Here is a 144,179-nt window from a genome sequence, read left to right on the forward strand (position 1 = left end):
TAGGTCTTGTGTCCATTTGAAGTTTTATTTTGATACATAGCAAAACCTATTTTCTGCTGGCTTGCTTTCCAGTTTTCTCAGTTTTTATCAAATAGGGAACTTTATTTCAGTAAAAGTAGTATACACTAAGTATCCTTAGCTAGGTCATTTAGTTTTCTCAAATACTGGATTACTGGAACTTGTTTACCTAATCTGTTCCATTGATCAACTTTTCTAATGTTTAACCAGCACCAAATAGTTTTCAGGCGACTGCTTTATGGCAGTGTTTGAAATCTGGTACTACTAGGCTCCCTTCCTTCCCATATCCCCACCATTATTTCCCTTGAGATTCTGATCCTTTTGTTCAACAGATGAATTTTGTTATTATTTTGTCTCCATCTATAAAGTAGCTCTTTGACAGTTTCAATAGTATGGCAATAAATCTGTAAAGTAATTCAAACAATATTGCTGGGGTTTTGTATTATATTGTCACAGTTCAAGCATGAGCAATTAATGTATCTCCCTTTTTTTTCCTTTTCTTTTTCTTCTTTTATTTCTATTAAGTGTTTTATAATTGTATTGTTATAAGTTCTGAATAAGTCTTTGTAGACAAGGTACTTAAGAGGCAGCTATTTGGTTCAGTGGCTACCTCATGGGTCTTGGAGACAAGAATACATGAATTCAAATCCTGGATTCGGATCCATGTTACCTATATAATCATAGCCAAGTCTCTTAACCTTGGCTTCCTCATCTGTAAAAGGGGGTTAATAGCAACTACCTACCAGTTGTGGCAAGGATCAGATGAGGTAAACTGAGATGCCTCTCATTTTACAAAGCTTAATAAAGTGTTATGTAAATACAAGTTAACTATTTTCTACATTTTAGAGTTACTTTGAATGGGATTTCTTTTTCCCTCTTCTTGATGGCTTGTTAGCAATGCAGAAAAGTTGATGATTTTAATGGATTTATTTTATATTTTGCTACTTCACTGAAGTTATATTTCAATATTAAATTGAATTTCTACGTTTCTTTAGGTGCCATCTGCAAATAGCAATAATTTTGTTTCCTCTTGTTTGTTTCATAAGTCTATGCTTATTCCTTCAAATTGTTTTCTTGCCTTATTGCCATAGTTACCATTCCCAGGATTATACCAAATAACTGTGACTATGAATATCTTCACTTACCCTGATCTTACTGACAAGGCTCACTTCTTTACCATGCTTTCTAGTTTTTGATAAGTGTTATATTTTTGTCAACTTGGTCTACATCTTTTTTCTCCTGAGATGCTCCATTATCTTTAGGCTTTTCTCTTTTTTTCCCACTTACTCTTTCTTTATTTCTTTGTTCCAACAAAATCTTTCCTTTTATTTCATCAGATACTAATGGACCATCTGATCTGTGTCCAGTTACTGTTTTCTTCTCCATCCCCATATGGTTTTTTGCTATTATCTCATTGGTTCCTTAAGTATTCTTTATTAATACTTCACATTAATAAGACTCTTAACTTCTTAAAATCTAGATAACTCAAAATTTGTTCTCCATCACTTCCCAGCCATCTCCACAACCATACTGATTTCACTCAAACCCATCTCCCTGCTCCCATCTGGAACTTTAGATTCTACCCTGAGACGCCAGGCTCTGGTAAGTGAGCTTTTTCCTTCTTTTGGTCGAGATAAAACTCTTAACTCACACCAACCCTTTGAAGCGAACAGTGCAGATATTAACTTTGAAAACAGAACTAAGGGACAGCTAGGTGGCACAGTAGGTAGAACACTAGCCCTTAAGTCAGGAGAGCCTGAGTTCAAATGTGACCTCAGATACTTAACACTTCCTAGTTGTGTGACCCTAGGCAAGTCACTTAATCTCAATTGTCTCAGCAAAAAAATAGAACTAAAGCAAGAGAATTTGTGACTTTTCCCTTTTCACACAGTTGAGCTTGGATTCAAAACTCATTATTTGGAGAGCATTCCAAATCCATGACACCCTGATGCTGCTTAACCAGGCTCTCCAGAAGGGCCACAGAACTCAAATCTTCAGGTGTTCAATAACAGCAGCAATAGACTGGCTATACAAAAGGATAAAAGGTTTCTCCACAGCATTTTGGGAAGTGAGGTGAGAAGATAGAGGTCTGAGTGAGCAAAAAAGGAGAGAAGATTGGGAAGAGTTCTTTTGAGCTCTAGGCTCAGGATAATGCAGAATGGGGGGAAAAATGGAGCCATCAGTAACCTGAATTTTAATTTTTGTCAGTAAAAAATGTCACATTTTTATCGTTACTACAATGTATACGTTTCTTAATGAATACAAGTGTCTATAAAAAGGATGGAGATAAAGACTGTGATTGAAAAGGGACAGATACAAATGTGTTTATAAGTATGTATGTGTTTAGTTCCTAGCCACAGGAAAACAAAATTCAGAACATGCTGAAGCATCAACATTATCTTTTCCCAAGTACAGATTAACTCTTTCAGATTTTTCATTTCCCAATGAGCCTTTCTAGCCTATAAACAAGCAAGCTCAGGTGCTGCTTTCACAGTTCCTGGTAGAGACCCCACAAGATAAAAAACAAGATGTCTTCCCCTTCACCAAAACAGCAGAAATGAAAGTTGCAATAAAAAAGCCAGCCAAGTCTTTAGAGAGCAAACAAAAAAATTTAATCTTTGAACATTACAGAAACAAATAAAGGAAATTACAGAGACCATGTTACATAGACTTGTTTATTTACAATCACATTTAGTGGAATCATGAAGTTATTTGTTTCATTTTTAGAAAAACAGAGAAGCCTTTTTGTTTTCTAAAACCTTAGCTATTACCGGACCTCTAACATCTGCAAAGACAGCACTTTCTGTGTAGGAAAGATCCTAAAAGGTTGAATCGTGCTACTTTCCAACAGATTTGAGGCAGAATTGTTTTTAATTGTTTTAAGGCCATAATGCTGGCTGTAGTCTCATATACCAAGGTTTCTATGGCAACTCAGCACTTGGGCTATTCTGGGCTATACCTATTCAATGGCCCTTCAATCAGCACTATATTGTTCAAAGGCCAAAGTAAGACAGTGGAAAATGCTGAATATTTTTATAAAGCTGTTTAGATTATACTAATTGCCAAAATCAAATAAATTACTGGCTTAGAGAGAAAATCTTCCTAGTACTGGATAATATGGTAGTATCAATTCAGCTCTAATCCAGGATATTCCTTCTGAGGAAATAAAGGAAAATGTTGTTCTCAGGCTCACTTTTCCCAGCATTCCTCACTACCTGGACACTTGCAACTGAGGCAATCAGCTCCATCGGGGCCTGCACGGACCCCTCGAGGACAAGCAGAGTGATGGAGGATCTAACAATGTGGCACAGAATATAAAAGCAGAAAGAGATGTCCACTGCAAAGGCAACTTCCTCAATTACATCCTGTAGCACAATTCAAAATGATCATAAATTCAACCAGAAAATCCTATTTTCAACTGTGTCCTAAATCTTTAGAAGAACTTAGGTAGAAATGTTTGTTCAGAATTGGTATTGGCTGGAGAAGAGAATGACTTTACAATTAAGACCAATACTAGGAATGGGCCCAGTGAACTCTGGCTTGCTGAAGGAGGTTCTGGGGGCTACAGGTCTGTTCCCACCAGAACTCCCAAGGGCTTTCCTTTGAACATTAACTCTGAGCCAAGGAAAACACTGTCAAATCTGCCTTCCTTCCCCTGCTCTACTTCTACTCTAGAGTGGTTTCAAGAGGTCAAAGTGGGCCCTGGCTTCAGAACTACTTCCTTACTTTGCCAGCTGCACAGGCCCACACAGAAACAAAAAAGCTCAGAAAAACCCAGGTGCCAGGACTTCTCCATTTATCCATTAGTAGCATCCATCTCTCAAAGAACAATAAGAGTGGTCTGCACTTTCACACAAATATACTGCTTCGAATTGGAATCATGAATAAACATTTTAACTGACTTAGAAGGAAATAAAATATACAACAGAGCAAGAGACCTGTCTGTAAAAACTACTTTAACACAGGAAATACAGATAGCAGAGCACACATAAACGTAATAACTTAAATATTACCCCCTGCCCCTCCCCCCAAAAAAGGTGTGTCAAATACAGACTTTGGCTTCAATACAATACATGTCTTCTCAGCTCCAAACGGGAGATGTCACATTCTGGCAAACGATAAAAGGCTGAGCCCCCTTTTTTTGCATAGGATTTCACCAATATTAAGTCAATAGAGTAAAACAAGGGGGGAGGTTAGCCCCTCAAATTGCCAGGAACACCTGGACCTTAACTTTTGTGAGAAAAATGACCCGCGATACCCTGAAGGCAATAAGGATGATAACAAGTTAATAACACAGGAAATGCCTCACCAGTCACACAAGTTACATTGCCCACGGGAGCGGTCAGGAATTACTCTTACGTTACACTGGCAACGCCCTCCAGAAATAATCTTCACCCAAACAACTAATCATATTACCTTTCCCAGGCAGCCCCAGAAAGAACGAATCGCCTCATAGGGTGCCCGACTGTCCCTCTGCCCTTCCAACATGGGGTCAGGCCACTGCCTAGGCTCACTCTCTTCTGGGTTAAAAGAATACTAACTTTTTAAAAAGGAAGAGAAAGAGGAGGAGGAAGAAGAAGAGGAAGGAAGAAGAGGAGGGAGTTATCTTCTAATTTAATTAAGTGGCACAATAACTGGGCCCATTTGGATTTGCTGATATCTCGCTAAGGAGGATGATTATTTTGTTCGTTTTCCAATGAGGGAAACGTTAGAAATTAAATATGTAATTTGGTGACTTATGAGAAATTTCCCCCACATAAGAAACAGTCCCTTTCAGATGTTTTATTGTTCCTCATCTCATTCAAACAAAGCTTCTCACTTGTCTTCACTTCTACAGTGACAGTAACAAAATAGAGACCCAGAACCCAGGAACGTGGAAGGTAGGCTGGCACTTAGGCTATCTGCAAATACTGCTCCAACCCTAGGGTAAACTTTTATTTCAAAACAGCAGTTTTTACTAGTTTAAGTAAAACCTTAAACCCAGCTATTTTGGCCCCAAGAGGCAATAGGAAGTAAGTTTCTAAGAAAGATGTATGCTTAGTTAATAATTTATGCAAGTTCAATGCACAGGCCACGACTGCTCTCACACACACGTCCACACGTTTGTGCGCATGTGAGCCTCCCACTGACCACCTACTTCACTCCACTCGTGTCTTTGGCAGCTTCTCTGAAGAACCCTGCGTACTCCCCAATAAGGGCATGAGCATAACAACCGTTCCTTTCAGCACTGGAGATAAGGCACAGGTTTCCCACCATTCTGAGGGAAAGCCCCAACACCCCCCACCTGTTCTTGGGAGCCAGGAGAACTGAGGGGACACAACGGGGAACTTCCACCTCCCCACACAGCTCCCCCAGTTCTCCACACCGGGCAAGCTGGCTCTCTCCCGCCCACAGGGCAGAGCTACCACATACAACCCATTGGCACAAATATTTTAACAGATCTCCTGCGGGCTGTCAGCAACTTTTCTAATCTCATTTCCAGATATTTGTCACAGAAACATAAAAGGGCAAAGGTTCTAAAACGGAAACCGAGATGTGTGTTTAGGCAAAAGACAACTGACTGAAGAGGAGAGAAGCCTAGCAACTACACAACTGTAATGATAAGAAAAAGGAAAAACAAGGGGGAAAGTATTTGACAGTTTAAATGGAAATACACAAAATAACCAAAATATTTATTACATACCAGAGCATTTATGCAGACTGCTGTTGGTTTTTTCATGCTTTAATTCAGATAAACACATTCCAATCTCTGGATCTCAAGAAAATATTCCAAAAAGAGATTCCCAAACAGCCTCAAATGAAATTATAAAGATTGAAACAAGGAAGATGAAAGCAAGAGACTACACAGCTTCCCCAAATCCCAAGAAGATTCTTCCTGAAGACAAAAGTGGAAGGTCAAATGACATTTTTTTAAATGGCTCAAAGCCTCACAGGTTAAGGCTTTTATATTATAAATGAAGGATTTTAAAGAAGAAAATGATGACTTAAAACAAACAACAAAAATGTCAAAAATATCAATACAAAAATAAATTTGCCAATAACCATAGAAAGCTTGAGGCAATATTTAAAAGCTAGATACTGACAGAGGAACATAAATATCAGCTTAAAAAAGAAGTTACTGAGCTGCTACATTGAGTGAGCTCTTGAGCCCACTTTATTCAAAGTATTCATCCTATCATGTAAGTTGTTTGTTAGATAGTGGTTTCCCCATATTTTGAATTAATAAAAAAATGAAAACATACACAAATTCACAATATTCTCTCAAAAGGCACAGTTTCCAAATAATCATCCAGTGAGTAGAATTAGAGGGAACAGTCAAGTCATAGCATTAGTTGGCTCTGAAAATTCAAACTGCTGAAAGTCCATGCTTTTCTGTATATGTTGATTCCCATCTAGCTTGAACTAAATGGAAGACCCTGGTTAGAAAGCCTGAGGATGCTGGTTTCCTTTACAGGATTCCTAGGTTTAAAGAGGAATAACAGAATTAATAAACCTGAACAAGTATACAATATATTTAAACATATGAAATTGTGAAAAACAAAAACATTCAAATGTTAGGAAATTTGCACCTGCAATTCTCCCTCAGAATGACCCTTTCTATAAACTTTTGGATGTTTTTTTTTTTTTTTTTCCCAGTGTCTTCTTTCTCTTCAGCTCACCCTCACCAGCTGCATTTGTTCTGATCTCAGCATGTGAGGTCATGGATGAGGTCCCATTGGAAAGGAGGTATGATGTGGAACACTGATAGAATTAGAGGACTTGCATTCAAATTCTGTCCACCATCTGTATGCTCTTGAGCAAGTCACTTGAACCTTCCTAAAGACATTCACTTATCAATCCTTCAAGGATATAGTTTTCCTAGTGTGCGACCTCCCTCACTTGACTCAGATTAAAACTCATGCTCGATTTTGAGCGTGGCTGTGCCCAAATGTTTACCAATTTGTAACCCACGTGGTGATAAGCCTCTCATAGCTTAACTTAAAACATGTCCCTAGGCCCATATCCAAAGTCTTTTGAACTTGGAAGAACCTGCCAAAATTAAGCTCTAGAGGCAGATTTAGGCACAATTCTTCCTTAGAATTAGAATTATCCAAAAGCACAATGCATTGGTCTATACAACTGCTGCTGATTTGGCACTTTACAAAGGGTTTCACTGCTTTATTTGATCCTCACAACCACCCATGTGGTGCTCTTTAGTTCACTACTAACAATCTCCTCCTTTTACAGACAAAGAAACGGAGACTCCAAGACTCTTAAACAACTTTCACTGTACCGTCCACATGATACTGAGCTTCCCTTTGCTGGGAGTCCTCATGTGGAGGCTGAATGACCATTTGTCAGGAAGATTATATAAAGGTGATTTCTGAGGGAGAAAAGGAGTAAAGATGATCACAAAATGTAAGCTCCATGAGGGAAGGCACTCTCCTTGTCTTGAGATGACTCCTTTTCTTGAGTGTTGAGAGGAACATCTTCACAAGGAGCAAAGTTTGAGCGGGATCCATCCCAAATAGGCAAGGTATCAACAGACAAAAGGGTATCTCATTTGTAGTGATCACCCTTTTTTGTGGGTAACGATGGGATGGAAAAAATTCCAGTTGGGGAAAATAATCAGAGCAAAGGTGAAAAAGCACAAGATGATGAATAGACCAATTTTGGTTAGAGTGAAGGGTTTATGTAAGATTATAGTGAAAGATAAGGCTAGAAATTTAACCTGGGTAGGACTATAGCAGGCTTTGAATGCTAGTTTAAGAGTTTAGACTTTATAAGTAATCAAGTAATATTAAAAGTTTGGGTTTTTATTTTCCCCTTGGGGAAATGCCATAATTAAGGTGAGATTTTTAAGAGATTATTTTGATGGCTATGTATAGAGCAGACTGGAAAAGTAAGCTAAATGCAAGAGTCTGGGCTCTGAATTAGTATGTTGGTAATGAGAACTGAAGGAAAGGAATGCAAGTAGTAAGCCATTACTTTGCTTTTGCTGAAGAGGGAGTTTTCATCTATAATTTCAATACTTTTGAGTCTGAGTGACTTGGAGAAGAGTGGCCCCATTTATAGACAAAGGAAAAAATCACAAAGAGGAAAAGGACATAGCTTTGGGAATGCTGATTTCAAGATAAAAGCTGACCAGGCAAACCAGATGTCCAGCTGGAAGCTGAAAAATATGGCAACAGAACTCACATGAGAAGTTAGGCCTGGAGATCCATCTCATTTACTCACTAAGGATTAAGAAGTCAGTTCTGTAATTTGATATGGTTTAAAAAAAAAAAAAAAAACACTGACTCTGGGGGCTAAGGGCCTGGGTTCAAATCCTCTTGACCCTTCCCTGGGCAAACTGCTTTATCTCTCTTAGGATCCTCCTCTATAAAATGAAGGGTTTTGGGCCCACTGATCTCTAAGGTCTCTTCCAGCTCTAAATCTATGATCCAATGGACTTGCTTATATGGGTTCAGAAAATAATGTAACATTTGTCAAATTCAAGAAATCATTTTGACTTGAGTTGAATGTATACTAGGGATGCAAAAAAATGTTGCAACATTAAGAAAACCATTAAGGACTTGGCTCTTTTATACAATCAGGTGATTCAGGCCAATTCCAATAGACTTGTGATAGGAAAGATTGTGGGGACTGAGTATAGATCGCAACATAGCATTTTCACCTTTTTTGTTGTTTGCTTGTATTTTGTTTTCTTTCTCATTACTTTTCCTTTTTGATCTGATTTTTCTTGTGCAGCATGATAACTGTGGAAATATTATAGAAGAACTGCACATGTTTAATCTATATTGGATTACTTGCTACCTGGGGGAGAAGGGAAGGAGAAAAAGTTTGGAACACAAGGTTTTTCAAGAATGAATGCCGAGGGGCAGCTAGATGGTGCAATGGATAGAGCACCAGCCCTGAAGTCAGGCGGACCTGAGTTAAAATCTGACCTCAGACACTTACCACTTTCTAGCTGTGTGACCCTGGGCAAGTCACTTACCCCCAATTGCCTCAGCAAAAAAAAAAAAAAAAAAAAAAAAAGAATGAATGCCGGGCGAGACTTACATGAACTGATGCTAAGTGAAATGAGCAGAACCAGGAGATCATTATATACCTCAACAACGATACTGTATGAGGATACTGATGGAAGTGGATCTCTTTGATAAAGAGAGCTAATTCAGTTTCAATTGATCAAGGATGGACAGAAGCAGCTACACTCAAAGAAAGAACACTGGGAAATGAATATAAACTGCTTGCATTTTTGTTTTTCTTCTCGGGTTATTTATACCTTCTGAATCCAATTCTCCCTGTGCAACAAGAGAACTGTTCGGTTCTGCACACATATATTGTATCTAGGATATACTGTAACCTATTTAATATATAAAGGACTGCTTGCCATCTGGGGGAGGGGGTAGAGGGAGGGAGGGGAAAAATTGGACAGAAGTGAGTGCAAGGGATAATGCTGTAAAAAATTACCCTGGCATGGGTTCTGTCAATAAAAAGTTTTAAAAAATTAAAAAATTTTTAAAAATTAAAAAAAAAAGAATGAATGCCAGAGACTATCTATGCATGTATTTTGAAAATAAAAAGCTAAAAAAAACTGCCAACATAATCATATTAAAAACAAAAATATCCAAAAACTTGGATATATCTTGGTTATCTCAAGATATAGAAAAAGCCTTTGATAAAGAATAAGATTCATTTTGGCTAAAAAAAAAACAAAAACACTATAAACTAAAGGCATAGAGGATCCTTTTTTTTAATATAAAAAGTATCTATCTAAAGTCAAAATCAAGAATCCCATGTAATAGGAATATACTAGAACCTTTGCTAATAAATATAGGAGTGAAAAAAAGATACTCACTTCTCCCACAATTATTTGATGTAAATTTTAAGACAAGAGAAAGAGATGGATGGTATACAGATACATAAAGAGAAGATAAAACTATCACTATTTTGCTGATAATATGATGGTTTATTTGGAAAATTCTAGGAAATCAGCAACGGTGCTAATTAAAATAATTAGTAGGTTCGGCAAATCACAAGCTACAAAATAAACTCTCAATAACTATAAGAATGGAAAAGATCTATATAAAAAGAGAACAACAGAAAATCCAGGGAAAAACTTTGAAATATGCCCATAATTAAGGCTTGAAAGAAATCATAGTTATCTTTAAAAGGAAATGGAGAATTTTTAGTCACTGTGAACAAAGAACAAGGAAAGTATGGTTAAAAGAAGAGTTTGAAGAAGGAAGTTTTAAGTATTCAAGAAGTCAAGAAGAATGAGGCCTCAGAGAACAACACTAAATCTGAAGATGCAGAAAATACTGGTGACCTTCAAAAAAAGAGTGATGAGGGCAAAAACTATACTGAAATTGAAATTAATTGAGGGTGAGTGGGTAGTGAAGAAATTGAGTCATCCAAAAACTTTGGCAATGAAAAGAAAATATACAGAATTATGACTTGAAATGTTAAGTATTAAATAAAGATTTTTCTATATAAGAAGAATCCTTACATCTTTGAGGGGAGAAGGAAAAAGTCAGGGAAAAAAGAAAGATTGAAGACAATAAAGAGAAAAATATTGAAGGAATACAGAGACAAGAAAGCATGGGGAATCAAAGACTCAGAGGAGCTGCCAGCTTCCTGTTAACAGGATGAAAGGCATGAAGAATGCTGGCAAACAGATCTTATCAATGAATATCTGATTTGATTTTTAAAGAATAATGGTAAAATGACAAGGCAACTTAGGTGAGAGATATGACGTATAAATTCATTCTGAGGACCTGGAGATTCCTTTCTTCAATGCCTGTATTCCTCTGGCCACCCCAGCGCCAGCTGGGTGAAGATGGAATATGCTCAGTTGCAGGGGATCTATTTTAAAATAATGAAATGGCAAACTGAACTGAATTTCAGTTTTCTAAAAAGATGGAAAGTTTTACCTAGAAAAACATTGATTTTGCTCACCTTCTCTAGAGCATCAAAAACAACTGTCCTCAAATTTCAGCAAAATTAAGCCTTCAAATTAATTCACTTTGTTAATTCACAGACAAGACTACATTATAATTACATAATGACCAAGTTCCATGCAATCTTCCTTTCTACCAAGTATGGTAACCACCATCTATCACAAAGTTGCACAGCCTATTACTTCTTTGTGTCAAAAACAATTTGAATGAGGACTTGCATTATGACAATTCAAATGTCCCTCAGTAGGAAGAGGAAGTTAGCTGTTACTTAATTAGTAAGCCACAATGACTACTGTTATAACAGTTGTAACAACTCTCAAAATAGAATTCACTGCCTGTTCACAAAAACCTGTTAAATGTTTGATATTTTATTCATCCCAGATGACTGTAATCACTCCTCTTACTGTGCATTCCCTTCAGCACTTATCTACCTAGTTTGCATTATAACAATTTACACCCGCATTCTCTTTGAAAAGAATTACTCTGTAGGTAGTAAGTCTTTTCAAATAAGTCAAATCTCCCCAACTAGATTGCAAATTCTAACAGCTTAAATTATCTTTCAAAATAACTTCTACATAACACATTTAAAGTTTGCAAAGTACTAGAACACATTATCTCATGTAAGCTTTACAACAATCTTTATAGGCCATGTGCAGTTATCATTATCTTCATTTTATAGATCAGCAAACAGAGGATTGAGAGGTTGCCTAATTGCCCATGGTCCCACAGCAAGTAAATACCAGTGATAAGACTAGTCCTGATTCCAAGCCCAAGATTCTGCCCACTATGCCATGCTTATCTCTCTTATGCTCCTAAAATACCTTCTATAGTATTCTCTGCATATTCTCTTTTTTAAAAAATATTATTAAAGGAGTGGATGTCAACTTCTAACTGCAAAAGTATTTCTCTATCAGGAATAATAGAGACTAAAAAATAAACCAGTTGGTGATACCTTTTCTCCCTTCTTTCTTTCCTTCAGATAATTTTAATCTTGCTGGTGCCATCTTCAGTGCTGGAGATCCAGAACAAACCTGGAACAAAACACAGTTTTTATAATGGCTTGGGTGTTCTAGTGTCACTCCTGTAGACAGATTTTGCTATCAAAGTAAATGTTTTATTTATTTATATAGATCAAATGGGAAGGTGTTTAAGTATTAATATATTTAGTTGAAATCCTATAATAAACTTTTAACATATTCAGTTGCTGATCTGCCCAAATCCAAGTTAAGTACGTTCCATGATTAGTGACATAAGCCAAACAAGAGAGTCCCACAAAGAGAAGAGAATCAGCAAAAGGAAAGGTCAGAAAGAGGAAGACTAAGCTAAGGGCTGCAGGAGCTATCGACCGAATGGATAAGCACAAGACAGACCTGAAGGCTTGCTTGCTATTACTTTGATGCTTTCTCCCATAAAAGACAAGAACAGGCTCTTACTAAGTTCACATTTTCTTTGCTGGATCTGTTCAAGTCACCAACGTCCACAGATTCTGGAGTACAACACCTATTTTTCTTTTCCATTATTATCTGATTCCCCAGGACTTTCCGCTAATTTAAGAAGAAAAAAATATTGTTAGAAGAGAAAAAAAAAGCATCATAGCCATAACATTAAGATACATTCCTCAGCTGCAATAATTAATTCCACATGAAGCCTGGCATAAAACCCTGCATACCAGGGAGGAATTATTTCTAAATGACCACTTAGTCTGCATAACTTAAAAATGGAAAGCTCTAAAGGGCAGAGGGATGAGACAGAAACAACCTGAAGATCAATTTAAAATAGTTTAAGTCAATTCCAAAATGCTTCTGGAAACCCTAGTGGGGAAGTAGGCACTAGACTATTCTTTTTTAAAAAATCCTAACTTGTCACAACTATCACACAAGTGTATTTGTTACAATGAGGACTCCATCATTAGGACTCACAGGAAAAAACTGTCTTAACTATAGGTAGCACATGATGACTATTCTTTGAAAAGATAATTTTAAAAATCTTGTGCTCTTATCAAGAGCAAGTCTGCTCCCAAGACAGTCTGTAGAAGCTGCAGGCCGCTGCACTGTGAAGGAGAGTTCTTCTGTAGTCACACTACCACAGCCACCAAAATACAAGTGTCACACACACAGACACACACCCACCCACCCAAGAAGCAGGTTTTCTCAACATGACAGAAAACTCTCCTGACTGGTTTTCACCTCTCACCTGCAAACAGTGACATGACTTCTAATGAAACACGGACAGAGAGAGACAAGAGTAATTTTTCTGGCTAGTAAAGCCTCGCCAGGACGGAGCCACGAAGGCTGCAGGCCTAGGGCCTTCCTGCAACAACCGTTCAGCCATCGCGGGCCCAGTGGGAGACACTGACCGTCAGTGACCGCCAGAGCCACCTGCCAGAAGGCAGCTTCAGGGTGATTCAGACTAGCTTACTGATTACGACTGGGCTAGGACCAGGAAAGGCTGCAACCTAGGGAGAAAGTTACTAGTTTGTGCAAAGGAACCTCTCTCTTCGTCATACTGCATTTTAAATGAAGGAGGAGGGTTGCCCTACAGATCTATTGTAATAGGTTCTCTCTTCCCCCCTTACAACAGTGAGAGAAGAACATGTGCCTCTCTCTCCCCGTCACTCATGTCTCTCTGGGGCCCGGTAATTCCCATTCTGTCACCAATGCATCTACTACCACCTGGTGGTAGCACATCTTAAAGATTCAGCTCTTTGAGTAGAAAAAGAGATGGCTGGGGACAAGTAAGGAGTGGCCCTGCCACAAGGCAAGGACAAACGTCGGCATTCCCGGGTTCCGAGCCAGGAACGCAGACTCTCCTCTGAAGAGACTGAGCAATATCTCGTGAGGGACAGAGTGGAGGAATGCCAGGAGCCTAGGACCAGGAAGGTCCCAGTTCGAGTCCCGCTTCTGACACCGCTGCCCCCGTGACTGGGCGGCCGCAGCCCCTCCCAGCTTTGGGCGACTCTCAGGCTATTTCGGAGGTACCGGCCTGTTTGAGAGGGAGCAGCAACCTGTGCCAGTGAAATAACAGGCCTAAATCCCAATCTCTCCTGATCCTTATTTTTATTACTCCCCCATCCTAAAATTTCCAACGGGGATTTGACACGAAACAGGTCTTGATCAGAATTCCTCCCAGATTAAATCTTAACAGACTTTAACTCTGTAAAAACATAAGCAAATTAGAGAAAAAGGGAAATGCTTCCCATTATTGAACAAAAGTCATTTCCCAGACACAAAGGAAGCTGATAGAAAACTAACACTGAGGCTGAGAACTGGTTTGTAGCTACGTCAGCCCTCGCTGCTCTAATGATTACACCAAAGTACTAACAAGGATATTCCCCTTTGTTCATTTACACTTATTACACATCAAAATGCCTATCATAAGTTTCCCCAAACTCCATCCCAGCCTCTCCAGAACACCAAAAGAGTAGAAAATTATTTCACAGATAGGGAAAAGATCAACGCAAAGTTCATATCTATCAAAAATTCCTGGGATAATGCTGACAACTCTATGGCTGAACTTACCTACCTTAATAAGTCCACTGAAGGAGCGTGAACGGGTCCGTTTCTGAAACTGGGGGGTAAATCCATCTGCTCCTGGAGTTTGAGCAAGTGGCTGCTTATTAAACTTGAAGAAAATAAAGAGGATATCTCATTATTATTTTCTCAGCAACAAATACTTCTCCAAGTATCCAAAAAGAAAGGCCCAAAAGATTTCCAAATTTCAAATCTACTGTCCAAGAATATGTGCATAAAAGCAAAGATGTGTGCCAAAAAATGCTCTTGCAATATCCAACGTTCATTTATACTATATGCCTCATTTTCATATAAATTATTAAAAAGAATAAAGAGGACTTCTGAAGCTCAGAAAGGCCTTAGGACTAAAATGTTACCCTAATTTATTATTTATTTTTAGCATTCTTTGCTTTTTAAATTTTGAATTCCAGATCCTCTCCCTCCCTCTCACCTCTTCTCTACCCACTGAGAGGCAAAAAAATATCAATTATATGTGAAATTATGCAAAATATATTTCCTTATTAGCCACATTTTTTAAAAGCAAAAAAAATGAGAAAATTATACTTTAATTTGCACTCGATTTATCAATTCTCTCTCTGCATATTGATAGCATGAATATCCTCTCAATTTCCAATTCTATACCATCACAAAAAAGAGCTACTGTAAATATTTTTGTACACATAGGTTCTTTTCCCTTTCCTCCAATCTCTTAGGATTTCAGACCTAGTATTGCTGGGTCAAAGGGTAAACAACACTGTTTTATAGCCCTTTGGGCTTAATTCCAAATTGTCTTGGTCTTCCCTGCCACTGGAGTAGCTTTTTTGGGTCAAGTTCATTTTTGTAGTTTGCTCATTTTTCCAGCCTGTTTCTTGACTTTGAACTTTACATCTAAGTTGCTCCTCTGAAGAGTCTAGCCAGATTGCTATCTCTGATTCACCATCTTGGCTCCAAAAGAGCTGCAGTTCACAAATACAAACTCCTCTGAGTTATTTCAACTCTGTAAATCATTCCCTATTGGGAGAAACATATGGAATCCTAACCAAAGTATTCACCTTTTTCTCTTCTAAAATATTTTTTTTCTTTTAAATTTAACTCATAAATGTTTCAATACATAAATCCCTAGTATACTTCTAATTAATTTTCCTAATGTACAGCAAGTCAAATAAGATATCAAGGTGTATGATTCTGATAGAAAATATAGCTACCCTTATTACTTACTTTTCTGTTTATTAAAACAAAAATAAATACTTTATAAGTAAGCATCAACATTCTCCAATGTTTATCATCTGAATGTTTTGCCATTTAAATTTATTGTCATTTACATAACTGTAATCATTGTGCATCTTTTTGGTTCTGCTTTGTCTACTCTTTATCACTCTGTACAAATCTTCCATTATTTCTTTGAATTCCTTATATTCACAGCTCCTTGTAATGTAGTATTGCTATGAATATAGTGTACTGGTACAATAATGAGATTAATGGATCAAAGGGTATGAAAAATTTTCCAACTTCTTTGCATAATTCCAAATTGTTTTTCAAAATGATGCATCCCTTTCACAGTTTTACCAAAGGCTGTTTTCTTACATCCCTATCAGTAATGAATTTTTCCATCTTTGTGTATTTGATGAATGTAAAGTAATATAAAAGTTATTTTAAATTTAAATTTGGGTTTCTGTACTAGCTATTCTAAATTCTTTTTAGATAGCTGTTAATAAATTTGTGGTTTTTTTGAGATTTTTCCATATCCTCTGACCACTTATCTTTTGGGAAATGGCTCAATCTTAAAAACTCTGCAATGATTCCTTATGGATTCTAAATGTTAGATTTTTAACAAAAATATTTTATGACAAGATTTTTCTTTTCTGATGCACAGCTCTGTATATAGTTTAATTTCTAACTACATTTATTTTATTTGTGCCAAAAGCTTATATCTATACAAAATAGTTTATTTTGCCTTTTATAATATTCACTCTTTAACAATTACAAATATATCCTCTTTCCATAATTGTAAGAACTATTATAAAGCCTCCATGCAATCTACTATATATAAAAATTGATCGTATGCTAAGGCACAAAACTAAAAAATAGAGAAAAGCAGAAGTTTTAAACATTTCTCTAATATTAGATAAATATTTTAATTATTAAATTATAAAATTATAAATAAATGCAGATATTAAAGTGCTAAAAATGACCTCATAAATAATGAGGGCAAAAAACAAATAATATAAACAATAAAAATTTTACTAAAGAGAATAAATATAATGAGAAAACATACTAATACTCTTAGGATGCAAATTACATTTGGATCTGAAGGAAGAAAGTAAGTCACAATTGATAATCTCTTGGCCTTCATCTCCTATAAAATAAAGGAGTCAGCCTAATTGGCTTTTAAGGCCTCATCCAACCCTGAAGTTCTATTAGTCACAATGCCCACATAGCAAAGAGTGCTAGCTAATTCAAGAAGCCAATTTTTCTCCTTGTCATCTTTAATGATTGGTGCAGACCTCAGTGGAATCCTAAATTAAACTACTTTGCTGAGGATTAAAATCAGCATTCTCTTTGAATATGCAAAATGGAACATACTGCTGCTTTGGCATAATCTGTCACATATCAAATCAATTTTAGGAACAAGGGCAGGAGAATTCTTCTTAAACAGGAATGTTTTCTTACCAGCTACTGAGATAACAAAAATCATGAGCCTGTATTCTCTGCCTCACCCCCTTTCATTCAGCCCAAACTATTTTCTTTGTCACAAAAGGGATTCAATCCCTGCTAGTAATGATGGGGAAGATTGTCTAGAAAAGACTGTAATGTGGAAATAAAAAATCTATTAGGTAAATAATTGAGGAATCCCTAACCCTGACTACTGTTTCTCTCTTATACAGTCTAAGACAGCATTGGCTTGTTGGGATGCCATGTTGCAATCCTAATTCCTAAGGAAGCTGTAAGCCACCAGTACCACAAAAGGTCTTTAATTTTGATAAACTACTATCTAAACCTCTATCTGGTAGTGATGAAACTGACATTGTTAACCCCAATATAAGAGTTTACATTTACTCCTATCAAATTTTATTTCATGAGCTCCGAAAGCTTTACATCAAATACACTGACAGCATTCCCCTCATGTACCACTCTGGAGACCTATGAAAAAAGGAAAATGAGGCAATTTGCATGTGAACCATGCTTTCGCTTTCTGTGATCGCTGCTCCCTTTTCCAGAGGTCTCTTTAATAGGCATTCTAGAATTCTGCCAAAAATTGAAGTCAGGGTCACTAATCCATATTTAATAGACTACTTCCATTCTTATCTTTGGAAAAGAAAATATTGCCTTCCTCCAGTCTTGTAACACCTCTTCCATTTTCCCTCAAGTTTTCAAAGATCACTAATAGTGTTTCAGTCATCAGAGGTGCTAGCTCTTTCAATATCCGCCCCTCTGGGTCTGGGTGACTAGAATCCATTAACAACTAAGTGATTTTTCTCAATAACTTTACTAACCTTGGGTAGCAACTCTTTAAATTTTGTTTTGGCCTTCCAGACCAAAAGTCAATCTTCTAGCCAGAAAAAAAGAAGCAAAATAAGGGATTCATGCTAACTTCTTTCCTTTTATAGGAAAATTTTCTGTGTTCTACTTCTTATCCTTTGCTCAATATAGCTTAATTATATCATTGTTGTTTTTTGTTTTGTTTGTCTCGACTGAGTTTCCCTCTCTCACTCCAGCTGAAAGCAGATACAACTACCACTGACAGGCCCACTTCCAATAAAGACTGGTACAAAAGCCTGGACCTGCTCCCTCTTTCTGACCTGGACTGGCTCACCCCTCTCCTGGAGGCTTCACTCCACCTTGACTGTACTTACTGGTGACACTGATAGCTTTGGCCTGAGTGCAGCAGCAGGGACCAGGGGCTGGCACTACCAGGCCTGCCTCAATGTGACTTCAAACGAACAAAGAAAACAAACTACTCTTTGTGGTCCTTGGTGTTCCTCAACAGCCTCAGCTCATCCTCAGGTTTGGTACACCTGGCACTTGCCACAGAGGACCATCCTCCTGTTTCAGGTCTCGACAGACTCTCCTTTATACTTGCTGAGCAAAAAGTGGGAGATAATTAGATTCTCAACTAGTACACTCTTGAAAACCAAGAATCAATTCCGATTCTACCATTCTTAAAAATATTCTGTCATTTGCATAACTGTTTCCCTAAATCAGGGTTACTGTTTCTCTGCTTCAGAATAGATACCTGTCGAATGAGCTTCTTCTTCTTTGCTGAGTCAGGCATGTTATGAACATGCTGAAATAACTCTCTGAGAGCCTCCTCGGTACGTTGTTGCGTCTCTTCCTGTTGGAAGCAAGTGTTCATCTGGGTCCTTTTATAGGATTTTGAAAGTGGAAAGTCCTTATTAGTGCATGAGGTTGGCAGATCCAGGTCATCCTGGAGAAAATTTAAAGGAAGAAAAAGAGATTAAAGTATCCTACAGGCTCCTATTTTCAGGCTAAATCAAAAAGGGAAAGAAAAAAATAAGCATATTACAGTGTCCATTTACACTTAGAAACACAGCTATCCTTGCCCCTATTTTATTCAGGTGAATATGATTTAGATCCCACAAGTTGCACTAAAGATATCACTAAACAATCACAACTTCCTCTGGCACAGGCTCAGACAATACAGGAATATAGAAGACAGAGACTCTGGATAAAACAGACTTTAATTTTAACTATTTTAGGAGGTAATGCTAAATGTTTGCCTGGTTGTTTTTAACATTTGTTGAATTTGATGGAGAAGCAGCCCCAAAAGTAGAAAAATTAGCAAAAACCAGGAGAAAACAGTGACAGCATCAATGAAGATACTTCACGTTGTCCTGCTTAAAGTCTTCAGCAACTTAAAACACTAAAGTTTAATCACTTGAGTTCTGAGCACATACAAAATATCAGTATGATATGGTGGATTTTCTTCTTAGTCACTTAGGGCTTCCATCCCAGATCTACAGGCCATACTTTACCTCATTCAGAGTGGCTCTTCCTTTGTCAATGAATTAAAAATAAGAATACAACATGTATAGTTGTATAACTTAACAGAAATACTTAGAACAATCTAATTTCTAAATGGCATTTCTAGGCTGGATCTGCTGTGCTCACAATTCTAAATGTTCAAATTAATCAAGATGTGTAATAAACACATTCTGAGGCCTTGTGGATTATGGATCTTTTCAATCTTTCTGATACTGTATCAGCAAAAATTTTTGGTACAAAGGAAGACAGTCCCCATCCTTTCCATACCACCCATCATCATCTTCTCCCACTCTTTCACTAATCTCAAAGTAATTGGTTATCTTTGAGCTGTGACACTAAACAAGTATCCAAAAAAAGCAGTCTGAAGTTTTACATTCTTCTGCCTCACCTCTGCTTGAGTCATACTCGCTTTCACTTTTGCTCACCTTCTTTTGTACAATATTTATTATTATTAAGGCTTAGCATTAATGCAGTTTCCTGGTTTGATCCTTATATCCTGTGTTTCAGCAAAGCAATTCCCTATGCTTACCTTTGATGCATGAGTTCTAGAGCCCAGGTAATGCAGCCTGGCACATTCCCGAACATAAGCCGGAGCCTGAATAAGACATAAAAAGAAACCAGTACCTAATGGGGAATGAAGCACTTAAGCATAGTAGGAACTAAAACAAGATCTATAGAAAAGGTCCTAGTCTGGCTGCTATCACTGGGACTTTGCTTTTTCTTCTATAAAAAGAAGAAGTTGGACTAGCAATGGTATCAAACTCAAAGAGAAAAAGATACCTGCAAGTTCTATACTGACTCAAAAAACCACAAATTTACATTATCTACATGGCACTGTATTTTATTTATTTTGTTAAATATGACCCATTAACATTTTATTCCAGTTCAGGCTGCACTCACTGGTTTTGTTTGATATCTCTAAATCAATTGAGATCTAAAGTGCCTTTTCTAACTCTAAAAATTACACTGTTCTGAAACAGAAGAAAAGAACACCAAAAAAGCCTCAAGAACAATGACAGGAGAGGGGACAAAGGACAGAGCTGGAAGCAATAAAATCCACAGTTTCTCAAGGCAGCTTAGGAAAATGACTAAGAACTTAGGGACCAAGGCCAGGAGAGAACCCAAGGGAACACCAATTGGCCAACAAGCATTTATGGGGACACAAAACCGAGAGTAATTCTCGCCCCTTCCCTCAGGGAACTTCCTCTCCACCTCCATGCCAACCCCAACCTAGAAACCCTAAAAGTAGAGTCAATAGTGATCTTCCAGATCAAATGTAGGCTCCCTAAGGGCCTCAATTCACAGAGCAGCCACTTACTGAGTGCTTGTTAATGGAGGGGAATGAAAGGAAACGACTCCACTGTCTCAGTCTGGATCACTTGGACCCCAAGAGGCCTCAATGGCAGGTGAGTGCAACTTGTGTGCTGACTCCACCCCCCCCACCCCCACCCCAGGAGTTAATTGGCTGAGCTCTGAAGCTAACTGCATTTGGCTACAGTCAGAAGCAGAGAAAGTTCTGTTGGCAAGAGGAGCGACAGCAAGGGGAACCAGCGGGAGACGGGCCTGTTAGGTGTTAGCAGCCCCTTTCTCCTCCACCCTGGTCGCTGTTCCTGCGGCCTCGGACTGCAGACTCAGGCCCGTGGTCACAGCAGATGAGGAAGCCCCTGGCAGGGCAAGCACCAGGCCTCTGCTGGCGCCCTGTGTCCGCCAGCCTTGCCAAGGGCCAGACCTTGTGTCATCAGACATGACCAGACTTTTGACAGGACTCCTCGCTCTTTGCTTCCAAGTCTTTGATCCATCTGACTAATCTCAATGGACTCTTTTACTGCTGCCTGTATGGCCAAATGGCACCTCCATTTTATTCCCAACTGGGTTGATGCTTATGGATATAAACTATAGCCCACCAAACTTATGCTAAGTTTCAGCTCCACTCCCATCTAGCTAAATCCCTCCCTACTGGCACTAATGTTACAGCTGCCTCCATGATGGTATAACACCTACCTTAAAAAGTTTCTGAGAGTGTTTAATCATAAAAGTCATCCCATTATTCAGCTTTGTGATATTCTCCTGAAGGTCATTTGCAGTGACCTGTTCAAAGAAGAAAATAAATGCAAAGTAATAAGCCACTTGATAAAAGAGAGAGAAAAGCCTCATTTATTTACAAATTAACTTTTTTCTCCAAAATCATGGTATTCGCCATAACTATTAAGACATATCTAGCATGTTGAAAGAGTCCTTCCTTCCAGAAAATAAAATGCTTGTTTAGAAGTTTTCATAGGAGATGAAGTATCCAGAAGGAATCAAGTGCCCTTGACCTCTAGAATTACTAAGAATCCACATGAAATTAATTCTTCAGTTTTTCATTCTGTTCAAGGAGCAAGAAAGGAAACAAAACTGCCAGAAAGGAAGTAAGTTAAGACTTAGGTAAGAAGGAGGCAATCTCTACCAGTTTAGCACAGTGCACACAGCAGAGTCTGAGTTCAAATTCAGCTTACTAGTTGTACAAGTCTAGCAAGTCAGTTAATCTCTGTTTGTGTCAGTTTCCTCACCTGTAAAGGGAGGAAATAATAATAATAATACCTCCAAGGGTTGTTGTGAGAATCAAACAAGATAATGAAATGCTTTAGCACAGTTTCTGGCACACAGTAAGTACTATAGAAATGCTAGATATTATTACCTTCAGAAACTGAGATTCCTCTAAAGATAGAAAGACACTAAGATATTTTTACCTAGGGGCAAAATAACATTTTTAGTTTCCTACAAATACAACAACTCATCTTTGCCCTTTTTCTTTTCTGTCCAAGATCACAGAACTCAGCTTCCTCTGCTGGCCCTTTCCTTTTAACAAGGTTCTAACCTCTTGTTGGCCACGATCCATCTATTCTTTCCTTTTCACAGTCTTGGGGAAGTGCCTCCAAAAATCTTTGAGTAGGGCACAATTGGAGACCACATGATATATCTCCTCTTCCTCAACATACCTGTCTCTTACCTCCCAAACACCATATATACTTCATTATGTTACACAAAATATTATACATCAACCACCTGAAATTTTTTTACTCTCTAATAATCTGAGAAATATAAATGAAGAGTTCTGAAGTACAACTTGTGATAAAGTTAAAAAACATAAAATTCAATGTTAGTAGGAACTGTGAAGAAACAAATCATTACACTGCCAGCAGAGGCGTGAAATAATGCAATTTTTTTTGGAAAAAGTATGACAGTGAATAATAAAAGCTATGAAATTGTTCACACCCCTTGACTTAATGATTCCTGCAACTAGGACATCATAATGGTCTTACTGAAATAGGAAAAAAATAATTCTCTGTATAAAATTACTCAGAGAAGCTTTTTTTTATAGCAAAAATATAGAAACAATCCAAATGTGCAATGATTGAGGGGTGTAAACAAACTAATATAAATGGAATACAATATTATTACACCTTAAGAAATAACAAACATGAATACAAAAAAGGGAAGAAATACAAGACCCAGAATGGTGCAGAATGAAGAAAACAGAAGCACATTATTTACAATAACTAAGTAGATGATGATGATAACAAGGATGTAACAGAGATAATAACAAAACCCAGGGCAAAAATACAGAGAAAAAAAAAATCAGAAAGAGAAGAACCAAAAAGGCATATATCTACTATTACTTTGTTCTAGCTGATTTTTTTAAAATAATTTTATCAATGATTTTAAATTGATTGTTTTATGTATAATTTTTACTTCATTTACTTATCAGGATGTTTTGTTGATGGTTAAATTTGAAATAAAAAATTAAAAACAAAAAAAAATTAATAAAAAAATGAAGTTTGTTGTTCAGTTGTTTTCAATCATGTTCTACTCTTTGTGATCCCATTTGGAGTTTACTTGATAAAGATACTGGAGTATCTTTTTCTTCGCCAGCTCATTTTACAGATGAGGAAACTCAGGCAAAGTGTTTAAATGACTTATCCAGGATGTCGCATAGCCATTACATGTCTGAGGCCAAATTTGAACTGAGGAAAATGAGTCTTCCTGACTGCAGGCCCTGGGCTATGTGCACTACAACACCCCCTAGCTGCATCACCTCTCCCCCAAAAATGGGGACATAAAATCTAATGCAAATGAAATAACAAATGAGATACTATTTCAGAAACCTGAATCTGACTGTGCAAACACTGTTTTTTCCCTGAGATGCTCAGTTTTTGTAGTTCTTTATCAATTTCCTTAAGCATCTCCCATCAATTTTTAGATGACTCTTCTAGCCAGACAACACAAGAGCTCACATCCCTCTCTCACAGAGCGGGGAATATTTTGGCCAACATTGGTCCCATGGTCCATGACAGAGCCTTGGGCTAAGGGCAGGTCCCTGGAGGTCCAGTGCCCTTTCCATCATCCAGCACTCTTCCAGATGGGTGGATAGAAAACATGGCAGTGTCCCATCCTAGTGGGACGGTGAGACTGTAGCCTTGAAGAGAGGGTAAAAAGTACTGAGATAATGGACTAGTCCAAACTCAAAGAGACCCCCTGCCTGGCCTCACAATGTCAAGGCTTTCTGGACACTTACATTTTTTGGCCACAGGATGTGAGGGGCAAACATCAGGGCAAGGTTGTGGGCAGACATCTTGTTCTTGTCTTGTTTCTTTGCTGTCTGGTACAGGAGGTCAAGCAGCAGCTTTAGCAAATTACGATTGGGCGGTGGGAGAATTAGGAAGAGCAGCTGCAGGGCTTCAATCTGACGTTCTTTATCTGGGATGCTGGTCTTGTTTCCTTTATCATCAAATTGCATGAGATCTTGGAAGCCAAAGAAAAGTAGTTCAGAAAGGAGGGGAAAAAAAAATCAGTCACTCCACAGATCAGATTCACAAGCAAAATTCAAAGTGTGCAGTAAAATACAATAAATAAACAAGGTCACCATTTCATCTTAATCATAAGGCATGAAAAAAACTCATATGTCCCTTTATTGATTTGGGTGTCTACACGTACTTTTAATGTCAAGTTGCTTGTTTCTTGAAAGGGATATGGACATTTTAAGGCAAAGATTCTTATATTTTACAACTCAATATGATTTATTTTCATAAAGTCCTTTTTCTCCTATTACATGGCAATGAAAATAAAAACAAAAGTGCATTTCCATATTATTGTTCTGTAAGAAATGACCAGCAGGATGAATACAGAGAGGACTGGAGAGACTTACATGAACTGATGCTAAGTGAAATGAGCAGAACCAGGAGATCATTATACACTTCGACAACGATATTGTATGAGGACATATTTTGATGGAAGTAGATTTCTTTGACAAAGAGACCTAACTAAGTTTCAATTGATAAATGACGGACATAAGCAGCTACACCCAAAGAAAGAACACTGGGAAACGAATGTGAACTATCTGCATTTTTGTTTTTCTTCCCCGGTTATTTATACCTTCTGAATCCAATTCTCCCTATGCAACAAGAGAACTGTTCGGTTCTGCAAACATATATTGTATCTAGGATATACTGCAACATATCCAACATATAAAGGACTGCTTGCCATCTAGGGGAGGGGTGGAGGGAGGGAGGGGGAAAAAAATCGGAAAAGAAACGAGTGCAAGGAATAATGTTGTCAATATAAAGTAATCATTAAATAAAAAATAAAAATTTTTAAAAAAAAGTGCATTTCCAGATAGCAGAAAAATATCATATTCATCCGTCCCTCTGACCTGACATCACTGTATGAAGTCATGCAGTATGGATTTATTCCCCAGGGCATAAATAAATCCAAAAAAGGGCACCCCCCTCCCAAAAAAAAAAAAAAAAAAAAAAAAAAAAGAGCAGCTCCTATTTTCCTTACACTTTTCTGGCTCTTCACTATCTTCTACTCATTGGTTTCAGATCCAACTTCCCAAGCCAGGAAGGCTGGGTCAGTTCATGTATAAGATATAAAAGAAGGTTAAAAACTGCTGTACTCTTTACTACATATTGAAAATGAAGGCCAACATTGGACCATCCCTTGAATGTGAATGGAAGTGTCTAATGACATTAAGACCAGTGGCAATGTAATATGGTTTAAAATAACGCAAGCTTTAAGAGGACTGACTGAGTTTAAAAGGTGCTTTTTGCATCTCCTTAGTACTTTGACTTACCTGCAATTTTTAGGTGTGCATGGAAATGCCTGTGGGTCAGAAGGGGTTCCGGTAACTCTCCCAGAAACATCTTCAGCAGAGAGGCTACGTCATTGGAGTGAAACTCCCCGGACTCCAAGTCAATGTCAGCACCATTGTTAAGGGCATCCCTTAGAATTTGCTGTCGGACACTGTTTCCTGGAACTCTAAATAAACCTTCTACTCGCAAATCTTCTCAGGATTGAAGAAACCAGTGGAAGAGCAAAAAAGGCCAAAAGAGAAAGAGAGAAAACGAGGATGCTAATATGCACCATTTTCTTAGCTCTTGAGCTTTTCCCTGGCCTTTATGGTGGTAATGATAATAATCATTATCAATAATAACAAAGGAACTTCTATGCATATAATTATTTCCAGCCAGTATCACCTTAAACCCTGGGAGCCTCCTAGACAAGTCCCTGGCTCTCACCAGAGTGGTTCTAGATGGTTTTTAGGCTCTATCATCAGATGAATTTTAAGTGATTCTGGAAAAAGGAAAGCTCTAGTTTAACCTAGGATGAGAAAGAGTTTTCCTCCATCTGAAGAGCCTCAGAATGATCTTACTAATCCATCTAGACAGGACCAACCTGGTTAGAGAGGAGCCCCTTGATAATAACACTTTTAACTAGAGTTTAACAGTGCTTTACATGTTTCCAAAGCTTTTGATCCTTACAGCAACGAGACAGGTTTCCAGAATAGTTGGGAACCAAGCAGGGAAATATTCTTTATTTTTTTTAGAAGTACTAAAAGCACAACATTTTGCTTGCTTTTTAATTTTTTTTAACTTTTAAATTTATTTTAAACTTAAAGTACAAAACAAGAAAAGAAAAAAGTAAACACTGCCACATACACAGCAGAATATAGAAGATTCAATATAAAACAATAAATTTCCATTTCAAGAAAACCTACATAATAAATACTACACATTGGTTTTAAAGCTGCCCAGCTTTTCTTTGTTCTCTACTGTGCGTTTTTTACTTTATTTCCCCTCCATCTCCCTGAATGGGACTGATAGGATGAAGTTTTCTCAGCTTATGAGACTAAGCCTAAGTCACATGATCCCTACCCCCAGAGCAGGAAAATGGGTTTCAGGAAGGCACATGATCCCTATTCCCACTCTAGCACTCTGGGTTGCAGGGAGTCTCTAAAGGTCAGACCCACAGGAAGTGACATTAGTCAAGGATGGTTACGTCCTGTTAGTCTATCCAATGAAAAGGCTCAGGTCTTCTGCTTTTTAAATCTTGGACACGCCAGAAACTGGCCAGGTTCATGAACACATGGTGGGAGCTGGGATGGCTCCCAGGTGTATGTCTGGGCCTCTCCCTGCAGGGACTACTTTTGTTTTCTACCTGTAGATGTTTCTGATTAGTTAATTTGGGAAAGGGGATCTAGCACCCATCCACACGTCCCCATTTCCCACTCCAAAGCAAGCTCCAATTAAGCATGGAAATATATATAAAAACACACACACTAATATACATATGTGTAAGGACATACTTTGCTTATTTCAACTTGTAATGTGTTTCTCCAAAGGTGAAGAGCAACTTTCTTCATAAGTCTTAAGTCTTCCCATGTTTTTCTAAATCAACCAGCTCATCATTTCCTACACAGCAGTATTCCTAACCTATCATATCATTTATGAGAAATTGTCTTATGAAAATTTTTCCCCATTTTCTGCATTCCTTCTACTCTTGGCTACACAAGTTTATACAAGAAAATTTTCATTTAAAATAATAAAAATTACTAATTTTACACTACAATGCTTTCATCTTATAATATAGTTTAAGGTCTGATTCTGCTGAATCTGCTTCTTTTACATATTTTTCTCCTGGTGTCTTTGAAGTTTTGTTCTCCCAAATGAACTTTATTATTATTATTTTTCTAAGTCAGTAAGATAATTTTTAGTAATTTAATTGGAATGGCACCAAATAAATAGGTTAAATTATCATTTTTCAAATAGTGATTTTATCTACTCACAAACAACAGATATTACTTCAATTATTTAAATCTGAGTATTTGTGTAAAAAGTGTTTTATGTTTATGTTCATATAGTTCCCATGCTTGTTTTACGCAGGTGTAATTTATACTGTTTCCAGTAATGTTTAAGTTCTCCTTAAAATGTAGATATGGTATCCATCAACATAAATACACCTCTCACCACTGTATACTATAAACATCAATTGTTATTGACTGACTTTAATATAAATTTGAAAAAAAGTTCTACTCTCCACAAAGACAAATTACCTATGTGATCTACTTTCATCACCGCATGTTAGAAATGAGAAGAGACTGAAGAAGATCATCTGGATTAGTTTGGAGAAAAGGGCTCCAAGGTCAGTGACATCTTCTGTGATCACCTAGCCATTTTCTGCATTCCTTCAGTAATCAGTAATAGAGCTAAAACTGAAATATAGATCTCTCTGATTCTAAAACGGCTTTTTCTGGAATTCTGAGAATCAATTTGACTAATTTCTTTTAAAGGGATTATGTGGGGGAATTAGATCATACAGAATATGCATAAAGTATAATGTTCTATTATATATATATGATTTTTATGATACATCAGAGCCATTTTTTTTTTAGCAAGAATCCTTTTCAAGGTAACAGGAAAATGAAACTTGACATATGATGTAACTTTTTTTCATATACAAAGTTATTAAACATACAAGCACATCACAGAACTTGGAACCCAAATTATGTATGGCACACTTTTTTGCCATGGGGCTAGCTCCACTGTCAGCAAAAAAATTACACATTCTAATAATGAAAAGGACAGCAAAAATGACAATAAACTTACTTTTGTGTAGATATTCAATCAGTTGACAAATTTGAGCAATGCCTTCTTCTGTCAATGGTGATCCAAATACAACTCCTTTTTCTAGAAAACCATAAAGCAAGGCAGTGAACAAGTTTGCATATACAGTATACTATCATCTTATTTAAAGCCTTAGAGCATTCTAAACAAACAGAATAGTTATATATTTTACTGATCTACAAAATCACTTCACAGGGTCAATAAATTAATTTAGAAGCTGACTGAAGGTTAATGCACTGTACTAAATAACACTAAGCAATGCCATAGGTAATATGAAGGAGTTTCTAATTTATTCTCTCTCTCCAGTGTTTAGTATTAGATCACAGGCTGCTTGAGGTAAAAAAATAAATAAAATCTTTCTGTTTAATTCTGTAGAATATCTGGCATTATGTCACATACAGGAAGATACTTCATAAGTAAAACAGAACATCAAGTCAACAGCTCCCAAAGTGTTAAGAACAACTAGTTACCCACATGTGCCAAAATGTTTGTGGCAGCCCTTTTTGTAGTGGCAAGAAACTGTAAATTGAATGGCTGCCCATCAATTGGAGAATGGCTGAATTATGGTATATGAATGTTATGGAATATTATTGTTCTGTAAGGAATGACCAGCAGGACGAGTTCAGAAAGGCCTGGAGAGACTTACATGAAATGATGCTGAGGAAAATGAGCAGAACCAAGAGATCATTACACACTTCAACAACAATACTATATGATGATTAATTCTGATGGACGTGGCCCTCTTCAACAATGAGAGGATCCAAATCAGTTCCAATTGTTCAGTGATGAAGAGAATCAACTACACCCAAAAAGAGAACTATGGGAAATGAGGATGGACCACAACATTGTATTTCCACTCTTTCTGTTATTGTTTACTTGCATTTTTATTTTCTTTTTCAGGTTTTTTTATCTTCTTTCCAGATCCAATTCTTCTTGTGCAGCAAGATAACCATATAAATATGTGTATACATACATACACATATATATGTTGTATTTAACATATACTTTAATATATTTAACATATATTGGTCTACCTGCCATCTGGGAGAGGTGGGGGGGGGAGCGGGGAGGAAGGGAAAAGTTGGAACAGAAGGTTTTACAAGGGTAAATGTTAAAAAAAATTACCCATGCATATGTTTTGTATATAAAAAGCTATTAAAAAAAAAAAGAATGAGTTATTCTTTTGAACTAATTTCATTATATAATGGTTATGATTTTAAAATGTTGATACATTCTCATACAAATGATTGTTTAACAAAAATCAGACATGATCTCATTAATACCTTATCAAAAACAGTAATTCATTTATTCCTTTGAAAGAAATGTTTTGAGTCACAGACTAACAAACAGGTAAGACATTCATGTATTATCGAGCTAGTCAAGTAGTCCAAGGAATGAGAACGTTTGAGTACTACAGCCCTCGAAGAGCAAATTTTCTGTTTTCTTCATTCTATCCATGTCTTCTCAATGTATAGTTTGGTTCCGTTTTTCAAATAAGCAGAATTGGATTTCAGTAGTAATGCAACATAAAGAAGAGGGACCACTTCCTGACTTACTTCCAAAGCCTCATTGACTTAGAGGTGAAAGAGACCTTTGAGGTTCCCTAGTTCAACCCCTCATTTCACAGATGCAGAGACTGAGATTCCAAAAGACAAAGGCATTTTGGGGGAGACATATGGGGATTTCTTTTTTTCCCTCAGCTTAATAGTATTTTACTTTTTCCAATTACATGTAAAGATAGTTTTCAACATTCAATTTTGTAAAATTTTGAGTTCTAATTTTTTTCTCTCTTTCTCCCTTTGCTCCCCTCTCTCCAGGACAACAAGCAATCTATTGTAAGTTCTACATGTCCACCATTTTAAACATGGTTCCATGTTTGTTAGGTTGAATAATCATAACTAGAGAGGAAAACCATGAGAAACCACACACACACGCACATATGCATGCACACACACAGACACATGTATACACACACATGCGTACTCACCCACGTGTATGCACACACTCATGCACATACACAGACACATGTACACACCACACATACATGTACTTACATGCCTCACACACACATGCACACGCATATACACACCCCAATTCCATAAACTCCAATGGTTCCCTCCTAATTCCAGGATCACAAATATCATTTGGTGTGGCTTTTAAAGCCCTTCCTCTCCTTCTTTCTCTCCAACTTTCTAACACCTTACTCCCCCCAAGTACCTGATTTACTATCTCCAGCCCTCCACTTCCCTGGCTTTCCTCAAGTTTCCCTGCAAGCAGCCTTTCCCAGTCCTCTCATCTTCCGAGGCCAGTCCCAATGCCCCTATGCACACATTTGTCAGTAATCTCATGATGTCTTCCCCATCGGACTGTCAGCTTCCTGCAAGCTAGAATGGTCATTTGCTTTTCTTTGTATCCCAACACTCAGAACAGTACCCAGCCTATAACAGGCATTTAATAAATGCTAAGTGACTTTGCACTTTACCATACTTTCAAGACTCTTAGGAAAATTTTTGTTTCAGGTATATTACAAATACTTCAGTTTTATGATTATATTTATAATGTTAAGATGATATTATAATTTTCAGGGGGATTTCAATGGTGTTAGGCACTCCCAGTGTGGCGACTCCTTCTAACTCCAACCAGCCAGAATGGGTCAGAAGACGGATTTGAACTTGGATCTTCTTACTCTTAGATTGGCTCTCACCACTCCCCATTGTGATTTTTATTCTTTAAAGCCTACACAAAATCCCATGAATAGACTCGTACTCCTCACTTGGGATTGCACATCTCCTCAACCTAAAATTAACCAGGGAATCACCAGGGGTGGGGAGGTTCGGGGGAACGCTGCCCGTCCTTCAGAAATCCCTTTCCCACCTTTGCGCTTGAGAGACATGAGCGATCTGAAGAAGCCTGACGCTGTGCCAGCCCCGCTGGGCAACTTCAAGTCCACCTCCCCCATCAGCTGGGCCAATTCAGTGCCCGGCAGGTCAATGAGTCTGGTGATATTGCTGACCACGAGCTCGGTGAAAACATCAGGTTTTTCATGTCGGAGCTTCTCCACGAAGAAGTCGGGGTTAAAGATGATCGGCTGTCCTCGCAGAGAAGCGTCATTGCAGATGACAAAATTACAGATGGCGTCACTGAAAAAAGAAAAGAGCATTTATTTCTGTCACACAGCTAGTTAAGTGTCTGAGGCCTGATTTAAACCCAAACAGTCAACAGAGGCAGCTGAACAGATGCAGGATAGGAAAAAGATTCTCTTTCAGGTGTGTGCTATAATCAATGACTTCTGGAGTCCCTTCCAACTCTGAAATTCCACAATTTTTCTCATTTTCCAAATCAAGCAAATGGCACAGATAGATCCTTTCAGGCTTGTAGGTGCAAGCACAGAAAAAGTACTGAAATTAGCATTAGTTTTCACCAAATTTGTCTATTTTTAAAACCCAAACCTTTTTTTTTTTTTTTTTTTTTTCTTCTGAAGCAATTGGGATTAAGTGACTTGCCCAGGGTCACACAGCTAGGGAGTGTTAAGTGTCTCAGGTCACATTTGAACTCAGCTCCTCCTGACTTCAAGGCTGGTCCTCTATCCACTGCACCACCTCGCTGCCCCCAATTTTTTTTAATACCTTATTCATGGATAGAAGAAGAAGGGAGGGGAAATAAAACAATCTTGCCTATCACTGAGACGGACACTCAGTATAATGAAGTAGAAGAGAAAAGGCAACTCATAAAGCTTGGTTTCAGGAGTATTAATCTCTAGCAGGCCTACGATTCAGGCAGAAGAAACCTAAGTCTGGATAGGACACACCAGCATAGGGAGGCAGCTTCTTGACTGAGGACAATCCCAGAGCAAAGCTAAGATGGCTGACAGGGAAAGATAATGAAGAATGTTGGAGGGGATGTGGGAAAACTGGGACACTGATACATTGTTGGTGGAGTTGTAAAAAGATTCAGCCATTCTGGAGAAAAATATGGAAATGTGCCCAAAGTGCTATCAAACTGTGTATACCCTTTAATCCAGCAGTGTTACTATTGGGCTTATGTCCCAAAGAAATACTAAAGAAGGGAAAGGGACCTGTATGTGCCAAAATGTTTGTGGCAGCCCTGTTTGTAGTGGTCAGAAATTAGAGACTGAGTGGATGCCCATCAATTGGAGAATGGCTGGGTAAATTGTGGTATATGAAGGTTACGGAATATTATTGTTCTGTAAGAAATGACCAGAAGTTTGATTTCAGAGAGGCCTGGAGAGATTTACATGAAATGAGCAGAACCAGGAGATCATTGTACACGGCAACAACAAGACTATACAATGATCAATTCTGATGGACGTGGCTCTCTTCAACAATGAGATGATGCAGGCCAGTTCCAATAAACTTGGGATGAAGAGAGTCATCTACACCCAGAGAGAGAAATAGGGACTGAATGTGAATCCCAACGTAGCATTTTCACTCTTTTTGTTGTTGTTATTTACTTGCATTTTATTTTCTTTCTCATTATTTTTTCCTTTTTGATCTAATAGAGCAAATGATAAAAGAATTACACGTTTAACATATATTGTATTACTTGCTGTCTAGGGGAAGAGGTGGGGAAAAGGGAGGAAGAAAAAATTTAGTACACAAGATTTATCAAGGGTGAATGCCAAAAACTATGCACATGTTTTGAAAATAAAAAGATTAAAAAAAAAAAAAAAGGCAGATAGATAGACAGACAGAGTCCTGCTTTAAGAGGTAGATAGGATATGAGAAATCCTCCTGGTATAGGTTTATCTAACTAAAATGAGCATTTTCTCCAATGTCCCTTCTTAGTTCTTAAGGGGTTAGAAAAATTCCCATGATGGCTCAGGAAATGAATCTTCAGCAAACAATGGAGATAAGTCACATGTAAACTCTGCCAAAACTTCACTGGTCAAGTTGTGTAAGGCACCTCTCAGACTCGCCAGTAGCAATTGTCTATGCCAAAACCTTAGCTGAAAGGAACACTCCTCCAGCTCATCCAGTGAGTAGGCAGGATGGGAATGCTGCCTCATACTCATCTTTAATCATCTCCTTCCCCAGCAGCAGAGCGAGGGCTAGAAAATTCTGCTCTAGGTTAAGTGGGCCATCCACCCACCCACCCGTTTTATATAGTAAAGAGAGGTAAGAATGTTTTTGACGTTTCAAAGTAAAAATTTTATTGTACAAAATATAAAAATTGGTCACACAAAAGCAGGCTGCAAGATGAGCCTGATCTTTGGGCCACAGTTAGCAAACTATGCTGCCTGCCCTAAAGGACTAAAAACTCAGAATTCTGGTTCTGAGAAATTGGGGTAATGGTTGGGGGTGGGGGAGGTTGTCAGGACCTCAAGAAACTCAGTATATCAGTCCAGACTAACTCCAAACGCGCCTCACATTATTCCCTGGCCATCTCCTCATTAGCTGCCTCGCCCCAGTTCAAATACTCTTCCCTCATTAAAAAAAAAATGAACTAAAACATTTGTTACTAAAACAACAGCTTTACAAGGTCTACTGGAATTCGTGGAAGAAACTGAGTTTTAAAATGATTATAGATTAAACAAGACCTCTAAAATGAAAAAAAATGGAAATTAAATATGAACTCTAGAGGAAACCACTAGGGAGAGAATCAACAGTTTGTAGACTACATGTGAAGACTTATCCAAATAATATTTCTCAAAAATTAGGATGTACTAAACAGAAATCAATGGCATCATGAGACACTAAAAAATACTAAAATAAAATGGAAAGACCAAATATTTTTTAGCAATTGAAACAGGAAATAGGGAATGGTAAACTCAGATTCATCAAACTAACTGATAACTAGAGCCAAAAAACTAAAAATTATGAATGAAAATTGCCTAAAATTTTTATAAGCAGAGGACAAAATGAAAATAGAAAGAATCCACTCACTACATCAAATAAATCCCAAAATGAAAACTGCCAGGAAAATTACAGCCAACTCCAGATCTTCCAGATTAAAGAACAATTACTGCAAGCAGACAGAAAGAAAAAGGACCAACTTTCATTTATATCTGCACTATATCCTGAAGCCCATCAATCTCTTCCCAAAGAAAATATGACACTCTTTTTAAAAAGGTAAAGATATTATAGAAAACATTCAGGCATCCAGAAATATTTTTACACACACACAAAATGCTGATTGCTTACTTAATATGGAAATTTTAAATAATTACATTTAACCAAAAACAACTTACAGTTACAGTATATTTTTATTTTAAAAGAAATAGAAAGTGTGCATTTTAAAGAAAATCAGTTTCTTACATGAGTGATGAAAGCTTCTGGCGCGACATTGGTGCAGCAGAGAGCGGGGAGAAGAACTTGCTCCTTGTTTGCAGTGACAAAGAAAGCCTCCTCTCCCTACCCCAGCACAGCCTGCACAAATTCCAAGCATGCTAAAGGACACAAGAGCATATTATAGAACCTGAAAGGCGGCATTTGTTGGGACACTGAGCATTGGTCTGCATCTAGGAACAAAACAGAAATGAAAAGCTGGGCAAATTGACTCCATTTGCCAATGATCCATGTAAATAGAGATTAATGGAAATCATTATCCCTGATAAAAATTTCTCCACATTAAAAACTAGAGCTATCAACAAAATTTCAGAGCTAACTGACAAGTAGCTTAGGCCTAAATCTTAGATCACTAGGTGACTATTGCAATTTAATGGGCATATAACTGAAGTTTAAACACCTGGCATTAAATAGCTAGAGATGATCATGGATCCTCGGAAACTGATGAGAGAGAAGAGGACATGAGCATATTCACAGTGTGGAAGTGGATAAAACTCAGCAAAGAGAAATGAAGAAGCAATCAGACAGATAGGAGGAGGTCCAAGCAAGGGAAGAGTCACAGAAACAGAAAGGCCAAAGTATCCAGGAGGAGACAGGTATCAATAGTATCAAGCGCAGCACGATACTGAGAAAGGACGATGGGATTTTGCATATAAAATCACTGACAACTTCAGGCAGGAGAAAGTTTCCACTATGTCACAAGGAAGAAAGAAAGTGGAAGAGAACAAGGAGGTTAAAAAGGATAAACAACATTTTGTAGAAGTCTGGCTGAGAAAGAGAAAGGAAAAAAAGGGCCCGAGGGAAACAGCATCCTACCTGTGTGACAGCTTCTCACAGTAATCTTTGACAGATCATCATCCTTCTCCCAGGCCTCAGACAAAAGTGTCCACCAAGGCCTCCCCTGGGGCCTTCACTTCCCTCTCTGCCTACTAGCCTAACACCAGTACCTTGTGCACAGAAGGCAATGAATAATTATCTGTTGGTCCAAATTAAAATATAACCATCCTTTTAAAAAAATGTTTCATTCCATTTTTTCTTTTTAGGTCCACATTCTCTCAGTCCCAGTTTCCCCCTCCCATGTAGAGAAAGCAAGGAAAACAAACCTCATTACAAATATGTATAGTCAAACAAAACAAAGCCTCACACGGTCATATCCAAAATCAATATATTTTATACATACACACGATACAGATGGAATTAGGGGGAGGGAGTAGTCCTCAGTCAGTACTCTATAAGTCCATTACTCCCATTATCGAATTCTTTGGAACTGTGGCTGGTTATTGTGCTGAATCAGAACGCCTAAGTGTTCAGAGTTGTTTGTCTTTACAATATTATCATTCTTGATCACTGGGCCAAGAGGTATGTCCAGTTTAACTGCTTTGGGAGCATAGTATCAAATTGCTTTCTAGTGGCTAATGTCCACTCCTTTTTCTTCATTTCTTCATTTCTTTCCCTTCCTTCTATCTTTTGAAATTTTTCCCAATTTTCAGGGAATGAAGTAAACCTCAGGATTGTTTGGATTTTCATTTCTCTTACTATTAGTAATTTGGAGCATTCTTTCATGTAGTTTTTAATAGTTTGTGATTCTTTTAAAAACTATCTTTCAAATTCTTTGACCACTTATCTATTGGAGAATGGTTCTTAGTCAGCTATAGAGAACCTAGATATAAAAATATAATATAATACTTAGCCCTGAGTGGCATATAGTATGTACTTAATGTTTATTGACTGACATCCATATATATAGATATCTGTTCATTGTTTATATATCTTATATACCAAACTCTTATCAAAACATATGATACAAAGATATTTTTCCATGCAACAACTTCCCTTCTTATCTTAGGTATATTAATTTTGTTTGTGTAAAATTTTTTTAGTTTCCTATAATAAAATTTATCTTTTGTCTTTTGTAATTGCCTTTCTCCTTTGTTTAATTAAAGCTATAGCTCTTACCCATAGCTATGAAAAACTTATGAGCTACTTCTCTTCTAAATTTTAACTATCTCTAAAAAAGAAAAAATGCACAAACTCCATATTTAAAACTCCTGATTTCAGCCTAGTTCTTCATTCTATAGGGGAGAATAACAAAGATCACAAAGTTCTATTAAATGTTGTCCAAAATTACAGGTAGTTTATGGCAGAGCTGAGATCAGCCCCAATCATCTTACTCTAAATCCTGGTTCTACCTAACTGTATGACTTTGGGGAAAGTAATTTTACCTTACCTATAATCCTTACCTATAAAATGACAAGGATCAATGGTCATCTCTAAGGCCCCTTCCATTTCTAATAGTCTATAGAGAAGAGGTTCCAGCTAGAGATAATAAGATTTAGGAATTATTCACAGGACAATGTTTGAAGATCTTAGTGGATTAAATATAAAAGGAAAAGAACAGAAGACCAAAGAACTAAGCTTTGGAGAGATATCCATAGTCAGAAGTCAGGAAGAAGAGTCAAAAAGCCAGTAAAGGAAGAAGTCAAAAGAGGCAGGAAAAGGACCTAGATAAAGAGTCATGGAGACCAAAGGAAAGAGTTTAAAGGAGTGTGTGGTCGATGTCAAACTATAACAAGGGTCACATGCTCAACTCAGTGTACTCAAATACTACATAAAAAAGGCAAAGGAAAAATGAGGACTGGGAAATGACTACTGGATTTGAAAATAAAGTGTTTACTTTCCTAAAATTGTTCAGCAAAAACTAGGATACAAAGCAGTCCTCACTCCTAATAGTTTTTATGCTTACCATCCCCTTACCAACTCAGCCCCGGAGCAGGAGCATATGACTTCCTTTGGATGCCAATAAAGAAAGTATTTTATCCTGGGCTATAAGAACCCAAAAAAATCTGAGGTGAGATTTGAGGTCCAGTCCAGGGAAAGAAGTCCCATGACACAGCATAGCCCCCAAACCTCAGAAGACTTTTTTGAATTGAAAAGAAGGATCCCCTATAAATAGTTCCTTAGCATTGAAATTTTTTTCCAAATCACTATTCCCACTGCATAGATAAGACTTTCACACAATTTTGTCAATCAGTCAATCAACAAACATTTATTAAGCGTCAGCTTTTCAAGAAGCATGGTCCTAGGCATTGGAGACAAAGACAAAACACATAAATACAAATATACACCCATATGTATGCTATATAAGATAATGAGGGAAGGGAACTGGGCTGACTAGAAAGGACTTCATGCAGAAGGCACAATTGAAATGAATGCTGAAGGAAATCAGCAATTCCAAAACAGTGAGACAAAGAAGTAGGGCTTTCCAGACAGGGGGAACAACTAATCCCAAAACACTGAGACAGAAGATGAATTACTGTATATGAAAAAAATGAGGAAAAGTACAAAGGTCAGTTAGGCTGAAACAGAGAGGGGAGTAATATATAATACAGCTGAAACTACCTAAAAGAGAAGTTTTTATTTGAGCCTGGAAATAACAGGGGCTGAAGTATATTGCGTAGGAGTTTGACATGGACAGACTAGGCTTTAGTAAAATCACCTTGGCAACCATGAGAAGGATAAAGAGAGGAAAGACTTGAAGAAAGGAGACCAATTAAAGGCTATTACAACAACAGAGGGGGAGGTAATGAAAACCTGGACCAGAGCATTCTAGAACATATATTCCTAAAATCTATACTACCTAGGAAAGGACACTTGAACCAAAAGAGCATCACTTTTCTATTCTTTAAGTGCCTATATGGTAATGCTAACAACTTCTAACTGAATATTGATGTTGCATTGATTCAAGGACCTTAGACAGACCTATACTGAAGCATTTTCCCAACAATCATCACCAAAATGTGCTCAATTTCTCAGGATAATAGTGAAGACACAACCAAAGTAATAGCTGAATGGCCTAAGCTCACAGTGTACTTGACTGATACAGAAAATTTCTAGTTTACCCCACTAATTCTAATATTATTTATCTTTATTGTTTGACAGAGTTTAAATAAAACATCTGCAAGAACAATTAATGACTTATCACCCCATCCTAGAGAAAGAAAGCTTTTCTAAAACATTTTGGAAATAAAACCAAATTTGCTTGCATGTGTCATTACCCTTTGCCAGAATCTAAATCTAAAATTGTTGGCTGGAGTCCACTTACTGTAAGATAAACATCTCCCAGATGCATTCTATAACAAAGAGAGAGCAAAAAATCTTCCCTGAATTCATTATGGCACCCAGTGAAGGTGGCTCCACAGTGGAGGTGAATAAAGAGCAATTGTCAATAGGTTTATATAAATTTTCCTATCTTATCAGAAAGTAAATTTGTTTCCTAGGTATACACAGATGCAGGGACTTTCCGAGTTACAAACAGTAGTTTACCCCAAACCAAACTAATATAAACACCAAAACTCAGACTATTTTATAGCCTCATCAAGTCGTTCTGGGTGCCTTGCCCCACCTGGTGGTCAGGGTGAGAAGCAGGCCAGCCACTCTCAACGTTCCTTTCTCAGGAAGATCATGCCAGGGAACTCTCCACTTTTTCTCATATTTGGAAAGGTCCTAGAGACTATCCAGGATAATCAGCACCTGAAGAGGAATGCTCTCTCTCTCTCATCTGTGGAGAGTTTCTCCTCCCAATCTTAAAAAGCTACGGTGAGAGGAAGCCCACAATCCCCCCCCAGAAAATACAGAACATGTTAAGAAGCCTTCCTCACACCAAACCCAAATCTGTCTAAAGGCAATTGCTATCAGTTGCTCTACTTCTGTTCTCCGGACAGGCAGAATCAGTGCAGTACCGTGCATGAACGCCCTAGCAATACTTAAGAGAACTCAATAAATCAACAATGAATCTGGGAGTCAACACACATCCATGAAAGAAAGCCTGATTCCATTCCCCTGTTCTAGACAGACCACAGCAGAGGCTGACAAGGAAAGACCTTAAGTCAGAACTAGCTGAAGGAACTAAAGGTGTCTGGCCCAGAGACCACAAAATGTAAGGGAAACCACAACACTTCTTTTCAGCAATTGGAAGGTGGCAGCAGGGGACCAAGAAGGCTCCATAGAGGAAGGAAGGGGCACTTCTGCAACCAACCCTCCACCCCCATCTTCCACCACTTCTCTGGATATTCAAGCAATTTTTCTTTAACTCCTTCCTCTAATGGAAAACATTTTAGCAGCTATATAAATTAAATAAACTTTTAAAGCTAAATTGAGAAGATAACCACCATTTATAACATAGCATTTATTGGAAGGATTAATTCAATCTTTTAATCAGTCTAGTGCTGTTTGGTCACTTTTCAGTTGTATACTATCCTGTGTGACCCCTTTTGGGGTTTTCTTGGCAGAGATACTGGAGGGGTTTGCCATTTCCTTCTCCAGCTCATTTTACAGATGAGGAAACTGAGTCAAATGGGCTTCAGTGACTTGTCCAGGGTTACACAGCCAGTCAGTGTCTGAAACCAGATCTCAACTGAGTCTTTCAGACTCTAGGACCAGGGCTAGGGCTCCATCCACTGTGCCCCCAGCTGCCCTTTAATAAATAACCTAGAAGCAAATTTTTGGAACAAAATATGATTGTAAATTATGGATTAAAGAAGGCCTGCTCAAACAGATATAATAGGTACAGAAAGGAGATCAAATGAAGGTGAACCAAAGGAACCAGTATAGATGATAACAGTTACAAAACAGTTTGCAAAACACTTTCCTCAAGACAATCCAGTAAATAGGTAATGCTAGTGTTGTTACCCCCATTTTGTCGCAAAAAAACTAAGGCCAAGAGAAGCTCATATAGCCAGTAAGTACCAGAGACAGAGCTCTAACATATCCCCCTCAATGTTATTACTTGGTATCAAAAAGTACACAAGGCTGAAGAACTAAGTGGGAAATGAAAATAAAAACCAATGCCTCCAAAAACTGTTGGTATCAGTCATGATTTCATCCAAGTATTTAAAAAAAATAAGTGTCAGTATAACCATAACTATCAAAAAAGCAATTACTGGATTTTATCTTCCTAATTATTTCACAAACCAAGCATTATCATGAGGAGATCCCGTAATCCAGGTGGTAGGGGTAAAAACAATGTGCAGTACAGCACTAGACCATGTCACATCATGGAAGACTTTATAACTAGATATCTCCTTAACTCTTTCTTCTCTACTCTATAGAAATACCTTGAAGAAAGTTCAGGACAAATCCATTTCATTGAAAATTATATTCTATTGTAATAATTACAAGAAAGGTTTTAATGTATTATGTTTGCTTATCCTAGTGAAGATCTTAAAACTCTAAAATTCCCATCTTTGATGAAAAATCATCTGTCCTATCCCTCCTGACTTGCAAAGAACTGTTCATTGTGACCTCAAAGAAGCATTTAGAGTTTCAATAATATACCAATAAATGGTGCTGGTGTTTAAAAAAAAAAAATACACAAGTAAAACTTTAGACCCTATCCTCGGTGAGTTTATTCTATTAGAAGGATACAACATGTTCACCGATAAATATCTGCTATAAAAATGGAAATAAAGTGGGTGCCCATCAATCAGGAGATTTCTACACAATTGTGGGATAAACGTGTAACAGATTATTATGTTTTAAAAAATAAAATAAGAAAATATGAGATACAATAAAGACTTGCATGAACTAATTCTGAAGTAAGTGGAACCAGGAGGACAATTTACATAAACAAAATAATGCAAAACAAAATAATTCTGAAAAATTTGGGACCTCTGCTAATTTTAAGGTAATCAATCATAATTTCAGAAAAGTAAGCTTAAAGCATGCTTTCTTGACAAGAAGTGAAGGATTAGAGATTCAGAAAGGCAATTCCATCTTCCATCAAGCCCAGTATGTTGATTTGTTTTCATAAAGGCTTTTGGCTTGTGGGAAAGAAAGAAGAGGAGAGAAGAGGAAAGGAAAGGAAAGAATAAGAGAAAAAAGGAAGGAGAGGCAGAGAGAGAAAGAAAAAAGGAAGGAACAAAAGAAAGAAGGGTGAGAGGAGGGAAGAAAAGAAGAAGGGAGAGAGGGAGGAGGAAAGGGAGGGAAGAAAAAAGAAGGGAGGGACAAAAGGAAGGAGGAAAGAAGGAAAGAAGTGAAGGAGGGTGGGAAAAAAGAAGGAAGTCAAGGAGGGTAGAAAGGAGGGAGGAAGGGAGAGAGGAAGGAAGATCAATGAAACATCTAACTATGCACAAAAGAGAGGTATGGACAAGCTAAGTAATTTGGGTACTGTTAAATTTAATATACACTTTGAAAAGTAAATTCTGTAACAAATTCTGTAACAGTATATTCTTTTCTGTTATTAAATGTTCATATCTGTTGATGTTTAAGTTCATAATAAAAAGGATTTTCAAAATTAAGGCATGCAGAAATATATACAAAATCAATACAATGAAGGAAGGCATACTAACACCTGGAAGAATCAAAAAAAGGTCTCTGGAAGGAAAAGGTGCTACAGCTGAGCCAGGAAGGTAATTAGAGGCCAGGTGAGACAAACATGGACAATGGAGCGTCCTCCCTTCCAAAGAACAACAGGTTTGTCAACCCATTTGGTCTGAGAGCTGAGAAAAGACTGAGACGTGAAGCTACTTTTCATTTCATTCACCATTCGATCCAGTGTTGATACTGTGGTCAGCAATGAAGCAAGAGAAGAGTTCAAAGAAGGCTATATTGGAAGTCACAAGACTTGGGATCCATGGTCCTAGGCTGAGATGATGTTGAGAAGCCCTCAGGCTCAAGAGCCTCTAATTAATTGATCCCCCAAGACTTCTCCAAAGCATTCACCAGAAATCTTCACCTCTTTCATGTTTACCTGCAATCTCAGTAACTCCCAAATCCTGAAACTTGCTGGCTGAATCCATTGCCAATTCCTGCCATTCAACACCAAAGCCTTCAATCTTATCAGTACCTAGCTCATTCTCCACAGTGGTTGTGCCAAATTTTTTCTACAACAAACAAAAATTTGGCCTTTCATGGCTAAATTCCTGGAGAAGGTCACTTCCATCAAGTCCTTACTTCTTTTCCTCTCCTGAAACAGCGAGGCAGCCCAGTGAACAGAGTAGTGGCCCCAGAGTCAGGAAAACCTGAAATCAAATCTAGCCCCAGACTCTTACCAAGAAATCCTGGGGTAGTCACTTGCCTTCTATCTGCCTCAGTTTTCTGTAGTGTTAAATGGGCATAATAATAGCAGCTACCTGCCAAGGTTGTTAGGAGAATCCAATGAGATATTTGTAAAGTGCCTATTCCTCTCGCACCTCATCTCCATATCCAATGATTTGCCAAGTCCTGTCTCTTCTACCTTCATAACATGTTCTCCAACCATGGTGTCACCTTGGGACAATGCCAAGCTCCTGGACCATCACAATGGCCTGCAAATTGGCTCTCTCTCAAGTCTCTCCACCCTCCCCTCAGCTGTTGGATCCATATTCCTAAAGTACAGGGCTGACCATGTCACCTCTCTACTCAATAAACTACAAGGGCTCCTTATTACCTCCAGGATCAAATATACAGTCCTTTGGCTTTTAAGGTTCTTTATACCCTGTCCCCCTCCTAGCTTTTCCGCCTTCTCCATCATGATCCACTATCATCAGCTCACATGAGACACTCCATCTCCCAACTTCCTGAATTTCTTTCTATGCCCGTCTCCCAGGTCTGGAAGCCTCTTGTCCCCTTCATGTCCTGGTTTCCTTCCAGTGACAGCAAAATTTCTACTTTCTACATGAAGCCTTTCCCAGTCCCCCTTAATGTTAGTACCTTCCTTTTAAAATTACCTCTAATTAATTTATCACACACGTAGATACAGGTGAGTCCATAGTTGTGTGACTATATAATTTGAGTCTTTAGTTGTTTGCAAATATATATGTGTGTGTGCATATGTATATGTGCATGTGCACACAAATTGTGCGTGTGTATACATGTGTTGCATAGATGCATGTGTAATGTGTACCTGTGTTTGTTACGTACCTGCATGTGTGTATGTGTGTATGTTGTTTGCATGCATTGTTGTGTTACATTGTATGCATTGTGCTGCATGTGTGTCCTGTGTGCTTGTGCATTGTATGCATGTATTGCATTGTGTGTTCTGTGCTTTGTGTGCCACATACATGTATGCATATTGCATGTTGTATATGCCTGTATATATGTGTTGTACACGTGTATGTGTGCTACACATTGCTGTGTATGTATGGGTGCATGTCTATGCATGTGTGTCTATGGTGTCTATATGCATGCATGTACATGTGTGTATTGTGCGTGTGTGCATCTGTGTGCCCATACATGTGTGCGTATGGATTGTCATGTGTGCATTGTGCACGTTCGCTTTACAATATATGGGTGTGTGCATATGTGTATATCTATATGTGTGCTTGTGTACTGTGTATTACATGTATTGTGTGTGCACGTGTGTATTGTACATGTGTGTGTGTGTCTCTCTCTCTCTCTCACTGTGTATGTGTGCGCACACTTATTTACTGATGTGGCTGGTAATTTGCTGTGACCCTGCTCGGGGTCGTCTTGGCAGAGACGCTGGAGAGGCTGGCCATTTTCTCCTCCAGCTCATCTTATGGATGGGCAAGCAGCCAGAAAGCAGACTGCATCTCCGGTGTCCTGCACATGCCTGGAGCCTAATAAATGCATCTTGGCTCGGCTTGACTTTTACAGCCAAACGGAGAATTTTCTCCAGAGCGGCTTTGGGGACGCTCCAGATGACCGGGTGCAGGGAGCCCCTATGGCCGCCCTGCGGGGTGAGGAGGCAGGACGCTGGCGGCTGAGGGGAGACCTCCAAGGGAGGCGCGACGCGTGCCCGAGGGCGGCGGTCCCCTGGACATTAGGAGGAAGTCAGGGGGAGGGGATGACTTTGGGGGGGACTGAGTCCCGTTATGAACATGAGTGTGAGACGCTTCAGCACAGATATGCACACGGAATCCGATGAAGTCGACAAGGGGGGCAGCGGAGGAGGAAAAGAGGCAAGAGTCCACCCAGGGAGACACGCGCAGCCCCGGAGAGCGAGGAGACGCAGCCCGAGGGGCAGGAGGGGGCTCGACTCAGACGCGTGCGCAGAGGGCAGGGCATGTGCCAGGAGGGCTGAGCGGCGCGGCTCAGAGCCAGCCCCGGGTCACGTGACCCGGCGGCTGCCCACCTACCGCCCGGCGAGCCAGCGTTACCACGGACGCGCCTCCTTCGCTAGTGCCGGCCCGAGGGAAAAAGAAAACCCTCCCGTGGCGCCGGCGACGGGCCCCGGAGCAGCAGCAGAGTCCACCCCAGGACCGGGCACCGAAGGAGCCGCCACCAGAACCTCCACTCACCGTCTCTTCTGTCCCTGATAGTGCACCTGCCCATCGCTGTTCGACTCACTCGCCATCTTTGTAATCATCCTCAGCCTCTCCTCCCGCCTACGGCCCCGCCTTCCCTTCCTCCTTATTGGCTCCTTGTCTCAAGCCTCTTGCAGGCGATTGGCTGAGGGCTAACTGCTCCTGAGCCTCCCTTCCCATTGGTTTATTCAAATAACCAACCGCCGCGCGCTAACTTGGGGTTCGGATCAAAGCTTGCCCCAGCTCTGAACACTTCTGGCTCCCGCCTTGAACTTGAAGCCGGATATGCGCCTGATTGTTGATCATGTTTCCTAAGACGCACCTAATTGTGTCTGGGGGGAGCCCCCGTTCCCTTCATCTCTGTTGTTCCACCTAAATTCTTTGCGAATCCCTTCCCCCTGGTTTTTGCCTTTCAACGCGTGTACATTTAAACACCTACTTAAGTGCACGACTCAGGGGAGTCAAAGAGAAAAACCATGACACATTCCCCCGCCCTCTAGGAGCTTGCAGCAATTAATGAGGGGATTGAGGGAGAGAAAATTATTTTCCAAAGGGCCCTTTTCTGTTGTGTTGAGGGGTTGGTTTGTTTGTTTGTTTGTTTTTAAATCTTTGTATCACTAGCATCTCACAGTGCCTGACACATAGTAGCAACTTGATAAAAGCTTGCTGGATGTACTCGGAAAATATGCAAGAGAAGGAAATAAAGGCAAAGGAAAAATCCAGACAAAATGCTCCCGGAAAATTAAAAACTTTGGTTAAGCACCAACTGTGTGTAGAACACAACTAGACAGAAGTTCTCACAAGGATATATTGCGTTTATATAATGGAATCTACAGTCTAGTGTAGAGATCAAACTTGATCTCAAGCATGACCACTTCCACCCAGGGCCCTTTTTAAAATTAATGAGTCTCATAGTGATTTATACCGAACCCAAAATGACATTCTGGGAATCCATTGCCTTCAGCAAGTCAAGTCAACAAGCACGTATTGAGTACTTACTATGTGCCAAGTGCTTTGTGTAGTGTTGAGAATACAGCGGCGGGGAGGGGGGAAGGGGGTCACCCCCCACCCCCCCAAAAAAAGTGTGGAGTTTATACGGCAAAGTTAAAATACCAACAATCAATCATGTAGAGGTAGGATATAATCAGGATAAACTGGAGATCATTTCAAAGGGAAGAGCTATAGGAAAGTTCTTGCAGAAGGTGAGATTTTATGATCCAACCATTCTGGAGAACAATTTGTAATTGTACCCAAAGTGTTTCATATTTACCATTCCTGGTGTCTATTGTATCTCTTCATTTTGTCTGTAACCTCTCAAATAAACCTACCTTTTTCCAAAGAGAATGGCCATTGTGAATTCTTCATATGACCGAATCCCAATATTTGATATTTCTCCTAAAAAACATCCTAAAATATGACCCTACATCAACTCCATCAACAGTGATCTAAGACAATTTCAATACACTTGGCAAGGAAAAGGCCATCTGCATCCAGGAAGAGAACTATGGAGATTGAAAATGGATGCAAGCATAGTATTTTCATCATTTTTTGTTTGTTTTTTCTTTATCTTGGCTTTTTTCCTTTTGGCTTAATTCTTCTTTCACAACGTGACAAATATAGAAATATGTTTAAAAGGATTGTACATACATAACCTATATCAGATTGCTTGCTGTCTTAAGGAGAGGGGAGGGAAGGGATAGAAGGAGAAAAAATCTGAGATACAAAATCTGCAAAACTGATTTACAAAAATCAGTGTTGAAAACTATTTTTACATTGGAAAAATAAAATTCTATTGAGAAGGGAAAAAAAGATGGGATTTTATCTGAGTTCGGAGAGGGCAAAGGGAGGTCAGGAGATGGAGATAAAGGAGAGAATTCTGATAATACAGGGAGTTGGATGATGGAGTGAAGCTCAATATGACTAGATCTCAGGGTACTTGGAAGGGAGAAAGTTGTAAGAAATTAGAAAGGCAGGAGTGGATAGGTTATAATAAAGGACTTTAAAAGCCAAACAGAGGATTTTATATTTTGATTGAATGGTGGGGTGGAGGGTTGTAACATGGTCAGACCTTCACTTTAGCAAGATCACTTCTACAGCTAAGTGAAAGATGAACAGAGAAGTAGGGAGAGACCAGGCAAAGAAAACAGCCAAATTACTATAGCAATAGTACATATGTGAGGTAATAAGGGCTTCCACCAGGTTGGTGGCAGTGTCAAAGGAAAGAAGGGGGTTTATAGAGAAATATTGCAACAAATAGACTCCAGCTCTCTCCCCTTCCCCACCCATTCATTAAGGAGTTATAACAGGTGAAGGCAGCTTCCTCACCTCAATTAAATGTTTTGAATTTTAAATATGTAAACAAAATAAAATTATATGTTACTCATTTCAAAGCAAGTCTATCTCAAAGCTTTTTGTTGTATTTATGAATAGGACTTCATTTTTAAGTATGACATCCTTTCTGGACATCTCTGGGCAAATGTGTGAATAACAGGGAAACAAATTCTTTCCACCACCCAACTACCTCCTTTTATACCAGTACAAGACAGAGAAAATATCACCCAGCTTAAAGACTGCAGTTGGGTTTAGAGAATGCCATGAAATTTTGGAACAAGAGAAAGAAAGAATAAGGGTTATAAAGTCATAAGAGGAAGGACATAATGGCTCTTATTTTCAGGCAGCAGAGGGGAAGACACAAAATAACTTCAACAGAGGAGTTTAGGGATGAAGTTGCTTTCTTCAGTTAACGAATTGAATTGTTGTTCAGTCATATCCAACTCTTTATCACCCAATGGACCATATTGCCCATAGGGTTTTCTTGGCAAATATTCTTGGCATTTTCTTCTCCAGTGGATTAAAACAAATAGAAGTTAAATTACTTTCTCAAATGCACATAACTAGTGTTTGAGGCTGCATTTGAACTCAAGTTTTCCTGACTCTAAGCCTAGAACTCTCCACAGAGCCACTTAGCTGCCTCTTTAAATTAGTAAAAACCTTTTTTTTTCCTCCTTCCCATCTACCTACTTGGAGAAAAAAGAAAGAAAAATTAATCTGTGCTCCCTTCACTCTTCTCCTAAACCAAAAAGAGTAGATCTTTCTAACTCTGCCTGCTGGAGTGTGCTACGGTTTTCCTAGCTACCTTTTATTCCTCTCTGCGGATCCCCACTTTCTGTAATGTCAGGAATCAGACCCTGCTGACCAGGCATGTTTCCCTATGGGGGCTTTCTTTTCCCAAGCAAAATGATGCAGTATCCTTATTAAATATCCTTTCTAAGACTTAGTGAAGAAAACCTATTTTGATTAATAGCCGATTGATCTAGGAGTGTCTCCTTTTAAAACTGAATTTAAACTAACAGAATACTGGTAGGCCTGAGTCTGGCCTGACTCTTATAGCTTTCATTCTGGTGTGATGAGAAAAAGATTTCCTGGGTGTATTTTGTGAGCTATGTATTCACTATTAATTTTACAACCTTTTCATTTCTCTAAAAGGAAAAAAAAAGGCTTTCTTTTTCTAGAACCATTCATTTCCCCTATGACTAAAAGAGCCTAAATTGCCATATGAAAGTAACCAGAAATGATGAGTCTCACTAAGGGGTTCTTTTAGGTCCTAGGGCTAAACCATTTTCTGATTCCTGACACTGAAGAAGGTAAGGATCAATAGAGGGGAATAATAAAATCGCTAGGAAGGCCTCAGCAGACTCCAGCTGGCAGAGGTAGGAACATCTAATCCTTTCTGGATTAGGAGGGGAATGAGGGGAGCACACATTCCCCTGGGGCCACGCCTCCTCTAAAGTAAAATGGATAGGCTGCACAAGGCTACTCTTTCTCTATTCAAACTTATTTTTCATTAATACTGCTTGCTTAATTAACTGGTTCTTTCATTCTCACTTTAGTTTATCTTATTTCCCTCTCATTCATGGAAAAATAGAAAAGAAGGGGTGAGAAAGGGAGAAATCACATCAGCACATGAAACCACAAGTCTGGGTAAAAATTGTGATGTTCTTAACTTTGGGCACAGAAAAGCTCCCCAGCTCCTTCTGAAATTCAGACTAAGTTCTCCTTCTCCTTCCCAAACTAAATAGATTGAATTAAACTTTTGACCACTTCCTTTAGTCTGCTTTTTTTTAATTTTGTGAGCTTTACTGATGCCTTTCATTTTTTGTACCACATTCATTTCCTGTTAGACCTCTCCCCTGTAGTAATAATAGAAGATAGATCTACTAGCTATGATGACAGGAGAAGAAAATGATAAATGTTGGAGGGGATGTGGGAAAACTGGGACACCAATGCATTGTTGGTGGAGTTGGGAAATAATCCAACCATTCTGGAACACAATTTGGAACTATGCCCAAAGGGCTATAAAAATGTGCATACCCTTTGACTCAGCAGTGCCATTACTGGGTATGTATCCCAAGGAACTCATAAAGGAGGGAAAAGGACCCACATGTGCAAAAATGTTTGCAGCAGCTCTTTTTTGTGATAGCAAAGAATTGGAAAATAAGTAGATGTCCATCAATTGGAGAATGGCTGAACAAGTTGTGGTATATGAAGGTAATGGAATATTATTATTCTATAAAAAAATAATGAACAAGCAGATTTTTAAAAGACCTGGAAAGATTTATATGAATTGATGCTGAGCAAAATAAAAAGAACCAGGAATACAATAACACAATAACAGCAAGATTGTGCAATGATCAACTATGAAAGACTTGGTTCTTTTCAGTGCTTAATAAAATCCCCCCTTTTTTTCCCTTCTCAATAGAATTTTATTTTTCCAATGTAAAGATAGTTTTCAACATTGATTTTTGTAAGATTTTATGTCTCAGTGATCTGAAGCAATCCCAATAGACTTTGGATAAAAAAATGCCATCTGCACCCAGAAAAAGAACTAAAGAGATTGAATGTAAATCAACACATGCTATGTTCATTTCTTTTTTTCAGAAGAATGAAAACTTTGAGGGGAAAGATCATTTCAGCTTAAGATATGCTGAATTACAGATGTCTATGGGACATCCCATTGGAAATATCTAATAGGCAGGAGAGAAGTTAGGGCTGAACAAATAGATATGGACTTCATCTGCACATGATGGTGAGTGAATCCATGGGAGAGATAAGATTGTCAAGTGAAATAATATAGAGAAAGAGAAGAGAGCCTCAGACTAGTGCTTTGGGGAATGCCCACTGTTAGATTTGGCAATGAAGAGATTACTAGTGACTTTGGAGAGAGAAGTTTCATTTTAAAGAGTCAAGAAAAATGAATTAGGGATGGGGAGAGTTGCCAGCAAACAACACTCCAATAATTTAGGGAACCCTTAGCTCTCTAACAAGATTCTATATACATAGTACCCTTGTGGTTTAGTCTCCCCTAAACCATACATTGGGCCTGTTGGAGAGATGATCCTCTTCCCACTGGGCCTATGCTATGGGTAATAGAGAGAGTAAGGTTGCAATTTGTTACACCCTCCATATTGTGTCTTTGAATCTCTTTGCTGCTCCTTTTGTGATAGGACCAGAACTATAATGGGATTCTTTCTCAAACAGACACACTGTTCAGAATTTGATCAAAAGATTAATGTTTGTCAGAGAAATCCTCAAAGCTGGCTGATCCTACCAAGAAATCTGATACTTTTGCCTAGAAGATTAGAATCTAGAATTATGCTGCCTAGGAAATCAAGATTCTCCATCCCCACACAAGATGTTAGGTCCAGAAATACAGAAATAGAATAAACTCTGCTGTTAGACTGTGGTGATCTTCTTCTTTTAAAATAAGTAGAATAGTTCTCTCTGGGGGAGAAGGTAGGTTTCTCAGGGAAGGTTTTTCTTGGAGGCAATCAAAACGTAGCCAGGTGATAAAAGTTCAGATCTTTTATTGTCTCTAATATAGCCCGGTTAGCTTAGAGCCCTCCGAATGTCTCCAAATCCAAAGGTTCTGTCCTTCAGCCTCTGCCTCTGCTTTCTTCAGCCTCCAGTCAGCTCCACTCATCATGTAATTCTGGTGAAATCTCGACTCATAGCTTCTTCCTCTGAAAACTCTTCTTCTGCCACCAGCCAGCCAAGTGGAAAAATATTCTAGTGAATCTCTCTTGCCTCGGAGAGAGGGCTTCTGGCGTAATTCAACTGAAATCTCACCATGAGCCTCTGTCTGTCTCTTTTATACAAGAGAGAGGAATTGTGGGATATGAGAGAGGGGGAGGATTATGGTTTTTCTCCCATAGTGCTCTCTGACCCTAAGAGCTTCAAGGGAGGTGTGAATTCACAAAGTTACAAAGTTTACTTTGTGAAACTCCCATACTTGTGAACTCCAATGAGTAAAGGTGTGAACACAAGCCTTGTATTAATTAGTTCTACTTAGTACCTTGTTTCAGGTTCTGGCCCAAAACATCTTCTGGTAAGATCAGATCAATAATCTATCAACTCTAATGAGTTAGCAGTTTGTAAAGATTCCAACATTAGACCATATAGGCAAACATACATCTGTGAGGCAGCCAGATGATTTGGCAAATAGCTCACTGTACCTAGAGTCAGAAAGGCATGAGTTCAAATTCAGCCTCAGATACTAACTATATTGGGCAAGTCATTTCACCTCTGTAAGCATCAGTTTCCTGAGCTGTAAAACAGAGTTAATAACAGCACCCACCTCTTATGGTTGTGGTGAGGTTAAAGAAATAATATTTGTAAAGTACTTTATAAATTTTAAAACTCTGTTTAAATGCTAGGTATTATTACTGTTGTTGTTGTTGTTATTAATCTGATTCTACCATGGATTTTTACACTCTTTTTTAAAAATTGCTTTTTTTAGTGAATTTGACAAACATGATCATTCCAATCTGCAAAGAACAGGAGAGGCTTTTTCCATTACACTTTGCTTTTTCTATGTATATTAAATTAAATACAAGAGCAACAAAACTGCCATGCTTCTTTGTGTCCCCATCTGAACTTTTCATCAAACTCTTGCTCCTTCACTACTCTGCTGACTGTTGCCATACCTTAAGCTTGAAAAAAGTCTTTTTTTAGTGTCCCCACCCTGTGATATACTCAGGAAACCATATGTGACTAACACACCCATGTTATCTGTGCTTCAGTCACAGCAGTCAATAACCATTCCTGGAGAGGGAAAACTCTCTTCTTCTTGTCACCCCAGAACCCATGTCTGTGCCTTTACATTGGAAGTATCCTCTGAAAAAAAAGAAGAAGAAGAAGGAGGAGGAGGAGGAGGAGGAGGAGGAGGAGGAGGAGGAGGAGGAGGAGGAGGAGGAGGAGGAGAAGAAGGAGAAGGAGAAGGAGAAGGAGAAGAGAAGGAGAAGGAGAGGAGAAGGAGGAGAAGGAGAAGGAGAGGAGAAGGAGAAGGAGAGGAGAAGGAGAAGGAGAAGGAGAAGAAGAAGAAGAAGAAGAAGAAGGAGAAGGAGAAGGAGAAGGAGAAGGAGAAAGGGCTAAAGGGATTTGTCAGGCCAGTGGAAAGGGGGCAGCTTCTCCAAGAAGAATTTGCATTCCCCCAGATCCTAACCAAACAAAATTATTTTGGTGGTAGCCCTATTCCCTGAGACTGATCAGGATCTAGCCCCTTTTCTCTTAGCAAGGTGCCAGTGAGTATGCTCACACTGTTAATGGGAAGATGCCCATCAAATGTCCCAAAGTCTCATTTTCTGTCCCACTCAGCAAACTGATTTGGAAAATTCTCCTGATCACCCTCTTTCCATGTTCAGGAATATATTACATTTTCAGTTTTAGAAATTAAAGGGAAAGGAGAGAAAATCTCACCCCATGCAAGTCACACAGCTTTGTTTCCTTGACCCCAAAGCATGGCATCATGAATGAAAAGGCTTCAATTCAACTCCTGACCTATTGTCTGGAGGTTGTGAGAGTAGTGATATCACCACCTCAACAGTCTAATTTTAGGGAGGCTGCATACCCCCAAGAGCCTTATCTGCTATTTGCTTGAGTTTTTTCTTAAGGTAAAGCAGTCTCATGCCAAAAGTTAGAGTAAGAAAGACCTAAGACCCTACAGCTGACCCTTTTTATCAGTTCTGGGAGAGCATGGCCTCTGATAGATGCCTTTTATGGCATGTCTCCTCCAGCAATTCCACCATCCTGTTTCTGTTTCCCATTGACTCATTTGAAACCTATAAAATGCAAAGGAAGGCAAAGAAACACTAAACAGCATTCACAATTTTAATTTTCCTTATTATAATCATAACTATATAATGTTCTCCTCATTCTATGTACTTCACAGTTCATCCAAGTCTTTCCATAGTTCTTAAAATTCCACTTTGTATGTATTATATTAGTAGCTAGGTGGAACATTGAATAGAGTACCTGACCTGGAGTCAGAATCCAGCCTCAGAGACTTTCTACATTTGGGAACCTACCCAAATCATCTAACTTTGTTTGTCTCAGGCCCCTCATCTGTAAAATGATCTAAAGATCAATCAAAGATTGGCACATGCTGATGCTTTCATGCAATTTATTCAAAAGGGAGTAAAAATTTATAACATAAAAAATAAAATTCTTACAATCTATCTAGAAAAATACTTATTAAATAACAAAAATGGAACCAAACAAAAAATAAAGCAAAATTATTCCAGCACTGAGAATACTAGTCAGAAGGGGGGAAATTCTGTATTTGCAAGTTTCCAAAGATAATCTTGCAGAAATGGATTTGTTCTGAAGTTCAAGGACTTTTTTTAGTAGTTGTGAAAGTACCTGGAAAGAGGCTATCTATATCTCTTAGAAATGGTTTGATATTTGCTTCACATTAAGACTTTAATGTAAGAAAATTATTTTTTTCTGGAACTGGTCAAGCAGTCTTTGACTATTCAGGGAAAATGGTGATTCTTTCTATCACAGCCACTTCCTTCACCCAATTTTTTTTTGTTTTGTTTTTCTCTGTCAATTAATTTCTGAGTGGTCCCATTTTCTACTATGGATGCTACAGTCTCCTCCTCAGATATAGAAGTGGAAATCTCTGGAGAAGCCATTGCCTTCTTCACTGAGCTATGAGAGGATCTGATGTTGATAAAGAGAAAGCTATAACTATTGCCAAAAGTGAAAAAAGAAAGATATGTCCCTTACAGGCAAAGCATTTGGAGAGGGAAGAGGGAAGGCCTTTAGGCCAATTATCTCCAGACTGGGGGCTGTGATTTTCTGGGGGATCTGGGAGAAGAAGGGGAGGCTATGGCCAGAACCCATGGTGTGAGTAATGATCAATCCAAGGATGGGATGATGGGTTGAATCCCATTCTCTCCACAATAGTCAGTTATGGAGCTTGTCTACAAAACAACCAAGGGTACTTTTATCCACCAATACTACCCTGACTCAGTTTTTCCTATTCTGAGCTAAGTAGAGAAAATTCCCTCAGGGTATTTGTATCTTAACTTTATAAGCAAAAATATGCTAATAAAAGTTTGACAACAGATTGGGATGGGGAGGAGGGGAAGCATAAAAATAGCCAGATACAATTTTAAGTTTAATCTAACACAAATATTTTCTCCACCCACTTCTTAAATCTAGACAATCAACAAAACAATAAATGAAACCCTGATTTATAGTATTTGCTGATTTCTGAGGAAATGCCAGTCCTGAAAATTTTACAATCTGCCTTGCCAAACTGGCTTCCCCATACCCCTCCTTAGAGGGAGCAACCACTGGGAAAATCTACAATCCATCTTCTTTCCAGAAAACCTATCCAGTGACACCCCCAGGTCACCATGTGATAGCAACTAGTGAGTAAGAACTTTCCCTCCTTTCTTTTTATTTTGAACAAGAGACTCACAACATGGGAAGGCATAGATGGGATCATATAATCTCATTACATTGCCTTTCTTCCTAACCTCAACTCCACCTGTCTTCCAAATTTTCCTGTTATACTTTAGGGTACCACTATTCTTCTAGTCACCCAGATTCACAACCTTAATTCCATCTTTGTCTCTTCACTCGCATTCAATCCATATATCTGACATGGCTAAATACCCAAGTTGTTAAATTTGTGGGTGCCTCCACATGTCTCACATATATTCCCTTCTTTCCATTCCCCTAACCACTTCTCTAGGCTGAGAGGGACTTAGCCCCTCTTTCCTAGACTATTGAAATAACTTTCTAATTGGTTTCCCTACTTCAAGGCTCTCCCCTTTCCAATCTATTCTCTCCAGAGCTGCTACAGGGATTTTATTAAAGTGCAGGGCTTAGTTACCATGTTACCATTAGTTACTTAGTTACTTAGTTTCCATTACTACCTTGCCCAACAACTTCCAGAGATAATATTCTAAGCTCAAATATCATTTTTATCTCAGTACTTTTAAAGAATATTTAAGTTCATGTACCTTTTAATAATATACATTATTAGTATATCAGTACATTTATGTAACTTATAAATAAGTAAATATACATATACAGGGAGCACAATCAAAACACTTTTTACTAATTGGGTATACAATCACAAAAGTTTAGGAACCATTGCTTTAGGCTAATTTTGTTTTATTTTTTTTGTTTTATTTTTAAAATTCAATTCTATTTTACTTTCAGGTCATTCTTCTCTTCCCACTTCCACCCTCCCCCATTAAGAAAAAAAAATCTATTTCTTGTACAGCAAGAGAATTGTATAAATATGTTTTATACATATTGGATTTGATATATATTTTAACATGTTTAACATATATTGGATTGCTTTCCATCTAGGGGAGGGGCTGGGGGGAAGGAGAAGAAAATGTGAAACACAAGGCTATGCAAGGATCAATGTTGTGAAATTACCAGTCCATATGTTTTGAAAAGAAAAAGCTTTAAAAATTAACAAAAAGAAAAAGAAAAATCTATTACAAACATATAATCAAGCAAACCAAAGACAATCAATCAATAAACAAACATTTAGTATGTAAGTATCTACTATGTGCCAGGCATTGAGAAAGCACTGGAATCGTCATGGACAACATTCAAAAAAATTGACATATCTCAGTTGCTTGAGGCTACTTTTAGAGAGACTTTTCTCCTTCCTCCCCATCTACCAGAACATTTTCTTTTAATGCATTTTAACTCTATCATGGTTTTTTGAAGGAAACATAAAGTTCATTCTTCACATACCTAGTATTTCATGTTCCCTCACAAAAATGTTCTGAGACCGAAAGGATGCTTACTAGCCCCTTTGTCACCTGGCAACAAGAAATAAAGGCACAGTATGCTGCAGTTCATGTAACTAGTAACAACATTATTGCAGTCAACATTGGCTCCTAATCCTTTGGCACTTAAATGAGAACACAAAATACCCAGCAAAAGAGAAGCAACATGGTATGTTGGAAAGAAGCTGGGAGACCGGAGTTCTAGATCTTTTCTGCCACTGGCTCTAGTTTTGGGGCCACGGACAAGCCATTTACCTCTCTGAGTCTCAATTTCCTCATTCTGTAAAATGGAGATAATAACAGTTGCCTTACCTACCTCCCAGGATTGTTGTGAAGATCAAATGAAACATTACTTTGGTGAAGGTATAATAAAAAGTACTCTGTAACCATAAAGTGTTATAAAAATGCAAGCTACTATTATCCTCATTAAAAACAAGTGTTTTAAGATCTTTTTTCCTGCTTCCTCCTCTAGAAGTTGGAATCTGTGTTGTACCTGCTGCTAAGATAGTTGGTGTTTTCCACTAACATCCTTGAATGTAATGGCACAATTAAATGTTCTCAAAAATCTTACTTTGCCCCTCATAGTTGCAGGAATTACTCTGTTTACATAAATTGAAGTCCTTTAATACACTTATCTTAAATCTACTCCATCACTAGGGGGACCTAGTAAACTATTCCTCACCACTGACTCATTACCATCTAATAGTAATCACCTTCCTGGGAGAAAGGAGCCTCTATAACAGTTCTCTTTCATCTATGCCTATGGTGACTTGCCACTGATTCTATCTATGAGTTGATTTGGTAGCTATGGACTTCTTTCCAAGGCAGTTATCTCAACCAACATTTACCTCATTTATCCAGAATTTTTTTCAGGCTCTGTGGAGAATAGTGAGGAGAATACTGGCCTTCAAGTTTAAATCTATTTGGGGAGTTGTTGTTAGCCATTTCAATCATGTCTGACTCTTTACCACCCCATTTAAGATTTTTACTGAGAAGAAAAAGTGGAAAAAGCATTGGATTTGGAGTCAAAGGTTCACATCCCAATTTTGCTTCTTACTCCCTGTATAACCTTAGGCAGGACACTTTGCCTCTGATCCTCAGTTTTCTTTTCTGTATAATAAGGTTGGACTGGGTGATCTCTAAGGTCCTCTTCAGTTCTATAGTCTTTCAGCCCAAGATGAACAAACATGAAATCATTACAATTATAATCACATTTCTACAGAATTATGTGAAACAATTTCCTTACAACAAGCATAACAAGAGGTAGTGTTGGTTTTATTGACCCTATTTCACATATGATGAAACTGAGGCTCAAAGAAGTTAATTAACTTCATAGAATTGGAAAGGAGTTCAGATGCCATCTGGTCAAACCTATCCCTGAATAAGAATCCTTTCTACTATATACATAAGTAGTCATTCAGTTTTTGATTAGGAAGAATAGACTGCCTCTCAAGGCAACCTATTTGAGATTTAGATAACAATTTGTCAATAAGTTTTTCCTGGGCATATACCCCAATCCTAAATTTATTTCTTTGCAACTTCTACCAATTACTCCTTAGTTCTGTATTCTGGGATCAAACAAAATAAGTCAATTGCCATTTCCATGTGATAACCTTTCATATACTTGAAGACAGCTATAAAGAGCTAAATCTTATCTGAGCTAACCATGCCCAGAGCTTTCAATTGATCTTCACATAACATAAACTTGGGGCTTTTCATATCAAGGAAAAGACTATTGGAGTTAAAATAAGGAGATTCTATTTTGGCCAAAACAATCAAGAAAAGAAAGGAAAAAAAAGTAGCCTCAGAATTGACTGCAAAGAGGGTATTTGCCCAACGTCACATTGCTAGTAAATATTGAAATCAAGCTTTGAATTTCAAGTTCAAAAATCATAGAATCACATAATAGATGGAGGGTAACTAATCCAACCTCTGCTTGAACAATATTTCCACAAAATATAGAACAAGCAGTTGGCCATCTAGTTCTGTATTTTAAAAAATTCTAGTAAAGAGATATTCTTGTATTCTGAAGTGGCTCATTCCATTCTGGAATAGTTCTAAGGGTAGAAAGGTTTTCCTTATATTGAGCCAAAAGTGACATTTCATCATTTTCACTCCAATTCTGCCCTTTGGGGATAAACAAAACAGATCTAATCCCTCTTCCATAATGAGAGTTCTTCAAATGTTTGACTTTCTAATTTAAATTAAGAAAACTTTATATTTATATATATTTGATTTCATCTTACTAAATTCAGACTAATGTTCTACATTTTTGAGATTTTTTTTTGAATCCTGATTCCATCATCCAATATATTAGTTATCCTTTCTAGCTTTGGGCTAGCTCCAATTTGTTGTTGTTTGTCCTTTGTTCTCTAAGAGAACCATGACATCAGAGAGGTGAAGTCATGACATGCAAGTGAACTGGATTTAAGTAAGGGAGGGCTGTGCAAGGTCACCTGCCCCACTTTTCCCTCCAGAGCCATCTGGCTCTAATGGCAAGATTCAGATCAAGTATGCTATATATACTCTTATTCAAGTATAACATTTAAACTGCTCGTATAAGATACATAGTCCACATATAATGCCTAGTAGCTAACCATGGATAAATATCTCTGGATCTTGCTTACCCCTCTCCAAGAAAAAGATATAGGAAGGGACCATGAGGTCCCTGTTCTGTTCTCTTATTAAAAGGACTGAGATATTGGTCCCTTCTCAATTCATTGCTGTTCTGAATAAAATAGTATATGGTTAAATGCTTGTCAGAAACTTATTTGTTTCATGAAAGAAAATGAATTTGCTTCTAAAGGAGAAACAGAAATGAGCACAAGCCAAGGCTAATATCAATTATTAAATAATTAAGATTGAAGCTAGGTCAATATCAACATCAGTTCCAGGTTTGGATTATAGGAAACAAATTAAGAGCATGAAATAAAAGTATGAAAACCTTGAGGAAATGTTCTGAAAGCCTTGAGGAAAAAAACATATCCAGCCAAGAAGTAGGAAAAGAAGGCTCTGTAGTGATAGAATATTTGAGTTGGGGCTTTCAATTGATTAGATTTTCTACAGAAAGGGTTTAGGGCACAGCAGGTAGTTCAAAGCATATGGAATCATGTGACCAAAGACAAAGAAGCAGAAACGTATAGAATGTATTTTGAGAATAGTTAGTGCTTACTGTATATTATGAGTGAAGCTGATAAATTCTCACCAGTCCCCAAGTTCCCACACTTGATATATTCAGAATTTATTTTTCTACTAAAGAGATTAAACTTGCTCTAATATCTGTTATTAGTCTAATTAGTTTTTCTTGTTCATCCTTTGTTTTTGAAGAGGACCAATGATATCACAATATTGGGATCAGGAACAGTATATTCAGCTAGGGCCAATCAATCCAATATGAGTATATGTGTTTAAAAGGCTCTATCTCAAGTCAGATACAAGTGATCTGTTACAACAGTTGGGGTAGAGATGTCTCCAGATTTTTGCAGCTCATGTTTCCCCTATGTGATTCTACTTACTCATGAAGTACAAGGCCTTCTTTAATTCAGGCACACCATGATGGGTGGTCATGCTGGTGTCTCTTATGCCTCACAATCACTACTGAAGTTCTTCAGAGAAACTTTAATGGCATCTTTGCACTTCTTCTTCTGGCCATCATGTGAGTGCTTATTTTGTAAGAGTCCTCCATAAAAAAGTCTCTTAGGTAAAATATGTTTGGTATTTGGGCTTCTTGGACAGTCCACTGGAGTTGCACTCTCTCTAGTAGCATTTGAATGCTTGGAAATTCACCTTAAGAGAAGACTTCAGCGTCCAGTATCTCATCTTGCTAGGTGATCTTCAAGATCTTCCTGAGACAATTCAAACGGAAGTAATTCACTTTCCTGACATGACACTGATAGACTGTCCAGATTTCATGGACAAACGACAGTGAAATCAGCACAATATTCTGTAGACCTTCAATTTGGTATACAAACTAATACCTTTTCTCTACTATACTTTCTTTGGGAACCTCCCAAATGCACTGTCCATTTTTATAAAGAAAAAGGAAACAGGCAATCCTGTGACAATCACAGGGCATCTCTCGTCATTGCTGGCAAGATTCTTATCAGAATCCTCTTTAATTGGCTAATCCTTTATTTAAAAGATGGTCATTTGCCTGAGAAGCAGTATGACTTCAGAAGGGGCTCTCTAAGGAATGGTTGACATGGTGTTTGCTGCCCAACAACTCTAGGAGAAATGCCAGGAACAGAACAGAGGTCTCTACCCAATATTTGCTGACCTGGCCACTGTCTTTGATACTATCAGTGGTAAGGACTTATGGAAGAGTATGGTAAAATTTGGTTATCCAAAGAAGTTCATCAGTATTGTACACCAGTTTCATGACGGCATGGGTTCTAGATAATGGACAATGCTCTCATACTTTCTCAATCACCAGTGGAGCGAAGCAGGGCAGCATGCTTGCTCCCATGCTTGCTTAACCTAGTTAGTGAAATTTGTACAAAGAACCCCTTTAGACCCTATAAATGGACCCAGAGAGAATCCCTGCCTGCAGAAAGAAAATTTACTGTTCTTAAATAGTTGAGTATTCTGTTTTCTATGTTATTTTGTCAGGTAGGTAGCATAGTAGATGCTAAGGGCTAGTTAAGGAAGAAGAGTTCAAGTCTAGCTTCAAATCACTTATTAGACAAGGCACTTATTTATATACAGTAAAATAGGAATAATAATAGCACCTACCTCTAACAGGGTTGTTATTAAGATCAAATGAGATAAAATTTGTAAAACTCTTAGCACATGATTGTCACATAGCAAGCACTATAAAAGGTCACTATCATGACTATCATTATTATTGTTATTTCTGACCAGGAAATATCCAAAAAGCATATTGTTCTTTTGTATCATATAATCTTGTTTAAATAAATATGTGATTGGGAGTAGGAAAAGAGACTTGGGGGACACAAAGCCCCACCAGTCATTTTGAAAGTTGGAGGAAATCTGCCTTCCAAAAGGTGCTCCTGCTTTCCTACTCCCCTCTCCCCATCCAAATCCTATCTTTCTTTATCCAGCTTATTTTCTCCAAGAAACTTTCATCAGTGACTCCTGCCCATAATAAAGTCCTATTACACTTAAAAAACGTGGATGTCTCCAGAAACATTTCATAGTTTTCTCTTAAACACATCCACTAAAAAGGCACAGAATAATTTCAGATCTGCATTCATTTTCTACCCACAATTGATTCCTCTGGTATTTTCCATCTTGTTCCCTATACCTTCTTTCCCCTGTTCTCCCTGCTTTTATGCTTCCTTTTGGAAGTTGTCTTCTTTCATTAGATTGTAAATTTCTTGATGTCAGAGACTATCTTCTGCATTTCTTTGTATTCTCAGCATTTAGCACAGCACTGGACTTAATACAAATTTATTGACTGATAGATTAGCAATCATTAATCAATTATCATGTACCATATCTCTGGTATTCTGGACGACTTCCCTTGTTAGTGAAGGGAAATACTCAGATGAAATTCAACAGTCAATAACAGGAGAAAAACTTAGCCATAATGGACAAAAGATATTTAATAAAGGTATACATCAAGGAAATCACAAGTTGATTCAGCTGAGCAAAGAAACTCCCCCTTCAAGTTGTACAAGCTGGTCCTCCAGTCAAGCATTTTAGAGCACCTGGAGATCCTTATGACTGTTTTGTATTTCAGCAATTAGAAAATGATGTCAAAATATAGGAATAAATGGACTTTTCCTTAAAATAATCAGTAGCATCTATTTAAAACCGTGAGTAAGCATCATATGTAATGGGGACAAACTGCAACCATTCCCAATAAGATCAGGAATGAAACAAGGTTGCCCACTATCACTAGAAATGAGTAGCTTTGGCAATAAGAGTTGAGAAAGAGATTAAAGGAATAAGAATAGGCAAGGAGGAAACCAAATTATCACTCTTTGCTGATGATATGATGGTATACTTAGAGAACCCCAGAGATTCTACTAAAAAGTTATTAGAAACAATTCACATCTTTAGCAAAGTTGCAGGATACAAAATAAATCCACATAAGTCATCAGCATTCTTATATATCACTAACAAAACCCAACAGTTAGAGTTACAAAGAGAAATTCCATTTAAAGTAACTACTGATTGTATAAAATATTTAGGAATCTATCTGCCAAGGGAAAATCAGAAACTTTATGAGCAAAATTACAAAACACTTTCCACACAAATTACGTCTGATCTAACCAACTGGAAAAATATTAAATGCTCTTGGATTGGGCGAGCAAATATAATAAAGATGACAATACTACCTAAATTAATCTACTTATTTAGCGTTATACCAATCAGACTCCCAAAAAACTATTTTAATGACCCAAAAAACTATTTTAATAGAAAAAATAACAACAAAGTTCATATGGAAAAACAAAAGTCAAGAATTTCAAGGGAATTAATGAAAAAAAAATCTGAAGGTGGCCTAGCTGTACCAGATCTAAAATTATATTATAAAGCAGCAGTTATCAAAACCATCTGGTATTGGCTAAGAAATAGACTAGCTGATCAATGGAATAGGTTAGGTTCAAAGGACAAAACAGCCAATAACTTTAATAATCTAGTGTTTGACAAACCCAAAGACCCCAGTTTTGGGGATAATAACTCATTATTTGACAAAAATTGCTGGGAAAATTGGAAATTACTATGGCAGAAACTAGGCATTGACCCACACTTAACTACACCAAGATAAGGTCAAAATGGGTTCATGACCTAGGCATAAAGAATGAGATTATAAATAAATTGGAAGAGCATAGGATAGTTTACCTCTCAGACCTGTGGAAGAGGAAGAAATTTATGACCAAAGAAGAACTAGAGATCATTATTAATTACAAAATAGAAAATTTTGATTATATCAAATTGAAAAGTTTTTGTACAAACAAAACTAATGCAGACAAGATTAGAAGGAAAACAATAAACTGGGAAAACATTTTTTACAGTCAAAGATTCTGATAAAGGCCTCATTTCCAAAATATATAGAGAATTGATTCTAATTTATAAGAAATCAAGCCATTCTCCAATTGATAAATGGTCAAAGGATATGAACAGACAATTATCAGACGAAGAAATTGAAACTATTTCTAGCCATATGAAAAGATGCTCCAAGTCATTATTAATCAGAGAAATGCAAATTAAGACAACTCTGAGATACCACTACACATCTGTTAGATTGGCTAGAATGAGAGGGAAAGGTAGTGTGGAATGTTAGAGGGGATGTGGGAAAACAGGGACACTAATACATTGGAATTGTGAATACATCCAGCCATTCTGGAGAGCAATTTGGAAACTATACTCAAAAAGTTATCAAACTGTGCATACCCTTTGATCCAGCAGTGTTTCTACTGGGCTTATACCCCAAAGAGATACTAAAGAAGGGAAAGGGACCTGTATGTGCCAAAATGTTTGTGGCAGCCCTGTTTGTAGTGGCTAGAAACTGGAAAATGAATGGATGCCCATCAATTGGAGAATGGTTGGGTAAATTGTGGTATATGAATGTTATGGAATATTATTGTTCTGTAAGAAATGACCAGCAGGATAAATACAGAGAGGCTTGGAGAGATTTACATGAACTGATGCTAAATGAAATGAGCAGAACCCCATTATATATCTCATTATATACCTCAACAATGATACTGTATAAGGATGTATTCTTATGGAAGTGGATTTCTTCAACAAAGAGATCTAACTCAGTTTCAATTGATCAAGGATGAACAGAAGCAGCTACATCCAAAGGAAGAACACTGGGAAATGAATGTAAACTGTTTGCATTTTTGTTATTCTTCTCAGGTTATTTTTTACCTTCTGAATCCAATTCTCCCTGTGCAACAAGAGAACTTCGGTTCTGCACACATATATTGTATCTAGGATATATGGTGACATATTCAACATATATAGGACTGCTTGCCATCAGGGGGAGGGGATGAAGGGAGGGAGAGGAAAAGTCAGAACAGAAGTGAGTGCAAGGGATAATGTTGTAAAAAAAAAAAATTACTCAGGCATGGGTTCTGTCAATAAAAAGGTATAATAATAATAAAAAAGAAAAAAAATGATGTCAATAGCCTGATCCTTTAATCCCATGAGTGAATTAGGTTTACACAATGGTTTCAATACCTTTTAAGGAAAAACTAACATAATTCACAAAAGAACAAAGGAGTTGGGATACCTACAGATACAAAGTTTTGGGGTTTTTAAGTTATGTGTTCCCTGATCCCAAGGAGTTTATATTCTACTAAGGTAGGGGAGAGGTGGATACTAACTGCCATTTCCTTGTCTTCCCTCATGCTTTCCCTTTCTATTCCTGAAGTATCTTTCCTACTCCCCTCTTCCCATCCAAATCCTATCTTTTTTTTAAGTTCCAGCTTATTTTCTTACACAAATAAGTATACATGACCTAGTAGATAAGACACCTGATTAAAGTAAATAGATTAAAAGACTTGCCCAGCGTCACACAGCTAGCAAGTGTCGGAGGTCAGTTGTGAACTCAGGTCTTCCTAACCCCAGGTCCAGCACTCTATCCACTGAGCCATTCATCTATGCTTCCTCTATTCATACAGATTCACAAATTCAGTGCCATCTCCCCCCTTCCTCCATCCACATATGTGATCCATTAGCAAGTCTTATTCCATCTCTGTTATTTTTCACATAAGTCTCCTTTGTACTTGTATTCTTCTTCTCCACTCACATAGTCTTCCTGATTCCAGGCCCCCTCATCTTCCTGAGTTCAAATCTGACCTCAAATCCTTCCTATTGATGTGTTCCACTGGCAAGTCACTTTATCCTGTTTACCTCAGTTTCCTCATCTGTAAAATGAGCAGGAGAAGAAAAACCACTCAGGTGTCTTTGCTAAGAAAGCCCCAAATATGGTCAGAAAGAAACAAACACAACTCAAAATAACTGAACGATAACAATAATTGGACTATTAAGATAGCCTCCTATTTTGTTTCCTTGCCTTCAGCTTTTCCCCATCTTCCACAAAGCCATCATAGTTATTTTCCTAAAATGCTAATTTGTTCATATCACTCATCCATCCTTGCTGAAAAATGCCAATGGCTTCCTATTGCTTGCAGGATCAAACGGAATCATTTTGATATTTAAAACTCTTCACAACGTGACCCCTTCTAATTTTTCCAGTCTTTCCACACTCTGCTTGAGAACTCCAACCCATGATGACCTACTCACCCTGTTCTATGCACAGGATGCTTCATCTCTGATCCCTGTGTTTTTTCATTAACTGTTTCCCATGCCTGTTTTACAATCAATCCCTGATCATTTCTACCTTCTGGAACCCCTGGTTTCAAGACTAAACTCAAATGTCACCTTCTATATGAATCATTTCCTATTCCTCGTAGTTACTGGTGCAGTCTCTCCCAAAACTACCTTGTATTTGATCTGTATATTGTCTCTTCCATTTAAATGTAAGTTCTTTGAAGACAGGGGTTTCCCTATTATCTTTGGATCCCCAGGATTTGGCACAGTGCTTGGTAGATGGTAGATACATAATAAATACTTATTGATTGAATATAAGTCATTAGTGTGCTGTGGCAGTCAAAAAAAGCTAATGCAATCTTGAACTGCAATAAAAGAGACATTGCTTCCAAGAATAGGGAAGTGATCGTTTCACTGTACTCTGCCCTTATCTGACTTTATCTGGAGCATTGTGTTCAGTTCTGAGTGTTGTAGTTTAAGAGAGATATTGATAAACCAGAGTATACAGTGGAGAGTAATCAGGATGATGAAAGGTCCTAAATTAGTCATATGAGGATTAGTTGAAGAAATTGGGTACATTTGACCTAGAGAAGATTCAAGACAGAATATGAAAGCTGTCTTCAAGTTTTTGAAGAGTTGTCTTATGGAAGAGGAAATGTATTTTTTTTTCCTATGGCCCTTACGGGCAGAATTAGGAACAATAGGCAGAAGTTACAAAAAGGAAAATTTTAAGTTTCATGTCAGGAAAAACCTCCTAAGAATTCAAGTTATCCAAAAATGCTGAGAGTCTCAGGCTGCCCCAAGAAATGATGGATCTTCCCCTTTAGAGATCTGCAAGCAAAAGTTGGATAAACTACTTGTAAGTGGACATTTTTTTCTCTAGACTAGACGATCACTGATTGATAACCAACATTCTGTGATTTTTTTGAAGGAGTCAACCAAAGAAGTAAGACAGTAAAGATTCAATTGAGGCTAGATAACCTAATTTTGGAATGGATTATGCATGATTTTATGATTTCATCAGCAGTTTAGGAATAGAGTATGACCCAGAATTGAAGAAAGATACTTCCCATTGTATTTGATTACTTCCTTGCCATCCATCTTACTTATCACAACTCTTTTCCAGATCAATTTCTACCTGTTAATCTAGGAAAAAATAATTAAATGAAAACTATTGAGGCTTCTTGAAAAGAAATAACAACAGCCCCATGGTTCTACTCCCAAACCAGGTGGCCTTCCAAACCAAAACAACCCTTCCTAATTACCACTCTTAAATATATGGTCTCCTCCAACTAGAATGTAAGCTTCCTGAGAGCAGGGATTACTTTGCTTTTGTATTTGTATACAAGTGCTTAATAAATACTTTTCATTGACATGCTTTTCTAAAATGTTAGAAACTCAAGGGTGGAAGACAGTTATTTTTCATCATTGATGTTGTTTTTTTATCTCTTGTTTTTATTAATTCTAAGGTATCCAGGACCATCATTTCTTACCTAGTTTTAGTCACTGAATGGGTATTGCTTCAGTCAGAGACCTGGGAAAGACATTAACTTAAAACTTGGGGAAGAGAGTGAGGCTTGTGACTTTGCCTCACTTAAATTCAATTTATTTGCTAATCATGGCATTATTTTCCTGATATCATGATCCTTTTTTTTTTTTGACCTAAGACTTTTGTAAATTTATTTATTTTTAATACACATTGCTTTATGAATCATGTTGGAAGGGAAAAATCAAAACAAAGGGGGAAAACCATAGGAGAAATTTTAAAATTTAAAAACAGGTGAACATAGCATTTGTTGATTACATTCAGTCTCCTTAGTTCTTTTTCTGGATGCAGATGGCATTTTCTGTCCAAAGTCTATTGGGATTCCTTTGGATCATTGAGTCTTTCATAGTTGATTGTCACACATTCTTTTTTTAAATTATTTTTATCAAAGTTTTTTATTTTTCAAAACATATGCATGGACAATTCTTTAACATTAGCCCTTGCAAAATCTTGTGTTCCAATTTTCCTCCCTTTCTCCCATGAGGAGGAGGAGGAGGAGAGGAGGAGGAAGAGGAGGAGGAGGAGAAAGAGAAGGAGAAGGAGAAGGAGAAGGAGAAGGAGAAGGAATTCAGCCAGTCTCCAACTGATGGGCATCCATTCAGTTTCCAGTTTCTAGCCACTACAAAAAGGGCTGCCACAAACATTTTTGCACATGTGTGTCCCTTTCCCTCCTTTAAGATTTCTTTGGGATATAAGCCCAGTAGAAACACTGCTAGGTCAAAGGGTATACACAGTTTGATAACTTTTTGAGAGTAGTTCCAAATTGCTCTCCAGAATGGTTGGATCCATTCACAGTTCCAAAAAATAATGCATCAGTTTTCCCACATCTCCTCTGATATTCATCATTATCTTTTCCTGTCATCTTAGCCAATCTGAGAGGTTGTGTGGTATCTCAGAGTTGCTTAATTTGCATTTCTCTGATCAATAATGATTTGGAGCACCTTTTTATATGACTAGAACTAGTTTCAATTTCTTTGTCTGAAAATTGTCAGTTCATGGACTTTGACCATTTATCAATTGAAGAATGGCTTGAATTCTTATAAATTTGAGTCAATTCTCTATGTATTTTAGAAATGAGGCCTTTATCAGAACCTTGGAATGTAAAGATGTTTTCCCAGTTTATTGCTTTCCCTCTAATCTTGTCTACATTAGTTTTGTTTGTACAAAAACTTTTTAATATAATAAAAATTATTTTGTGATCAATAACGATTTCTAGTTCTTCTTTGGTCACAAATTCCTTCCTCTTCCACAGATATGAAAGGTAAACTATCCTATGTTCTTCTAATTTATTTATAATATTCTTTAGATCATCGCACATTCTTGTTATGATTGTGTACAATATATTCTTGGTTCTTCTTGTTTCTCTTGGCATTAGTTCTTGAAAATCTTTCCAGGCCTTTCTAAAATCAGCTTGTTCATCATTTTTTATAGAACAATAATATTCCATTATCTTCACATACTATAATTGTTTAGCCATTCCCCAATTGATGGACTTTGCTACCACAAAAAGAGCTGTTGCAAACATTTTCTGTACATGTGGGTCCTTTTTCCTCTTTTATGATTTCCTTGGGAGACAGACCCAGTAATGGCACTGCTGGACCAGTCAAAGGTTATACACAGCTTTATAGCTTTTTGGGCATAGTTGCTGTCCAAAATGGTTGGATCATTTCACAACTCCACCAGCAATGTATCAGTGTCCCAGTTTTCCCACATCTCCCCTCCAACATTTATCATCTTTTTCTATGATTTTAGAGAGCTTTCCTTAAAAAAGAGCTTTTTCTGTATCTATTGAGATTATCGTATTATTTCTATTGATTTTGTTATTGACATGGTCGATTATGGAAATAGTTTTTCTGATACTGAACCAGCCATCTTGTGAGTAGTAGGACTGCCCCACAAGAGATTCCAGCTGGGCAATAGTTCCTTCCTTCTCTCCTTCCTTCCCTCATTCCCTCCTTCCTTCCCTCTTTCTCTCCCTCCTTCCTTCCTTCCTTCTTTTCTTGCTTCCTTCCTTCCTTCCTTTCTTCCTTCCTTACTTACCTTCCTACCTACGTTCTTTCCTTACTTCTTGCTTTCTTTCCTCTACAGCCCTCTTCCCAGAGGAAAGTTCCTTTCTTAAACTAAACTGCCAAATATTCAAACTTGATTGCACAGAACACAGCTCCATTGGGCTGGCCACATTGTTCAAATACCAAATGTACACTTGCCTAAAAAGATTATTTTATAGAGAACTTACAGAGAGCAAGTGTTCACAAAGTGGTCAAAAAAAAAAAAAGTGATACAAGGACACTCTCAAGTTCTCAATAGAATGACTGCATGACGTGGGAGACACTGGCATGGGACTGCCCAGCATGGCATGCCCTCATCAGAGAAGGTGATGTGCTGTATAAGCAAAGCAGAATTGAATTAGCTCAGAAGAAACTAGAGATGTGCAAAGTTAGAGAAGTTATCCCAAATGTTCATAGGGAGCATTTATGGTCCATGTATGGCAGAGCATTCAGAGTACATATTGATCTGATCAGCCACAGTCGGATACAATGTAACACGACTCTAATATAGTGTTGTCATTTTGGTCCTCTTTGAGAAGGAAGCACAACTTACTAACCTACTAACCTGCCATCCTTCCTCCCTCCTTCTTTCCTCCCTTCCCTCCTTCCTGTCCCTCCTTCCCTTCTTCTTTCTTCTTCCTCTCTCCTTCCTTCCTTCTTTCCTTCCTTATCTTCCTTCTCTTTCTGCTCTCCCTCTGTTTACATAGGGTATCATACCCAAAAGAATGTAAATTTTGATCACTGTAACTTTGCAAAATATTTTGGGGTTTGTGGGTTAGAGTTCTTTCTTAATGACCAGGCCTTAAAACCAAATCACAGGTCTCTCTTTGACCAATAATAGGTCCTAGTCCTAGCTTCACTGGGTTTTATTTTGGGTCCCAAGACTCAGAGAGAGTATAAATAGCAATTGCATGTTTGGGCCAAAAACCCTGAGAGTATTCCCTTCCCAGATGATTTTTTTTCAACTAAGTAAAAGAGGCCATTCTTTGCCTAATTTCTTACCTAGCCTTACCTACTGAATGGGCATTGATTCAGTCAAACTGAGACCTGGTAAAGACCTTAACTTTAAAAGGTCAAGATCTCTCATCACATGGGGACCCTCCCCAGTCCTCTAGATCTATATCTTGCCACTTCAAGCAGCAGGCTCTGGAGTAGAAAGTGAAGCAGGTGACTGCCCATCTTTCCCTCCCTTAAATCCAATTCATTTGCAAGTCATGGCACCACCTTCTGGAAGTCACCGTTCTGTTTGAGAAGAAAGGACAAACAACAAACAACACTAACTCTAAGGTCAAGATAATTGTGAAGGGAAAGAAGGGAGGCTTGAATTGAAACAATTACTGGGAGATTAAGGAAGAAGAACTAGAGTTTGCCGGGAGGACAAAGATTAAGCCTATTAAGAAATTGAGGATTATAAACATAACAGGGGGATTTCAGAATTTGTTACAGAGATGTAACAGTTCTGGGTGATAATGAGGTCTAAAGCATAATGATCCCAGTGAAAAGCTGAAACAAAGTACAAACAGAGGTCATGGAAGTTGAGAGGTTGGTAAACCAGGAGGCCAGAGTGTTAGAAAAATTAATTGAATCCTGAAGTCTCAACAATGAGGAAAGAACTTGGAACAGAGAGGAATACTGGGAGACAGGTGTTAAATTCATCAGAGAGAAAGGGAACATGAACTGGAGCCTGTATGTGTATGTTCCTCCAACCTGATTAAAAGTTTGAAGTCTGAGGTCATTGCTAATAATCCTTTTTATGTCCTTCAGAATTACTGACAGGGTATTGGGCACAAAGAATCATAACTAAAAAAGTTTGCTTTTGAAGCCCATGATATGAAATTAGCTTATTAGCTCCTTAGCTAAGGTGGGGCATATGGGGAGAGGCTTCGCATGAGGAGGAAACCAAGAGATAGATCTTTGCTGGAAATCCCACAACAGCAGAAGAGTTCACCCCAGCCTTTTGCTAGTTCCTTGTTTTAACTAATAATGCTTCCTCACTAGGTCCTATGTTCTGTGGTTTCAAAGCAGCTGAAGAACTGCAAACAGTATTAGTCTTCGAAATGCAAGGTCTTGAGTCAAAGCTCAGAGGATCAATAAATACTTGCTGATGGTATGCAACATCTTTGCACCTGCTTAGGTCTCTCTTAGGCTGAAAAAAAAAACAAATAAAACCCAACAACCTTGCATTAAACCCACTATGTAGTTATCAAACATCATGCTCTCTTTTCTATCAGATTCTTCTGCCTCACTTCTATTAGCACTCATTCATTAATTTGACGCTACTATAATATCATCCAATTTAATAAACTGGTAGAGCTTTCCTTTATACTGGGAGTTCTAGCTTTAATAGTCTACAGTTGCACTAAGACTTTTGGACATTCTCTATCTGGCTACTTTGTATCTTGTTTGTTTTTATTCTGTATCTCTTATTCTGTATCTGTTTATTTATATGAGCACAAGTTTTCTTCCCTGATAGAACATAAGCTCCTTGAGGCAGGAACTGTTTCATTTTTTCTCCCTTGTGTCCCCCACTGCCTAGCATAATGATTGGCATCCAGCAGACCTTTAATGTTATTGATTTATATTAACAAAGAACTTTAGAGTTTGTGGGGATAAAGAAAGTTTAGGGATAAAAGAAATTCTCTCTACCAACATAAGTCAGTGTGTTCTCTGCACTTTTTAATTACCTAGGACACTGAGATCACTAAGTTATTTATGTCCAGGATCTCACTGCTAATATATCAAGAGGTAGGCCCTGAACTGAGGTCTTATTGGATCCAAACCCATTTATCTACCTTATGAGCAGGGCCTCTGAGTTGAACACACTTTTATAAACATTGTCTCATTTGACTCTCTCAGCAATATTATATATAAGGTAGGCAGAGTGGATGCTTACTATCTTTATTTTATAGATAAAGAAATTGAGGTTCAGGAAAAAAGAATAATTTTGCCAAGATTATAGATAGTGAGACTTGGCTGAAAACAGTTCTTCCAATGAGAAGTCTATTCAGTCTTTTTCTGACTCATCAAGAAGATTCTTGTTAACTCTCAGAATCTTCTAGCACTTTCTATACCTCCATTGCTTCCTCCCTCTATTCAACCCTCTGCCTTTAATCTTCTGCTCTTTCTGGGTTTGATTTACTGCAACAGCTCTCTCTCTCTCTCTCTCTCTCTCTCTCTCTCTCTCTCTCTCTCTCTCTCTCTCTCTCTCTTCCTTTCTCCCCTCCTCCCTCTGTCTCTCTCTCTTCCTCCCTCCTTTGTTCCCCCCTCCCCTTTCTCTCTCTCTGGAAATTCAATTCAACTTAATAAGCATTTAATAAGTACCTACTTATTAAAGCATTGTGCTTGTTACTATGAATATCAGACAAAAGCAAATTTTAAAAAGGTTCTTGCCTTCATGAGCTTAAATATACTACCAGACAATCTGTTGGTACCCTTCAACAGAAATCAATCTAGCAAGTTGTCATATGTCCTTGGTTCTCAAAGAGGACCACGACATCAAAAGTTATTGAGTCTTTACCACAAGCAAGAAGACTTTGGGCTGGTCCCAGATCTAAAGGATGCAATGTTAATAAGGGACCAGGGAGACACTGGAAGCAAGAATATCAAGATGTTTATTACATTAGTGAAGAGTAAAGGATGAAGGGCTGAATCAAGAATGGAAAGAAAAAAGGACTTATCTTTTATCCCTAACTGCATGATATATCTCAGATTTCTTGACAAAGATCCTGGATTGATTTGTCATTTCCTTCTCTCATCTTGCAGAGAGGAAATTGAGACAAAGTTAAGTGAATTGCCCAGCATCACAAACCTAGTGTCTGTGAAGCTTGATTTAACAGATGGATGAATCTTCCACATTCCAAGACCAGTGTTCAATCTACAACTACCTCAAAGCCTCACCTTAATCTTATCTCTAACTTTAGGCTAAATTCAAATCCTAAACCTAACCCAACCCTAACCTTAACTTAAATCAAAAGATTATTGGAGTTGAAGTTGGAGGGTGGGCATTCAAATACTGATTCTGACACTAATCCTATGACCTTGGGCAGGCCATTTAGTTTTTCAGTACTTCATTTTATTCTTCTATAAAACAGATGTCTCCTAAGATATCTTCCAGCTCTAAACCTTGGCTATGACTGAAAGTGATTTTTCTATGTCCTCCTAAAGGTCTCTGCTATCCATCCTTTCCTCTTTAGTACCGCTGTCGTCACAACACTTCTTGACATCCCTCCATATCAAGATCTTTGCAACGGCCTCCAAAACTGTCTCACGTTTATTAAACCAGACAGAGATCTAGGAGCCTATCACAAGTAGCTGTAGCTACAACAAATTCACGATTCCTCCATCACCCCATCCCCTATTTCAGTTCAGGATTGGCACTCTTTAGCTGGTGGCAACAATCCCCCAGCTCTACCCAAAGGCCAGGGTTGTTCGAGCTTCCCACAGCCCTACTAACAAATAGGTACCATGCCTGCACTGGGACTAAGGAGGCTAGCGACCGCAGATGTTACAGTAATCACCAACTCTCTTTGCCTCCTTTCTTTCTCAGCTCCACTGGCCTGGTTTTTCTCCTGCTTAGTCACTTCTACCGCCCAATACTCCGCATCTTCTCCTCCCCCATTATATCCATTAACCCCATACCCAGAGACAGCACATCCCGCCCCTAAGCCCACGACCCCCACGAGACGCCGGGGGAGGGGGCCGGGCGAGTCCAAACGGAGCGAACACTAGGTGGAAGGCGCGTGCCGGGGTCTGGGTGTTGGAGTCGGCCGAGCTAGCGCACTAGAAGTCTCCATCGCCCAAGGCTGGGAGGCTGCAGTAAAAAGGACAGCTCCGCACCCGCGCCTCGGGAAGCTTCCGCAGCGTGCCCTTCTGGGACTCTTCCAGACCGCCGAGATCCACCATTCCCACGCTCCCCCGCCCTGCGGCAGTGGTAGCGCCCGAACGCCCCGCGTCACCTATTGTTTACAAATCGAACTGAACCGGCTGAGCTCCAGTTCCCGGAGCTGCGGCGGCGGCGCTCGGTGGCCCCGCACGCGGCCGGCTCGGTCCTAGACGCTAGCGCCTTGTCTTCGGGAGCTGCCGCCGGAGCCCGTCAGGGAGTGAGGAGGGACGGCCCCAGCGGCGGCGGCGGAGCTCCAGAGTCCGAGCTGCGGACCGAGGCCATGCCGTGCCGGAGGGAGGAGGAGGACGAGGACGACGAGGCGGCGGCGGCGGCTGGAGAGGAGGACGACGAGGGGGAGGGGGAGGAAGAGGAGAGCTTCCTCGTGCTGCAGCAGTCGGTGACTGTTGGGGGCTCGGGGGACGTGGACAGGCTGGTGGCCCAGATCGGAGAGGCACTGCAGTTGGACCCGGCGCACGGGAGCCGGCCCGCCCACCGGGGATCCCTGACGCGCAAGCAGCCGCAGCCGCCGCCGCCGCCGCAGCCTCTCCAGCCCCCAGTCCTGCAGTTGCTGCTGCCTCCGGGACCGGCTCCGGCGTCCCTGCAGCCGTCGGGACCGCTGCAGTGCCCTGGGAACGGGGCCGGCGCTGCCCTGTCCTGGGCGAGCGACGTGGGCGCCGTCGCGCCCCTTCCGTCGCGCGTGCCGTCGAGTCCCTGCGTCCCAGGGGGGGCACCGGGCCGGAGCAGCACCTCTGCCCCGCACATCTGCAAGCGGGGCTTCCCGCAGCCGCTGGCGGGCCCGTGCCGGCGCACTTGGCTTCGAGGCGCCGCGGCCTCCCGCCGCCTGCAGCAGCAGCACCACCACCAGCACCCCCAATACCGGTATCGAGGGCAGCCGGGACTCCGGGCCGGAGAGGATGACCCCCACCAGCTTCTGCAGCAGCTTGTCCTCTCGGGGAACCTCATCAAAGAAGCCGTGAGGCGGCTCCATTCCCGTCGACCCAGGCTGTATCTTGGGGCTAGGGCCCCTTTGCCCCAGGAGCCTCCTCCCCCTCCTCCTTTGCCCCTGGCTGTACAGGAGGATGAGGCAGAAGGGACTCTATCTCCCTGCAGTCCTCGACGACCAACCTGCTCCAACCCGGAGGGCCTCCGAAGCCAGCTACTGCACAGACTCGCAGATGGCATCTTGGTCCCAGGCAGCTAGTGAGCTCAGCAGGTTAAGGGGCAAGAAGAGGGATGGCTGAGAGCCTGAAAGCCCAAGCCCCGGGGACTGATATAAATGAACTTGGACTGGGGAACAGGGGTTTCAAGGCAAAGGGAACGGGTACTTTTTTCAAGGTTATAGGGGGTGATGAAGGGTGATGTAGAATAGAACTATAGTCTGGGAGGTTTGTGGGGGAGTGCTTAGCAAACTAAGGCCTCATTGGGCTGAGAATTAGAGCCCCTAGGTCTAATTAGGATGAATATATCCTATTTATAGACAGACTACACTACTGACCCAAGAGCATCAGCAGAAGATACTCTTAACATTAGTGGTGCTGACTTGCACAGAGCCATCCACATAGCACGTTTGCCTGGTTGCCATGTGACCAACAGCATACCTTCTGCAAGACTCCTTATCTGGACACCTCTATGGGTGCCTTTGGAACAGAGCTGTTTTTTTCTTCTGTGCAATATTAACTGGTCTTTTAAGAGGAATTACACCTTCCATCTTGGCCTCCTTAGCATATGTTCTATTCCACAGGAGCTAACCATTAGGGATGAACTCAGAATGGAGAATTATTCCAGTTACCTGCTTTGACTTGACCCAGTTTGTTTTCACTACTGGTAGCTTTCTTTGACTCATTGGGGGTGGGAGGGGGGGAGTGGGAAGGGAGAGGAGGGTTTAAGAGCAACAAGAAGAAACAAGGTGTCTTAACCTGACTTGAAAACTTGATAGCATTTTCCAAGTTATATTTGGTTCTCTGAATTGTGGATTTTTACTGCATGAATACAATCCTATAAAATGTAAATGTGAGGAAAAAGAAAATGAGTAAAAGCTTGGGTGGGGTGGCCTGAAGCAGATTGCCTGCCAACCTCCTTCTTTTACTCTTTGCTTTGCAGCAGCCTGATGTTTCTAAGGCTAGCTCACATTAGGTCGTGGTAGGGAATGAAAAGGAGAAAGGATTTGTTTGTAGGGAAGGAAGAATTCGAGTTTCCACATCTGTCTGTCTAGAGTAGTTTTTGAAAATCTTCCTTTTCAATCTGTTCTGAAGATCCTGGTTTTCCACACATGGTGCTGTGGTTCTCTGGGTAAGGGAGTAACTGTATGTACTGCACCTCCTCCAAGGGAGCCCTGTGTTTTGAAACTGCTAAGAGTCTCCTGAGGACATGCACCTTCTGCTTGTAGCTACTAGTTGGGAGGGAGACCTGTGTGCTGTACATGTGTTCATGTACACGTGTGTGCACATGTCCACAGACTTCTGAATTGACACTGCTCCCACTTTTGCTGCTCCTTTCTTTTTTGGCCAGATAGTGGAATGTCTTATAACCTGTCACAATACTGACAGTTATTAAGATTTCCTTTCTCTCTAGGACATTCTTCTTGTTTATATTTTCAGGCCATTTAGTAGAGGTCCCAGTATACTAAGAAAGAGGCCCATTTGAGTGTGTTTGTCTTTGAGGCTATTTGTGATGTCTCCTGCAGCTCCCCCGAATGAATGGGGTTTGTTTCTCTTGTCTCCTTCCCATCCCTCACTTTTTTGAGTGAACCCAGTATTTTGAAAATGTGATGCTCTGCATAGAAAAACCTGCAAGCCTTTTCTTTTAAGATGGCTCAAATATTTGTTTTTTTGTTATTTGAAGTTTCAATGGCTTGGTCATCATCCAGATGTGGCTATTGATGTGTGTGGATGTGTGCTTTGTGTGAACATCACCTACACACTCATCCTTACACACATACACTTCGCAGCGGAGTGTTTGAAATTGTGGTGGTCCTGATTTATAGGATTCTATCTTTACTGAAGTGATCTCTGTGTTCAATAAAGTTGTTTTTTGTTTTCTGTTTTTGTTTATACAAAAGGAAGCCTAACCACTGGATTTCCATGGGGATGAGAATATGGCAGCATGGATTATGTATGACAATAAGCCTGTTTTCCTTAGCATTCTGCTCTCCTGTAAAAAGATAGGGTAAATGTGTTCTGCAATGCTTTTAAAGCTAGCTCAAAATTAAGATTAAATTCTAGAAATCCACATCTCCCTCCCTCCCATTTATCAAAACAACAGACTGTAATAATAGAGTGAAATGTCATTCAAATCTGCCTCAACCATGCAACTTAACTACACAAGAAGTAGGTCTGCCACTTTTGAAAACAGGCTTAGGTCCCTCAAACATCAGCCCATCCCGAGGATGGAGGTAGTGAGAAGTATATTGTAAGCTTTCCTTTCCCCCCACTTTCTGGTTATTAACATCCTCCAATATATCTTCTCATTCCAACCACTAATCTAGGACAGATCTGGCTTGTGTGTAACTGCGTGGGTGCCAGGTTCCGATTGAGTAAGGCATTTTGAAGTACGTTAAAGGACACATTAATCTTTATTCTCATATTCCTGGTCCAAAAAAAACATAGCATGGGTACTCTGTAAAGCATATGGGGTATGCTTTGAAGGCAGCCTGCGCTCTTTAAAAGTAGGTACCTTTAGAGACATCTGCTGGGGAATTGAACTTTTGACTGCCCAGCATGGGCAGCCAGGAAATAGTCTAAATGCCACTGAACTTAAATTATAGTATTTTGATCTATTCCTAAGAGGGTAAACAAGATAAGGAATTGATAGCTCCATAGGACAACTGGGTCTTGCTAGGAGTGCCCCACCCTACCCATAGCTACTCATGTGCTGGGTAAGGAGCACATTGGATGCATTGATCCAATTCCCTCTATTCCTATCAGTCATCACAATAATTACGAAAAAAGCTTTTGTGGAACACTAATCAAGCATCTCTGCCAAGTCTTAGCAAAGACTTGTCTTTAAACTTATCAATAGCAATTGACTAGTTTTTGCTCACAATCAAATTCACATATTTCTATACATTACCCTGATCATTCATGGAACATCCTTCAAGTTTGCCGATCTTGAAACTGAAATATAGTGCCCAGAACTGATTTCAGTATTTCAAATGACTGGCCATGGCAAATATAGAGTTTATAACCAATGCTTTAGGACAGGGCTTAATTTTTTTCCTCTCGTAACCCCTTTTCTCTGAAGAAATTTTTACATTACCTTAGTAAATAAATTTGTAAAATACAAATGTGTACCAATAAATCAGTTTCATGGCTCTCACATTTAAGAGACTCCATATGAACTGTGAACCAGTTTAAGAAGCTGGACTTGAGGGTGCACTAAAGTGTGGCTCCCAAATTGTCCCATTTGTTCCCAGACTAACTGTAATAGGACTCTGATGTTCTGTCCAGTAGACAAGAGTCTTTTTGATGAACATGCATTCAGGGAGTAAGAGAATATCACATGAGCTGGTGACTGAAGGTGATGTGTGAAGTTTGAAGAAATTCAGGAAAGGGGCCTTTAAGGAAAAGTGAACATTTTAAGCTAAAGGCTTGCCTTAATTACTGAATGGGCTTTGCCTCAAAGTGAGACTTGGGAAAGGTAAAGGTTTCCCACTGCATCTTTTTTAGTTATCCTGATCTCTATTTTTTCCACTGTGCCCAGATAACTAGAGGAGAAAGTAAGACTGATGACTTTGCATTGTCCTCCCTCTATTAAATCCAATTCACATGCAAGTTATGGCATCACTTTTCAAGAAAGTTTACACATTAACAATTTCTTACTAAGATATCTGAATTGACTCTTGAAAGGGTAGACTTCGATAGGTTTGAGTCCATAACAATAATAGAGGATGACATGGAAGCATAAGACTGAGCTGGAACGGGAGAATAGTTCAATGGACTTAGAATAGAAACACACCAAGGAGAAAAGTAGAATAAAGTTGGTACTATTGATGGAGGATCTTGTATGGTAAAGTAGTGCAATGTAAAAGAGTTCAGGGCTTGGAATTGGAAGCCCTGAATTCTAACTACCAGCTGCTATTTGTTGGTAATGTGATGGGGCATAATTTAAAGCCTTAGTCTTGATTTTTCTAAATATAATCAAGTATATATTAAGCCCAATGAAAAGATATGGAAGATTTACGAGGAGTGACATTAACAGAAGGATTATGGGAGTAACAATATGAAGGATAGATGGGATGGATTCAGTCCCATAATTGACTAAGTGCCCGGCAATGTCCAGGGTTGGGGATACAAAGACAAAACAATTAACTCAGCTGTCAAAAAGCTTAGGTATTAGGAAAGCCAAAGTGGTGGTGTTTGTTTTAATTAAACCAAGCCGGTGATGTCTTTAGCATAGGGAGCCAATGATGCTTTCTCTTCTAAAGCACTGGGGCAGGCACCTGTTCTGCAACTTAAGCACTTGGAGATTTACAGGAGGATGCTGAGGTTAGGTTCATAGACTCGAAGCTTTAGGGCTAGAAAGGTCCTTGAGGACCTTTGGGCTAAGGCTTCCATTTTATAGATGTGGTAACTGAGGTCCCAGGTTCTCAAGTGATTGAGATTTGAAACCATCTTCTCTATTTTAGGTCCAGCATTCTATCCATTATGCAGCATAAATGCAGAGTATATACAAGAGAAATAAAAAACATTTGGGGAGTAGATTAGTAATTGGGATATTTGTGAGCCTCATGATAGTTCTTGATCAGAGTTTTTAAAGGAGCTGTCAGTGCAGCAGGGCAAAGTTAAGGAGGGATTCCAGGGATGGGGATGACCAGCCTGTACAAAGAAAGGCACAACAATGGAGATGGTAGATGGCATTGCACGTGAGAACTACTTTGTCTTTCAATATCAGTTTCATGGAAGAACTAGGGATATTTATCCTAGAGGAGATGAATTTGAAGGGCTGTGGAGTGGAAAAAGCAATGGATTACTTAATCCCTAATAGCAATGGGCAGATGTTGCAAAAAGGTAACTTTAGGCTAATGTAAAGAAAAATTCTTAATTATCTAAAAGGGGGATGGGCTAAAGAGGGCAAGGTTCTCTCTCCCTGGATGTCTTTTGTCAAAGGCTGGATGATTAGCTGTCAGCTACATTATAGAAAGAATCCTTGTTTATATATAAATTGGGCTCTGAGGTCCCTTCTAATATTGAAATTCCAAGTATAGGCCATCACAGCACTGGGGAGTCTCAAGAAGAATTTCATAGAACAAGAAGATCCAATGAAGATTTCATCCTGGGAAAAATTTTTGGAGAAACCTCCCATCACATTAGAACATCAAAAAACATGTAGCAGAGGATTCTTGGAAGCAACTGTTGCAAGACTACCCAGACATAATTTTACTGTAACTGATTCAGGTTTGCAGTTAGGATCCTAAGCAGGCATTTATAAAGGTTTGCAAAGTTCTTTACATGCATTGTCTCATTTGATCCTGACAACAAATCTGTAAAATAGGTATTTCAAATATTTTATTTTTGAATGAGAGAAATATGATTTAGAGATATTAGGTGACTTATCCTGGCACAGGACATCTTGCCTATCTCCATTACTCTTTCCTGTCCTTGTGATTTTGACAACGTATTATAACCAATCCGTAAATGCTCTACATGTCAAATGCTATTTCACCAATAATATGAAATCCTCGAGTAAAAGTAACAAGTCTGAACAGTCTGAAAATCTTAGACTTTTAGGATATAAAACTGGAAAGGATTATCTCAATTATAGATACAAAATCCAAAGGGCCAGCATGTGTGGCTAAAACCAAATTAAAATGTAATTGGGAAATATTTAACAAAAAATACAATAGGGCATAAGTAATGTTAATAGCTGGCTTTCTAAGTCAATATCCCATCCACAGGAATCATGTGGTTTAGTGACCTGGTTTCTGTTTCACTTTGACATTACTGATGTAGCCCAATCCCATCATTTCACAGAAGAAATAAGCTATATTCACACTATTAATGACATTCTAAAAATAATGGGGATAGTAAGTAAAAGATCAGGAATTTCAAAAGTGCAGAATATATACAAAGTCATTTTGGAGGTAAGGGTTGGATGAGGTTGGAGAATCAGGAAAGACCTTTTGGAGCTGTTTTTGAATTGTCTTCAAATGAAATAGGTATTCCATGAGGTAAAAGAAGACTTTAAAAGAAATACAATATTAGCACCTTTTTTTCACATCCCCTAGATTTCACCCTGTAATCCTCCTTCTCTACCTTCCAGAGAATCATAGCAAAAATTTAACCACAAAACAAAAAGCAGCAAAAGGAGGAAAAGGAAAAGAAAAATCTACAAACCAATTGACACATTGCAAAAAAGATCGGGCAATATTTTATGTACATGGATGTTTCAACTCTTCAAAGGAGAAGAGGGAGGTATCTTGATATCTCTTCTTCAGGCCAAACTTATTCTTTATAATTTTGTAACATTAATTTTTCCTTGTTTTGTTTTGTGCTTGTTTTTTCCCCACTTATTGTCTTAGTCGTGTATATTGTTTTCTTAGCTTTGCTTATTCATTCTGCATCAGTTCATGTAAATCTTTCCATGTTTCTTGGTTTTGATCACATTAGTTTTTTCTTACAATGCAGTAATATTCTATTGCATTCAAATTCCACAGCATGTTTAGGCAATTCCCAATTGATGGATATCTACTTTGTTCCTAGTTCTTTGTTACCATAATAAGTGCTGCTGTAAGTACTTTGGTGAAGATAGATAGGAATTTTGTGTGTGTTTGTGTGTGTCGATCACTTTCTTGGGAATGGAGGTTATTTCTTTGACTTTGAAAAGCCATGAAAATTGGTGATGTGACAGAGAGGAGAAAGTACATCAGTTTTGTTGGGATAGAAAGTGCAAAAGAGAATAATGTGAAATCCAACGTAGGATGGAGAAAATGATCTCATAAGGTCTCTTCCAGTGCTTCACTTATGGTTCTCATTTTACAAATGAAAAAACTGGAATTCAGAGAAATTATATCTTTTCCAGAGTCACACAGATATGGTTTTCAAATCTATTTTCACTATTTCCAACTCCATTCCTTCTTCATGGCCCCTGATTTCAAGGAGCTTGTGTCCAACTGGAAAATCTTCCATTCTATTTACAAACACCTACCCTTTCAAATACTGAAAAGATTTTTAAAAACAGATAATTAGAGCTCTATGAAGATTTCCCAAAGCCCAGTTTCATGGTCATAACTAGAATGCCATTCAGCAATCTTGAAAGATCTTGAGGTTGGGGCAAGTAAGAGAAGTGAGATGATTGAGGTCTCTGTGCTATCAGGAATTCAGGAGGACAAAGTAGGATTACTAAATCTAAAAATGAGAAACTGCCCAGTTTGCTTTCCTAGATTGATCAAAGGACCAGATTTAGAAATGGGAAAGACTTTCAAGGTCATCTGGTCCACTTACTCATTTTATAGAGGAGGAAACTGGAGCCTGAAGAAGTTGAGACTGGCCAGAGATTTTAACCCTATTTCCAAAGTAGGAAATACTTCCCATACAAAGTGCTACCTCTCAAAACCTAATGATGCTTCAAAATCTAAAATCTAAAGTGATTTTATTCAATTTATTCAATTTTAAGTCAATATTGAAGTTTTGAATTAGTATAAAAGAATGCTTCAGAGCCAAAACCTTGGATTTTGTTTTAACCTGGAATTATTAACCCTCAAGTATAATCATTCTCAAAAAGAATAGAAAGAATACTATTCAGACCTAGTATTCTGCCTCTGATACTTTTTAAAAGTTACTTCACTAGACCTAGGTGTTCTCATCTGGAAAATCAATTTTGAAATCCCACCCAGCTGTAAATCTACAATTCTATAATTTAGCCTACTTGTTAAAGAAAAATTAAGTTTAGGAAAGGTATACATGAGAGCAGTTATTTACTTGGGAGCTGCTGAAGTACTCAGTCTGTTTATTTCAAAGCCAAAATATTTTATTATACATTATATTTATATAATAATAGTATAATATTTATTGATATATATTATATTTTTATATTATTTTAGTTTGTTTTTAATTCCATAACTTTGTTAAGCATCACCCATGCAAGATGCTAGGGATACAATGACAAAAAAGTCTGTACCCAGGGAACTTTGATTTGAAGAATAATTTGTTGTTGTTGTTTCATTTTTTTTATTATAGCTTTTTATTTACAAGTTATATGCATGGGTAATTTTACAGCATTGACAACTGCCAAACCTTTTGTTCCAATTTTTCCCCTCCTTTCCCCCATTCCCTCCCCCAGATGGCAGGTTGACCAATACATGTTAAATATGTTAAAGTATAAATTAAATACAATATAAGTATACATGTTCAAACAGTTATTTTGCTGTACAAAAAAGAATCGGGCTTTGAAATATTGTACTATTAGCCTGTGAAGGAAATCAAAAATGCAGGTGAACAAAAATAGAGGGATTGGGAATTCTATGTAGTGGTTCATAGTCATCTCCCAGAGTTCTTTCCCTGGGTGTAGCTGGTTCAGTTCATTACTGCTCTATTGGAACTGATTTGGTTCATCTCATTGTTGAAGAGGGCCATGTCCATCAGAATTGATCATCATATAATATTGTTGAAGTATATAATGATCTTCTGGTCCTGCTCATTTCACTCATCATCAGTTCATGTAAGTCTCTCCAGGTCTTTCTGAAATCATCCTGCTGGTCATTTCTTACCAAATAATATTCCATAATATTCATATACCACAATTTATTCAACCATTCTCCAATTGATGGGCATCCACTCAGTTTCCAGTTTCTGGCCATTACAAAGAGACCTGCAACAAACATTTGTGCACATACAGGTCCCTTTCCCTTTTTTAAGATTTCTTTGGGATATAAGCCCAGTAGAAACACTGCTGGATCAAAGGTTATGCACAGTTTGAGAACTTTTTGAGAATAGTTCCAAATTGCTCTCCAGAATGGCTGGATGTATTCACAATTCCACCAACAATGTATTAGTGTCCCTGCTTTCCCCCATCTCCTCCAACATTCCGCATTATCTTTCCCTGTCATTCTAGCCAGTCTGACAGGTGTGTAGTGGTATCTCAGAATTGTCTTAATTTGTATTTCTCTGATTAATAATGACTTGGAGTATCTTTTCATATGGCTAGAAATAGTTTCAATTTGATTTGAAGAATAATTTAATCATCACTCTTGCAGTGAAAAAAAAAATAATAGCATTCATATAGACTTGTAAGATTTTTAAAGTCCTTTATAAATAGTAGCTCATTTAAGCCTCAAAATAACCCTGAGAAGTAGGTACTATTATTATTCCTATTTTACAGATGAGAAAGCTGAGATAAGAGTTTAAGTGACAGTCCCCAGGCAGCTAAGAAATATCTGAAGCAGAATTTGAATCCAGGTCTTTAATTCTAATGGTGTCTCTATTATACCATCTAGTTGCTAAAACAAATCTGGAATTCAGGAGGAAAATGCTTCTAATTAATAAATTCTATCTGGACAAATACCAGCATACTCCTTTTAGGACTGACTAATGAGTATTTTTGATGACCTCGTTTAGCACCCAAGGTATTTTAAAATCAGCCGGAGTCAGGATAAGTGAAAATCTTTGATGTTTATTCTTTGCAGAGGTGAAGGGGAATGTTGATATGAAGTGAGTGCAATAATGACAGGAATCCAGCCAGCAGTGGCTCTGGCTCTCACACTCCACCCACCTAATCCTCTATCCAATCTTCTATACAACACATCAAACTTGCATAGAGAGCGGGTGGGGCCATTGTTTCTCCAAGCATATATTAATAGAGTATTGTCCAATTGCTAATTAGCCATAAGTGCTCAGACTGGACCTCAGTGCATCTACTCAGCTTCAGCCCATTACAAGTATTCCCCTTAAAAAGGAGAGAAGACAATTTGTGTGTGACTGGTCAAAATAATCTTTACTCCAACCTCAGTATTCCTAGTGATCTAGTGAAAATGAAATTTTCTTTCTGATATTCAAGCATATCAGATTTTAGTCTTTTATTTTGTTGAAGTATAATATTGTAGTCTCAAAAAAAGTAGGGGATAGAGATACAAGGAGAGAAATATAAAGAGAGGTGATGATGATACTACTATGATGATAGCATCTTTTTTTTAAGTGCTCAAGGGACAGTACCATCGACATTCCTGGAGTCAGGAGGAACTGAGTTCAAATCCAACCTTAAACGCTCAGCTAGCTATGTGACCTCAGGCAAATAATTTAATACTGATTGTTTAAAAAAAAAAAAAGTGTTCAGAGTTTAATATTTCAGGACCTGAATTTTAAATTTTTTCTGACTTAGTAAATCTACAATGAACTTGAAAGATAAATAATACCTAGATTGTGATCTTACTAAATTGTTTTGAAAAAGAGCTTTACAAATAATAGGCTATATCAATGGAAGGTATTATTAGTATTGGTTCTCTGACCTTGAATGAGTCAATTAACTTTTTAGTGTTCCAGGCGGGAAGGTACCAAGATGCATTAGCAGACAAAGTTTCCTACTAGGGAGTTTCTTATGCCAATGAAATCATAGAACCAGTCCATACCCCAATCCCCAATAAAAGCAATAAAGATTAAATATTAACATATTTAAATTCTATTTAATCTCTATTCCTGAATAAACACTGAGAAAAGTCAATCAACACAAATATTAAGTGCTTCCTATTTGCCAGGCACTGTGCTAAAAACTTTTTACAAATATCTCATTTGATCCTCACAAAATCCTTTGAGATAGGGGCTATTTTTATCCCCATTTTATAGCTGAGGAAACTGAGACATTAGAGGTTAAGTAATTTGCATAGTAATACACATCTAGTAAGTATCCATGGCTGCATCTGAACTCAGTTCCTCTTGACTCACCACTATCCATTGCATCACTTCTTTTTTTAATGAAGTTGAGAAAGCATGCAATTATATAGAGAGGCTACTAGGTGATGCCATAGTGCACAGAGTCCTAGGCCTGGAGTCAGAGTGGATTCATATCCCTGAGTTCAAATCCAACCTCAGAATCTTACTAATGTGAACCTGAGCAAGTAACAACCCTATTTGCCTCAGTTTCCTCATCTGTGAAATGATTTGGAGAAGAAAATGGGCAACTATTTCAATATCTCTTCCAGAAAAACCCCAAATGGATACAACCGAACAACATGTGTGTGTGTGTGTGTGTGTGTGTGTGTATCTATCAGAAAGCTAGAGAGTTGCCAGAAAAGGTCAATCAGAATGATGAACATTTTCAAGATCATGCTTTATAAGAATCAGGTGAAGGAACTAAAGATGGTTAGTGTGTACAAAATGAAGCTTTGAGGGTACAGGGGTGTAGTAGGAAAAGACTTTGCTGAAGGCAAGATTTGAGCTAAAGCTTGAAAGAGGGAAAGAAAGTTAGGAAGCAGAGGTGAGGGGGAAGGGGAGGAAACTATTCCAGACATGTGGAAAAAGTAACAGAGTCAGAATATGGAATGTCAAGAAGAAAGTAATATCACTTCTGACTTCACAGCAAGGGCTCTATACAATTCTAAAATAGTCACTGAGGCTCAATCTCTTTCTCATCTTCATTTCTTCCATCTCCACTATCTTCCATCTCCAATCAGGTATCAAGCCTTATTATTTTCTGCCTTATGGAATCCCTACCTCCCTGCAAAGATTCATCTTATGTACCATCTCTTACATCAGATCTTTTACTGATTCTCCCAGTTATTATAACTCCTTTTCCCACTGAAATTACTTGTATTTCATATTACTTTTGTGTGGACTTTCATTATTGTTGTTGCCCTTTATTCTCGAAGATATTATTTCCCCACAGTAAAATGTAGTAACCTCCTTAAAGGTAAGGGCTGGGCCATTTTTGTATATTCTTTTGCCCAACATAATGTTTCATAGTGGAAAATCGATAAAAAAAAAAATTCGTATTGAACTGAGTCAAGAAAAGTTGCCATAGCAACCAAGTTTAACTCAGTCTTCTCTATCTTCCTTTATTAATATTCAATAGCTATCAATCTTTTCCTCCAAGACATCAAGCATTTATTAAGCACTTCCTAGGTACCAGATGCTGTGCTAAGGTAGAAATATAAATAAAAACTAAAAAGAAAGAGCAGCCTCTGTTCTTAAGGAAATTATATTAGAATAAAAGAAAAAGAATATGGGGAAAAGGAAGTTGAAAGAGAGAAAGTAAACATGCCGGGGTTTAGTGAAGGAAGATTGAAGAATCAAGAGAAAGTCCTGAAAGGAAGGAAGCAAGGAATGTGGCTTTCCTGGGCACTTTCTTTAAAATGAGGGTTCTGGAAGGAGGAATGGAGGAAGGGGCTGCAGAGACAGAGTGATCTTAGAGGGTGAGAAGGCTGCTGTAGCATAGTAGACAAAGTCCAGAGAGTCAGAAACAGATTCTGGAGACTTCCCCAAAGAAAAAATGACAAAAATGCATCTTCTTCCCTTTTTGTGAAAGTGGAAGAAAGCAGGGAAGAAATCTTACAGATCCTGTTCTCTCTCTGTTTGTCTCTGTCTCTGTCTGTCTCTGTCTCTGCCTTCCTACCCTTTTTACATTTTTGTCAAAAGGGATTACTCAGGGGCAACTAGCTGGAGTAGTAGATAGAGCACCAGCCTTGAAGTCAGGAGGACCTGAGTTCAAATGTGGTCTCAGACACTTAACACTTCCTGGCTGTGTGACCCCGGGCAAGTCACTTAATCCCAATTGCCTCAGGGGAAAAAAAAAAAAAAAGGATTGCTCAGTGAATAGGGAGAGGGGGAGAGAGATAATAAAAAATAAAAATGATATAAAAACAAAAAACTCCATACAAATTAAAATTTAAAATTCAAGCCACACACAAAATTCAAGCCCTAAAACTAAAAAATGTTGGGGCCCTTACAATTCAAATGCTTCACTTTTCAGGAAAGGACAATAAAACTAGGTTTTTGCACTGATATACTACAGTGTGTTGTGGTTCAATCATTCTGTCATGTCTGACTCTTTGGGCCCCATGGGCCATGGCATGCTAAGCCGCCACTATCTCTCGAAGGCTGTCCAAATACTACAATTAGTAAATATTAGTACTTATAGATTTGAAATAATGAAGAGCACACATAGCAAAACCTCAGTGAAGAAACTTTTATCCAACCCAAGCTCAGCTGAAAGTAAGACCCAATTACTAGGCCAGAGCAATTGGGTGTGTTCAGGCATCATTCTCGGTCTTGATTACTCCATTGATGGTACCATTCATTCACTGTTCCTCTCCAAATGTATTTTAGATAAGGATTTTGTTCTGGCTCTGACAAGTCTCCTTCACAAGGTGGAAATTGCCTCAGAGAAATAGATAACTCATCTATTAAGGTGTGAGCTCACCTGGCCAGAGACTACAATGAGAGAGATAGATTGATGATTCAAAGCTAATTTGCCAGCTGTACACTTGGGTCATGGCCTTTGAAAGGAAACTGAAGGCTGAGCAAAGAAAGACTGGATGGATAAAATAGGTAAAATACCAGCCTTGTTACAACGAGTTTACACATTAATAATGTTAAAGAGAAGACACAAATTGCAAAGGAGAGATGTCAAGCAAAGAGCCAAAAGTAATTTATTTAGCAGTTTCCACACATTGATAAGTCTGGAGTCAGAAAAACTTGGGTTCAGATCCAGCCTCAATCACTAGCTGTCTGACCCTATGCCTCGGTTTCCTTATCTATAAAATGAATTGGAGAAGGAGTTGGTGAACCACTACAGTATCTTTGACAAGAAAACCCCAAAAGGGCTCATGGAGAGTTAAACACAATTGAAGCAATGTCATCTTCATCATCTTCACATCATCAACAACAACATACTGTCTCCTGTAGCCAAAACAAGTCTAATCCCCTTCCAGGGGACATCCCTTCAGATTCTTTTTTTTTTTTTCTTTTAAAGAGTGAAAATGCTATATTGTGGACCATACTCAGTTCCCAAAGTCCTCTCTCTGGGTGTAGATAGTTCTCTTCATCATTGAACAATTGGAATTGGTTTGAATCATCTCATTGCTGAAGAGAGCCATGTCTATCAAACTTGATCATCATATACTCTTGTTGTTGCCATATATAATGATCTCCCGGTTCTGCTCATTTCACTTAGCATCAGTTCATGTAAGTCTCTCCAGGCCTCTTTGAAATCATCCTGCTGGGATGAACAACAACGATACTGTATGAGGATGTATTCTGATGGAAGTGGATTTCTTCGACAAAGAGAAGATCTAACTCAGTTTCAATTGATCAGTGATGGACAGAAGCAGCTACACCCAAAGAAAGAACACTGGGAAATGAGTGTAAACTGTTTGCATTTTGGTTTTTCTTCCCAGGTTATTTCTACCTTCTGAATCCAATTCTTCCTGTGCAATACTCTCTATGTATCACTCTGCTTTAAAAGTGTTTCTTGTGAGCAATATATTGTGTGGTTCTGGCTTTTAATCCAGTCTGCTATCCACTTCAACTTTATGGGAGAGTTCATCCCATTCATATTTACAATTAAAACTACTAATTCTGTATTTCCCACCATCTTATTTACCCCAGATTATACTTTTCTCTTTCCTTTTCACCTTTCCCTCCTCCCCAGTATTTTACTTATAAGCAACACTTGCCTCAAGCAGCCCTCCCTCTTTAGAGTCCCTCCCCCTTTCTTATGCCTTTCCCCTACTATTTCGGTTTTCCCTTCTATTAGTCTACTCCTTCCCTTTTCCCCTTTCTCCTCCTATAAGGTGACAGAAATTTCTCTGTGTAACCAAATATGTTTAATATTCTCTCTTTAAGCCAAATCTGATGAGACTAAGATTAACACAATGTACATCCCCTTCCCTTCTTTCCCTCAATTATAATAGGTTTTCTTTGCCTCTTCATGAGATATAATTTCCCTCATTTTACCTCCACTTTCCCCTTTTTTTCTGTTATAATCCCCTTTCCACCTCTAGTTTCTTTTTTATAGTATAACAGTAAAATAAATTATACATTCACTATGTATACCCATAACAGAGATACAATTCTCAAGAGTCCTTTTCTTATTACTTTTTATTCTTCTCTTGAGTTCTATATTTGGAAGTCAAATTTTTGTTCAGCTCTGGTCTTTTCATCAGAAATAAATGAATTCACCTATTTTGTTAAATGTCCATCTTCTTCCCTGAAAGAAAATGTTCAGTTTAGCAGGATAGTTTATTCTTGGCTGCATTCCAGGGTCCTTTGCCTTTCAGAATATCAGATTCCAGGCCCTTCCATCCTTTAAGGTGGAAGTTATTAGGTCCTGGATAATCCTTATTGTGGCCCCTTGGTATTGTTTTTTTCTGGCTGCTTGCAATATTTTTTCTTCGGTTCTATAGTTCTGAAATTTAGCCACGATATTCTTTGGAGTTTTAATTTTGGGGTCTCTTTCAGGAGGTGTTCAGTGAATTCTTTCAATGGCTATTTTGCTTTTTGATTCTATAACATCAGGACAATTCTCTTTGATGATTTCCTGAAAAATAATATCTAGGCTCTTTTTTTATCATGGTTTTCAGGAAGTCCAATAATCCTTAAATTATCTCTCCTGGATCTATTTTCCAGGTCAGTTGTGTTCCCCCTTCAGATTGTTAAAGACATTAAACATCCCCCTCATGCTCACCCAAAGTTTTATCTACTCCAAACCAGTTCCATTTTTTCCACTTGATTTTTATAATATACAATCTTGAAACTATTTACCATTCTGTCTGAGTCAGCTGTTAGCTCTCCAATTTATCAAGGGCTTTTCTAAAAGGTGGTACCCATAACTAAATCAAACTGGCTCTGGTTATTTCTACCTGTGTGACAGAAAGCATGTTATGGTACTTCTTGGATGTCAGTTTTCTCATTAGTCAAATCATAAGCTTAAACTACATGATCTCTAAGGTTCTCCAGTGATATGACAGTAGAATAGAGAAGGTCAAGCTAGGCTTAAGGACCAAGAAAAGATGAGCTTCAAAAGGAGGGAAAGATTTAACACAAAGGTGAGGGATTAACAAGGAGTCTATGTTTTGAAATACCTCTTATTATTTCAGTGAATGATGAAATGTTGTTCATCTTTCATTCTGGAAGAGCACCAATGACATCACAAGGGTGATGCAATTTTGAAAGTTTGGGTGGAACTGAAGAAAAAGGGCTCCTTCCTTTTAGATTGAAATAATTTTTTAAAAATTCCTATACTATATATTATACTGGTAAACCTATAGCTATATTTGGTATGAATTGATTGCCTTAAATTCCAACTTTTTTATTATAAAGATTACATTTTATTTCCCTGAAACCTTGAGGTAGAAATGTAGGGAGAGGAAAATCTCTCATTAATGCGCCCAAAAAGCAAAACTGGGAAAGGAATGGTTCGGAACATTAGGCATGTGTATGTACTCTGTTCTAAACTCAGTACCCTTCAAGTCACACTGATGACAGTCACTTCCACAAAAAATATCAGTAAAATTGAAGGTCACTGAAAGTCAAAGGGACCTTGGAGATCATGGATTCTACACCCTTTCATTCCATTGATTGTTTTGTATTGCTAACTAATGATTTCATATATGTATTATAAATTATATATATAGTATATACATTATATTATAGGTTCTTTGAGAACATAAGAATGTCTTCAATGAAAGGGATGTTTTAGGAAGATTAATTTGGCAGACATAGATTAGAGAGAAAACTTCAGGCAAGGAAACCAGACTGGTGGTGTCTTCCAGGCTTGCAATGGTAAGTGTTAGAGAAACAGTAACAGAGAAAAAAGGTCTAATGGGAAAGGCATTAAAAAAAAAAAAAAAGATTTTATTAACACCCCAGTCACTTCCCCAAATGTCTACACCCACTCCACCCTTCTCCACCTCCACTGAACCCTCCTGGTAATAAGAAAAAACCGTTAAATAAATCAAGCTGGGGACACAGCAACTGAAACTTTCAGGGCATGCAACATTTGGTATGTGTAACACCTCCCCTAATCCCTTCGACCAAGGAGCATGTTGCATCATATGTACCCTTGAAACTCATAGGTTTCCTCTAAATTTAGTTGGCTTTTCATATTTATATTATCACAGTCATTGGTATATTATATTCTCCTGGTTTTGCTTTCTTTACTCTGCATCAGTTCATGTAAATCTTCCCATGTTTAGGAGAGACATTTTTGAAAGAAATAGCCACAGGATTTAATTATTAACAAGCTACACAAGAAGGGGAAAAATGCAGCCCAGGTTTTGGCCTGGGATAGGGAAGATTGATGGGGGTGGGGAGAAGACTTCAAAATGTGACATTAACAGAAACAAGGAAGTTGGCACAGGAAACAAGTTTGTGAAGGCAGATAATGAGTTCAGTTTTAAAACACACTGAATTGAAAGTGAAGGCAGGCTATCCCCTTTCCTGATTAGATATCAGTTTTTGAGCTACTCATGTCTTATTTATATCTGCATTTCCCCCAGAATCAGTACAACACTTAGCACACAGTAGTCAGTCAATGTTAAATGCATCAATGAAAAAATGAATGATTCTGGACCTCCTTGGTCCACTAGGGTTTATTAATATATGAATACTCGTGATTCTATCACAGATTTTGGATAGGAATTACATTAGAAATCTGTGAGTTGATATGACCTGCCAATGCTACTAATTCTGCGATCTAATAGTGAGGTAAAGGAAAAAATAAAGAGGAAAAAGGGGTCTCTTTAGTACCTATGTTCATTCATTTCAGTCATGTCTGACTCTTTTCACCCCCATTTGGGGTTTTCTTGGCAAAGATATGATACTGTACTGAAGTGGTTTGGCCATTTCCTGCTCCACTTCATTTTATAAATGAAGAAATTGAGGAAAACAAGGTTAAGTGACTTGCCCACGGTTACAAAATCAGTGTCTAAGGTTGGATTTGAACCCAGGTCTTCCTGACTTCAGACCTAGTACTGAGCCAGGTAACTTTCTCTTTAATACTTTAAAATAGCTTTTATCTGTTGGGATATGGGAGCCACCTGCCAGTGGCTGCTGGAAGTCTAACTCAGACCTGTCTTCATGTGAGAAGATGATAATGATGATACCCCGCCTAAAAAAATCTTACCGGGTCTCTTCTTCCTTTCCTTCCCCACGGGTTATCGAAGGAACTTTGGGAGGATCCTACTCACAAACAGCTCTCAGATGCTGCTACTTTATGCCCGATATTCAGCCATATATTGTGATAGGGGAGCCACCTATCAGTGGCTGCTGGAGGTCTAACTCAGACCTGTAGAATGGATCTCTTCATGTAAGAGAATGATGATGATACAAGGAGACTGAGAGGCAGTTTCATTCTCTGACCTCTCTACTTAGAGGCAGTTGTGTTGTCTGGCCTCTCTTCTCTTCCCTTTTGCTTCCAATTTATTTCATTCTCAATCCACAAGAAACATCTACATCAGCAAAGGCTGCCTTGCAACTCCTTCAGATATTATGATTCACAGCTGTGAATCTCTCGGAGAATTAACCTGCCCCTTCACCTAGGCATGGTCCTTAACATTTATCTTGGTGTCATTTTCCTGTTTTTCATTTGATTTATCATTTTTATCACCCTCCCAATCCCAGAGAGCCATCTCATTTAACAAAGAATTTTGACGGTTAGAAAGAAAATTAAAAAAAAAAAAACTAAACAATAAATACCCAAGTCTGACTTAGAATGCCTTATATATAATCTTTTCTTCTGCCCTGCAAAGAAAGGAGTTGAGGTAGAGTCTTATCTTTGGGGCCAAATTTGATTTTTATATTTTCATAGCATTTAATTTTTCCCCAAAATTTATTTATTTTAGAATTATTTTCTTTTAAAATCCTTGAGTTCCAAATTTTCTTTCTCTTTCCCACCCTCTTCTTCACCCATTGAGAAGGCAAGCAATAATGGTATCAATTATACACATGATGAACTGATGCTGAGTGAAGTGAGTGTACACAGTAACAGCAACATTGTATGGATGACCAACTTTGATAGACTTTGCTCTTCTCAGCAATACAATGATCTAAGACAATTCTAAAAGAAAAATGATGGAAAATGCTATCTACATGCAAAGAAAGAACTATGAAGTCTGAATGCAGATAGAAGCATGTTATTTTCACTTTTTGTTGCTGCTTTTCTCATGGTTTTTTCCCTTTTATTCTGATTCTTCTTTCACAGCATGACTAATTTGGATGTTTAATATGAAAAAAAAAGAAAATTATCTTATAATACTAAAAATTATACATGTAAAATAATGTTAAATATATTTATATATTAGCTACATTTTTTAATAAGCAAGAAAAATAAAGAAGAAAATTATTTTTCAATTTATGCTCAGAATTCATCAGTTCTCTCAAGTGCTACTGGAGAATACTTTTTCATCAGGAGTCCTTTGGAATTGTCTTGGATCAAAGTAGCCAAGTCTTTCACAGGTGATCATCACTATAACAATTGCTGTGACTACACAATGATTTCCTAGTTCTTCCCACTTCACTTTGCATTAGTTCATATAGGTATTATCATGTTTTTCAGAAACCACAATCTCATCATTTTCTACAGCACAATAATACTTCATCACAATCATATGTCACAACTTGTTCAGCCATTCACCAGTTTATGAGCAGCATCCCTTAGATTCCCAATTCTTTGCCATCAAAAAAGAACCTTTATGAATCTTTTTGTATACATAGTTCCCTTTCCTTTTTCTTTGATCTCTTTAGGGTATAGACCTAGTAGTGGTATTGATGGATCAAAGGTCATTGGGCATAATTCCAGATTGTTCTCCAGAAGGTTGGACCCAGTTCACTGCTCCACCAACAGTTTATTAATGTGCCTATGTTTCCACATCCTCTCTAGAATTTTTATTTCTGATAGGTATGAGGTGGTACCTCAGAGCTGTTTTAATTTGCCTTTTTATAATCAATAGTAGTTTAGATCATTTTTTTTCTATGACCATAGATAACTTTGCTTTCTTCTGAAATGCCTGTTTATATCCTTTGACTACTTATTGTAGGGAGCCACAGACAGTGGGGGAACTCTGGGTAAGGTATAAAAACCTTCAGCCCAGAGGGAACCTGCTGACAATGCCTGGTTCAGCTCTCATCTCCCCTTGTGGTGTCTCAGCCTTCCTGAGAAGTCAAGGGGCTCGTGACCACCTGTGTTCTACTTGAAGCAAGGGATACTTACAGTAAGAGGAATTTCCATATCAATAGCAGGGTGCTTATACTTGTGCAGGTGCTGTGGTGATGTAATGGTACTGTAGTTAGCACATACTCAGTATGTACTGAGGTATTTAGTGACTGAGAGGCTTGAAATAAAAGGATTCCATCTTTGACCATGCTCATGGGTCTCCTGCTTCATCACTCCTCCACCAAGACCAAGGACTCAGGCTGGTCCAAAGATCCTCCAGAGAGCTAGTTGGGGACAGTATATTTTGGCAACCCAGGAAGCGGGCTCTAGAAAGCACACTACAACTTATCAATTGGGGAATGGCTTTTGTTTTATAAATTTGACTCAATTTCCTCTGTATTTGAAAAATTGGGCCTTTTTAAGAGAAACTTGTAAAAAAAAAATGTGATATTACTTCATTGTCTATGGTAGCTGTTAGCACAATATACTTTCCCTGAATATCCTTATTAACTGGGTCTCTTTTTGCTTTTGCCTTGTCTGAGACCAAGATTGCTATCCTGTCCTTTTTTAGTTCAGCTGAAACATATTGGATTCTTCTTCAGCCCTTCAACTCCTTGTATGTCTTTCTCTGTCAAGTGTGTCTCTTGTAAAAAAAACATATTGTTAAATTCTGGTTTCTAATCCGTTCTGTTATTTGCTTCCATTTTATGAGTTACCTCATGCTATTCACATTCACAGTTACAAATGTATTTCCATTTATCCCATTTTCTTCTGTTTCTTGTTTTTTCTCTCCCGTTTTATCCTTTCTCTCCTCAAAAGTCATTTTTCCTATTACTGCCTCCCTTAATCTGTCCTTTTTATCATCTCCCTCCCTTTTCCTTTATCCCCTTCTCCTATTAGTCTCCTATTGGGTAAGTTATATTTCTATATATTATAAAGTATGTATATATAACCTTCCCTATTTGAACCAATTCCAATGATAGGTTCAAGCATTGCCTGTTTCCCCACCCCCACCACCATTTCTCCTTCTACAGTAAAAGTACTTTTTATATGAGAAAATTTGCTTCCATTCTACCTCTCCCTTCCCCTTTCTTCCAGTGCATCCTTCTTTTTCATCTCCCCCTTCTTTGAGATCATTCCAACATATACCTATACTCTCTGCCTATGCAAACTCTTTTTAAGTGCCCTAATAATGTTAAAGTTCTTAGGAATTACATGTATCATTTCCTCAAAAAGGAACTTTATTGAGTTCTTAAGATTACTCTTTCATGTTTACCTTTTTATACTTCCCTTAAGACTTGTGTTTGAAGGTCATATTTTCTATTCAGCTTTGGTCTTTTGATCAAGAATATTTAAAAGTTTTCTGTTTTATTAAATATCCATTTTTACCCTGAAGGATTATATTCAACAATATCAATAGTGATTTATGAAATATAGATTTTGCTTTTTTATTTATTCTTAGTTATAATCTTAGCTCCTTTTCTTATTAGAATATCATATTCCAAACCCTCTGATTTTTTAATGTGGAAACCACTAAATCTTGTCTGACTATGGCTCAAAATATTTGAATTATTTCTATCTGGCTGCTAGAAGTATTTTCTCTTTGACCTGGGAGCTCTGGAATTTGGCTATAATATTCCTGGAAGTTTTCATTTGGGGATTTCTTTTAAGAAGTAAATAGTAGGTTGTTTTCAATGTTCACTTTACCTTCTGGATCTAAAATATTGGGGCAGTTCTCCTTAATAACTTCTTAAAATCTGATGTCTAGGCTCTTTTTGGCACGCATGCTTTAAGGGAGTCCAATAATAGTTGTTTTTCCAATGAGATAGTTCTTCTGTTTTTTTTTCCTTTTTTTCCCCTTTTGTTTTATTGTTTCTTGATGTCTCATGAATTTATTAACTTCCACTTGCTTAATTTTTATTGTTAAGGAATTGTTTTCTTCAGTGAGATTATGTGCTTCTTTTTCCATTTAATTCTGGGTATTTTAAGGAGTTCTTTTCTTCAGTTAATTTTTGTGCTTCCTTTTTCATTTGACTGCTTTTTAAAGAAAGTATTTATTTAAAACTTAAATGCAAAATAAGAAAAAAGAAAATAGAAAAAGAAAGACAGAAAAATATCATTATCATGTTTTCAGCTGAACAATGGATTTAAAATATGTAAAAATAAATCTCCATTTCAAGAAAGCATATATAATGATAAAAGATATTGTATTCAAATTGTCCATCTTTTCTTTATTATCTTATAATTATCCCTTTTTCCCCCACTTTCCTCCCACCACCTTCTCCAAGTAAAGCATGGATATATTTATGGGTACACACTTATGTGTACATATACATATATCTACATACATATATACATATGCATATACACATATACATGCATCTAAAACAATATTAATATGGCTGACATATAGATTTTTCTCTTGATTAAATCTTTTTTATGTTTGACTTTGAGATCAAGAATTACTCTTTACTTTTTTTCTACTCCTAATCAGTTACTGTGTTTGTGTATATCTCTTATTTTCTATCCCTGCTAATTCTTCTACTTCTTATTTCTAGCAGTTAACTTTTCTTGTTATTACTTAAGCTCCTTGCTACTGCCCCCCACTTCCCCTTTTCCATCCTCCTTCCCTTTTCCTCCCTCTATTTCATTCCCATTAATTTATATACCTTATCCCACTCCTGTTAATCTAAATACCTTCTGTATTTCACCTTATTCTGTGTCACCTTTTCCCTCCCTCTTTATCCCTTTCCCCTTAATCTATATACCTTATCTCATTATTCTGTTTTTTAAGGTTTTCTTTTCTTCATTGAATTTCTGTGCCTTTTTTTTTTTACCTTGAAGCCAATTTTGTTTTTTAATTAATTTACTCAGCATTTTTTTTGGCATCTCTTTATCAATTTTCTTTTTTGTTAATTTTCTTTTCACAATTTTCTTTCACTGCTCTCATTTTTTTTCTCAATTTTCCTCTCTACCACTCATTACACTTTCTGTAATTCTTCTAGGAATTTTTGTTTGACTTGAGTTGTATTAGCTTTTTTTTTTTTTTTTTTTTTTTTTTTTTTTTTTTTGAGGCTTTGATTGTACTTATTTTCACATTGTCTTTTTCTGAGTTTATATTTTAGCCTTCCCTGCCACTATCGTAGCCTTTTGTGGTCAATGACAATTGCTTGTTTGGTTGGTTTTTTATTATTTACTCAGTCTTCCAACCTTTTTCTTGACTTTGAACTTTACATTAAAGTTGGGCTTTGCTCACTTAGAAGTAAGGAGGTACTGTGTCCAGTTTCAGGCTTTTTTGTGTTCTTGCTTGAAAGCTAGTTCTGAGAGTCTGCAAGTTTTTGGTTCTTCCAAAGTGGTATGATTCTGGGAGAGATTTGGTCACTGCTCTCTGGTCTTTACCCAAAAAGGGCCCTGTTCCTCTGCAGCCACAAGCACCTTGAGTCTTGGAACTGAGACCAGAACCCTGTTGCCTCTTGACGGAACACAAGCACTCTTCTCTCTTGGAACTGAAACCCAGAACTGCTTGTAGATAAAGCACCAGCTTACCCAGTGCCAGCAAAGGGTCTCCTGTATCTCTTTCTGATCAGTTATCTGACCCCCTGTCTCTGGCTGAGAGTTTCTACTGTTTCAGTCACTATTACTGCCTCCATTTGTGTGAGCTCCAGAAAAGCTTACACCCCAGTATTACAAACTTCTGCCAATCTAAGTTTCCTTAAACCAAAAAATTGTCTCAATCTGATCTTTTGTTGACTCTGCCTCTACAGATTTGATTTAAGGAGGTATTTTAAAATTGTTTAGAGGGGAATCCTGAGAGAGTTAAGCTAGGTTGCTTCTAATCTATCATCTTCCATAATATTCCATTTTGATTTAGTTTTTTATTCCACTTAAAATGTAGTACTCATTGAATGTATTATTTTCCTGGGTCTGCTTATATCATTTTATATTATCAGTTTATAATAAATCTTGTCATGGTTCCCTGTTTCCCAAAACTGAAATAATGAAGTCACATTCATAGTTACAGCACAAAGACAGCATAATAATCTTTAATTCAATTTGAGAGATATCCAGCCTCAGTTATTTATTCCTTGTGTGATGCTGGCTAAGTTCCTGTGCCTTGGTTTCCTTATCTGCAAAATGAGGGGAAAAGATTTAGCTGGTTGGCCTTCACAGTCTCTTGCAGATTAAAACCTGTTACAGACTGAATTTGTTTAAATGGGATGTACTTTGTTTCTGATTCTTTGCTACTACAAAAAAAAAACCAATACATTTATTAAGTAGTACCATGCAGAAGAGCACTGTGGGGGGTAGAGATAAAGATAACAATAATAGCTTATATTTTAAAAGACATTACAGAGTTACAGAGCATTGAACACGTTATCACGTTATTGTAATATATGTACATATATTTCAACAGATCCATAATCTCTAACGTGAGTTACTCCTTTCAGTGGTACAAATCACACCCTATCTATGGAGGCGTGTGCTAGTAAATGTTTAGCAACCAGTATCCAGGAGGGGAAACGTATACACAGCACAACTCAATCTGCATTATTGTTTAAGTTTAATCTGCAATATTGACATTTTCTCTATCATTTTCTTAAGTGCAGGCAATCAACAAAACAATAAATCACAACTTGATTTGTAGCTTGCAGATTGCCAAAGAACCGGCTCTCTCTGGTTTGAGTTCAGTCTGCCTATTTGTTTCCAAATATCCTCCATGGAGGATGGACTCAATGTACTAGATATTTTTGTTTGTATATTTTGTGTTTACTTTTCCATGTTCACTTTATTTCCTCCTAAAATAATATAACCTCCTTATAGGAAGAGACTATTTCATTTTTGTTTTTGTAACTACAACACCTAACATAATAGACAGTAGCTGTTTATATATGCTTATTGTAGGAATAAATGAATAAGCTTTTCTTTTATATATTTGAATATTCCATGGGTATTATAGAAGCAACTGGACTGTTCATTTGTTATCACCTTGATCTTGCTACTTGATTGGCCTACCTTTTGTTCTGATAATTTATTTCCTGTATGTTATCTTCTATGCCACTTTTTACAAGTATGTCATTATTAATAATATGCTCCAGTTTTTATTTCTTTCATTCATGTCATCCTTACTAATGTGCTTCCACAACTCTCTCCCTTGGCCTTTGAATTGTTTTCTATTTAAATTTTAATTTTTTGAAATTGATTTTTAAGCCATCCACAGTTTTTATTCTTTGGCAATTATGATGTTTCATTATCTGTAGCCATATAGCATTAACAGGATAATATTGATATTAAAAGGATAGTGTGTCAGTCAATTGCATCTACTTAGGGGGACTCAACTATCTATGGACTATACAAATCAGCTAATAATGTTAAAAGTAAAAAAAAAAATCTTTTTTTTTTAATTAAGGATACATTTTACTTGACATATAAAATGGTGCTTAACTTGAGATGGCCAAGGAGAAATAAGCAGAGAGAAAAGTCTACAAAATTTTAGAATCATAGAATCATAATTCAGTACCTCCTCTGGGACTACTTTCTCAAAAATATCTCATTGTCAGGTTCCCCAGAGAGTAGCTGATATCACTTCCAGGATTCTAGGAATAAACCTGAGCGCAAGGAACATTTTTATTCACAAGCTCCCATCCAATGCTTTCCATTAAGACTGGCTAGCCAGACTTTAATTAGCTTTTCTATTTTCAATTACTAAGCTGATAACTTAATGAAATTATAGAAAAGTTCCTTAATGTTTATTGTACTTGACTGATTGATTGAATTAGAGGTGAAAGTCCATTCTACAATAGAATTTGAGAGTAGGAAGACTCTTCAGCACTCCTCCATCCAACCCATGAGATATCCTTCCTTATACGTGACAGTGGTTCTCTAGCCTCTACTTGAAGAGCTCCAAAGAAGGAACACCCTCCTCCTGATACAGCCCAAACAGTTGCAGTAGTTAAAGAAACAGCTTTCAGACATCTGATTTGCCTCTTTTCAATTTCTAGCCCGTTTCCAGTTCTGTCCTTTAAGACCGAACAAACCAAATGACCTCCCTTCAAATGCTTGAATCAATCAAGTGAGCAATCTCATGATAAGCATTTGTGGCCCAGACACTGAACTAAGCCCTGGAATTACAAATAAAAAGAATCAGGACAATGATCATGGGGATTTGAATCTTGTGTTTCTGAGTTTTATGTGTCCAATTTCTTCAGCAATTTGCTATGTAGGAATCAAAATCACCCAAGATTTAAAGATGCAACTAGATTTCTTAAGAGACAGGCTTCAGAGGAGAGAATGAGGCTGGTGACTTTGCACAACCCTTCCTCACTTAAGTCCAGTGCAATTATATGCCATGGCATTACTTTCCTAATGGCATGTCCTCTTCAAGAACAAATGACACACAATCTGTAAGTAGAAGGAGCTACCCCAACTGGCCAATTCCAGTCAGATTCCTTCCTTCTTTCCTTCCTTCCTTCCTTCCTTCCTTCCTTCCTTCCTTCCTTCCTTCCTTCCTTCCTTCCTTCCTTTTCTTTCTGGGCCTCCTCTCCCTCTACCCACATAGAATACCAAGTGCTCTGCCCAAAGGAATGTAAATTTTGATCTCTGAAACCTCACAAGATATCTTTGAGTTACAGTTACCTTTCTTTCTTAAGGATCCAAATCATATTGGTTCTCATTGATTGGCCAACAATAGATCCCAGCCTAAGCCTCACTTGCTCATTGTTTGAGCCCTGTTTGCTCAGAGTGACTATAAATAGCAGTTGTTCTGTTTTTGGCCAGAAATCCTGAGATCTGGGAAAGATCTTAACTTAAAAAGACCAAGGTTTTCCACTATATCCAGGATCTATATCTTATTCAGTCATCCTGATCTATATCTTGCCAATGGATCCATATGTCTCTAGAGGAGAGAATAAAACTGGTGACCTTGCACAGCCTTCCCTCACTTAAATCCAGTCCACATGCAAGTCATGGCAAAACTTTTCTGGTATAATGGTCTTTTCTTCAAGAGCAAAGAACAAACAATGTAGGAAGCATTCAAGATTCAAGGATATAACTGCATCTCTTGAGGGATACAATACATTTATGGTTTTGCCAGTAGGGAAGTGAGATGATCTTGAGGGCACAGTAGAAGAAGGGAGGCAGTTAACAATCACTTGAGAGGTACCTCCAGTACTAACACCCAGATTGTGTCAGATTCTCTTTATTGCACAGTTTATAAGTGAATATGTCTGGATTAGCCCCACACAACTGGATCAATAAGTGGGGGGGGGGGAAGTCGGATGTTTTATAAGGGAGGTCAGCGTCTTTTTCAGATATATGTGACTGTTTCTTATTTCTATTGACAGGCACCAAGAAACTAGGGTGCTAGAAGTTTTAGGATATGAGTGAATTTCAGAGAAAGTGGTATAGTGATTTGGGGACTAACATATATAGCTACTTGTATCAGAAGGCAGGTCAGGATCAATGAAAGTGGTACACAATTTCCTAAATGCATTCCAGATTAATGGATTCTCTCTTAGCATATTTGCCATCTATAGTGTCTGTTCAAACCATTTGAAACAATGAATTAACTTAATGGGCTACAAATCCACCTCTATGCCATAGTCTAGACAATATATCTTTTTGATCTCTTGTTTTTAGGATTTCTTCCATATGAATTGTTAGGTTGGTCTCATTGAAAAGGTCTTGTAGTATTTTAGGGATTTTGTAATCAGGACAAGGTGATCCAAGAGAAGTTAAAACTTCATTATCTAAAGGAAGACATTCTTTCATTAGGACACTGCACAGGACATCATCAGAGACTTTTGGATGTAATAAAAGAATTAGAACCTTCAATTGAAATATAAAGATTATCATAATCTTTGCCTTCATGAAGCTCACAGACTAATCAAGGAGTAATCACACACATACACACACATACATAACTACACAATGATGAACATTCCATGCAAAAGAGATATAAAAAATTATATGCAAGTCTGAGTGGAATAGAATCATTGTTGACTAAGATGATCATGGAAGGTCAAATTGAGAAAGAAGCATCTGAGTATGCCCTTAAAGATGAAAATGATTGTAATGGTGACACTGAGAAAGAAAGTATTACAGGCATAGGGAATGACAAAGCAAGAGCAGAGAAACAGGAGGACAGGACAAAAACAGGGGTATATCCAGCAGAGTCCAACTTATCTAGATCATAGAATAACTGAAAGGGAATAATATGAAATAAAGCTGGAAAGGTAGAATGATAACAGATTGTGAAGAGCCTAACTGCTAGACAAAGGAACAAAAACAACATTTGGTAAGCATTAGAAAATTATTCAGCAGAAAGATGACATCAATAGTCTGGCAGTGGTGTGATTGATGGATTGGAAGGAGAAACGACCTATTAAAAGGCCTATTCAATTGTACAAGAAGATAAGCACATTAGTGTATTGTTGGGGGAGCTATGAGTTACTTTAACCATTATGGAAATTCATTTAGAATTCTGCAAGTATAACAGGGAGCTGATGTAATCCCCCACAGGGTAAAAGCTAGGGAGTGTACATATGAGAAAGTATGATGACATGTGATGGAAATGTCCTGCTCCCTAATTTGGAGAATGCATAAATACGCTATAGCTTGTTCCAGTCTACTAACCATGTGATGTTCATAGGGACTGTTGACTGGCTGCATAGCCAGAATTAGAGTATATTCAAAAGGCATTAGTCAGCCAGGGCCTTGACCTTGGTTGATATATTTCCTGATGGCTGCTATTCAGATGAGAGAGACAAGAGTTAATTACATACATGGCCTGCAAATATGAGGCTTTGTTTTTTGCCTTTTTGCCTTTTTTTTTCCCAATTGAACTTTAAATGACTTGTTTTGTTCATTGAATTTTTTCCCATTTCACGAATTCTGTTTTTCAACTTGTTTTCTTTTTTCCATTTCATCAAATCTATTTTTAATGGAATGATTTTCTTCTTTCAATTTCTATGTTTCCTTTTCCAGAGCTCTCATTTCCTTTCCTCAATTTCTTTTAACTCTCTTTTAAGTTCCCTTTTGAATTCTTCCAAGAGAGCCTTGTGAGATGGAGAGCAACCTAAATCATCTTCTGAGGCTTCATCTAGAGATGTTTTCCTTTAGTGTCTTCATGATTGAAGATCTGTTCTTCCCTGTCTCCATAAAAGCTATCTATGGTCAAAGCTCTTTTTGCTTTTTTGCTCATTTTTAAAGGTTGAGGTCTGTTCTTAGGGTAAAAGAAAGATTGTCCCAAGTTTTCACTTCAGGCAACAGCACCTTCACAATGTCCTGGGGTTACAAAGAATGAACTAAAAAAGAAATAGGAAGAAACACCTCCTCTACTCTACTCTTTTGCAGAGATTGGCATGGGGAGAGGGAAGGAGGTGTGGATTTCCATGGGTGTGGAACATTGTATATATTAGTGTATTTTTTCTTTTTTTAAATAGTAGCTTTTTATTTTCAAAATATATGAAAAGGTAGTTTTCAACATTCATCCTTGCAAAACTTTGTGTTCCAAATTTTTTTTCTCTCTTCCTTCCCCAGCAAGTAATTTGTGTTAAACATTTATAATTCTTCTATACATATTTCCACATTTATTATGCTGCATGAGAAAAATCAGATCAAAAGGAAAAATGAGAAAGAAAAAAAGCAAACAAACAACCAGAAAAAAGGTGAAAATACTATGTTGTGATCCATATTCAGTCCCCACACTTCACTTTCTGGGTGCAGATGACTCCATCATAAGTCTATTGAAATTGGCCTGAATCACCTCATTGTTGAAAAGTGTCACATCCATCAGAGTTGATTATCTTATTTTTTCAATGTATTGATCAGCTTTGCTGATTTGTTTTCTCTTCTTATCTTTTTTTTTCCCTAAAAAAAGTATTTGTTATAAGGGATGGTTGGCTGGCAGGGAGAAAAGAGGAACATGTGAAATCTAAATGATGTTAAAACAAAAATGCATTAATAAAATTTACTTTTAAAAATGTAAAAGAAAATACACTGCAAAAATTCAGAACTCTGATGATAAAATACTTTCCATTTCTGCGCAGAAGAATAGCAGACAACAGATGCCTAAGGAGGCATATATGTTAAGACTTGATCAATGTTTTAGTTTACCTTAACTTTTCTCTAGTACAAGGGTAGGTTCTGTTGATTTTGGATCAGACAGAGGCCATTTGGAAAGGATAGCAATTTTTTAAAAAGTAACAATAAAATATTTCCCTCCCCAAAAGAAAACATGATATTGTAGTGATTATCTTTATGATAAGAAGCTGAATTACAATTATCTCTTAGCCAGTTTCTCTATTCTCTAATCCATCCTACAGATAGATGAGAGAGATATTGCAAAGATAGACTGTGTCCTCCTCAGTCTCAGGCCTCCTTTTCCAGTTCAGCATAGATAGGCTTTTTTCCTCCTCTGAAGCAGCTCCTTCAACATAGAATGAAATTATGCTGTCTAGCCAGATGGATGCAGTATTTTTTGAAAAATAAGTGATTTAAAATCATTTTCCTTTTTACAAGGCTAGGTTCCAATTATCCATCTGACCATTCTCCATAGCCAATTTCTAAACATTTCTAAAGCTCTCAGAGCTCAGCATCTGAGGTACCCCTATTTCTTCACAGTGTTGCTGTCATGATTTCACACTTAGATCTACATTTTCAAAACTTCCCTGGATGTCCATTGTATTTTTATAAATGATAAAGACACTACCATGAGTTTTGAACACACTCAAACAAGAGGTCCCTATCTGGGGAGTATCTCCTCAAAACTACAGACATCTCCCTTAGGAATTGGGGGACTCTTTCACACCCCTGCAATACCAAAACATTGAGACATTGGTACATAATGAATAGATTGATCTGATCTCTTCTTCCTCATTCTCTTTCCGCCCCCATTCTTAGTACATTCTCCTCCTTGAAATTACTATGCATATATTTTGTTTTTACACTCTGCCCTCTTTTCCTTGTCAGTAAGGACAGTTGTATATTTTTTTCTGTGTATTCTCAATACCTTGCACATAGAACTTAATAAATGTTTGTTGGGATTGAATACATATGTGTTTAATGAAAGAATAAAAGAATAAATAATTAAATGACAGTATAGTAATTGGCATGACATCTTTGATGCTGAAGGCCATAACTTGCCTGGCTAACAGAATGAAGATGGTTCTGAGTTAAGGGGCAAAAGAGGGAGACTCAGCAATACAGGATAATAAAAAAGATATGTATCAAATCACAGCTCAGGGGCAAGAGCAGCCTCAAATATACTGACTGACAGCTTTCTCTGACAGGATCCTGTCTCTCAGCTGCTAAATTTGAGATTAATCTTTCCCTCCCAACATCTAAGGATGAAAAAGGGAGAATTTTTCCATAAAATCTTGCTCCTGCACCTCTCTATTGTTTCTGCTCTGGAAACATCCTTTTTCTCTTCCCCTTTATGCACCTTCACATTTATGCAATCAACTCAAGGACACAATTCAATATAGCACCTACAGTGCCCACAAGAGCAACACATTTATGGGTCATCATACATACAGATGTACCTAGTCCAATCTGGTGCAAGCTTAAAGCATAAATTCTCTTCCATGTTCTGTTAGATGTTGGTCACAGGAAGGAACTTCAGAGATCACCTGGTCTGTCTCTTTCCTGAAAAGAAATCCCCTCTATAGCTTCCCCAATATGTAGTCAGTCAAGTCAATCAATAAACATTAAATACCAAATTAAAACAACTCTGAGTTATCACCTTACACCTCTCAGACTGGCTAAGATGGCAGGAAAAAATAATGATAAATATTGAAGGAGATGTGGGAAAACTGAGACATCAATGAATTATTGGTAGAGTTGTGAATTGATCCAGCCATTCTGGAAAGCAATGTGGAATTATGTCCAAAAGTCTATAAAACTGTGCATATCCTTTGATCCAGCAGTACCATTACTAGGTCTGTATCCCCAAGAAATCATAAAAAGAGACTGGACCTACATGATATATTTGTAGCAGCTCTTTTTGTGGTAGCAAGAAATTGGAAACTTAGGGGATGCCCATCAGTTGGGGAATGATTAAGTTGTGGTGTATGAATGTAATGGGATGCTATTGTTCTGCAAGAAATGATAAGCTTGCTGATTTCAGAAAAGTCTAGAAAGTCTTACATGAACTGATGCTGAGTGGAGTGGGCAGAACCAAGAGAACATTGTTCACAGAAATAGCAACATTGTATGATGATCAACTATGACAGACTTAATTCTTTTCAGCAATGTGGTCATCCAAAACAGTTCCAATAGATTTGGGATGGAAAATGCCATCCTCATTCAGAGAAAGAACTATGGAAGATCAAAACATGCTATCTTCACCTTTTTTGTTTTTTCTTTCTTGTAGTTTTTCCCTTTTTCTTTGATTTTTTCATTCACAACGTGATTAATATGGGAATATGTTTAAAATGTTAAAATGATTGTACATATGTTATCTATATCAGATTGTTTGCTGTCTTTGGGACAGAGGAGGTAAGGAAAAGAAGGAGAAAAAAAATTTGAAACTCAAAATCTTACAAAAATGAATGGTGAGGGGCAGCTAGGTGGTTCAGTGGATAGAACACCAGCCCTGACATCAGGAGGACCTGAGTTCAAATACAGTTTCAGACACTTAATACTTCTAGCTCTGTGATCTGGGCAAGTCACTAACCCCAAATGCCTGGGAGGCAGGAGGGGGAGGGGTGAGTGAGTGAATGAATGCTGAAAACTATCTTTACATGTAATTGAATAAAATAAAATAAACATTTAACACCTACCATGTCCCAGGTACTGTGCTAAGCAATGGGGATACAAAGAAAGAGAAGGGTCTTGCCCTTGAGGTGCTCACAGTCTAATAAAGGAATACAATGTAAAAATAACTATGTAAAAGCAAGTTATTTAACAAAATAAATTGAAAATAAATTAGTCTTTCAGCCTTCACTTAGTAACTGGGAATCTACTCTTTTCCAAGACAGCACATTCCACTCCTAAGGTTCTAAGGATAAAATGAGATATTTGTAAAGCATTTTACAACCTTAGCAGTATGTAAATATTATCTATTACTGTTATTATTATTATTATTCCATTTTGGATCACTCTAATTTGGGGGATTTTTAAAAAGTTTTTATTGATATGTTCTGTCTTATTACAATAGTATTTCACGTTTCCCTCTCATTTCCTCTCCTCAAGAATCATCCCATGTGACAAATAGTATTTTTTAAGAGAGGGAGGGAAAAGTTCGCACAACTGAGTGATACATCAACAAAGTCAGATAGTATGTGCAATGTGTAATTCTTATAGATTTCTCACTTCCATGAAGGAGTAGTTTGGAGGTATCTTTTTATATCTCTACATTTGAATCCCACTTAATCTTTATAACTTTGCTATATTTATTTTTGATTTTTTTTTATGTGTGGTTCTTTCCACTTAGGTTGTTGTAGTTATTGTGTATATTGTTTTATTGCTCAGCTTACTTCATTCCATATCAGTTCATATAGGTCTTTCCTTGCTTCTCTGTATTCTTTACAAATAAATATAACACAGTGGTGTTCCATTATAAGTCCACAATTTGTTAATCATTTCCCAACTGATGAGCATCCTCTTGAGTTGTTTTCAATTCTTGTTGTTTACTCATTTCAGTTACATCCAACTTTTTGTGATTCCATCTGGGGTTTCTTGACAAAAATACTAGAATGATTTGCCACTTCCTTCTTCGGGTGGATGAGGAAACTTAAAATTCTTAGCTATTACAAGAAGTGCTGCTATAAATATTTTGGAATATATGAGATTTTTTTCTTATTAATGGTTTCCTTAGGGTATAAGCACAGTAATAGAATCTCTAGTTCAAAGGGTATAGACATTTTAGTCATTTTATTTTCATAATTATAAATTACTTTCAAAATTGATTATACTATTTCATAGCTCCACCAACAATGTATTAATGTACTTATGTTCCTACAATTCCCTTCAGTAGTGACTATTGCCACTTTTTGATTGTTTTTACCAATTTTCAGAATGGGGAGTGAAGTCTCAGGTACATTTTTTTTATTATTAGTGATGTGGAATATTTTTTCATATGGTTGTGATACTTTACAATTCTTTTGAGAATTATTAAAGTCTTTCAGTCACTAATCTATTGGAGAATGGCTATTAGTTGTATATACTTGTATACATACATACATCCTCATATACACATATTTATTTATTCATTGTTTCTATATCTTTGGATAACAAACCTTTATCAAAGAAATTTTATGCCAAGATTTTTTTTCCCATTTGAACACTTTCTTTCTTATCCTATATGCATTAATGTTGTCTGTGCAGAAGGTTTTTAATTTCAAGTAACAAGTTATCTATTTTATCTTTTATAATTGCCTCTGCCACTTGTCTGGTTAAGAATATATCTCTTACCCACAACTATAAAAGGTATATGATCTGTTTCTCTTCTAATTTTTTATTGTATGAGCTTTTATATTAAGATCACATTCTGATTTAGAATATATTGGGGAATGTGGTATAAGGTGTTAGTCTAAATCTAATGTCTGTCTGAGTGCTCTCAGCACTTTCTCAGCTTTTCTCAGCAGTTTTTATCAAATATGGAAATTTTCCCCTGGGTAACATATATTTTCCAGTTTATCAAACACTAGATTATTGAGTTCCATTGTTTCTGAATCTATCTTGTCCAGTCTGTTCCTTTGATCTCTTTATCCAATCTTTAACTAATATCAGATGGTTTTGATCACTTTTCTTTATAATATATTTTGAAGTCTGGAAGTGATATTCCCTCTTCATCAGTAGAAATGTTAAAGATGAAAGAAAAAAACTAACAAAATTGAAAACAAAAATACTATTGAAATGACAAAACTAGAAGCTTTTTTTTTTTAAATGACCTAATTAAAGAAAAAGAGATAATAAAAACAAATTATCAGCATCAAAAACAAATACAGGGAATTCACCACAAATGAAGACAAATGTAAGGAAATTATCAGAAATTATTGAGCAATTATATGTCAAATCAGGGATAGCAAAAATGTAAAATACAAAGAATAACAGATTAAAAAATAGAAAATTTAAATACTTTAATCTGAGAAGAAAAGACATTGAATGAACCATAAAGGAACTCTCAAATAAAAAAGTCCTAGGATCTAAGGGTTTTTACAAGTGAATTCTATCAATCGTTGAAAGAATAATTTATTCCAACATTATATGAGCACTTTGTAAAGACAGAAATAGAAGGATCTACCAATTTTTTCCTGTGATATAAATGTTTATCACACCTCAATCAGAGAGAAACAAAGCAAAGAGAAAATTATAGATTAATATCACTAATAAATATTGCTGTAAAATATTAAAAAGTATTAGCACAGAGTTTACAACATACTGAAATATTATATTCTATGACATGGTTAGATCTATACAATTAATGAAGCATTAGTTCAAAGAAAGGGAAAACTATAAATATAATAAACCATGTTAATAGTGATATTATAAATAAAAATTACACGGTTCTATCTATAGTGTGAAAAAGACTTTTGACAAAATGCAAAACTTGTTTCTTTTAAAAACACAAAAGAGTATAGAAATAAATAGAATTTTACTAAATATGGCAAATACATGTAAAACCAAAGACCAATACTTAATAATTGCAATAATAGTTATTATATTACAACAATAATGATTTTAATAATATAATAACTAAAACGTATAAGGTTTTTAAGGTCTACAGGGTACTACTTTACATGTTATCTCATTTAATTCTCACAACAATTTTAAGAGATATATATTGTTATTTTCCCCATTTTACAAATGAGGAAAGAGGCTGAGAAAGGTTAAGTGACAAGGATCACATAGGTAAGTGATTCAAATTCATTTTCTTGCCTAAACATGAATTTGAATCCTGCCTGTTACATAATGTGATGTGATATATTGTATGTAACTACCTGTTATATAGTGTGATGTGATATAATGGAGAAATCTATTTCTTCTAGGAACAGAGGATGTCCTCTGTAAAGAAATTCTCTCCATTATCATTATTATTTGATAAAGTGCCAGTAATGCTATGGCAATAAATTCAAATTCAAATAACATTTACTAAGTGCCTATCATGTACCTGTCATTGTGTTTCACCAACAGCATATTAACATTCTATTTTCCAACATTGACATCTTTTGTCAGCTTTGCTAATTTTCAGAGTGGGAGGGATAACCACAGTTGTTTTAACTTGTGTTTCTTTTATTTTTAGTGAGTTTGAGCAATCTTTTACATGGTTATTAATAGTTTGCAATTCTTCTTTTGAGAACTGTTTGTTCATATCCTTTGACTTCCAGATGTTCTTTAGCAAGACCAAGATTAGGAAAGAAAAACACTGCCTTCAACATTTAAGTTTCATCTTCATACTAAGAGCCTCACATCCTTTACTGATATTTGTAGAGTCATTCAGCACTTACAAAGGTTTGTTTTTGTTTTTTTTTAATAATTGGCCATTGGCTCTCTTCAACAATTAGGTGATTCAAGGCAATTCCATTAGACTTGTGATGGAAAGTGCCATCTGCATCTAAAGAGATAACTATGGAGATTGAATGTGGACAAAGCATAGTATTTTCTTCTTTCTTTTTGTTGTTTGTGTGTTTTTTCTTTCATTTTTCTTCCCTTTTGATTTGATTTTATTGTACATCATGACAAATATGAAAATATGTTTAGAAGAATTGCACATGTTAAACATATATTGTATTGCTTACTGTCTTGGGAAGGGAGAGAAAGAGGGAAGGGAGACAATTTTGGAACAAAAAGTTTGGCAAAGGGGAATTTGAAAATTATCTTTGCATATATTTTTGGGGGGAAACGCTGCTAAAATAAAATAAATTAATTGTCCATTTGATATTGTAATAATGAAATATATGCTTTTCAGCTATGTAAAAATATTACCAGCCGCTCATGCTCTGAAGCTATTATCCAGTTTCCATTTGCATTAATTGGTTCATAAAGCTACAATAATTCCTTAGGATTCTTAGGTCAATCATAAGGGGTTATAGCTCAAATAACTGTAACTTTTAATAACTATAATCTATAACTTTTAATACCACCATCCTTGTCCCATTATCTGTTGATAACAATAAGTCAACCAGAGTTTATTAGATTTTAGAAAGGGGTATTTAACTATGGTGACATAGTTGGTAGAGTTGATGTAAAATATTCCCCCCCAAATCTAGGAACATGCTGTCTGGCAAATATATAGAGTCTCAGGAAAGATGGGCTCCAGCTTATAGAGGATATATCATCGCAAAGAGACTCAAAGCTCCTGAAGTTGTTTTACTGGAGTACTCTACGTGATCCTGTTAAGTATAGTACAGCTCTTCTGACAGGTTCTTTGAACAATCTTTAATCTTCTTCATCTCATCTATTTTATCTTGATTTCCAGAAGAAGTCACTCCCATAGGCATTCTGAAGGAGACACCAAGGGGAAATTCTAAATTCTGTCAATCCTTTGAAATTAATGAGATTCTTCTGGTCTAGAACCTAGGAGACCAACACAAAAGCTGAGGGCTTTGTTCCTCTGCCCCTCTCTCATTGATTTCTTTCTCAAGAAAAGTTCAACAAGAATATTCTAGACTCTACTTCCAGTCTCTGATTCCAATCAGCCCAAGGTTTTTCAAAGGCCCTAAGGGACATGGCCAGGTTCCCAGCCAATCTGCTCAGACTTTCTGTTATACCTGGGGGACCTTTCAGGCCATTTTCACACCCAAATGTGTTTTCACCCGATAAATATATCAAGGTATGGTAATTTATCACTTCATACACCATTCTTTCTATATCTAAAGATAACATCATTTATCTACCACTAGTGGGTCATTTATTCAAGAAGCCTGCTCTGGGAAAAGAATGTGTTTTTAAAATTGACAAACAGAATCAAGACAGCCTGGTATGTTGAAAAGAGTGCTGGACTTAGGAGTAGGAGGTTATGTGTGTTCAAATCCTACCTCTGATACTAGCTGTGTGAATGTGCATTAAGACTCGGGCAATTAAGATTTATATTGTTCAGTCATTTTTCAGTTGTATCAAATCCTTTATGATCCAGGTTGTTTTGGCAAAGATCCCAAGTGGTTTGCCATTTCCTTCTTCAGCTTATTTTTATAGATGAGGAAACTGAGGTACACAGGATTACGTGATTAACGAAGGATCACACAGCTAGGAAGTATCTTAGGAGGTATTTGAAACCAAGAAGAAAAGTCTATCCAACTCCAGGCCTGGCACTCTATCCACTCCATCACCTAGCAGCCCTGAGTTCTATATCCTGAGTTATAAGCATAGATTGTGCTTTAGTGAAGGGCGATACTACATGTGAAATTCTTGATGTGTTGACCCACATCTAGTGAGTGCTTGCTATGTTAGTTGGTTCTCTCAGAGGGAATTTCATTAACAGTGTAGGCTAGAATGGTTACAAAAGGCTTCCTAGAGAAAGGAAGCTTTAATTGACCTTGAAAAATCTGTAGGATCTGAAAAAAGCAGAGGAAAGTAGAAGGACATCCCAGCAAAATATGGGAGATAGATAAAAGAGAATTAATTTGAATAAAGAGAGAACTGAAGCAGGAACTATATGTGTATGTAAGTGTGTGTATATATATATATATGTACATATATATATATATACACACAATTATATATAACACAGACTATGTGGTGACAATAAGAAGAGTTTTCTGACTGAAGAGGTGAGTACATATTGGGGAGCAGGAAGAAAGTCAGAACTTTGGATCATCAGAACAGCAGGATCCAATCATAGGTTCTTGACCAAGAGATATACTTGGTAAAAATAGGTTCTCTTCCATTTCCAAGTCATCATCCATAACATTGCTAGATTAGAAACACTGAAATTTCTAGATTGCTATTGAGTAACTGGGTAATCCATGTGATTACCTAATCCAGGTAATAAAGGATTGCAATGAAAATGAAAACAGAGCAATTCAATGACTTAAAAAAAAATAGACAAGATTTGGTGATAAGTTGAATAAAGGAAACGAAAAAGAGGATATGGGTAAAAAAAAATCAAGGTTTCTCACTTTAGAGACTCTTGGTAAGAACTGGTTGAGAAAAATGAAGCAGATGAGATGAATCTTTTATTTTTGTGAGGAATGAATTAGATGTTGAATGTATTAAGTAATAAGATATTCACATCTTTTTGATGAATGAAAACAAGGACTTGAAGCTCAAGCAGAAAGTCAGAGTTAAGGATGTCAGTGTGGGTATCTGCAGAGAAAGAAATAAAGAAAACTGGTGAGCTCTCTAAGGTAGAAGAATAAAGACCAAAGACCAATCATGTATAAACTCCTCTGTTTAGGAGATAAAAAGTATCTAGAGACAGAAGTCATGTTACCATAGGAGCCAAGAGAAGCACAGTTCAAGGGCCAGTTCACAGATCAAATGCCAAAAAAGAGATCAAGGATCAAAGGTCCCTGAATTTGTCACTAGGGAGTAGAAGCCAGGTTTTCAGGGGCTGGTGTTAAAGGAATGGGTAGACATAAAAAGGGGGCAACAGGAATCATTGAGATTAAGATATTTAATGAGATTAATAAACAAAGTGATTAGGTAGTAGTTAAAAAGGCTAGAACAGTCAAAGAAAGAAGCTTGGTATTGAGGGTGGGTTGAAGACAGAATTGTGCCATATAGGAAATCTAGTTCCTTTTTTTTTTTTTTGGAGAGGTAGGAAATAAGGAATATATAATTTTGTATACACTATTAGATGCAATATATCCCTTAGTTTTATTTAACTCTTTTTTTTTCTTCTTGTTATAAGGGAAAATTCAGACATATTTTGAAATGACTGGTTTTAAAAAAGAATCAATAAATATTTTTGTTGATCAATAAATAGAATAAATAGAAAGAAGAATCAATAAACAAAACACATTTTTAAAAAAATGTTGCTGGCCTAAAAAAAGAAATGCATTTGTTTGAAGGAAGAAGAGTTGCAATCTATAGAGAAATATTGAAGAGACAAAAAGGGTAGGGGTAAAATGAGTGTGGAGGAGGTGGTGAAGGAAGGAAGACTGTCAGAAGGAGATAAGGCTAGCACTGGTCTGACAGACCACCCATTCTATGTGACTGTGCTGCAGGAGACAGGGTGTGGGGATCTTCCTAATAACTAATTTCATTATATACAGTTCCCTCCTATTCATTACTTACATTTTACTTCTGATTTTTCCAGTTTTACAGTGAAGTTGAAAACGAGTTGAGTGATTCATTTTTCAATCCCAGTAACTCTGGACAAAGATCATAGAGTGTAGTAGAAAGGCACAGAACTGGGTGTGAGATAATCAGGGTTCAAATCTTGCCTCTTCACACTTGCTGCCTATTGACCATATTTTGATTTCTCTATGACTCAGTGATCTCTAAAATATGGAGGTTGGTATAGATGACCTTCAAGCTGTAAATCTATGATTCTTTGATTTGCCAGGTCATAGAGGGATTGAGATCTGCTTAAGTGAAGGGAGCACCCACACTGTTGAAGATGAAATGTCAATTGGACAGTGTTATAGTCTTAAGTCATGGGAAACCCACTGACAATTAAGTCAACAAGACTCCACAGGAAACATAAGTTTTCAAAGCTGGAAGGAACTTTAAAATTCAATAAATCTACAATCCTCATTGTACAGGGGAGAGGCCACTGCTGCCCTTAACCCAGAAGTCAAAAGGCTGATTTTTTAATAAGGTTTTATCTCCCTTTCTTCCTATGTTTTGGAGTAAAAATTATTTACAAGCTCCCTTGGGCACCTTGCCCCATCGTCAAATGAAAACCAAAACTGATTCTTAGTACTTTATCAACTGTGCTCCCTTATCAATGGAGATGTGACTCATAGCAAGTAAAATTCACAATCGCCTGTTTATAGCTCTTCCAAGCAGTGTTTCTTTGCTCTTATTGATTTATGGCAGGTACAAATTCACGGTCCTTTCATCGGTTAGTTACCTTTGCCCTGGCTTTTGCCCCAGCTTTTTTGAAATCAGATTCCATAGCCTGGGGTTGGTGAGAAATGGTATGCTTCCTCAAAACATTCCCAGATTTCAACCTCTGGAACACAGTGATGCTACCTCTCCCAGAGCCCAGTACAGGCCCCACTGGGAGTGTCCATAAGTTATTAATGATTAATTGATGATAGGAAAGTACTAGTTGGATGCCTATAATAACATATAATTGAAGTACAGGGCTTCACTCTTAATAAAATGTTTGTCAAATTAAAGTGAAAAAGAAAAGCATAGTGTTATTCCTAATCCCTACAGAGCCTATGTAGATTAAGGAGCTACATCACTTATGAAGAAAGGGCTTTGTCATTACTAACTGAGAACTTTAAAAATACAATCAATCACCTCCAACCTACTTACTCAGCCTTTGGACTCCCTTGGCGTTCATATCAATGTATTCTCCTGATTCTCTTCCTCCTATTTCTTGATTCTTCTATTCCACCATCCCCCCCCCCCTTTTTTAGCTCCTCTTCTGGTCCATGAATTGAGGACATTTCTAAAGCCCAATCCATTATCTTAAACCCCTTCTGACTAACTCTAATGACCCCTTCCCTATTTTAGCTTCAACTATCACCTTTGCCAATAATAAGTTCTAATTCTCCATCTTCAATCATGTTTTGGATGTTCCTATAACTTTATTAGACTATAAATTCCAACAGGGCAGGGATGGTTTCTTATTTATTTTTGTACCTCCCAGAAATCTAGCAGAGCTCAAAAACTGGGATTGGACAATATTCACTGGATTGGACATTTATTAAACTGAATAAATACATATAAAAGCTTAACAACCATCAGGGTGGTTTAGTTGATAGGATAATTGCCTAGAAATTAGAAGGTCAAGATTTGAATGTCTTCCCAGACACTTACTACTTGCATGACCCTGAACCTGGTTAATCTCTGAGACTGTTTTTCCTCATCTATAAAATGAAAACAATAATAGAACCTAGTATATGGTGTTGTTAAGGATTAAATGAGATAATATATGTATAAAAGGCCTGGTGAATCTTAAAGCACTAAATAAACATTGACCATTATTGTTGTTGAGTTGTTTTTCAGTCATGTCTGATTCTTCCTGGCTCTATTTAGGGTTTTCTTGGCAAAGATACACGCGTATTTGCCATTTCCTCCTTCTCCTTCTCCTCCTCCTTTTTCTCCTCCTTCTTCTTCCTTTTTCTTCTTCTTTCTTTTCCTCCTACTTCTTCCTCTTTTTCCTCTTCTCCCTTTTCTCCTCCTTTTCTTCCTCCTTTTTTCTTATTTTTTTCCTTCCAAATTGCACCAGTTTGCAAATTCCCCATTTACCCTAACCTTCAAGTCTATGTCTAGTTATCTTTGATTACTTGCCCACTACCAATACTCTTATAATAGGACCAGTGTTTTTATGAAACAGTTTCTTTTATTCCATCTACAACATGGCAAAGCTTTATCTAAAAGAAAACAAAGCTGCCCTCTAGAACCTGAGTATCCCTGGCTTTCTTGACATCATTTCCTATTCATCCAGGGCTTTAAAAAGTCACAGGTGTGTGGAATCTGTGCCATATAGATTTAGTGTGTCTACAACCTTAGGAACTACTATAACCTGATGACTTTCTGATCAGAAGCATTTCTAGAAAGAGAGGAGAGGGCCTGGTCCAGAGAAACTAAGGCTATTATTGTATATTGCTCTATATTCTTACTTCATCTGTTCCTTAAATTCAACAGTCAGTTCATTAACATTTAATAAGCACCTACTATGCGTTAGGCTTTGTGCTAAGTGCTGGAAATACAAATAAGAAAAAAAATAATAACTCCTGCCCTCAAGGAGCTTACAATCTAACAGGGAAAGCAATGTGCAAAAAGAAACTAAAAAGGGAGTGAAGAAAGGTGAACATGACGGAGAAGTTCAAGGAGTACAGCCAGATCAGAAATGAAGAGTTGGCTGGTCTGGGTGTCCCGCTGAAACTGAGGTCTGGGGAGGAGCTCATTGCTCCATGCTCCAATCAGAGGGACAGAGGACACTGATGAGGTATGAGATTCAAGGCTGATCTCTACAGAATGATGAAGTTACTAATGATGAGGTTCTGTGGGAAATTCAAAGGGGATTGCAAAGTGGGAATTTCTATGCAATTGCATAAGCTTTTCCCATGCCTGGAATACACTAGACCTTCTTTCTTGTATCTTAGAATCTTTATCTTTCACCTACCATCTTGTCTATGTGGTATGGTGTCTTATGATTTGAAGTCTTTTTTTTTTTTTTAGCTTCTGAATATTTATTTATTTATTATTATTTTTTAATAACTTTTTATTGACAGAACCCATGCCAGGGTAATTTTTTACAGCATTATCCCTTGCACTCACTTCTGTTCTGATTTTTCCCCTTTCTCCCTCCACCCCCTCCCCCAGATGGCAAACAGTCCTTTACATGTTGAATAGGTTACAATATATCCTAGATACAATATATGTTTGCAGAACCGAACAGTTCTCTTGTTGCACAGGGAGAATTGTATTCAGAAGGTAGAAATAACCCGGGAAGAAAAACAAAAATGCAAGCAGTTTATATTCATTTCCCAGTGTTCTTTCTTTGGAGATAGCTGCTTCTGTCCATCCTTGATCAATTGAAACTGAATTAGCTCTCTTTATCGAAGAGATCCACTTCCATCAGAATACATCCTCAAACAGTATGATTTGAAGTCTTGAATACCTGAGTTCGAATATCACCTCTAATGCTCCCTGGGCAAATCACAATCTTCGTCAGCCTTAATTTCCTCACTTTTAAAATGGGAATGATAATACTTTTAATACTAACCTCACAGAATTATTGTGATGACTATGACCCTCCATTTCTCATTTTGGTACTTTTATTAATTAGTATGTGTAGGCCACTGTGCCGACACACAAATAAATATCAAAATTATGATAATTATTCAACCAGCATTTATTGTTTCCTCTATGCCAGGAATTGTGACAAGATGTGGGGATACAAAGAAAGGCAAAAAATCAAGTCCCTCCTCTTAAAGAGCTGAAACAAAGCATAAACAGGTACTCTAATTTTTCCTTGCCTATTCTCATTATTCTTCTTGAATCACTGCAACAGCTAGCATTTTAAAAACTATGTCAAACAGGTCAAGGTAAACAAGCTATATAAAGGATAAACTCAAGATACCCAGAGGGAAGGCATTAGCATTAAGAGGGCAGGAAAGGCTTCTTGTAGAAGATGGGATTTTTTTTTCCTTTTTCTTTCTATTTTATATATTCTATATTTCTATTTTAATTTTTCTTTTACTTCTCTCTAAATTGTTTTTAAATTGTCTGTGCATTGGTCTTGCATGAGACTTGGCATTTAGTCATAAGAAAATACATTAAGAATATTACAGTTCTATAAGAAATGATGGGGGCAGCTAGATTTGGCAGTAGATAGAGCACTGGCCCTGGAATCAGAAGGTCCTGAGTTCAAATCCAGCCTCAGACACTCAGCATTTCCTAATTGTATGATCCTGCCCAGGTCACTTAATCCCAATTGCCAGGAAAGAAAAAAGGAAAGAAGGAAAAGAAATTATGAACTAGATGATTTTAGAAAAGCCTGAAGAAATTTACATGAACTGATGCTGAGTGACAGAACCAGGAAAACATTGTACACAGCAAAAGCAAAATTGTGTGATGAATGATCACTGGCTCTTCTCAATAATTCAGTGATCCAAGAATTCTAATGAACAATGAATGGAAAATACCATCCACATCCAGAGAGAAAACTGTGGCAACTGAATGCACACTATTTTCACGTTTTAAATTTTTTTCTTCTGTTTTTTTTTTCTCCATGGTTTTTCCCTTTTGTTCTTATTTTTCTCTCTCAATATGCCTCATATGAAAATATGTAAAAGATGAATATATGTATAATCTAAAAATAAAATAAATACAAAGATACAAAAAGGAAAAAATGCATTCAATACCCTAACATTTTATAATTTTGTTATAAAAAGTTTTTTAAAATATCTATTTGTTCTAGTTTTTATTAGTGTCTAAGAGAAATTATAACCTGGTAGATTTATTTTATACCATAATATCTAAAACTACCCTATTATTATGATGATTATGTTGAGTCTCTTAGGTTTTTCAAATACACCATCATATTATCAATAGAAACATTCTAACTTCTTCCTTGTCTGTTGTCGTTTCCTTAATTTATTCTTCTTGAATCACTGCAAGTGCTAGCATTTCAAAAACTATGTCACACAGGTCAAGGTAAACAAGAACTAAAAAGAAACGACGTTGGGGAAAATTCCATCTTAGAAGAATTCTGGAAAGACTAGCAAGCAAAGTCTTTTCAAGTACAGTCGTGAATGTGACCCATCTCCTGGAGAAAAACAACTTAGAATTATGCAATAAAAATTACTAAATTGTTATACCCTTTCACCCAGACTCTTACACTTGGGAGATTAATGAAAGCAAAACAAAACAAAACAACTCATTCACGCAAAAATATTCATAGCGGCATTATTTGTAACAAAAACTAGCAATGAAATATGTGACTAATGATTGAGGAATGACAAAAAAAAAAAACTGAAAAAAACTGGGGCATAAGAATTCAGCATTGTAGAGTGGAAAGGATGTGATATTTCAAGTGGAAGGAGGTGGGTTAGAATCCCAGTTCTACTACTAACTACTGTGATATAAATTATGTTAAACAAGTCATTTAATATCTCTGAGCCACAGTGTCCTCATCTGTAAAATGAAAGGACTGGACTCAATAGCCTCTAAAGGCTTTTCCTTTTCTAGATCTCTGATCCTATGAGCTATAAAGAATGACATGAAGAATTAAGAGAAAGGAGGCCACATGGGAAGAGATTCAAGATGAAGAAAGGAAAACCCAAAGAACAATATATATAATGTCAACAAAAATATAGACAACATTGTCATATCCAATTCTTCATGACCCCATTTGGGATTTTAATAACAAAGATACTGGAGTAGTTTGTCATTTCCTTCTCCAGCTCATTTTACAAATGAGGGAATTGAGGCAAACCAGGTTCAGTGACTTGTCCAGAGTCTCATAGCTAGTAATTATCACCTTCCCACCCTACCCTGTGCAATGCTTTCTCAATATCACTCTGGATCTCTCCTCTAGATATATTTTAATACATTATAGTTATTTTTACCTAGGTGGTATTGTGGATAGAGGGGTGATCCCAAAGTCAAGAAAACCCATCTTCCCGAGTTCAGATCTGGCCTCATCCTTTTTAGCTGTATGACACTGGGCAATTCATTTAATCCTGTTTGCCTCATTTTCCTCAAATGCAAAATGAACTGGGAAAGGAAATAAATGGTGAACCACTCCACTATCTTTGCCAAGAAAGCTCCAAATGGGATCATGAAGAGTTATACCACACTGAAACAATTACAGTTATCCGCATTAGCAGCTCCTTCCTCCAGAATCCACCCCAAACAACACAGAGAACATAATTTCCAATAACCAAAATACTTCAACAAAACACACTCCCTGAACTCTTGAAACAAAGTTACTTCCTGACTTCAGGCATCCACAAGATCCAGCTGAGCCATCTAACTGACCCATAGACGACATTAAAAGATAACAAAATTTAGGTCAAGTTTCATAATATGCGTACTTAATTAACAAAACATGAGTACTTCCTTTTCATTAAGTTCTAGTCAATGACAAAAGTGGTAAGTGACATATACTGTCACAGTCACTTTATTAAGTAATTTTGCTTGGTAATTCAGGGAGTTTACTTCAAATTTCTTTGGATGGTTGTTAGAAAGTGTAGCTCAATGAATTTGTTATTGTTTAGGATAGGGGGCTGGGAGGAAGGAGCTGCTAAGGCAAATAATTGTAATTGCTATTTCAAACTTGTATAAGTCTTTGTGACTCCATTTGGAGTTTTCTTGGCAAAGATACTGGAGAGGTTTGCCATTTCCTTCTCCAGCTCTTCTCACAGATGAGGGAACTGAGGCAAACAGGGTTAAGTGATTTGCTCAGGGTCACACAAATAGAAAGTGTAAGTCTCATCCACCCAAAGTACCTCATTTCACCACCTAGCAAGTTAATTTTTGTTGAATCTTCCCCCAAATAACTATAATACATTAGAATATATCCATAGAAGAGGTCCAGAGAGATATGAGAAATCATTTATAACATAAGGTGGGGGTGGAAGAGGAGATAAGGCAGCTCTTTAAAGGGAGGGAGATTTCACTGGGCAGACGTATAAAGAAAACCATTTTAAGAAGTTAGGACAGTTTGTACAAAGCCACTGAGCCCAAAAAGAGCAGAATGAGATCTAGGAATGGCTAAAATTTAGTATATGCTTACCGGCACAATATGGTTAAAGCTGGAAAGGAGAAATGGACTAAGCCTATGAAGCCTTGAATACCAAATCAAATTTCATTTGATAAGCAAGCCATGGAATTTTTTTTTCAATAGGGGAGTAACAAAGCCCCAACTAGTTATACACTAAAATTATTTTGGCATCATGTGAAAAGAAGGAATGGAAAAGGAAGAGACTAGAGGCAGATAGATTGGCTAGAAGCCTAGTACAAATGTCAATGTTTGGATGGGGAGAATAGAAGTCCCAAGGATTGGGCAGATGTAAACTAAAGGCAAAATGAAGCAGCATGGTATAGTAAGCAATGGAGTAAGAAGACCTAGATTTGAAAATTACCCCTAATACCACCTCATGTGACCACCTATGTGAACAATGTCTTTTTCCTCACCTGTAAAATCGGAATAACAATAGCACTTACCTCCTGGGATTGTTATAAGAGCCGAATAAGCCTATATGTAAAGCATTTTGCAACCTTCGAAGGGATAAATAAATACTAGCTATTATTGAACCTGTGAATCCACAAGGATTTGATTTTTTTTTTAATCGAAATGGTAGGAAGAGGAGCAGATTTTAGGGAAAATGAGTTTAAATATGTTATATTTGAGCTCATGTCAGGCACCCAGATGTCACTACCCAGCATGCAGCTGTAAAACTATCCAGGCTGGAGATAAGAGATTTGGGAAGCAACTGTTTTGAAGTGATAATTGAAGCCAAGGGAGTCGTTAAGGTTCCCAAGAGACTGCATTAAGGGGGCTGTGGCCCCTTCTTTTCTTCAACATCATTTATCCAGGTAGTATTTAGTTCCTGGTGAAATTTGCACTTGAAACCAGGTCACATGAATTTCACCTCAGTGGTCTTTCCATTCAAACACTGTCCTTATTCAGGGAAAAAAAAAAGGTGGGGGGGAGGGGGGAGGGCTTGCTTCACACATAGATTCCACTCCCTTCCCCACTGCCTTTATCCAGCCCCATGCAGTTGTCTGACATCCAGGAAGGAACAGCTCCACTTGAAGATGCACCCCTGTGGACAATGATTACCTACTTGAATTTTCCTCAACAATTCCTCATCATCTCCATCCCATCTCACTCATTCTGAATTCATGGCTGCCATTGTTCAAACCCTAGTTTCCACCCCCCACTGTGGAGCCCCTTATGGAATAATCCTATCTTTTCTCAACCTCCCACTCTAAAGCTAACCAACCCTTCCGATGTGATGTCTGGAACAATTCCTTGAGAGGTGACAGTTTCTTAAATCTTTTCCTTTCATCATCTTGACCTGAGACCTGGCATCTTCCCTATATTCCCTGGTCATCCTTTCCAGCACAGTTTGCACTTTCACTCATTTTAGTCTGGTGGAGGTAGGGGAATCAGATTACTCTTTGTTCTCCATTGAAACTTCCAGATTCTCCTTCTGTCGCCACACTCAGAAACTTCTCCTTTGAGGTTCATTCAGTCTATATCACCTAAGCAAGAATTTTGATAGCTGTTGTCTAAAGATCTCCAGGATACTTTCCTATCTTCCTCAATGAATAACTAGCTCAGAGTCTTTCTCTACTTCCTAATTCCCAAATTCACATAAAGGAACTTCAATCTACATATTGATAGTCCCTCAATCCCCAAACCTCTCAATTCTTCAACTTACTCATTTTCCATGAATTACTCCTCCGATCCATCACAACTAAATAGAGATATTCATGTCTTGGATCTTGCCATCACCCACAATGTTCCATAGCCATGCTCATGAACTCTGAAATTCCTTTACCTTAAAATTTTGATCATTCCACTTCTCCCCCTGCCTTGCAAATCTAAATCCTGTTCTTTGTCCATGCAACAATCTCAAGCCCTCCACACCTCAATTTTTTTCCAGACCATTATAGCAGCACTAGATATACTCACTTTGTTTCCCCATCTTGACCCTCTGGTGAACTAGTTCAGCTCCACACTATTTCTGAATCCCTTGCCTTTCTTATAAAAGACCTTGCCCCCGCGTACGCCCTCCCCATCCCACTCCGTGCCACCTTAAATTACTGCCATCCACTTGTTTTACTTAGGGGCTGCTGAAAAGCTAGGGAAAATCATGGTGTATGTTAAGGAATCTCAATTGGGCCCTCATTGTGACATAATAATCTTTTTCCAGCTTCTCAACCAATTCACACTCTCTCACAACAATGGCTTTTCCAAACCTTTTCATCCTTCCTAAAACCTCCCATAGCTCCACTCAACACCCACTCTCTCAACTAAAAATCTTGCCTACTTTATTAATAATAAAAAACAAATCAAGGTTACCCAATCAACAAGCACTTCTTTTCCCCTCCTAATGCCTTCAGCCACTATTTCCACTTAGATTGCTATCTCACATGAAGAGGTAGTCATCTTCATCTAACAAATTTCTGTAATATATGTCATCCTATTTTATTAGATTTCTACCTCTATCAGTCCTACTAATTCTTCATTCTAATGACACACTTCCCTTCAGCCTGCAAAGTTAATCTCATCTCCCCCATTTTCAAAAAAATGCATCGTCCATCCTGATAGTTATCTAAACTTGAGGCCACTATCAAATAATGTCTTCCTCCTACTCTCAATTTTTCCTGACTTTGGACTTATTATCCAACTGAAATTGCTCTCTCCAAAGTTAGTCACAATGATCTAGTTGCAAAATCTAATAGACTTTTTCTCATTCCTTATCCTTCTTGATTTCTCTACAGCCTTTGATACTATCAATCACCCCTTTCAGGTTTTTGGGACCCTGATCTTTCTTGGTTCTTATCTGCTGTTCTTTCTAAATGTGGGTGTCCCCCAGTGCCCTGTCCTGGGCCCTTTTCTATATTATTTCTCTTGATGAAATCAACTCCCACGGTTTCAATTACCTCTTTGTAGATGATTTTCAGATCTACTTGATCTTACCTCTTCTCAACATTCTCCAGCTAACAAGAGATCTCAAATCATAGCATACCACAGGCATCTTAAATTCAACATGTCTAAAATTGAATAGTATCTTTTCTCCACTCTCTCTCCCCTCATCCTTCCTCATATACTTCCCTTCCCATCCAACCCCCCTTTCTCTTAACACTGCAAACTACTCTGAGGCAAGCCCTCATTACCTCATTCTTATGCTCCTGCAATAGCCTGCTGGTTGGTCTCCCTAATTTAAGTATTTCCCCACTCCAGTCCATCCTCAGTTGACAAAATTTGATCATATTGACAGATTTGATCATATTACCATAACCCTTATCAATAAACTCCAGTGTTTCTAATAGTCCCCCCTCCAGGATCAAATATAAAATTAAAGTTCTTTATAAATGGCACCTCCCTACCTTTCCAGTCTTCTACCTCACTACCCTTCATATAACCTGTGATTCAGTGGACATTGGCCTTATTAATGGTTTCCTGCATGTTTTCCCCCCTTCCCTGCCACTTATCTTCCCCACCTTCCTTCAGGTCTCAGCTAAAGTCCCACCTTCTGCGTAGTGTCTTTTTTGGCCCTCCCTTAATGCTTCCTTTTCCTCTGATTATCCTCCATTTATCTTGTATACACATCTTGTGCATATAGTTGTTTGAATGGTGTCCACATTATTAGACTGTGATCTGTTAGTTGTAAGGACTGGTCTTTGTACCTCCAACACTTACCACTCTGCTTGGCCCATAATAGGCCACTAATAAATGCTAATTGACAGAACTTGTTTAGGTTTTTATCTTTTATTTGTCTTCTCTTCATCTTGTACACTCATCCAGTTATCTCCCATTTTTACCCAAAACAAAGATTACTTAATAAGCATATCCTTCCATGAGCTTTTAAAAGAGGCACCCTGTGGGATGCATTTCAAATCTTTTCATTGTATCAGATGTTTATTTTCACACCCAGAAACAATAACATTATAAAAACAAGAACAAAAAAAACAACCCAGGTTTATTCAGTCATTTCAATAAAAGATAAATCCTATAAATCAGGACCACCAGTATTTCAATAACCATATCTGAATGAGTCAAGCAATCAATCTCTTAAAATGTTCTTGGGCTACCTTAAATCACAGAGTCGGTATGTTTCCAACACCTCATTATGTTTCACAATGGTGAACCCTGCAGCTCCTCCATTCAGAGGGTCACATTTTTAGTCTGGTTTCATTCACTCACAAAAGAAAAGCAGCTATGGAGAGAGAAAAGGAAATAAACCACCTCTATCAAGGGAATCGCTGCTATTATTGCAAGAGGCTCCAGAGGGGCCATTAGAAACGTGGGTGTCTGCATGTCTTTGCTCTAAATCCCTCCCACCTTCATTTTCTATCACATACAAACATCTCAAGGGAGGAACCCCAAAGGAGGGCTCGAAGCTAGACAGAAAAGGGAGACGCTAGGAGGGTCAGAGAGGAAGAAAAGGAAACATAAGTGAGCGTTTTTTTTCCTAACAGTTTCTAGGAAATCTTGATCCCTGGCCAAGAGCTGTAGCCAACAGCAGGAGGAGCTCTAAAAAGGAGTATGCGCTGAGAGCCCGCAACTACCATCCCCTCCCCACTAGTAGGCACAGCGTGCATGTCCTCAGGAGACACCCAGCAGTTGCAAAACACAGGGCTCCACTTGGAGTACAAGCAGAACTAGCCAGGATACAGTTACTCTCCTGCCAGGAGAGTCACAACATAGCTTGTGGGAAACAGTGACCTTGAAGGAAACGGATTGGAAGGACAGATTCTCAAAAGTCTCTTCAGACTGCAAGGAGCATTTAGCCTCAACTATTTTCCACCCCACCTAGAAAATCCTACCCAGTCCTCTCTCCTCTCCCCGGAAAAAGTCAACTGCCCATTCACAGTAGAGAATGGGATGGTTCCCATTCAACCCATTCGGCCCCTAATTTATTCTCCGACCAGTATTTCTTCCCAAAGCAACTGTAGCACCATTTTCCTTAAGAATCTCCCAAAATAAAAAAAGAAACATACGCACAATAATTAACAGTTTTTCAAGTGTTATCATAAAAAAAAAATCCTCTTTTGAACCCATCAGATCCCCACATTTTTAATCCAAACACTGGACCTCAGAGAGAAAAATTAGGCCCAGTCAATGAAAGTAGTAGCTGCCATATTAGTTTATCCGAACAGATTGGGGTATTTGCTCACAGGTCCCCGAGGCCGACAGTAAATATCCAAGGTAAACCACCCAGACCCATCCTAGCAACTTTGTTTTCCAAAACCCCTTTCCCCTCCCCAGTCTGTAAAGTTGTGGATTCCTCATTTGCCTCCAACTAGGCAGACGGTCCCTTTTCTCTGCCTTCCCACCCCATTCCCCGGGACCCCAAGTTCATTCACGTCAGTCCGAGGCGGCAGTTTGCAGAATCTTAGTCGCCCCTCTTCTTCTCGCCTTTTGGCCTTCTGGGTCCACTAGCTGCTGGAGACCAGAATGTCATGGGTGGGTCGGTGGTCCAAGTTTTCTCTGGGTTAGAGCAGGCTGGTCGTCGAGGGCTGTAGGGAGATAGAGTCCCTCCCGCCCCAGTCGCTCCCACCCCCGGGGGCAAAGACGAAAGAGGGGCTGGCGCCGGGGGTAGCGGAGGCCCTGGCGCCTGCAACCACTGCCACAGCTCTCCGAAGTCGCCGCACGGCTTCTTTGATGAGGTTCCCCGAGAGGACAAGCTGCTGCAGAAGCTGGTGGGAGTCATTCACTCCGGCCCGGAGTCCCGGCTGCCCTCGGTACCGGTGCTGGGGGTGCTGGTGGTGGTGCTGCTGCAGCAGGCGGCGGGCGGCGGCGGCGCCTCGAAGCCAGCTGCGTCGGCACGGGCCCGCCAGCGGCTGCGGGAAGCCCCGCTTGCAGATGTGCTGGGCAGAGGTGCTGCTCCGGCCCGGTGCCCCCCCTGGGACGCAGGGACTCGACGGCACGCGCGGCGGAAGGGGCGCGACGACGCCCACGTCGCTCGCCCAGGACAGGGCAGCGCCGGCCCCGTTCCCAGGCCACTGCAGCGGTCCCGACTGTTGCAGGGGCGCCGGAGCCGGTCCCGGAGGCGGCAGCAGCTGCAAAACCGGGGGCCGGAGCAGTGGCGGCTGCGGCTGCTTGCGCGCCAGGGGCCCCCGGGAGGCGGGCTGGCTCCCGTGCGCCGCGTCCAGCTTCAGCAACTCCCCGATCTGGGCCACCAGCCTGTCCACGTCCCCCGAGCCCCCGACAGTCACCGACTGCTGCAGCACGAGGAAGCTCTCCTCTTCCTCCCCCTCCCCCGCGTCGTCCTCCTCTCCGGCAAACGCCGCCTCGTCGTCCTCGTCCTCCTCCTTCCTCCGGCACGGCATGGCCTCGGTCCGCAGCTCGGACTCTGGAGCTCCGCCGCCGCCGCTGGGGCCGTCCCTCCTCACTCCCCGACGGGCTCCGGCGGCAGCTCCCGAAGACGAGGCGCTAGCGTCTAGGACCGAGCCGGCCGCCCCGAGCGCTGCTGCTGCCGCCGCCACCGCAGCTCCGGGAACTGGAGCTCAGCCGGTTCAGTTCGATTTGTAAACAATGGGTGACGCGGGGCGTTCGGGCGCTACCACTGCCGCAGGGAGGGGGGCGCTGGAATGGTGGATCTCGGCGGTCTGGAAGAGTCCCCGCAGGGCGCGCTGCGGAAGTTTCCCGAGGCGCGGGTGCGAGGCTGTCCTTTTACTGCAGCCGCCCAGCCCTGGACGATGGAGACTTCTCGTGCGCTAGCTCGGGCAGCTCCGGTCCCGCCACTTTCATTCCACCCCTACGCGTTTGTTCCGGTTGGACTCGCCTTGCCCCTCCCCTAGGAGCCCTTGGCATGGGGTGGGTCTTGCTCTCCCAGGGTTTGGGTTGAATGGGTATTATAACGGAGAGGGGTGAAAATGCGTATTATTCAGCCTGGGAAAGACTGGGCGAGAGAAAAACCGGGGCTACAAAGCAGAGAGAAGAGGAGGAGAGATTATGGAGTTATGAGAATGGGTGTTTGCCTCTCTTTTTATATCCTTACGTACGCACGTGTTGTCTCCGCCCTATAGAGTGTAAACTCCTGGAAGACAGCCACCTTCACTTTTGTCTGGGTATAGCCTAGCTACTAGCACGGCCGGATGGAGTTTGCACCTGTGATTTTATTGGTATAAAGAATATTCCCTCCCCCCAGGCAGGCTGAGTCCTGCAGAGTATGAAATCAATTTTCTGGAAGGTTGGGGGGCATTTGGAGAGGATCGAGGTCTTCAGCTCTCTCCTGACTATGTCCCTCAGCCCGACACATAATAGTCGGTTAATAAATGTTTGCTATTGATTGGTTGGGGAAAACGAAAGGACAGAGAACGGAATCTGATTAGAAACATTTCCTCTTGACTTTCATAGGATCAAAGATTTAGAGCCAGAAAGGACCTAGAGGTCACGTAGTCCAACCTTTTTATTATTAAACAGTGGAGGAAAACGAACCCCACAGAGCTAAAGCAGTCGCAGAGCCAGAAGGCAACGTTTCCTGAATAGGGCGCTGGGGGTACAGACTGTCGGAGACAAGCCGGCCTTGGGAAAGAGGGAGAGCAAGAGTAGTGGTGCTAGGTGGGGGTGGAAATGGAAGTGGAAGAATGTGCAGGGGCCAGATAATTAGATTGTACACCAGTCAGTCAGCTTTTATTAAGTGCTTACTGTGTGTTAGGCTCTGTGCTAAGCTCACTGATATTGGGGATGACCTACAATCAGTTATGGATTCTCTTTGGGCCTCAGTTTCCTCATCTGTAAAAAAAAACAACAACAAAAAAAAAACTAGGTCACTAAAATTCCATGCTCCAAAGATACTAGGTAAATATCAAGTAATGTACAGCCCTTTCATAGGTTTGTGTACACACCGGCCTGGCCTAAGTTTGTTTGCAGTGATTCACCTGGGAAATAGTTACCCAATGTGTTATGTGTCTTCTCATGTTTTGCCCATGGAAAGGAATTATTTTGGTTTTCTGTGTTTAGGATGGCAGCTGGGAAACCTTGCTTGGGGCACTCCTAAAGGCCCAGCAGAGGTTCCCAAACTCTGAGGTTATGTCATCATTCATTACTGGTACTTCTGGTTTGGGTGACTGATTCTCCTACTCTAATGATAACTTTGCTATAAATCTCCCAGTGCTTTATAGTACCCTATTTCTCATAAAGTCTTAAACTTTAAGCATGGAATGGAAAGAGGCCATTCCACTAAATAGGTAATTCTACTTTTGTTGTTTTGCTTACATTTTTTAGATGATTTCAAAGAAAATGGAACTTAGGAGAAATCTTAGGGATTCTGGCAGAGTGAAAATGGTAGAATATTTTTCCCATTCTTTGATGATTCCAGGCTATAAATAGGGAAAAGTAGTTTTATGCTTCATTGATTTTGAGCATTAATGTCGAAGGTATATCTATTATCTCTAAAGGCTATATCCATTTAGATTCTTTTTGGCTTTTTGTCATTGTGATCCTGATTGTGGGCTTCCTATAAGAAGCATTTCAAGATAGTATTTTAAGATGTCATTCTTTTAAAAATCTTTCCAAGTAAAGGCAAGTGACTGAAATTCTTAAGTAAATCAAATCATTCAATCAAATTTTTATTAACTAAATAATTAAATGCTAATTAAGTGAGGTGGGATAAGTATTAAGCAAAAGAGTGCTAAGGCTGTAGATATTATCTAAGTGCCTCCTATGATTAGGTTAATCAGTGGGGATCCAGAGATAAAAAGTGAAGTGGTTTTAATGCACAGGTATTTTATAATGGACTGGAAATACAACAAATGTGAGTGTGAACACACCCCTAGAATAAATACAAGGTGATTTGGGAGTAAGGGAGAGTTAAAAGCCTTTAAAGGCTTCCTGTAGTGGCGCATGAGCTAAGGCTTGAAGAGAACTAGAGATTGAGAGCTGGAGCTGAGGAGGGAGAGGCCATTCTGGGAATGGATCCTATCCAGGACAAAGGCATGGAGATGGGCAATGTAATGTTATATATGAACAATAAGGAGGTTATTTTGGATGGACCATAATATGCACAGAGGGAAATAATGTGTCATAAGACAGGAAAGGTATGTTTGATAAATACACAAAGGAAAAGATTCCATCAGTAAAGTCTATCTGGCCAAAAAGCTACTTTTGTCATTATCATCCATCAGTGTCATTGCTCACCTTCAAGCACTGAGCAAGGTAAGGTGACATACCCATTGTAAACAAAAGTTTCTCTTGTTCACTCTCTCTTTGTGGTCTGACCGGTCTTATCGGTAACCTTTTAACCTTATGAAGTTTAGTCTTAGTAATAAATAATAGGCTCAAAGAGTCAGCTTTAGAATCGGAGCTTGTTCAGTTTTTTCACTTGTGTCCAACTCTCTGTGGTTTTCTTGGCAAAAATATGGAGTGCTTTGCTATTTCCTTCTCCAACTCATTTTGCAAATGAGGAAACCAAGGCAAACAGTGTTAAGTGACTTGTCCAGACTGCGTGTCTTGTTACACAGCTAATAAGTATCTGAGACTAGGATCCGCACTTTCTCAGGTCTAGCACTCAATCTACTAAAATACATAGCTGCCCAAAAGGGGTCTAATTATAATACCCATGTCTATACAATGTATTATAATTTATAAAACTCCTTACACAATGCTGTGATTATAGTGTAGTGCAAATATTATCTCTATTTTACAGATGAAGAATTGAGGTTCAGATTAATAGATTTGCCCAGGGACACAAAGTGACACAGATTGAATAGATTCTATAGATGTGAGAAGGATTATGAATTAGAAGGATCACCGTTGGTCCACTCTGTTCCAGACTATTTCACTTATTGATCTCATTAGCTCTCCACTGTTTCAATGATAACTTTCATATCTATTTGTCCAACTCTGACCATTTTCCCAACCTCCATGCTCATATCTTCAGCTCCTTTTTTTTTTTTTTTTTGGACATCTTAAATTAGATTTCCATAGAAAATTTAAACTCATCATGTCCAAAATTACATTTATTCTCTATTCCCCTACATATACTTCCTCCATTACACTATTAAGGGTATCCCAATCCTCCAGTTGTGTAGGCTAACTGCTCAAGTGTCATCCTCAGCTCCTTTCTCTCATCCACTATCTCATATCAGTGATTAATTCCTAACATTTATACCTTCATATATCTTTGTTTTTGTTCTTGTTTTTTAAATTTATTTTTCAACTTACATTGCTTTATGAATCTTGTTGGAAGAGAAAAATCAGAACAAAAGGGAAAAACCATGGGAGAAAAAAAAAAAAACAGAAAAGAGAAGTGAACATAACATGTGCTGATTTACATTCAATCTCATTAGTTCTTTTTCCAGATGCAGATGGCCTTTTCTATCCAAAGTGTATTGGGATCCCTTGTATCCACCTTCATCTATCTTGAGTTTATTTTCTCTTCTTTCCTCTGATCCTCCAACCACCTTGGTGCAGATTCTCATCAGCTCATTCATTCCTGGCCTATTGCAGTAGCCTGTGGTCGGTGTTCTTTGCTTCAAGTTTCTCCCAATCCAGTCCATCCTCCATTCAGCTGTCAAAATGATGTTCTTAAAGCACAAGCCTGATTATATCATCTCACCCATATGTCATCTTCAGTAAACTCCAAGGGTTTCCCTGTTACCCTCAGGATCAAATATAAAATCCTCTGGCTTTTAAAAGCCCTTCATGACCTGACATCTTCCTACCTTTCTAGTCTCCTTATACTTTACTACCTTCCACATATTCTGTGATACAACAACACTGACTTCCTTGCTGATTCCCCTACATAATACTTCATCTCTTTTTTTGTGTGTGTGAATAGCATTTTTTTTTCAAATTACATGAAGACAATTTATAATGTTCATTAAAAATTTTTTTGAGTTCCAAATTTTTTCCCTTCCTTGCTTCTCCTTTCCCTAAGATGGTAAACAATTAGATTAAGTTACATAATGTGGGGCAGCTAGGTGGTACAGTGGATAAAGCATCAGCCCTGAAGTCAGGAGGACCTGAGTTCAAATCTAGTCTCAGACACTTAACACTTATAGCTGTGTGACCCTGGGCAAGTCACTTAACCTCAATGCCTCAGGAGAAAAAAAAAGTTACATAATGTAATCATGTAAAACATATTTCCATATTACTCATGCCATAAAAGAGGTATTTTTCCCTCCAAAATCAAGTGAAAATATTATGCTTTGACCTGTACTCAGACTCCATCAGTTCTTTCCCTGGATGTAAATAGCATTTTTCCTTATGAATCTTTTGGAATTATCTTAGATCTTTGTATTACTAAGAAAAGCCATTCATAGTTGATCATTATACATTATTGTTATTACTGTGTACAATATTCTCCTGGGTCTGCTTACTTCAGCCAGCATCAGTTCATGTAAATGTTTCTAGGTTTTTCTGAAATCTGCCTATTTATCATTTCTTATAACATTCATATTCCATTATATTCAAATACCACATCTTATTCAGCTATTCCCCAACTGATGGGCATCTCCTCAATTTGCAATTCTTTGCCACCAGAAAAGAGCTGCTGGAAATATTTTTGTACAAGTAGGTCTTTTTCCCTTTAGCACATCATCTTTTTTTTTTTTTTTTTTGCTAAGGCAATTGGGGTTAAGTGACTTGGCCAGCATCACACAGCTAGGAAATGTTAAGTGTCTGAGGTCAAATTTGAACTCAGGTCCTCCTGACTTTAGGGCTAGTGCTCAATCTACTGCACCACATAGCTGCCGCCAGCATTTCATCCCTCGACTGTAGGTATTTTTCACTGACTGCTACCTAACTTCCCTTTCCAGTCTCAAATAAAGTTCCTTCTACAACAAACTTTTCCCAGTTCTTAATCTCAGCCCCTTCCCTTTGAGATGGCCCCCAATCTATCCCATCTTAGAGTTGTTGCATGTTGTATCTCTTACTAGACTGTCACCTTGAGATCAGGGGTTCTTTGGTTTTTGTCTTTCTTTATATCCCAGAGTGAGTTGACTGTCAATACCAGGAATTAAAATCTCTATTAAAAAAATTAATTGTTGCCTTTTGTTTTTATATTAGTTATTAATCCCTTAAATATCTTTCTTCCCATTCACCCTTTGACTCTACCTTATGACAAAGAAAAACTAGATTCCTTATTTTGTCAAAAGCATTACCATCCTTCTAATCACCAACATTTATAATAACTTTATAATATAATATAAAATATGATATATATATAAAACATAAAAAGGCTTTACTCTGCCCTCTTGCTCACTTCTACTATTAATCCGTGTTTCCAATCAAGGGCCTGATTCTGCTCTCACACTTCCTTTCAGCATGCTTCTTTCTTTCTGTTCCCATGGCTATCACTCCTCATTCAGATCCTTGTCACCTCCTCAACTATATTGCATTAGTCTCTGCCTCCATTCTTTCCCTACTCCAAATATTAAGGTGAAATTCCTAAAGCATAGATCTGTCCATTCAGTTTTCCTGCTCAAAAAGCTTCAGTCACTTCCTGTGGTGTCTGAACGGGCTCTCTGGAACATTTCGGGGACCAGCTGTGGTCTTAGTGGAGGAGTGCAGAAGGCAGGAAAGCGACCAGGATGACGGTCAAAGATGGAATATCTCATTTCCAGTCCTCTCAGCCCTTAACTACTTCAGTATGATTACATCATTATAGCACACTAAGTATGTGTGAACTAGAGAACTATTACATCACCATACTAAGTACTAAGTATATGTGAATTAGAGAACCTTCATCTCATTAGTCACACTGAGTTAACACCTTGTTCTAAGTATCCTTGTTTCAAGTATTCTTCTCCAGAGTTCCCGCCCTCTACAACTTCTGATTGCCTTTGGAATGAAATATAAACTCTCTTTTGATATATAATCTGTCTATCACAAGCATCCAATCAATGTACTTATGTACCAGGAATTGTGTTAAAAAATTGGAAGACAAGGAAAAAAGTGACTTAAGTTCTTCCCCTGAGGAATTTATGTTCTAACAAGGGAGACAGCCCGTGCATTTCCATATAGGTATATATATAGGACACATGGAACAGATGCAGGATAACCTTGGAGTTGATAGGTTAGTGCTTTAGGACAGGTGAGTCTTGAATGAGTCCAAGCATTCCAAGAGCCTGAGGTGAGGAAGGAGTGTATCGAGGCATAGGAGACTGCCAGAGTAGGTCATGGAGAGAGAAGAGGCAAGAACATTAAGGAGACCAATATGGCAGAACCATGGGAGAAATGTGTCAAAAGGCTTAAGAGATAAGAAAAGGTCCCGATTATCTAGAACTTTAAAAGACAAAAAGTCTTGTATTTGATTCTCATGAGAGCCATTAGAAATATTTCAGTAAGGGATGATATGGTCAGGTCGGCATTTTAGAGAAGTCACTTTTCTAGCTGTTCAAAGGAGTAGGGAAAGACTTGTGGCAGAGAGATCAATTAGGAAGCTATTCCACTAGTCCAAAGAGGAGGTCTAGGGTGGGAGCTTTGAATGGAAAATGGAGGACTCTGTGAGAGATGTAGAAATCAAAGCAAGGTTTTAGTAACTAAGGTGAGTTAAGGACGACCTCAAGCTTTCAAACCTGGATGACTAAGGATAGGGTTGTCTTTGACAGTAATAGAGAAGTCTGGAAGAGGGATGGGATGGAGGGAAGAGATCATGGGCTCTGTCTTGTACATGTTGAGAAGAAAATGACCGTAGGACATCGGATTAAAATAACCATTATGTAGTTGACGACATAGGTTCAGGAAAGAGACTAGGGCTTGATGTATAGATCTGGGAGTCACCTCCATGGAGATGATTATCACAGCAGTGAGAGCTGATAAATTCACACCATGTCAGCCAAACTGGCCCGTTTGCCATTCCCCACATTGCACAGGCTCTCTCCTCTCATTTCTGACTCTTAGGGTTTGCACCTCCATTTCAGCTCTGCTCAAGGGTCACCTTCTACCTGAAGTATTTCTCATTCCTTCCCCACCCACCCCCAGCTGCTGATGCTCCCACCAGATTATGTTGTGTTCATCTTGTACATTTTGTATTTGTATGGGTATGCATGTGTGGCCTTTCTCCGGATATGATGTAAGCCTTCAAACATAAAGACTCCAACCCCCTTGCACACAGTAGGTGCTTAATACATACCTATTAATAAAGCAATGGACCTTGTCACTGGGTTGTAGATAAGGATTGAAACACGTCTTCTAAATCTTTTCACCCTAAGATGGGGTCTCTCTGTCTCTTCCTCTCTCTCTTTTTCCCTTCTCCCTCCTTATTTCTCCCTCCTCCCTCCTCTCTCCTTCCCTCTCTCTCCTTACTTCCCTTTCTTTCTGTCTCTCTCTCCCTTTTTTCTCTTTTTCCCTCTTTCTCCCAACATATTATGCCACATCAACATTTACTTCATCCTTTGAGAACAAAGAACTGACAACAAGCAACACCAATTTAAAAAGTCTCATATAAATGCCGGAGGCTTGAGTGGAAATCTAGGTTATAGTAAAATGAGACTGGACTAGGCCCACAGATATAAACGCCTTGAGGGAAGATGACCATCTGTCTCTGAGTTCACAGACATGATGCCTGTCCGTAACAGGCAACAAATAAGTGCTTATTGATTAATTCTGAGCTTCTCCCTAGTACTAACATTCTAAGATTTTACCCAGCCATTTCCTTTCCCAACTCCCATTCCCTATGATCATCAGGACCTATTTCTTATATCCGAGGCTCTGTTATTTCTAGCTTAAAACCTGGTTAATATTGTTTGGGATAATCAGGGATGAAATGCAAAGAAACTGATAGAAGAGTTCTCGTCCTCATTGGGCCTGGGGAGGAGCTTTGGGAGCCCAGGATCTGGCTGTGAATGCCAGCTCTATGTGGTCTTTACTGGTTTTCTATTGCTTTAATCCTCAACTTAACCTTTAAAGCATTTTATAATTAGGATCCCACCTACCTTCCTTACCTGTCTTTGCCCTTCTATATAGTCTCTGTTCCAAGCAGACTGGCCTGCTGACCATTCCCCTATTCTGTCTCTTGCCTCCATGACTTGGCACCTGGTCCCCATGCCTGGAATACATTCCTCACCTTGGCCTCCTAGAATTGCTAGGTTTTTTCCTGATCCTTCCCAGGTATTAGAGCTCTCTCTCATTCTTGCTCTCTATCTCTGTTTCTGTCTTCCACCATCTCTGTCTCTCCCTGCCTTTCTGTCTCTTTCTGTTTCTCTGTCTCCATCTGTCTGTCTGTCTCTCTCTGTTTGTCTATGTCTATCTGTATGTCTGTGTGTCTGTCTCTCTGCCCCCTCAATTATTTTATGTAATTATGATATATGATTGTAATGGACTCCTCTCTGTCATAAGGAATGACAAAAGGGATGTCATTAAGAAAAAACCAGGGAGATTTGTATGAACTAATACAGAAAGATATTTCATGTAAAACCAGAACAATTTATATAAAAACAGCATTGACAAGACAAACAAATTTGAAAAACTTTAAAATATTCATCACTGTAATGACAAATGATGATCCCGAAGCACCAATGATGATACATGCTATCCATTTCCCGACAGGTGATGAATTCAAGATGAAAACTGAGATGTATGTTTTTGGACCTGGCCAATATGGGGGATTTATTTTTCTTGATTATATTGTTGTTGAGTCATTTCAGTCATGCCCAATTCTTCATGATCCCATTTGGGGTTTTCTTGGCAAAGATATTACCCCCACTTCAGTCCATCCTCCATCCAGCTCATTTTACAGGTGAGGAAAATGAGGGAAACAGAGTTAAATGACTTGCCCAGAGTCACACAGGCTAGTAAATATTTGAAGCCAGAGTCTCCCTGACTCTGTTTGGTCTCTGTCCACTGTTAAATTAAATAGATTTGTTTTAAGAGCTTTATTTTTTCCTTCTTTTTTTTCCCATGGGGGAAGGAAGGGAAAAGACAAATTCTTATTAAAACTATTTTGTCTACAATTTATATTTACTTACTTGTGTACATATTATGTTCCCCCAGTAGATCTTGAGGTGAAGTTCCTAGAAGTCAGAGAGTCCCTCCTTTTTGTCTTTGTACCTCTGGTTCCTAACATTCAGAAGGCACATAAGAAAGGTTGAATTGAATTGATTTGAATCACTTTTCCTCTCTCAAATGTTTTTCCCACCATGTGTAATGAAGTATGTAGGGTGGGGATAGGGAGCACTTGGCTTAGGTGATCCCTTAAGATGTGTTCCCGCTCAAGATCTTATGAATCATTTTGCCTGGGGCATATCTGTCAGCACAGCCTATTCTCAATTATAGGGAGGCTCCCTAACAACTGAGGTCACCTCAAGACCACTTTATACCAGCTCCTTTCTGCCTCGCATTTGAGTAGAACTGCAGAAATGAATTCCTGTTGGGCCCACTCCTCCCCAGCGGGCACCTAATGGCATTTGCCCAAATCACTGACATTTGTCCTTCTTTTGTGTCCAGTTCTTTTTGATCCAGTGGGATACAACACATCGGGCCCTTCCAGTGCCGTGTCTTTGGCGGTTTAATTCCCTCCATGGGGTTTTCTTGGCAAAGACATGGCAGAGGTTTGCCATTTCTTCCTCCTGTTTTATGCAGGCAGAGACTGACTTGCCCAGGGTCACACAACCAGTTCTGGCCCTAACTCCAGGCCTGCTGCTCTGACCACTTTGCCACCAGGTTTTTAAAAGCCTCAGCTCTCAGTATTTCCAGGCTGGAGCCTGCTCAGCCTCTGAGATTAGATGAGTTCGGGATGCTTTGGCCATAGACGGCTGGAGACTGACCTAAGAGGAATTAACCAGCAGGTGTCTGTGCAGGGTGATTCAGCCTCATTCACAAATGGAAGATGTCAGACACGTGTACAGGCTACATCATTTTGTCTTCACTAAGTCAACTTTCACCATACCCATTTCACAAGTGAAAAAATCTCTATTAATTTTTCCTTTCCTTGACCAGTAAGTCTGAAAAATGTCCAGTAAGTTGCCAGAATCTCTTTGTTCAAGTGATCCCATTCCATCTCATCTCCTCTAACAAAATGTCCCTCTATCATCTCCACTCTTTCTGGTTGGTTTTTTTTTTTTTTCAGCTTTTCTCCATCTAGGGAAAAGCTCCTTCCCTACATGTCTGTATCTCCTCATCCTCATGTGATCCATTCAATCCTGGCTAGCTATTGTCCTGCAAAAGTCCTGTAAAAGGCCACCTCCACTTCCTCTCTTCTCATTTCCTTCTTTTATCATAACATAGGATTCACAATTTTATTTATTTATTTTGCTGTGGCAATTAGGTTAAGTGACTTATCCAGGGTCATACACCTAGGAAGTATTAAGTGTCTAAGACCAGATTTGAACTCCTAACTTCAGGGCTGGTGCTGTATCCACTGCACCACCTAGCTGCCCCAGGGATTCACAATTTTACCTATCACCAATATCCATCACTTTTACCACCTATATCTACAAACAGAAATCAGAAGCCAATATTATAAGATGTATTCCAATATAAAAATGGTCTCACTTCTTAACTCCTACAGTCTGATTTCTGACCTATCTTCCCACCAAACTGCCCTTTCTGAAGTTAGTTATGACCTCTCAGTTGTCTAACCTGACAGCTTTTTCTCAGTCCTCATTCTCCTTAATTTCTCTGCCATCTTTGACACTGTTGATGACTCCTCAACACTTTCTCTTTAGGCTTTTAGGATGCCACTCTCCACTGGTTCTCCTCCTATTTATCTGATCGCTCCATTTTTGTCTCCTTTTCCTGATCCTTTTCCAGATCAAACTCTCTTACCTTGGGTACGTCTCAGGGTTCTGTTCTCTTTCTCCCTCTACTATTTCACTTGAGGATCTCATCAGCTCCTATGGATTTAATTCCTATCTCTGTGCCGATGATTCTCACATCTACCTATCCTGCTCCAAACTCTCCCAAAATTTCGTATTTCAAACTCTCAGACATCTCAAACTGGATATTCAGTAGATATTTTAAACTCAATATTTCCAAAATAAAACTTGTTCTCCCCCCAAACTTTCTCCTATTCTTTCCTTTCCTATTACTATAAAAGGCAATAGCATCTTCCCAGTCCGTCACAAACCTATGAGTCACCCCAGATTTCTCTCACTATTTCTTACCCCCCCATCCAATCTGTTGCTAAACTGTCAATCTCACCTTTGCAGCATCTCTTCAATACACCTGCTCTCCTCCCACTGTAATGTATACTCTCATTCCCTCACACCTTCTGGGGGAGGGAGAGATCTGCCTGTCTCAAAAGTTTCTCCACTTTAGTCCATCCTCCATTCATCCTAAGGTGATTTTTCTTTAAAAATATGTTATTCCCATCTACTTTAACATATTTAACATGTATAGGTCAACCAGTCATCTGGGGGAGGGGGGAAGGGGAAGGAGGGGAAAAGTTGGAACAAAAGGTTTTGCAATTGTCAATGCTGAAAAATTACCCATGCATATAACTTGTAAATAAAAAGCTATAAAGAAGAATATGTTATTCCCTTTTCAATAAACTCCAGCTTTCATTGTCTTTAGCATCAAGTACAAAGTGTTCTGTTTAGTATTCAAAATCCTTTATAACCTAGCCCCCTCCCACCTTTTCAGCCTTGTTTTTTACTTTATTTTTCAACACTGTATTTTTCAATCCAATAACTATCTCTCTGGTCTCTTGGCTGTTCCATGAACAAAACAATTCATCTCTATGAGACTTTGGCCATTTTTTTCTGACTGTCCCCCATGCGTGGAAGCCTTTCCCTTTTCCACTGCAACTACTCATCTCTCTGGCTTCCTTTTAACACTGACTTAAATCCCACCTTTTCAGGAAGCCTTCCCCAACCACTCAATTCCAATGTCTTCCCTCTGTTAATTATTCCCTATTTATCTTAGATATAACTTGTTTTCTATATATCTGTTTTCATGTTGTCTCTCCCCATTAGATTGTAGATTGTAAGCTTCTTTAGGACATTTTTTGCCTTTTTTTTCTATCTACCGGATGCCAGATCCTGGTTCATTTTTTACAGAGGAAGAACTGAGGCAAAGTTAGGTGACTTGCCTGGGATCACACTAGCTAGTAACTATCTGAGGTCAGATTTGAACTCAGAAAGATGAATCTTCTTGGTTCTGGGCCTGGTGCTCTATCCACTGCACCACTTAGTCCCTCCTCTCTAGCACACAGCAGGCATTTAATAAATGTTGGATCAATTGACTGATATTGATTTGGAGACTTGTCTTTCAAATCCGGTGCTGTTTGCAGGATTGATGGTTCTCTGATCAATAAAATGTGAAGCACTATACTGTATAAATGAACTATTTATTTTCACTGGTCTACTTGTAAAGAAAATTGCAAGGATGAAAATTGTCGGGACCCAGTCTCAAAACTTCTATGGCTTTAGGTGAAAGTTAACCCATCCTTTCAACACATTATCTCCTGGTAGATGAGGACTGCCATTGGGTGGATCATCCATTAAGCTGGTCATATAGTTCATTTAAGTTAAAGAAGTGCTATAGAAGGACGAATTGGAGGAAAAGAGCAAGGGGAGTGACCTTTGAGATGATCATAGGCTGCCTCTGGAAACAAAAACCCATCTTTCAGCACCGTTGTGCTTCCAGGATGTCTATATGACTATGGTCTCTGGACTCTCACAATATATGAAGAAATGGATAAATGCATGGCAAGTATAAGGAAGCTGCAGCCAATTACCAAGGACAGTTACTTGCAAGAGAAGTAAAACATCGTCCAGGAAATATATAATTAGAAAAGGAAGCAGCCTGATCAGGTATTGAGAGTGAAAATGGATGGCCTGAGTACCAAGGTCCCATACATAGAAAGAAGGGAGCCCACCATAGGGACTGAGCTCCTGTGGAGGATTTATGGGACAATATGGACAAAAATAGGCAGTTAGATAATGCAGGGGATAGAGGGGCCAGGCCCGGAGTCAGGGAGACTCATTTTCCTGAGTTCAAATCTAGCCTCAGATACTTACTAGCTGTGTAAGTCACTTAATCCTGTTTGCTTCAGCAAATCACTGCCTGGGTCACAGAGTCAGACTCAACTGAAAAACAAATGAACAGCACATTTGGGGCCCTCATTTTCCTTTATCAAATATGCAGGATTTTCTTCCCCTACAGGAGCTGCTGACTAGGGACCCCAAGGCAGTAGGGGGAGTAGGTAATGCCAGGGTGCCACCCAGAGGCAGGGCTAGGACAGCTATTTTCTATCAAAGCATCAGGCAACACTGCTCCATCTGTATCCCTTCCAACAGATGCCCTCAGGATCTGTCTGCCAAGGGGGAAATTTTGGTTTGGGTTCCACTCAGCTCCCAGCTATCTTAGCCTCTTAGGAATCAGCTCAGGTTCCGTCCCATCTTATCTAGTTTTGGGGGTGGGATTGGGAGTAACGAAGATTGTTATAATTTATTTGATTCAGTCTCTCCCATTATCTCTTTCCTACCTTCGTTGACCCCCCACATTCACATTATAGTTTAGAGTACATTTACTGAATGGGATAAAAATCAAAATATTAAAATTTCCAAGTGACTGAACTCAACTGCTCCTAGTAAATTCTGAAATCTTAATTTCTGAGTGGCTGCAGCTTGCTTCTGTGACATCTTGGCTTTTGGGCTCACTTTCACAATTAGTGCCATTTAAGGGCTATTTAAGGAGGTGATTGACAAGGCTCTCCTCCCCAAACCTATATCAAAGTCATAATAGAAGCAAGGACATTTATCTCCAAATGAATGACCTGATTTCCTAAGGAAGAACATCAATCTCCTGGACTCTCCTAAAACAAACAAACCTGAAACCTAATGCCGACTCATTTCTATATTGCCTTATGCTGCTCTTATGCAGTTGCCTAATCAATGATGCAACAATCCGACCAATATCTCAGATTTGTTTTCAGCTGGATTTGTGTGTTTCTATTATTTTTCTGTTTCTTGTAAAGTAACCTCCACAGAGTCAGAGGTAGGAGGGACCTGGTTCTCGATACAGCCTAATATCGAGTGACTTCATAGCAGTTCCTTTTCTGTTAATTGCCTGGTTCCATGAACTCAAGTCATGGACCCTTTGTCCTTCTGGCAAATTCAGAATGGGAATAACGAAGAAAAGGCAAAGACAAACCAGAGAAAATTCAAGCTGTTTCAAACATTGGTCATGTGGTAAATGAAGAGGCTGGACACTTAAGTTTTCCTTATAGCTTAAAAATTATAGTGACATCAAGTTGTTTATCATCTCAGGGAGAAAAGGAGGGAACAGAGAGAGGAGGTGATTTTGGAAAATACAATTTTTAAATGAATTTTTAATAATGAGAGATGTAGTTTCAGAAGAAATATGGACAAGACTTATATTAACAACTGCAAGGTGAAGTGAGAAGGTGATCGTTTTATTCAGTAACAGCAATGTTGTAATGATGATCAGCCATGAAAAACTTGACTTCTCCAGTTAATACAGGGATCCATAACAGTTCCAAAGCTGGAGTCCAAAGGACTCCAGATGAAAAAAATGCTATTCACTTCCAGAGAGAAAACTGATGAACTGAGTGCAAATTGGAAAAATAATTTTTCTCATTTTCTTTATTTTGCTTGTTTTGCATCATATATAATATGATGATATATTTTATATGATTTCACAAGTATAATTGGTATACTGTTTCCCTTCTTAGCAGTTAAAGAAGTTGGAAGGAGGGAGATAATCTGGAACTAGAATTTTAAAAAGGAAAAAAAAGTTAAAATAATGACAAAAATTTAATTCCAATCAGGAACTGGCCCCACTGGGTAACTTCTCAGTGTAATAAACCCATTTTTGGGGCCAAAAAAAAAGAAATAAAATAATGACAAAAAATGAATATTAAAATTTGTTTTTACCTATAATTGGGGAAAAATAAAATATTATTTTTAAAAACTGTAGTGACTTATACCAGTACTTTTGGGGTCACTGCTTGCCACATGTGATAGGACAAAGTTTCCTACTTTCTATTAGCTATTATGAGCTATTATTAGTTTTTTCTAAAAAGGTAGCACATTTGTCCTTGGGATCCGATTAAGCATTGCCTCCCTTTACAAAGCTTCCCATTACATAAGGACATTAAAAAGTCCTCTCCATGTGCAGTAGGAACTCCTTGACTTGATGTATGTCTAA

The 144,179-nt window shown here is 38.3% G+C and overlaps 3 protein-coding genes across 3 annotated transcripts; 1 reads left to right on the plus strand and 2 right to left on the minus strand.

The window, feature by feature from the left end:
• Positions 1–2,607: 2,607 nt before the first annotated feature.
• ARHGAP19 (Rho GTPase activating protein 19) lies at positions 2,608–46,279 on the minus strand. Its single transcript, XM_051981776.1, has 12 exons — positions 44,960–46,279; positions 31,291–31,556; positions 28,399–28,479; positions 25,587–25,796; positions 24,030–24,256; positions 21,476–21,562; positions 20,004–20,069; positions 18,705–18,896; positions 14,484–14,582; positions 12,395–12,505; positions 11,914–11,992; positions 2,608–6,477 (listed from the first exon to the last, which is right to left on the minus strand). The coding sequence occupies exons 1-12, from the start codon at positions 45,025–45,027 to the stop codon at positions 6,467–6,469; spliced, it is 1,497 nt and encodes a 498-aa protein (XP_051837736.1). The 5' UTR covers positions 45,028–46,279; the 3' UTR covers positions 2,608–6,466.
• Positions 46,280–73,985: 27,706 nt separating this feature from the next.
• Positions 73,986–76,827, plus strand: FRAT1 (FRAT regulator of WNT signaling pathway 1). The gene has a single exon (XM_051981777.1). The coding sequence runs from the start codon at positions 74,070–74,072 to the stop codon at positions 74,988–74,990; it is 921 nt and encodes a 306-aa protein (XP_051837737.1). The 5' UTR covers positions 73,986–74,069; the 3' UTR covers positions 74,991–76,827.
• A 50,687-nt stretch (positions 76,828–127,514) lies between these two features.
• LOC127551742 (GSK-3-binding protein FRAT2-like) lies at positions 127,515–128,532 on the minus strand. Its single transcript, XM_051981778.1, has one exon. The coding sequence runs from the start codon at positions 128,447–128,449 to the stop codon at positions 127,613–127,615; it is 837 nt and encodes a 278-aa protein (XP_051837738.1). The 5' UTR covers positions 128,450–128,532; the 3' UTR covers positions 127,515–127,612.
• Positions 128,533–144,179: the final 15,647 nt, after the last annotated feature.

Source organism: Antechinus flavipes, chromosome 2, assembly GCF_016432865.1.
Source record: "Antechinus flavipes isolate AdamAnt ecotype Samford, QLD, Australia chromosome 2, AdamAnt_v2, whole genome shotgun sequence".
Classification (NCBI taxonomy): Eukaryota; Metazoa; Chordata; class Mammalia; order Dasyuromorphia; family Dasyuridae; genus Antechinus; species Antechinus flavipes.

Bases quoted from the DNA above. Each gene is read 5' to 3' on its own strand.
- FRAT1 (XM_051981777.1), top strand. From the start codon at position 74,070: ATGCCGTGCCGGAGGGAGGAGGAGGACGAGGACGACGAGGCGGCGGCG.
- LOC127551742 (XM_051981778.1), bottom strand. From the start codon at position 128,449: ATGCCGTGCCGGAGGAAGGAGGAGGACGAGGACGACGAGGCGGCGTTT.
- ARHGAP19 (XM_051981776.1), bottom strand. From the start codon at position 45,027: ATGATTACAAAGATGGCGAGTGAGTCGAACAGCGATGGGCAGGTGCAC. The intron at 25,797-28,398 runs GTAAGTTTATTG...AATCCTGAGAAG, and splicing joins GATTGAATATCTACACAAAA to ATTTGCGAGTAGAAGGTTTA. The intron at 21,563-24,029 runs GTAAGTGTCCAG...TTCTTTGAACAG, and splicing joins ACATCCTGTGGCCAAAAAAT to GTCACTGCAAATGACCTTCA.